Source organism: Hoplias malabaricus, chromosome 15 (assembly GCF_029633855.1).
Source record: "Hoplias malabaricus isolate fHopMal1 chromosome 15, fHopMal1.hap1, whole genome shotgun sequence".
Classification (NCBI taxonomy): Eukaryota; Metazoa; Chordata; class Actinopteri; order Characiformes; family Erythrinidae; genus Hoplias; species Hoplias malabaricus.
Genome location: NC_089814.1, coordinates 1,858,529 through 2,002,707, shown reverse-complemented (window position 1 = coordinate 2,002,707; position 144,179 = coordinate 1,858,529). Strand labels below are relative to the sequence as shown.

The window sequence follows — 144,179 nt, the reverse complement described above, 5'->3', positions numbered from 1 at the left end:
ATTTTAACTTCTCTGCAGTGCCACCTTAACTTCTCTGCAGTTACATTTTAACTTCTCTGCAGTACCACCTTAACTTCTCTGCAGTTACATTTTAACTTCTCTGCAGTTACATTTTAACTTCTCTGCAGTACCACCTTAACTTCTCTGTAGTTCCACCTTAACTTCTCTGCAGTTACATTTTAACTTCTCTGTAGTACCACCTTAACTTCTCTGCAGTTACATTTTAACTTCTCTGCAGTTACATTTTAACTTCTCTGTAGTTCCACATTAACTTCTCTGCAGTACCACCTTAACTTCTCTGCAGTTACATTTTAACTTCTCTGTAGTTCCACCTTAACTTCTCTGCAGTTACATTTTAACTTCTCTGCAGTACCACCTTAACTTCTCTGCAGTTACATTTTAACTTCTCTGTAGTTCCACCTTAACATCTCTGCAGTACCACCTTAACATCTCTGTACTTCCACTATAACTTCTCTGTAGTTCCACCTTAACCTATCTGCAGTACCACCTTAACTTCTCTGTACTTCCACTATAACTTCTCTCCAGTTACATTTTAACTTGTCTGCAGTTACACTTTAACTTCTCTGCAGTTACACTTTAACTTCTCTGCAGTACCACCTTAACTTCTCTGCAGTACCACCTTAACTTCTCTGCATTACCACCTTAACTTCTCTGCAGTACCACCTTAACTTCTCTGCAGTGCCACCTTAACTTCTCTGCAGTTACATTTTAACTTCTCTGCAGTACCACCTTAACTTCTCTGCAGTACCACCTTAACTTCTCTGTAGTTCCACGTTAACTTCTCTGTAGTTACACTTTAACTTCTCCACAGTTCGACCTTAACATCTATACAGTTGCACCTGTTCTCGCTGTTCTCTCTCTGTTCTCACTGTTTGTTCTCACTGTTGTCTCTGTTTGTTCTCACTGTTCTCACTATTCTCACTATTCTCTCTCTGTTCTTACTGTTCTCACTATTCTCTCTCTGTTCTCACTGTTCTCTCTGTTCTTACTGTTCTCACTATTCTCACTGTTCTCTCTCTGTTCTTACTGTTCTCTCCTCATTATTCTCACTATTCTCTCTTTGTTCTTACTGTTCTCTGTTCTCACTACTGTCTCTCTGTTCTTACTGTTCTAACTGTTCTCACTGTTCTCTCTCTGTTCTTACTGTTCTCACTGTTCTCACTTCTCTCTCAGTTCTCACTGTTCTCACTATTTTCTCTCTGTTCTTACTGTTCTCTCCTCATTATTCTCACTATTCTCTCTTTGTTCTTACTGTTCTCTGTTCTCACTACTGTCTCTCTGTTCTTACTGTTCTAACTGTTCTCACTGTTCTCTCTCTGTTCTTACTGTTCTCACTGTTCTCACTTCTCTCTCTGTTCTTACTGTTCTCTCCTCATTATTCACATTATTCTCTCTGTTCTTACTGTTCTCTCAGTTCTCACTATTCTCTCTTTGTTCTTAATATTCTCTCCTCATTGTTCTCACTATTGTCTCTCTGTTCTCACTGTTCACACTGTTCTTTTTGTTCTCTTACTGTTCTCATTGTTCTTTGTTCTTACTGTTCTCACTATTTTATGTTCTTACTCTTTTCTCTTAGTTCTCATTGTTCTCTCTGTTCTTACTGTTGTCACTGTTCCCTCTGTTCTCACTATTCTCTCTGTTCTTACAGTTCTCTCTGTTCTCACTATTCTCTCTGTTCTTACTGTTCTCACTTTTCTCTCTCTGTTCTCACTATTCTCTCTATTCTTACAGTTCGCTCTGTTCTCACTATTCTCTCTGCTCTTACAGTTCTCACTATTCTCTCTCTATTCTCACTATTCTCTCTGTTCTTACAGTTCTCTCTGTTCTCACTATTCTCTCTGTTTTTACTGTTCACACTATTCTCTCTCTGTTCTCACTATTCTCTCTGTTTCTACAGTTCTCTCTGTTCTCACTATTCCCTCTGTTTTTACTGTTTTCACTATTCTCTCTGTTCTTACAGTTCTCACTATTCTCTCTTACTGTTCTCACTATTCTGTCTCTGTTCCTACTGTTTTCTCTCTGTTCTCACTACTCTCTCTGTTTTTACTGTTCTCACTATTCTCTCTGTTCTCACTATTCTCTCTGTTCTTACAGTTCTCTCTGTTCTCACTATTCTCACTATTATCTCTGTTCTTACTGTTCTCACTATTCTGTCTCTGTTCCTACTGTTTTCTCTCTGTTCTCACTACTCTCTCTGTTCTTACTGTTCTCACTACTCTCTCTGTTCTCACTATTCTGTCTCTGTTCCTACTGTTTTCTCTCTGTTCTCACTACTCTCTCTGTTCTTACTGTTCTCACTACTCTCTCTGTTCTCTCTGTTCTCACTATTCTCTCTCTGTTTTTACTGTTCTCACTATTATCTCTGTTCTTACTGTTCTCACTATTCTGTCTCTGTTCTTATTGTTTTCTCTCTGTTCTCACTATTGTCTCTGTTCTTACTGTTCTCACTACTCTCTCTGTTCTTGCTGTTTTCTCTCTGTTCTTACTGTTCTCACTATTCTCTTTGTTCTTACTGTTCTCACTACTCTCTCTGTTCCCACTGTTCTCCCTCTATTTGTCACACCCTGGCCCAATCTTGTTTGTTTTCCCCCGCCATGTGCTCAGCACATGGCTCTGTTTGTCTGTCTGTCTGTTATTGTCCATGTCCCCGCCTTTGTTCCGCCTCCTTTACCCTCGTTATCTGTGTCAGGTGTGTCTGGTCTGTTCGTGTATTTAAGTCCTCTTCCCTCACTTCCTGTTGGCGTTCATTTGTTCTTTGTACTGTTTCGTGCATCTGTTGCCGTACTCATTCTCCTACTTGTTGGATTCCCCAAGTCTAGTAGTGTTGTTGTGTGTTTCTGTGTTATTAGCGTGTGCGTCCGCCTCAGTCAGTCCGCCCCTCGTGCCGGACACTATTCTCTCTCTGTTCTTACTGTTCTCACTGTTCTTTCTCTGTTCTCACTATTGTCACTATTCTTACTATTCTCTCTTTGTTCTTACTGTTCTCACTATTCTCTCTATTCTCACTGTTCTCTCTTTGTTCTTACTGTTCCCACTCTTCTCATTGTTCTCTCTGTTCTTACTGTTCTCACTATTCTCTCTTTGTTCTTACTGTTCTCTGTTCCCACTGTTCTCACTGTTCTCTCTGTTCTCTCTATTCTCTCTCTGTTCTTACTGTTCTAACTGTTCTCTCTGTTCTCACTATTCTCTCTCTGTTCCCACTTTTCTCACTGTTCTCACTATTCTCTATCTGTTCTTACTGTTCTCTGCTCTCAGTATTCTGTCTCTGTTCTCTCTATTCTTTGCTCTCTCTCTGTTCTTACTGTTCTAACTGTTCTCTCTTTTCTCACTGTTCTCTCTCTGTTCCCACTATTCCCACTGTTCTCTCTGTTCTCTCTCTGTTCTTACTGTTCTCTCTTTGTTCCCACTATTCCCACTGTTCTCATTGTTCTCTCTGTTCTTACTGTTCTCACTATTCTCTCTTTGTTCTTACTGTTCTCTGTTCTCACTATTCTCACTGTTCTCTCTGTTCTCTCTATTCTCTCTCTGTTCTTACTGTTCTAACTGTTCTCTCTGTTCTCACTATTCTCTCTCTGTTCCCACTTTTCTCACTGTTCTCACTATTCTCTATCTGTTCTTACTGTTCTCTGCTCTCAGTATTCTGTCTCTGTTCTCTCTATTCTTTGCTCTCTCTCTGTTCTTACTGTTCTCTCAGTTCTCTCTCTGTTCTTACTGTTCTCTCCTCATTATTCTCACTATTCTCTCTTTGTTCTTACTGTTCTCTGTTCTCTGTTCTTTCTCTATTCTCTCTGTTCACGCTGTTCTAACTATTCTCTCTCTTCTTGCTGTTCTCACTATTCTCTCTGTTCTCACTGTTCTCTTTGTACTTACTGTTTTCTCTCTGTTCTTACTGTTCTCTGTTCTCACTGTTCTCACTGTTCTCTCTGTTCTCCCTGCTCTCTCTGTTCTTACTGTTCTTACTATTCTCTCTGTTCTCACTATTATCTTTCTTTTCTCACTATTCTCTCGGTTCTCTCTGTTCTTACTATTCTCTCTGTTCCTACTGTTCTTACTGTTCTCACTGTTCTCACTACTCTCTGTTCTTACTGTTCTCACTGTTCTCACTACTCTCTGTTCTCACTGTTCTCTCTCTCTCTGTTCTTACTCTTCTCACTACTCTCTCTGTTCTCACTGTTCTCACTATTCTCCCTGTTCCTACTGTTCTCACTATTCTCTCTCTCTGTTCTTACTGTTCTCTTTGTTCTTTTTATTCTCACTATTGTCTCTGTTCTCACTGTTTTTTCTCTGTTCTTACTATTCTCTCTGTTCTCACTGTTCTCCCTATTCTCTCTCTGTTCTTACTATTCTCTCTGTTCTCACTGTTCTCCCTATTCTCTCTCTGTTCTTACTATTCTCTCTGTTCTCACTGTTTTCACAGTTCTCTCTCTGTTCTCACCATTTTGTTCTCTCTCTGTTCTCACAGTTCTGTCCTTTCACTGTTCTCTCTCTCTTCTCTTCTCTCTCTGTTCTCACAATTCTCACACTGTTTTCTCTGTTATCTGTTCTCTCCTTTCTCACAGTTCTCTCTCTGATCTCACTGTTGTCTGTTCTCGCTCCTTTCTCTCAGTTCTGTTCTCTGTTCTCACTGTTCTCTCAGTTCTCTCTTTGTTGTCACCATTCTCTCATTTCTCTATCTGTTCTCACTGTTCTCTCTTAGTTCTCACTGTTTTCAATGTTCTCTCGGTTCTCTATCTGTTCTCACTGTTCTCTGTTCTATTAGAGATTATGGATTTATCAGGTCAGAGATTTCGTTTCATGTCTCTCTCTCTCTCTCTCTCTCTCTCTCTCTCTCTCTCTCTCTCTCTCTCTCTCTCTCTCTCTCTCTCTCTCTCTCTCTCTCTCACACACACACACACACACACACACACACACACAATACAAAATAAGCACAGCCTTAAAAATGGACCAATTAACATTCCTGCCTCAGTCAGAGCCCCTCCCTCTTCATCTCACACCTCATAAACCCGCCCCCATCAATCCCCGCAGCCCATAAACGTCCCCATAATCCCATTAAAACCAGCACAGAGTACTATACACCATTACACACCTCCTCTGTACACCACTACACCTCTATATTAATATGTTAGAACCTCTTAATATTTATGTAGTGTTTATAAATAATGTGGACTTTAATCCGGTGGCGCACTCTTCAGCGGGTCACTGTTGAATGTATAATGTGTATAATGTGTTAAAACCGCTTGTATTGGGTTTTAATCTGTAAAGATGCTTGTTTATTGTTTATAAAAGTGATAATAAACAATCAGAAAAATCTAAGCATTATAATTAACTTATTTATTAACTTAATTCTTAATTTTAAAGGTGTTTATTAATTGAGCTGTAACTCGATGGTCTTGGCCAGTAATGAATGATTTCAGGTGTTTGAATGCGGGATCGCTATGTGGCAATGACAGGCCTCTGCTCTATATATGAATGTGTCAATATTGACTCCTCTGCACAACATGTTTAACGTGAGTGTGCATGTGTGTGTGTGTGTGTGTACACACTCCCTCCCCCTGCCTCACTGACTCTCTTTCTAAACCCTATGCCTGTGGTAAAAACGTTGTGACCTTAGTTACTGTGTGATAACACAAATGATCTTGTTCTCCTCTAAGAGGCAGGCCATGAGAGTCGAGAGTGAAGGGGCTCTACAGCTTTCCACAAGCACAGGGTTCCTCCAGGACCACAATACACCACACCACACCACAATACACCACACCACACCACACCACAATACACCACACCACACTACAATACACCACACCACACCACAATACACCACACCACACCACAATACACCACACCACACTACAATACACCACACCACACTACAATACACCACACCACACCACAATACACCACACCACACCACACCACAATACACCACACCACACTACAATACACCACACCACACCACAATACACCACACCACACCACAATACACCACACCACACTACAATACACCACACTACAATACACCACACCACACCACACCACAATACACCACACCACACCACAATACACCACACCACACCACAATACACCACACCACACCACAATACACCACACCACACCACACTACAATACACCACACCACAATACACCACACCACACCACAATACACCACACCACAATACACCACACCACACTACAATACACCACACCACACCACAATACACCACACCACACTACAATACACCACACCACACCACAATACACCACACCACACCACAATACACCACACCACACCACAATACACCACACCACACTACAATACACCACACCACACCACAATACACCACACCACACTACAATACACCACACCACACCACAATACACCACACCACACCACAATACACCACACCACACCACAATACACCACACCACACCACAATACACTACAATACACCACACCACACTACAATACACCACACCACAATACACTACAATACACCACACCACACTACAATACACCACACCACAATACACCACACCACACTACAATACACCACACCACACCACAATACACCACACCACACCACAATACACCACACCACACCACAATACACCACACCACACCACAATACACTACAATACACCACACCACACCACAATACACCACACCACACTACAATACACCACACCACACCACAATACACCACACCACACCACAATACACTACAATACACCACACCACACCACAATACACCACACCACACTACAATACACCACACCACACCACAATACACCACACCACACTACAATACACCACACCACACCACAATACACCACAATACACCACACCACACTACAATACACCACACCACACCACAATACACCACACCACACCACAATACACCACACCACACCACAATACACTACAATACACCACACCACACTACAATACACCACACCACACCACAATACACCTCACCACACCACACCACAATACACCACACCACACTACAATACACCACACCACACCACAATACACCACACCACACTACAATACACCACACCACACCACAATACACCACACCACATCACAATACACCACACCACATCACAATACATTACACTACAATACACCACAACACACCACACCACATCACAATACATTACACTACAATACACCACAACACACCACACCACACCACACCACAGTACATTACACCACAACACACCACAACACACCACACTACAATACACCACACCACACCACAATACACCACAATACACCACACCACACCACAATACACCACACCACACTACAATACACCACACCACAATACACCACACCACACTACAATACACCACACCACACCACAGTACATTACACCACACCACAATACACCACACCACACTACAATACACCACACCACACCACCCCACAATACACCACAATACACCACACCACACTACAATACACCACACCACACCACAATACACCACACCACACTACAATACACCACACCACGATACACCACACCACACTACAATACACCACAACACACCACACCACACCACATCACAATACATTACACTACAATACACCACAACACACCACACCACACCACACCACAGTACATTACACCACAACACACTACAATACACCACACCACACCACAATACACCACAATACACCACACCACACTACAATACACCACACCACAATACACCACACCACACTACAATACACCACACCACACCACAGTACATTACACCACACCACATTACACCACACCACACTACAATACACCACACAACACCACAATACACCACACCACACCACCCCACAATACACCACAATACACCACACCACACTACAATACACCACACCACACCACAATACACCACACCACACTACAATACACCACACCACGATACACCACACCACACCACACCACAATACACCACGCCACGATACACCACACCACACCACACTACAATACACCACGCCACGATACACCACACCACACTACAATACACCACACCACAATACACCATGCCACACCACAAGGCACCACACCACACCACAATACACCATAGCACACCACAATACACCACAACACACTACAATACACCACACCACAATACAATACACCACACCACACCACAATACACCACAACACACTACAATACACCACACCACAATACACCATGCCACACCACAAGGCACCACACCACAATACACCACACCACACCACAATACACCATGATACACCACAACACACCACGATACACCACACCACACTACGATACACCACACCACACCACACCACAATACACCACACCACACCACACCACAATACACCACAATACACCACACCACACCACAATACACCATGATACACCACAACACACCACGATACACCACACCACACTACGATACACCACACCACACCACAATACACCACAATACACCACACCACAATACACCACACCACATCACAATACATTACACTACAATACACCACAACACATCACAATACATTACACTACAATACACCACAACACACCACACCACACCACACCACAGTACATTACACCACAACACACCACACTACAATACACCACACCACACCACAATACACCACAACACACCACAATACACCACACCACAATACACCACACCACACTACAATACACCACACCACACCACAGTACTTTACACCACACCACAATACACCACACCACACCACAATACACCACAACACACCACAATACACCACACCACACCACAATACACCACAACACACCACAATACACCACACCACACTACAATACACCACACCACACTACAATACACCACACCACACCACAATACACCAAACCACACCACAACACACCACACCACAATACACCACACCACACCACAGTACATTACACCACAATACACCACACCACACCACAGTACATTACACCACAATACACCACAACACACCACAATACACCACACTACAATACACCACACCACACCCCACTACAATACACCACACTACAATACACCACACCACACCACAATACACCACACCACAATACACCACAATACACCACACCACACCACACCACAATACACCACTCCACACCACAATACACCACACCACACCACAATACACCACACCACACCCCACTACAATACACCACACCACATCACACCACACCAAGCCACACCACAATACACCACACCACACTACACCACAATACACCATACCACACCACAATACACCACACCACACCACACCCCACTACACCTCACCCCACTACAATACACCACACCACACCACAATACACCACACCACACTACAATACACCACACCACACTACAATACACCACACCACACCACAATACACCACACCACACCACAATACAATACACCACACCACACTACAATACACCACACCACACCCCACTACAATACACCACACCACACTACAATACACCACACCACACCCCACTACAATACACCACACCACACTACAATACACCACACCACCCCACACCACAATACACCACACCACACCACAATACACCATACCACCCCACACCACAATACACCACACCACACCACAATACACCACACCACACCACACCACAATACACCACACCACACCCCACTACAATACACCACACCCCACTACAATACACCTCACCACACTACAATGCACCACACCACACTACAATACACCACACCACATCACACCACACCAAGCCACACCACAATACACCACACCACACCACAATACACCACACCACACCACACCCCACTACACCTCACCCCACTACAATACACCACACCACACTACAATACACCACACCACACTACAATACACCACACCACACTACAATACACCACAACACACCACCACACCACACCACAATACACCATACCACACCACACTACACCACACCACACCACAATCCACAGTACACCACACCACACCACAATACACAACACCACACCACAATACACCACACCACACCACAATACACCACACCACACCACAATCCACAGTACACCACACCACACCACAATACACAACACCACACCACAATACACCACACCACATCACACCTCAATACACCACACCACACCAAACCACAATACACAACACCACACCACAATACACCACACCACACCACAATCCACAGTACACCACACCACACCACAATACACAACACCACACCACAATACACCATACCACACTACACCACAATACACCATACCACATCACAATACACCATACCACACCACACCACAATACACCATACCACTCCACACCACAATACACCACACCACACCACAATACACCACACCACACCCCACTACAATACACCACACTACAATACACCACACCACACCACAATACACCACTATACACCACACCACACCACAATACACCATACCACCCCACACCACACCACACCACAATACACCACAATACACCACACCACACCACAATACACCACACCACACCCCACTACAATACACCACACCACACTACAATACACCACAATACACCTCACCACACTACAATGCACCACACCACACTACAATACACCACACCACATCACACCACACCAAGCCACACCACAATACACCACACCACACTACACCACAATACACCATACCACACCACAATACACCACACCACACCACACCCCACTACACCTCACCCCACTACAATACACCACACCACACCCCACTACACCTCACCCCACTACAATACACCACACCACACCACAATACACCACACCACACTACAATACACCACACCACACCACAATACACCACACCACACCACAATACACCATACCACACCACACTACACCACACCACACCACAATACACCACACCACACCACAATACAATACACCACACCACACTACAATACACCACACCACACCCCACTACAATACACCACACCACACCACAATACACCACACCACACCACAATACACCATACCACCCCACACCACAATACACCACAATACACCACAATACACCATTCCACACCACAATACACCACACCACACCACACCCCACTACAATACACCACACCCCACTACAATACACCACACCACACTACAATACACCACACCACACCACAATACACCACACCACACCCCACTACAATACACCACACCACACCACAATACACCACACCACACCCCACTACAATACACCACACCACACTACAATACACCACACCACACCCCACTACAATACACCACACCACACTACAATACACCACACCACAAAACACCTCACCACACCCCACTACAATACACCACACCACACCACACTACAATACACCACACCACACCACAATACACCATACCACACCACACTACACCACACCACACTACAATACACCATACAACACCACAATACACCATACCACACCACACTACACCACACCACACCACAATACACCATACCACACCACAATACACCACACCACACCACAATACACCATACCACACCACACTACACCACACCACACTACAATACACCATACCACACCACAATACACCATACCACACCACACTACACCACACCACACCACAATATACCATACCACACCACAATACACCATACCACACCACACTACACCACACCACACTACAATACACCATACCACACCACAATACACCATACCACACCACACTACACCACACCACACCACACCACAATACACGTACCACACCACACTACACCACACAACACAACAATACACCATACCACACCACAATACACCACACCACACCACAATACACCACACCACACCCCACTACAATACACCACACCACACCACACCACAATACACCATACCACACCACACCATACGAAAATACACCATTCCACACCACAATACACCACATCACAACACACTACAATACACCACACCACACCACAATACACCACACCCCATTACAATACACAACACCACACCACACTACAATACACCAAACTACAATACACCTCACCACACTACAATGCACCACACCACACTAAAATACACCACACCAAGCCACACCACAATACACCACACCACACAACACCACAATACACCATACCACACCACAATACACCACACCACACCACAATACACCACACCACACCACAATACACCACACCACACCCCACTACAATACACCACACCACACCACACCACACCACAATACACCACACCACACCACACCACAATACACCACAACACACCACAATACACCACACCACACCACAATACACCAAACTACAATACACCTCACCACAATAAAATACACCACACCACATCACACCACACCAAGCCACACCACAATACACCACACCACACTACACCACACTACACCATAATACACCATACCACACCACAATACACCACACCACACCCCACTACAATACACCACACCACACCACAATACACCATACCACACCACACCACAATACACCACACCACACCATAATACACCATACCACACCACACCACAATACACCATACCACACCACAATACACCATACCACACCACAATACAACACACCACACCACACCCCACTACAATACACCACACTACAATACACCAAACCACACCCCACTACAATACACCACACCACACCATAATACACCATACCACACTACAATACACCACACTACAATACACCACACCACACTACAATACACCACACCACACCACAATACACCATACCCCACTACAATACACCACACCACACCACAATACACCATACCCTATTACAATACCCCACTACAATACACCACACCACAATACACCATACCCCACTACAATACCCCACTACAATACACCACACTACAATACACCACACCACTCTACAATACACCACACCACACCACAATACACCACACCACACCCCACTACAATACACCACACTACAATACACCACAATACACCACACCACACTACAATACACCACACTACATTACACCACACCACACTACAATACACCACACCACACTACAATACACCACACCACAACACAATACACCATACCCCACTACAATACCCCACTACAATACACCACACCACTCTACAATACACCACACTACACCCCACTACAATACACCACACCACTCTACAATACACCACACCACACCCCACTACAATACACCACACCACACCACAATACACCATACCACACCACACCACAATACACCACACCACACCATAATACACCATACCACACCACAATACACCACACCACACCATAATACACCATACCACACCACAATACACCATACCACACCACAATACACCATACCACACCACAAAACAACACACCACACCACACCCCACTACAATACACCACACTACAATACACCACACCACACTACAATACACCACACCACACCACAATACACCATACCCCACTACAATACACCACACCACACCACAATACACCATACCCTATTACAATACCCCACTACAATACACCACACCACAATACACCATACCCCACTACAATACCCCACTACAATACACCACACCACTCTACAATACACCACACCACACCACAATACACCACACCACACCCCACTACAATACACCACACTACAATACACCACACCACACCACAATACACCACACCACACTACAATACACCACACTACATTACACCACACCACACTACAATACACCACACCACACTACAATACACCACACCACAACACAATACACCACACCACAATACACCATACCCCACTACAATACCCCACTACAATACACCACACCACACCACAATACACCACACCATACCACAATACACCACACCACACTACAATACACCACGCCACACCACAATACACCACACCACACCACACCACAATACACCATTCCACACCACAATACACCACACCACTCTACATTACACCACACCACACCACAATACACCATACCACACCACACCACAATACACCATTTCACACCACAATACACCACATCACACTACAATACACAACGCCACACCACAATACACCACGCCACACCACAATACACCACACCACACCACAATACACCACACCATACCACAATACACCACACCACAATACACCACACCAAGCCACACCACAATACACCACACCACACTACACCACAATACACCATACCACAGCACACCACAATACACCACACCACAATACACCACACCACACCACAATACACCATACCACACCACACCACACCACAATACACCATACCACACCACCCCACAATACACCACACCACACCACAATACACCACACCACACCACAATACACCACACCACAATACACCAAAATACACCATACCACACCATACCACACCACAATACACCACACCACACCACACCACAATACACCAAACCACACCACAATACACCGAACCAAACCACACCACAAAACACCACACCACACCAAAATACACCACACCACACCACAATACACCAAAATACACCACACCACACCACACCACAATACACCACACCACAAAACACTACAATACACCACACCACACCCCAATACACCACACCACAATACACCACACCACACCACAATCCACAATACACCACACCACACCACAATACACCACACCACACCACACTACAATACAGCACACCATATCACACCACACCAAGCCACACCACATCACACCACACCAAGCCACACCACAATACACCACACCACACTACACCACAATACACACAACACACCACAATACACCACACCCCACTACAATACACCTCACCACACTACAATACACCACACCACACTACAATACAGCACACCATATCACACCACACCAAGCCACACCACACCAAGCCACACCACAATACACCACACCACAATACACCAAAATACACCACACCACACCACACCACACCACAATACACCACACCACAAAACACTACAATACACCACACCACACCCCAATACACCACACCACAATACACCACACCACACCACAATCCACAATACACCACACCACACCACAATACACCACACCACACCCCACTACAATACACCACACTACAATACACCACACCACACAACAACACATTACACCACACCACACCCCACTACAATACACCACACCAAACCACACTACAATACACACAACACACCACAATACACCACACCCCACTACAATACACCTTACCACACTACAATAAACCACACCACACTACAATACAGCACACCATATCACACCACACCAAGCCACACCACATCACACCACACCAAGCCACACCACAATACACCACACCACACTACACCACAATACATCATACCACACCACAATACACCACACCACACCACACTAAAATACACCACACCACACCACACCACAATACACCATACCCCACTACAATACCCCACTACAATACACCACACTACAATACACCACACCACTCTACAATACACCACACCACACCACAATACACCACACTACAATACACCACACCACTCTACATTACACCACACCACACCACAATGCACCATACCACACCACACCACAATACACCACACCACACCCCACTACAATACACCGCACCCCACTACAATACACCACACCACACTACAATACACCATACCACACCACAACACACCATACCACACTACAATACACCACACCACACTGAAATACACCACACCACACCACAATACACCACACTACAATAAACCACACCACTCTACAATACACCACACCACACCACACCACAATACACCACACCACACCACACCACAATACAACACACAACACTACAATACACCACACCACTCTACATTACACCACACCACACCACAATGCACCATGCCACACCACACCATAATACACCACACCACAATACACCACGCCACACCACAATACACCACGCCACACCACAATACACCACGCCACACCACAATACACCACACTAAGCCACACCACAATACACCATACCACACCACAATACACCACACCACACCACAATACACCATACCACACCACATCACAATACACCATGCCACACCACAATACACCATGCCACACCACAATACACCACACCACACCACACCACACCACAATACACCACACCACACCCCACTACAATACACCGCACTACAATACACCACACCACAATACACCACACCACAACACAATAAACCACACCACACCACATTACACCACACCACACCCCACTACAATACACCACACCACACCACACCACACTAAAATACACACAACACACCACAATATACCACACCCCACTACAATACACCACACTACAATACAATACAGCACACCACATCACACCACACCAAGCCACACCACATCACACCACACCAAGCCACATCACAATACACCACACCACACTACACCACAATACACCACACCACACCACAATACACCACACCACACCCCACTACAATACACCCCACTTCAATACACCACACCCCACTACAATACAATACACCACACCACACTACAATACACCACACCACACTAAAATACACCACACCACACCACAATACACCATACCCCACTACAATACACCACACCACACCACACCACAATACACCACACCACACCACACCACAATACACCACACCACTCTACATTACACCACACCACACCATAATACACCATTCCACACCACAATACACCACACCACACCACAATACACCACGCCACACCACACCACACCACACCACAATACACCACACCCCACTACAATACACCGCACCCCACTACAATACACCACACCACAATACAATACACCACGCCACACCACAACACACCATACCACACTACAATACACCACACCACACTAAAATACACCACACCACACCACAATACACCATACCCCACTACAATACCCCACTACAATACACCACACTACAATAAAAAAAAATCAAAATAAAATTTATTTATATAGCGCTTTTCACAACTTCCACAATACACCACACCACTCTACAATACACCACACCACACCACACCACAATACACCACACCACACTACAATACACCACACCACTCTACATTACACCACACCACACCACAATGCACCATGCCACACCACACCATAATACACCATTCCACACCACAATACACCACACCACACCACACCACAATACACCACGCCACACCACAATACACCACACCACACCACAATACACCACACCACACCACAATACACCACACCACACCACAATAAACCACACTAAGCCACACCACAATACACCACACCACACCACAATACACCATACCACACCACACCACAATACACCATGCCACACCACAATACACCACACCACACCACAATACACCACACCACACCACACCCCACTACAATACACCACACCACAATACACCACACCACAACACAATAAACCACACCACACCACATTACACCACACCACACCACAATACACCACACCACACCACACCACACTACAATACACACAACACACCACAATACACCACACCCCACTACAATACACCACACTACAATACAATACAGCACACCACATCACACCACACCAAGCCACACCACATCACACCACACCAAGCCACATCACAATACACCACACCACACTACACCACAATACACCACACCACACCACAATACACCACACCACACCCCACTACAATACACCCCACTACAATACACCACACCACACTACAATACACCATACCACACTACAATACACCACACCACACTAAAATACACCACACCACACCACAATACACCATACCCCACTACAATACCCCACTACAATACACCACACTACAATACACCACACCACTCTACAATGCACCACACCACACCACAATACACCACACAACACCACAATACACCACACTACAATACACCACACCACACCACAATACACCACACCACACCACACCACAATACACCACACCACACCACAATACACCACACCACACCACAATACACCACACCACACCCCACTACAATACACCGCACTACAATACACCACACCACAATACACCACACCACAACACAATAAACCACACCACACCACATTACACCACACCACACCCCACTACAATACACCACAATACACCACACCACACCACACCACAATACACCACACCACTCTACATTACACCACACCACACCATAATACACCATTCCACACCACAATACACCACACCACACCACAATACACCACGCCACACCACACCACACCACACCACAATACACCACACCCCACTACAATACACCGCACCCCACTACAATACACCACACCACAATACAATACACCACGCCACACCACAACACACCATACCACACTACAATACACCACACCACACTAAAATACACCACACCACACCACAATACACCATACCCCACTACAATACCCCACTACAATACACCACACTACAATAAAAAAAAATCAAAATAAAATTTATTTATATAGCGCTTTTCACAACTTCCACAATACACCACACCACTCTACAATACACCACACCACACCACACCACAATACACCACACCACACTACAATACACCACACCACTCTACATTACACCACACCACACCACAATGCACCATGCCACACCACACCATAATACACCATTCCACACCACAATACACCACACCACACCACACCACAATACACCACGCCACACCACAATACACCACACCACACCACAATACACCACACCACACCACAATACACCACACCACACCACAATAAACCACACTAAGCCACACCACAATACACCACACCACACCACAATACACCATACCACACCACACCACAATACACCATGCCACACCACAATACACCACACCACACCACAATACACCACACCACACCACACCCCACTACAATACACCACACCACAATACACCACACCACAACACAATAAACCACACCACACCACATTACACCACACCACACCACAATACACCACACCACACCACACCACACTACAATACACACAACACACCACAATACACCACACCCCACTACAATACACCACACTACAATACAATACAGCACACCACATCACACCACACCAAGCCACACCACATCACACCACACCAAGCCACATCACAATACACCACACCACACTACACCACAATACACCACACCACACCACAATACACCACACCACACCCCACTACAATACACCCCACTACAATACACCACACCACACTACAATACACCATACCACACTACAATACACCACACCACACTAAAATACACCACACCACACCACAATACACCATACCCCACTACAATACCCCACTACAATACACCACACTACAATACACCACACCACTCTACAATGCACCACACCACACCACAATACACCACACAACACCACAATACACCACACTACAATACACCACACCACACCACAATACACCACACCACACCACACCACAATACACCACACCACACCACAATACACCACACCACACCACAATACACCACACCACACCCCACTACAATACACCGCACTACAATACACCACACCACAATACACCACACCACAACACAATAAACCACACCACACCACATTACACCACACCACACCCCACTACAATACACCACATCACACCACACCACACTACAATACACACAACACACCACAATACACCACACCCCACTACAATACACCACACTACAATACAATACAGCACACCACATCACACCACACCAAGCCACACCACATCACACCACACCAAGCCACATCACAATACACCACACCACACTACACCACAATACACCACACCACACCACAATACACCACACCACACCCCACTTCAATACACCACACCCCACTTCAATACACCACACCCCACTACAATACACCACACCACACTACAATACACCACACCACACTAAAATACACCACACCACACCACAATACACCATACCCCACTACAATACACCACAACACAATACACCACACCACACCACACCACAATACACCACACCACTCTACATTACACCACACCACACCATAATACACCATTCCACACCACAATACACCACACCACACCACAATACACCACGCCACACCACAATACACCACAATACACCACACCACACCACAATACACCACACCACACCCCACTACAATACACCACACCACTACAATACACCACACCACAATACAATACACCACGCCACACCACAATACAATACACCACGCCACACCACAACACACCATACCACACTACAATACACCACACCACACTAAAATACACCACACCACACCACAATACACCACAATACACCATACCCCACTACAATACACCACACTACAATAAAAAAAAATCAAAATCAAATTTATTTATATAGCGCTTTTCACAACTTCCACAATACACCACACCACTCTACAATACACCACACCACACCACACCACAATACACCACACCACACTACAATACACCACACCACTCTACATTACACCACACCACACCACAATGCACCATGCCACACCACACCATAATACACCATTCCACACCACAATACACCACGCCACACCACAATACACCACACCACACCACAATACACCACACCACACCACAATACACCACACTAAGCCACACCACAATACACCATACCACACCACACCACAATACACCATGCCACACCACAATACACCACACCACACCACACCACAATACACCACACCACACCCCACTACAATACACCACACTACAATACACCACACCACAATACACCACACCACAACACAATAAACCACACCACACCACATTACACCACACCACACCCCACTACAATACACCACACCACACCACACCACACTACAATACACCACACCCCACTACAATACACCACACTACAATACAATACAGCACACCACATCACGCCACACCACATCACACCACACCAAGCCACATCACAATACACCACATCACACTACACCACAATACACCACACCACACCACAATACACCACACCACACCCCACTACAATACACCCCACTTCAATACACCACACCCCACTACAATACACCACACCACACTACAATACACCATACCACACTACAATACACCACACCACACTAAAATACACCACACCACACCACAATACACCATACCCCACTACAATACACCACACTACAATACACCACACCACTCTACAATACACCACACCACACCACAATACACCACACAACACCACAATACACCACACTACAATACACCACGCCACACCACAATACACCACACCACACCACACCACAATACACCACACCACTCTACATTACACCACACCACACCAAACCACAATACACCACACCACACCACAATACACCATACCACACCATACCACACCACAATACACCATACCACACCACACCACAATACACCACACCACAATATACCACATCACATCACACCACACCACACCACAATACACCACAACACACCACAACATACCACACCACACTACACCACAATACACCACACCACAACACACCACAATACACCACACCACTCTACATTACACCACACCACACCAAACCACAATACACCACACCACACCACAATACACCATACCACACCATACCACACCACAATACACCATACCACACCACACCACAATACACCACACCACAATATACCACATCACATCACACCACACCACACCACAATACACCACAACACACCACAACATACCACACCACACTACACCACAATACACCACACCACAACACACCACACCACACCAAACCACACTACACCACACCACACCACAATACAACACACCACACCACACCACACTACACCACAACACACCACAGCACAATAAACTACACATCACCACAACACAACACAACACAGCACAATAAACTACACATCACCACAACACACCACAATACACCACACCACAACACACCACACCACACCAAACCACACTACACCGCACCACACCACAATACACCACACCACACCACACCACAATACACCACACCACACCACAATCCACCACACCGCACCACACAACAATACACCACACCACACCACACCACAATACACCACATCACACCACAATACACCATACCACACCACACCACAATACACCACATCACACTACACCACACCACAATACACCACACTACACCACACAACACTACATCACAATACACCACACCACAATACATTACACTACACCACAGTACAACGCAATACACGAAACCATCATACACTACACCACACCACACCACAACACATTACACCACACCACAATACATTACACCACACCACAGTACAATGCAATACACGAAACCATAATACACTACACCACACCACACCACACCACAGTACACCACAACACAATACACTACACTACACCACACCACACCACAGTACACCACACCACAATACACTACACCACACCACACCACAACACAATACACTACACCACACCACACCACAATACAACACAGCTACAGCATTGTCTTCAGTATTTCATCCCTTCATTTGATCTGTGTCTTACAATGATTTCTGCTCTTTGGAAGTGTGCCTCAGACATTTCATTTTTTAACACCGATACGTGTGTGTGTGTGTGTGTGTGTGTGTGTGTGTGTGTGTGTGTGTGTGGATTAAAGTGCCGTTGAGTTTCTTCTGAAGCTCTTTACTAAAATTCCTGAGCAAGGGATTTCAGATTTGCAGCAGTTCCTGAGCGAGAGAACAAGGAGAACACAGAACATGGAGAGAGTCTGGACCTTCAGAGCATGTGGTCCACTGTGAGGGTCAGTGTGTGTGTTTTTGTGTTTGTGGATGCTGTAGACATGTGTGTGTTGTCGCCATGTGTGTGTGTGTGTGTGTGTGTGTGTGTGTGTGTGTGTTTGTATGTGGATGCTGTAGCCATGTGTGTGTGTGTGTGGATGCTGTAGCCGTGTGTGTTTTTGTGTGTAAAGTTCAGAGTCTAGATTCGGATTGTTGCTGTGTTTCACGTCATCTGTGTTAATGTTTGTTTTATAAATTTCTGTAAAGAGTCTGATTCCTGCCGTCTGTCGTCTTTCTGTTATTTCAGTTTTCAGTTTCTGTGTCTCCGGTCATCCCTCATTCTCTGTGTTGTGTGTGCTGTGTGTTTCTGTGGAGTGTGGAATGGAGAGCGGAGTGTGTTCTGCTGGGTTCTCCGCTGTGGTTCTCCAGCCGTGTGTGTGTTTGTGTTCAGTGGGTGTTGTGTTGTTTTTGTGTTGTTCTGTTGCAGAACCACGAGGCAGATGTTTCTCTGGCGGTGAGTGGAATGTGACCCCGGAGAACTGATAACCCTCCAAAAAAATTAATGATTACAGGGGTCCACCGGCTTGGAGGAGGAGCGAGGAGGTCATCTTCCAAAAGTCCTGAATCATTGTGACACTCAGAGACACTGCAAGACATTCTGAGACACTCTGAGACATTAAGGGGAATTCAGAGAAACAGAGACACTCACAGGGTTCTGAGACGTCCTGAAGCTCAGAGCCAAACAGATCCTGACAAGGTAAGGATTACTGTATTACACACTATACTTCTCCAGAACCTCCAGAGAACCACTCCCTCCGAGCTCTGGACCTGTAGAAGACTGAGATGGGTTTTGCGGATCTTCTGGACGAGGTTGGAGGGTTTGGGCGCTTCCAACTGATCCATGTGACGTTGCTGTCCATCCCCGGACTCCTGATGGCGAGTCAGAACCTCCTCAACAACTTCACTGCTGGCGTTCCAGGTCATTTCTGCAGAATTCCCAACATCAGCTCTGAGGCCGAGGCCCGGAACATCTCGGGACTGAGCGCGGACCTGTTACTGAGCGTCTTCATCCCTCTGGACCAGTCCACCCTCAAACTGTCCAAGTGCAGCCGCTTCACACAGCCCCAGTGGCAGCTCCTGTCCCGGAACTCCAGCCTGGAGGAGAGCGACTGGGGGAACCAGACAGAACCGTGTGGGGACGGATGGAGTTACAACAAACAGGAATTCCTCTCCACAATTGTCTCTGAGGTCTGTCTTTTTTACGAACTCTTCAAATCAATTAAAACAGAACAAACATGGCCTCTGCATGAACCTGGTGTCCCAGGTGGTTGCTAACTTGTTGTTGGGTGTTTGCTATGGTATCCCTCTAGTTTCTAGGGTATTGGATATTGCAAAGTGATTGATTTGTGGTTGTTAGAGTGTTGCTAAACAGGTGCTTTGATGCTTTAGGTAGTTGTTTTAGGGTGTTATGATAATGTTTCAGTTGGTTTTAGTGTGGCCAGGTGATTACTATGGTATTTCAGCTGGTTGCTAGGATGTTTCTGTTATCCAATGTGATTATGTGATTATTCTGGTGTCACATGTTGTTACTATGGTGTTGCTATGGGGTTGCAATGGTATGACAGGTCATTGCAGGAATGTTGCTAGGGAGTTACTGTGGTATCTCATGTGGTTTCTAGGGTGTTGCCAGGTGGTTATTGTTGTATTTCAGCTGATTGCTAGGGCATTTCCAGGTTTTTTTTTTTTTTGATGTTTCTGGTATCTGATGTAATTACTATGGTGTTGCTAGGGTGTTGCCAGGTAGTTATTTATGCATTACAAGTAGTTTCTAAGATGTTGCCAGGTGATTACTATGATATATCCGCTGGTTGCTAGGTCATTGCCAGGTTGTTAATATGAATATTCTGGTGTCCCACGTGGTTATTATGGTGTTGCTATGTGGTTGCAATGGTATCCCAGGTGCCTCTGAGCCTTTTCAGGGAGGAAATTAATGTGGGTGATTCAGTTCTGTCAGAAAATATTAAATTAAATTACAGCAAAAGCCTATAATATGGATCTTATTGATGTGTTTGAAATAACAGTATTTCTCCTGGTGTGTGTGTGTGTGTGTGTGTGTGTGTGAGAGAGAGAGATTGTCTGGATGCCGAGGTGTGTGTGTGTGTGTGTCTGTGTGTGTGTGTGTCACTGCACATTGTTATGACATGTAATAAATGACTGGAAGAAGACGGGAACAGATGGAGGGACGGTGTTCCCAGGCGCTGTAACCTGAGCCCAGTGTTTAATTCTCACTCTGACACTCAACCCCTGAGTTCAGAGCTGGACCCCACTGAGGCAGCTGCACTTTACACACACACACACACACACACACACACACACACACACACACAAACAAACAAACACACACGCCTCGGCATCCAGCCACAGCACGGATTACTCTAGACCACCACAGCTGGACACAACTTCACTGAGACACCAACTCTTCCTCAGGGATATCATCCTCCTTCCACTCGGTCCCCACTGTTCCCTGTCCCCACACTCCTCTGTTTCCAGAATAAGAGTCTGTGGACTGGGTGTTTGACTTTCTGACTCTGGTGTAGAGTTGGGGTGGAGTCTCTGACTCTGGGGTGGAGTTGGGTGCCGAGTTTCTGACTCTGGGGCGGAGTTGAGGCGGAGTTTCTGACTCTGGTGTGGAGTTTCTGACTCTGGGGTAGAGTTGGGGGCCGGGTTTCTGACTCTAGGGCTTGATTGAGTCGGAGTTTCTGACTCTATTGTGGAGTTGGGGTGGAGTTTCTGACTCTGGGGTGGAGCTGGGGGCCGAGTTTCTGACTCTGTGTTGTGGACTGTCCTCAGTGGGACCTGGTGTGTAAGCTGAGGCCGCTGAAGCAGATGAGCCAGACCATATTCATGGGCGGAGTCCTGACCGGCGCCATGATCTTCGGAGGACTTTCAGACAGGTGAGTATACGTATTAAATGCAGGTAGCTACCTCATCACATGCACGTAACAACCTCATCACACGCAAGTAACTACCTCATCACACGCAGGTAACTACCTCATCAAACCCAGGTAACTACCTCATCACACGCAGGTAACTAACTCATCACACGCAGGTAACTACCTCATCACAGACAGGTAACTGCCTCATCACACGTAGGTAACTACCTCATCACAGACAGGTAACTACCTCATCACACACAGGTAACTACCTCATCAAACCCAGGTAACTACCTCATCACAGACAGGTAAATACCTCATCACAGACAGGTAAATACCTCATCACACGCAGGTAACTACCTCATCACAGACAGGTAACTACCTCATCACACGCAGGTAACTAACTCATCACACGCAGGTAACTACCTCATCACAGACAGGTAACTGCCTCATCACACGTAGGTAACTGCCTCATCACATGTAGGTAACTACCTCATCACACACAGGTAACTAACTCATCACACACAGGTAAATACCTCATCACACAGAGGTAACTACCTCGTCACACACAGGTAACTACCTCATCACACACAGGTAAATACCTCATCACACAGAGGTAACTACCTTGTCACACGCAGGTAACTACCTCATCACACACAGGTAACTACCTCATCACACGCAAGTAAATACCTCATCACATGCATGTAAGTATTTCACATTTACCTCTCTGAATACACTACAACCACACAGCACTGTGCAGATGTGTAAGTGATTGTGACTGATTGACTGTGAGTGTGTGAGTGACAATGTGAATGAATGAGTGACTGTGTGAATGAATAAGTGATTTTGTGAGTGACTGTATAACTGTCTGAGTGAATATGTGAATGAATGAGTGACTGAGTGGCTGACTGTGAGTTTGTTGGTGACTGTGAGAGAATGAGTGAGTGTGTGAGTGAATGTGTAAGTGAGAGTGTGAGTGACAGGGTGAGTGTGTGTCTCCGCAGGTTTGGACGGAAGGCTCTGTTGATCTGGTCGTATTTCCAGCTGGCTGTGTTGGGATCATTTACAGCTCTCGCTCCATCGTATTTGGCTTACTGCATTTTCCGCTTCCTTACCGGAATGTCTGTATCCGGAGTAATCCTGAACGCCGTCTCACTCAGTGTGTAATGCCTACATTAAATCTGATAATCTCAGTCAGGAACTGGAATTAATCTGATAATCTTACTCAGGAATGCAGGAGTTAATCTGATAATCCCACTCAGGAACACTGGAGTTAATCTGATAATCCCACTCAGGAATGCAGGAGTTAATCTAATAATCTTACTCAGGAATGCAGGAGTTAATCTGATTATCTTACTCAGGAACACTGGAGTTAATCTGATAATCCCACTCAGGAACACTGGAGTTAATCTGATAATCCCACTCAGGAATGCAGGAGTTAATCTGATAATCCCACTCAGGTACACTGGAGTTAATCTGATAATCCCACTCAGGAATGCAGGAGTTAATCTGATAATCTTACTCAGGAATGCAGGAGTTAATCTGATTATCTTACTCAGGAACACTGGAGTTAATCTGATAATCCCACTCAGGAATGCAGGAGTTAATCTAATAATTTTACTCAGGAACGCAGGAGTTAATCTGATAATTTAACTCAGGAACACTGGAGTTAATCTGATAATCTTACTCAGGAATTCAGGTGTTAATCTGATAATTTTACTCAGGAATGCAGGAGTTAATCTGATAATTTTACTCAGGAACACTGGAGTTAATCTGATAATCTTACTCAGGAATGCAGGAGTTAATCTGATCATTTTACCCAGGAATGCAGGAGTTAATCTGATAATCCCACTCAGGAACACTGGAGTTAATCTGATAATCTTACTCAGGAATGCAGGAGTTAATATGATAATCCCACTCAGGAACACTGGAGTTAATCTGATAATTTTACTCAGGAATGCACGAGTTAATCTGATAATCCCACTCAGGAACACTGGAGTTAATCTGATAATCTTACTCAGGAATGCAGGAGTTAATCTGATAATCTTACTCAGGAATGCAGGAGTTAATCTGATAATCCCACTCAGGAATGCAGGAGTTAATCTAATAATCTTACTCAGGAATGCAGGAGTTAATATGATAATTTTACTCAGGAATGCAGGAGTTAATATGATAATTTTACTCAGGAATGCAGGAGTTAATCTGATGATCTTGCTCAGGAACACTGGAGTTAATCTGATCATTTTACTCAGGAATGCAGGAGTTAATCTGATAATCTTACTCAGGAATGCAGGAGTTAATCTGATAATCTTACCCAGGAACGCAGGAGTTAATCTGATAATTTGACTCAGGAATGCAGGAGTTAATCTGATAATTTTACTCAGGAATGCAGGAGTTAATCTGATAATTTTACTCAGGAATGCGGGAGTTAATCTGATAATTTTACTCAGGAATGCAGGAGTTAATCTGATAATCCCACTCAGGAACACTGGAGTTAATCTGATAATCCCACTCAGGAATGCAGGAGTTAATCTGATAATCCCACTCAGGAACACTGGAGTTAATCTGATAATTTTACTCAGGAATGCAGGAGTTAATCTGATAATCTTACTCAGGAACACTGGAGTTAATCTGATTATCCCACTCAGGAATGCAGGAGTTAATCTGATAATCTTACTCAGGAATGCAGGAGTTAATCTTATAATTTTACTCAGGAACACTGGAGTTAATCTGATAATCTTACTTATGAATGCAGGAGTTAACCTGATAATTTTACTCAGGAATGCAGGAGTTAATCTGATAATTTTACTCAGGAATGCAGGTGTTAATCTGATAATTTTACTCAGGAATGCAGGAGTTAATCTGATAATCCCACTCAGGAACACTGGAGTTAATCTGATAATCCCACTCAGGAACACTGGAGTTAATCTGACAATCTTACTCGGGAACACTGGAGTTAATCTGATAATTTTACTCAGGAATGTAGGAGTAAATCTGATAATTTTACTCAAGAATGCCGGAGTTAATCTGATAATCTTACTCAGGAATGCAGGAGTTAATCTGATAATCCCACTCAGGAACACTGGAGTTAATCTGATAATCCCACTCAGGAATGCAGGAGTTAATCTAATAATTTTACTCAGGAATGCAGGAGTTTATCTGATAATTTTACTCAGGAACACTGGAGTTAATCTGATAATCCCACTCAGGAACACTGGAGTTAATCTGATAATTTTACTCAGGAATGCAGGAGTTAATATTATAATCCCACTCAGGAACACTGGAGTTAATCTGATAATCTTACTCAGGAATGCAGGAGTTAATCTGATAATCTTACTCAGGAATGCAGGAGTTAATCTGATAATCCCACTCAGGAATGCAGGAGTTAATCTAATAATCTTACTCAGGAATGCAGGAGTTAATATGATAATTTTACTCAGGAATGCAGGAGTTAATCTGATGATCTTGCTCAGGAACACTGGAGTTAATCTGATCATTTTACTCAGGAATGCAGGAGTTAATCTGATAATCTTACTCAGGAATGCAGGAGTTAATCTGATAATCTTACCCAGGAACGCAGGAGTTAATCTGATAATTTTACTCAGGAATGCAGGAGTTAATCTGATAATTTTACTCAGGAATGCAGGAGTTAATCTGATAATTTTACTCAGGAATGCGGGAGTTAATCTGATAATTTTACTCAGGAATGCAGGAGTTAATCTGATAATCCCACTCAGGAACACTGGAGTTAATCTGATAATCCCACTCAGGAATGCAGGAGTTAATCTGATAATCCCACTCAGGAATGCAGGAGTTAATCTTACAATCTTACTCAGGAATGCAGGAGTTAATCTGATAATCCCACTCAGGAACACTGGAGTTAATCTGATAATTTTACTCAGGAATGCAGGAGTTAATCTGATAATCTTACTCAGGAACACTGGAGTTAATCTGATTATCCCACTCAGGAATGCAGGAGTTAATCTGATAATCTTACTCAGGAATGCAGGAGTTAATCTTATAATTTTACTCAGGAAAACTGGAGTTAATCTGATAATCTTACTTATGAATGCAGGAGTTAACCTGATAATTTTACTCAGGAATGCAGGAGTTAATCTGATAATTTTACTCAGGAATGCAGGTGTTAATCTGATAATTTTACTCAGGAATGCAGGAGTTAATCTGATAATCCCACTCAGGAACACTGGAGTTAATCTGATAATCCCACTCAGGAACACTGGAGTTAATCTGATAATCCCACTCAGGAACACTGGAGTTAATCTGATAATCTTACTCGGGAACACTGGAGTTAATCTGATAATTTTACTCAGGAATGTAGGAGTAAATCTGATAATTTTACTCAAGAATGCCGGAGTTAATCTGATAATCTTACTCAGGAATGCAGGAGTTAATCTGATAATCCCACTCAGGAACACTGGAGTTAATCTGATAATTTTACTCAGGAATGCAGGAGTTAATCTGATAATTTTACTCAGGAATGCAGGAGTTAATCTGATAATCCCACTCAGAAACACTGGAGTTAATCTGATAATCCCACTCAGGAATGCAGGAGTTAATCTAATAATCTTACTCAGGAATGCAGGAGTTAATCTGATAATCCCACTCAGGAACACTGGAGTTAATCTGATAATTTTACTCAGGAATGCAGGAGTTAATCTGATAATCCCACTCAGGAACACTGGAGTTAATCTGATAATCTTACTCAGGAACACTGGAGTTAATCTGATAATTTTACTCAGGAATGCAGGAGTTAATCTGATAATCCCACTCAGGAACACTGGAGTTAATCTGATAATCTTACTCAGGAACACTGGAGTTAATCTGATAATTTTACTCAGGAATGCAGGAGTTAATCTGATAATCTTACTCAGGAATGCAGGAGTTAATCTGATAATCCCACTCAGGAACACTGGAGTTAATCTGATAATTTTACTCAGGAATGCAGGAGTTAATCTGATAATTTTACTCAGGAATGCAGGAGTTAATCTGATAATTGGGGCTGTGTTTTTCCAGAGGTGGAGTGGATTCCCACTAAAACCAGGACCCTAGTAGGCACCATCTCCTCCTTCTTCTTCACTTTTGGTCAGATGATCCTGGCAGGCGTGGCCTACAGCCTCAAGGACTGGAGGAAGCTTCACCTGGCCGTGTGTACTCCGTACTTCCTGTTCTTCCTCTACAGCTGGTACACACACACACACACACACACACACACACACACACACCTTCACTCTATACACTCTCCATTCAATATGTACTCAGAATGTTGTGGTGAATTTTAAGTTGTTTAAAGTGCTGTTTGGAGTTTGTGAATGATCTTTTTTCTAAAAGATGTTAAGATGTGTTTTAAAGTGGTATCATAAAATGATAAAAAGTGGATGATAAAAAGTGGATGATAAAATGTGTCATCTGAATGATGTAGTGGATTTTGAAACATGTTTTAATGTGATATTTAGGGTCTGAATTAAGTGACTGAATTAATTAACACATTCTGAAATTCACTTAATTCAACTCCAAATACCACCTTAAAAACCACATTAAAGTTCACTACCATCTTCATTCAGAATCTAAATATCACAGAAACTTAAACACACTGTACAATCCTTTACATTGTAGTGTGTGTTTTAATGTGGTTTCCAGACTCTGAATGAAGATATTGTGAATTGTAAGATGTGTTTTACCATGGTATTTGGTTGTGAATTAATATATAGGGATTGCAGTATGTGTTGTAAGGTGGTATTCTGAGTTTGAATTAGGATTTAGTGATTGAAAAGTGTGTTTTAAGATGATATTTGGAGTCGAAAAGAAAATGTAGTGATTGTAATGTGTGTTTTAAGGTGGTATTCGGAGTCTGCACGCTGGCTGGTGTTGAATGGTCGTTCTGATGAAGCCCTGAAGCAGCTTCACCGTGTCGCCAGAATAAATGGACGCCCAGAAATGACAGAGAAAATCACTTTGGAGGTGGGTTGGTTTAGTTCTGCTACAAACTGAAACTCTGTCCACAGGCACTGACCACAGCCACTGACCTCGGACACTGACCACAGGCACTGGCTTCGGACGTTGACCGAAGTCACTGACCACAGGCACTGACAACAGACACTGACCACAGGCACGGGCTAAAGGCACAGACCACAGGCACTGACCACAGATGCTGACTTTGGATGCTGACCACAGTCACTGACCACAGACACTGACTAAAGGCACTGACCACAGACACTGACCACAGGCGCTGACCACAAGCGGTGACCACAGACGCTGACCACAGATGCTGTCCACAGCCACTGACTACAGGAACTGACAACAGACACGGACCACAGACACTGACCACAGAGACCAACCACAGGCACTGACAACAGACACTGACCACAGAGACCGACCACAGATGCTGACCATAGCCGCTGACCACAGACACTAATCACAGCCACTGACCACAGAGACTGATGACAGATGCTGACTACAGGTGCTGACCACAGCCACTGACCCCAGCCCCTGGCCACAGAGACTGAGTACAGAGACTGACCACAGCCACTGACGACAGGCGCTGACCACAGACACTGACCACAGGCGCTGACCACAAGCGGTGACCACAGACGCTGACCACAGATGCTGTCCACAGCCACTGACTACAGGAACTGACAACAGACACGGACCACAGAGACCAACCACAGGCACTGACAACAGACACGGACCACATACGCTGACCACATACACTGACCACATACGCTGACCACAGACACTGACCACAGAGACCGACCACAGATGCTGACCATAGCCGCTGATCACAGACACTAATCACAGCCACTGACCACAGAGACTGACGACAGATGCTGACTACAGGTGCTGACCACAGCCACTGACCCCAGCCCCTGGCCACAGAGACTGAGTACAGAGACTGACCACAGCCACTGATGACAGGCGCTGGCCACAGAGACTGAGTACAGAGACTGACCACAGACGCTGACCACAGATGCTGACCACTGCCACTGACCACTGCCGCTGACCACAGCCACTGACCACAGGAACTGACCATAGATGCTGACCACAGCATCTGACCACAGACACTGACCACTGACCACTGACACTGACGACAGGCGATGATGACAGGTGCTGACCACAGCCACTGACCACAGCCCCTGGCCACAGAGACTGAGTACAGAAACTGACCAGAGCCACTGACCACAGATGGTGACCACAGCCACTGACTACAGACACTGAGTACAGAGACTGACCAGAGCCACTGACCACAGGAACTGACCACAGCCACTGACAACAGGCGCTGACCACAGCCCCTGGCTTCAGAGACTGAGTACAAAGACTGACCAGAGCCACTGATCACAGACACTACCCACAGGCACTGACCACAGACACTGACCATAGCCATAGACCACAGACACTAATCACAGCCACTGACCACAGGCACTGACCATAGCCATAGACCACAGACAATAATCACAGCCACTGACCACAGAGACTGACCACAGCCACTAATCACAGCCACTGACCACAGGCACTGACCACAGACGCTGACCATAGCCATAGACCACAGACACTAATCACAGCCACTGACCACAGACACTGACCATAGCCATAGACCACAGACAATAATCACAGCCACTGACCACAGCCACTGGCCACAGCCACTGACCACAGATGCTGACCACAGCTGCTGACTACAGCCACTGACCACAGACGCTGAGCATAGACACTAACCACAGCCGCTGACCACAGACACTGACCACAGCCGCTGACCACAGACACTGACCTCGGGCATTGACCACAGGCACTGACGACAGGCACTGACCACAGCCCCTGGCCACAGGCACTGACCACAGACACTGACCACAGGCACTGACCACAGCCCCTGGCCACAAACACTGACCACAGGCACTGACCGGACGTCTGTCCCACACGATTAACACAAGCAGGACTATCTCCTCCAGTCAGTTCTCCTGGGCCTGGTTCACCCCCTTCTTAACGTGGTGCAGAAAATTGAGCAGGGATTATCTCAGCAAACAGCCAGGAATTCCAGGAAAACTTCTTTCCTAATTTCCTGGATTAGAGGCAGTATAGTTCTGCAGCAGGAACAGTTATAGACAATGTTCTAGATAGTTCTAGATGGTATTACAGATGGTTCTAGGTGATGTTACAAATGGTGTGATTGATAGTGTTACACATTATAGATGTGTTGTTGATATGTTATTATATGGTGTTATAGCTGTGTTATTGAGTGTTATAGATACAGATGTGGTGTTATAGATGGATCATGTATTCTAAGAGATAAAATGTTCTTTAAGGTGGTATTCTGGTCTGAAGAAGTGTATTCTCTAAGTGCTGTAGTGAAATTCAGATATTTTTAAGGTGTTATTCAGTGTGTATGAATTTATTCAGTAAATATTCTGAATGGTGTAGTGGTTTAAGGTTTGTTTTAATGTGGTAGTCTGCCATTAGTGTGTTTTTAAGGTGTTCCAGATAAAGCAGGTGGGATGAGAGTCCAGAAGAGTTTGTGTGTTTTAAATAGGGACTTGTTTGACTTGTCTACAGTGTAAACATTCTCCCGAGGCTGGGATTTTAACTGAATGAATTACACCTTAAATAAATTCTTCATACAGTATTATTAATGATAAAAAGACTACTCCAGCGATATTAATAACAAACAGAGTATTTAGTGGATTGTGATGAAATGTTAATGTCTCAGACTCAGTGTTTAATTAATCTCCTGTAAGTTATCATTACTATAAGCTAGGGTTAGGGTGTGTGTGGGGGGTGTAGGTGTGTACAGGTTCTGGAGCTGTGTGTTTTTAAAGTGTGTGTGTGTGGTCTTCAGGTTCTCCAGTCCCACATGCAGAAGGAGATCCAGTCGAGCAGAACACTGTACACAGCGTACGACCTGCTGCGGACCCCTGTGATGAGGAAGATCTCCGTCTGTCTCATCGCTGTGTGGTATGACAGAAACAGCCTCCCTCAGATTCAAACTCCATCTTACACACTGTAATAAACACAGACCGGGATTAGGAAAGGATCAGGAATAACACACACTGCTGCTGGGTTTATCAAAGCTTAAACCTCACCACCCCCACCCCTCCTCAGCACAGACAAACATCTTTATTTATTTAACCCTTTTTTTACATTCTGACACATGAAACAGGAATTATACAAACATCCAGATTGTTACTTTACAGATCCTTTAATAAAGCAATAATGTTTATGCTGAATGTTTATTTTATGCTGTACTTTCTGAACATGTCACATTTCCTACAAATATATATAATATAATATAATATAATAATATAGTGTGTATGAAGTATACACTGTGTATAGAGTGTACAGTGTGTATAGAGTGCATATTGTGTGTAGTGTGTATATTGTATAGAGTCTATAGTGTATAGAGTATTTATAATGTGTTTAGAGTGTATAGTGTGTACTGTGTCTATAGAGGGTATAGTGTGTAGTTTATAAAGAGTCTTCAGTGTGTGTAGTTTATAGTGTGTATAGAGTGTATTGTTTATAGAGAGTATAAAGTGTATAGTGTGTATAGTTTATAGTGGTTAGTGTGTTCAGAGCGTATATTGTATAGTGTATAGGGTGTTCAGTGTGTATAGTGTAGAGTGTATAGAGTGTTTAGTATGTACAGAGTGTATATCATATAGTGTGTTTAGTGTGTACAGAGTTTATATTGTATAGTATAAAGAGTGTTTTGTGTGTACAGAGCGTATATTGTATAGTATATAGGGTGTTCAGTGTGTATAGTATAGAGTGTTTAGTATGTACAGAATGTATATCATATAGTGTATAGAGTGTTTAGTGTGTACAGAGTGTATATTGTATAGTGTATAGAGTGTTTCGTGTGTATAGTGTATATCGTGTATAGAGTGTTTAGTGCGTACAGAGTGCATGTTGTATAGTGTATAGAGTGTACAGAGTGTATATTGTATAGTGTATAGGGTATTTAGTGTGTATAGAGTGTATAGTGTGTATTGTGTTTAGTGTGTACAGAGCGTATATTGTATAGTGTAAAGGGTGTTCAGTGTGTACAGAGTGTATAGAGTGTTTAGTATGTACAGAGTGTATATCGTATAGTGTATAGAGTGTTTAGTGAGTAGAGTGTATTTTGTATAGTGTATACAGTGTTTACTGTGTACAGAGTGTATAGTGTGTATCGTGTATAGAGTGTTTAGTGTGTACAGAGTGTATTTTGTATAGAGTGTTGAGTGTGTGCAGACTGTATAGTGTGTATCGGGTATAGAGTGCTTAGTGTGTACAGAGTGGATCTTGTGTAGTGTATAAGGTGTTTAGTGTGTACAGAGTGTATATTGTAAAGTGTATAGGGTGTTCAGTGTGTACAGAGTATATATTGTATAGTGTATAGAGTGTTTAGTATGTACAGAGTATATTTTGTATAGAGTGTATAGTGTTTAGTGTGTGCAGAGTGGATATTGTATAGTGTATAAGGTGTTTAGTGTGTACAGAGTTTATATTGTAAAGTGTATAGAGTGTTTAGTGTGTACATAGTGTTAATTGCTTAGTGTTTAGTGTGTACAGAGTGTATATTGTTTAGTGTTTAATGTGTACAAAGTATATATTGTATAGGGTGTTTAGTGTGTACAGAGAGTATATTGTATAGTGTTTAGTGTGTACAAAATGTTTATTGTAAAGTGTATAGAGTGCTTAGTGTGTATAGAATATATATTGTGTAGTGTATAGAGTGTTTAGTGTGTATATTGTATAGGGTGTTTAGTGTGTACATAGCGTATATTTTATAGTGTTTAATGTGTAGAGAGTGTATAGTGTATAGAGTGTTTAGTGTGTAGAGAGTGTATATTGTTTAGTGTTTAGTGTGTACAGATTGTATATTGTGTAGTGTTTAGTGTGTACAGAGTGTATATTGTATAGTGTATAGGGTGTTTAGTGTGTACAGAGTGTATAGTGTTTAGTGTGTACAGAGTGTATATTGTATAGTGTATAGGGTGTTTAGTGTGTACAGAGTGTATAGTGTTTAGTGTGTACAGAGTGTACATTGTTTCGTTTATAGGGTGTTTAGTGTGTACAGAGTGTATAGAGTGTTTAGTGTGTACAGAGTGTATATTGTATAGTGTATAGAGTGTTTCGTGTGTATAGTGTATATCGTGTATAGAGTGTTTAGTGCGTACAGAGTGCATGTTGTATAGTGTATAGAGTGTTTAGTGTGTGCAGACTGTATAGTGTGTATTGGGTATAGAGTGCTTAGTGTGTACAGAGTATATTTTGTATAGAGTGTATAGTGTTTAGTGTGTGCAGAGTGGATATTGTATAGTGTATAAGGTGTTTAGTGTGTACAGAGTTTATATTGTAAAGTGTATAGAGTGTTTAGTGTGTATAGAGTGTATATTGCTTAGTGTTTATTGTGTACAGAGTGTATATTGTATAGTGTATAGGGTGTTTAGTGTGTACAGAGTGTATATTGTTTAGTGTTTTACTGTGTACAGAGTGTATATTTTATAGGATGTTTAGTGTGTACAGAGTGTATATTGTTTAGTGTTTAGTGTGTACAGATTGTATATTGTGTAGTGTATAGGGTGTTTAGTGTGTACAGAGTGTATATTGTATAGTGTATAGGGTGTTTAGTGTGTAGAGTGTATATTGTTTAGTGTTTAGTGTGTACAGAGTGTATATTGTTTACTGTTTAGTGTGTACAGAGTGTATATTGTAGAGTGTATACATTGTTTCGTGTGTATATTGTTTAGTGTGTACAGAGTGTATACTGTATAGTGTTTAGTGTGTACAGAGTGTATATTGTATAGTGTATAGGGTGTTTAGTGTGTACAGAGTGTATAGTGTTTAGTGTGTACAGAGTGTACATTGTTTCGTTTATAGGGTGTTTAGTGTGTACAGAGTGTATAGAGTGTTTAGTGTGTACAGAGTGTATATTGTATAGTGTATAGAGTGTTTCGTGTGTATAGTGTATATCGTGTATAGAGTGTTTAGTGCGTACAGAGTGCATGTTGTATAGTGTATAGAGTGTTTAGTGTGTGCAGACTGTATAGTGTGTATTGGGTATAGAGTGCTTAGTGTGTACAGAGTATATTTTGTATAGAGTGTATAGTGTTTAGTGTGTGCAGAGTGGATATTGTATAGTGTATAAGGTGTTTAGTGTGTACAGAGTTTATATTGTAAAGTGTATAGAGTGTTTAGTGTGTATAGAGTGTATATTGCTTAGTGTTTATTGTGTACAGAGTGTATATTGTATAGTGTATAGGGTGTTTAGTGTGTACAGAGTGTATATTGTTTAGTGTTTTAATGTGTACAGAGTGTATATTTTATAGGATGTTTAGTGTGTACAGAGTGTATATTGTTTAGTGTTTAGTGTGTACAGAGTGTTTAGTGTGTACAGATTGTATATTGTGTAGTGTATAGGGTGTTTAGTGTGTACAGAGTGTATATTGTATAGTGTATAGGGTGTTTAGTGTGTAGAGTGTATATTGTTTAGTGTTTAGTGTGTACAGAGTGTATATTGTTTAGTGTTTACTGTGTATATGGTGTTTAGTGTGTACAGAGTGTATATTGTTTACTGTTTAGTGTGTACAGAGTGTATATTGTAGAGTGTATACATTGTTTCGTGTGTATATTGTTTAGTGTGTACAGAGTGTATACTGTATAGTGTTTAGTGTGTACAGAGTGTATATTGTATAGTGTATAGGGTGTTTAGTGTGTACAGAGTGTATATTGTATAGTGTATAGAGTGTTTAGTGTGTGCAGAGTGTATATTGTATAGTGTATAGAGTGTTTAGTGTGTACAGAGTATATATTGTATAGTGTATAGAGTGTTTAGTATGTATATTGTATAGTGTATAGAGTGTTTAGTGTGTACAGAGTATATTATTATTATTATTATCGTTACACTTATATAGCGCCTTTCTAGACACCCAAGGACGCTTTACAATCTACACTGCTCAGAACTATATATTGTAGAGTGTTTAGAGTCTTTAGTGTGTAGAGTGTATATTGTAGAGTGTATAGAGTGTTTAGTGTGTACAGAGTGTATATTGTATAGTGTATAGAGTGTTTAGTGTGTGCAGAGTGTATATTGTATAGTGTATAGAGTGTGTAGTGTGTACAGAGTATATATTGTATAGTGTATAGAGTGTTTAGTATGTATATTGTATAGTGTATAGAGTGTTTAGTGTGTACAGAGTATATTATTATTATTATTATTATCGTTACACTTATATAGCGCCTTTCTAGACACCCAAGGACGCTTTACAATCTACACTGCTCAGAACTATATATTGTAGAGTGTTTAGAGTCTTTAGTGTGTAGAGTGTATATTGTAGAGTGTATAGAGTGTTTAGTGTGTACAGAGTGTATATAGTTTAGTGTGTACAGAGTGTATATTCTATAGTGTATAGGGTGTTTAGTGTGTACAGAGTGTATATTGTTTAGTGTATAGGGTGTTTAGTGTTTAAAGAGTGTATATTGTTTCGTGTTTAGTGTGTACAGAGTGTACATTGTATAGGGTGTTTAGTGTGTACAGAGTGTATATTGTATAGTGTATAGGGTGTTTAGTGTGTAAAGAGTGTACATTGTTTAGTGTGTATAGAGTGTATAGGGTGTTTAGTGTTTACAGAGTGTATATTGTATAGTGTATAGGGTGTTTAGTGTGTAAAGAGTGTACATTGTTTAGTGTGTATAGTGTATAGGGTGTTTGGTGTGTACAGAGTGTATATTGTATAGTGTATAGGGTGTTTAGTGTGTACAGAGTGTATATTGTATAATGTATAGGGTGTTTAGTGTGTACAGAGTGTATAGGGTGTTTAGTGTGTAGAGTGTATATTGTTTAGTGTTTAGTGTGTACAGAGTGTATAGGATGTTTAGTATGTACAGAGTGTATATTTTTTAGTGTTTACTGTGTGTATGGTGTTTAGTGTGTACAGAGTGTATATTGTTTACTGTTTAGTGTGTACAGAGTGTATAGTGTGTATTGTGTATAGAGTGTTTGGTGTGTGCAGAGTGTATAGTGTGTATCGTGTATAGAGTGCTTAGTGTGTACAGAGTGTATATTGTAGAGTGTATACATTGTTTCGTGTGTATATTGTTTAGTGTGTACAGAGTGTATACTGTATAGTGTATAGAGTGTTTAGTGTGTACAGAGTGTATATTGTAGAGTGTATACATTGTTTCGTGTGTATATTGTTTAGTGTGTACAGAGTGTATACTGTATAGTGTTTAGTGTGTACAGAGTGTATATTGTATAGTGTATAGGGTGTTTAGTGTGTACAGAGTGTATACTGTATAGTGTATAGAGTGTTTAGTGTGTACAGAGTGTATATTGTTTAGTGTGTACAGAGTATATATTGTAGAGTGTTTAGAGTCTTTAGTGTGTAGAGTGTTTAGTGTGTACAGAGTGTATATTGTATAGTGTATAGAGTGTTTAGTGTGTGCAGAGTGTATATTGTATAGTGTATAGAGTGTTTAGTGTGTACAGAGTATATATTGTATAGTGTATAGAGTGTTTAGTATGTATATTGTATAGTGTATAGAGTGTTTAGTGTGTACAGAGTATATATTGTATAGTGTATAGAGTGTTTAGTATGTATATTGTATAGTATATAGAGTGTTTAGTGTGTGCAGAGTGTATATTGTATAGTGTATAGAGTGTTTAGTGTGTACAGAGTATATATTGTATAGTGTATAGAGTGTTTAGTATGTATATTGTATAGTGTATAGAGTGTTTAGTGTGTACAGAGTATATTATTATTATTATTATTATTATTATCGTTACACTTATATAGCGCCTTTCTAGACACCCAAGGACGCTTTACAATCTACACTGCTCAGAACTATATATTGTAGAGTGTTTAGAGTCTTTAGTGTGTAGAGTGTATATTGTAGAGTGTATAGAGTGTTTAGTGTGTACAGAGTGTATATTGTATAGTGTATAGAGTGTTTAATGTGTACAGAGTGTATATTGTATAGTGTATAGAGTGTTTAGTGTGTGCAGAGTGTATATTGTATAGTGTATAGAGTGTTTAGTGTGTACAGAGTGTATATAGTTTAGTGTGTACAGAGTGTATATCGTGTATTGTATAGAGTGTTTAGTGTGTACAGAGTATATTATTATTATTATTATTATTATCGTTACACTTATATAGCGCCTTTCTAGACACCCAAGGACGCTTTACAATCTACACTGCTCAGAACTATATATTGTAGAGTGTTTAGAGTCTTTAGTGTGTAGAGTGTATATTGTAGAGTGTAAAGAGTGTTTAGTGTGTACAGAGTGTATATTGTATAGTGTATAGAGTGTTTAATGTGTACAGAGTGTATATTGTATAGTGTATAGAGTGTTTAGTGTGTGCAGAGTGTATATTGTATAGTGTATAGAGTGTTTAGTGTGTACAGAGTGTATATAGTTTAGTGTGTACAGAGTGTATATCGTGTATTGTATAGAGTGTTTAGTGTGTACAGAGTATATTATTATTATTATTATTATTATCGTTACACTTATATAGCGCCTTTCTAGACACCCAAGGACGCTTTACAATCTACACTGCTCAGAACTATATATTGTAGAGTGTTTAGAGTCTTTAGTGTGTAGAGTGTATATTGTAGAGTGTATAGAGTGTTTAGTGTGTACAGAGTGTATATTGTATAGTGTATAGAGTGTTTAGTGTGTACAGAGTGTATATAGTTTAGTGTGTACAGAGTGTATATCGTGTATTGTATAGAGTGTTTAGTGTGTACAGAGTGTATATTTTTGAGTGTGTACAGAGTGTATTTTGTATAGTGTATTGGGTGTTTAGTGTGTACAGAGTGTATAGAGTGTTTAGTGTGTAGAGTGTATATTTTTGAGTGTGTACAGAGTGTATTTTGTATAGTGTATTGGGTGTTTAGTGTGTACAGAGTGTATAGAGTGTTTAGTGTGTAGAGTGTATATTTTTGAGTGTGTACAGAGTGTATTTTGTATAGTGTATTGGGTGTTTAGTGTGTACAGAGTGTATAGAGTGTTTAGTGTGTAGAGTGTATATTGTAGAGTGTTTAGTGTGTAGAGTGTATATTGTATGTTGTAGAGTGTATAGAGTGTTTAGTGTGTACAGTGTATATCGTAGTGTATAGAATGTTTAGTGAGTACAGAGTGTTTAGTGTGTACAGAGTGTATAGTGTATAGAGTGTTTACAGAGTGTATATTGTTTAGTGTGTACAGAGTGTATATTGTAGAGTGTATAGAGTTTAGTGTGTACAGAGTGTATATTGTATAGTGTATAGAGTGTTTAGTGTGTACAGAGTATATACTGTGAAGTGTATAGCGTGTTTAGTGTGTACAGAGTATATATTGTATAGTATATATTGTGTTCAGAGTGTTTAGTGTGTACAGTGTGTATAGAGTGTATACTGTGCAGTGTCTATAGATTGTAGTGTATATAGTATAGTATAGATCGTAGTGTGTATAGGGTATAGCTTTTCCAGAGATTGTAGTGTATATAGGTTGTAGTGTGTATAGAGTGTATAGATTGTAGTTTGTATAGGGTGTAGTGTTTATAGAGTGTATAGTGTTCAGTGTGTATAGTGTGTATAGGGTTTAGTGTTTATATAGTGTATAGTGCTTAACTTTAGCGGGTATAGTTAGAGGTGGTAATAGTGATGTTCCTCTGAGGTGAAGTGGTGATGAAATGGTGTTCCTTTGCTGTCTGCAGGTTCTCCACCAGTTTTGCGTATTATGGTCTGGCGATGGACCTGCAGAAGTTTGGGGTGAATATTTACCTGATGCAGGTGATTTTCGGGGCGGTGGACTTCCCAGCAAAGCTGGTGGCTCTGGGGATGCTAACCTTTTTGGGGCGGAGACTGACCCAGGCCTGCTGCCTCCTGGCCTCTGCAGCTGTCATCTTTGCCAACATCTTCGTCCCCAAAGGTAACAGCAACGAGCCCCAACCACGTTCACCCTCCATTGGGCCACCTGGGTTACCATAGCAACCATCTAGCAACCACCTGGAATACCGCAGCAAACATCTACTAACACTCTGGCAACCACCCATCAGCCACCTAGCAACCACCTGGAAAGCCATAGTAACCACTTACCGTCATTGTAGCAAACACACAGAATACCATAGCAACCATCTAGCGACCCCCAGAAAATAAATAGCCGCCATGTAACAACAGTCTAGCAACTACCTTCCAACACCCTAGCAACAAACTGGAATACCATAGCAACCACCTAGGAACCACCTGAAAACCCATAGCGACCACCCAGAAACCCATGGCAAACATTTTGCAACCGCCTTGAATAAAATATCAACCACCTGGAATACCATATCAGTCATCTAATAACAGTTTAGCAACTATCAATCAACAAGCTACTAACCACCCAGAATGCCATAGCAACTACTGGTAAACAAATAGCAAACATCTATTACACTTTAGCAACCACCTATAATACCATAGCAGCCTCCTAGCCAACACCTGGAAATCCATAGCAAACATCTAAGAACACTCTAGCAACAGTCTGGAATGCCATACCTGCCGCATAGCAACCACCAGAATTGTCCATATCAACCATCTAACAACAAGCTAAAAACAACCTAACAACATACTAGCAACCACCTGGGATAATCTATTAACCAGCTAACAGCCTCTTGGCAATCCCTAGCAACACTGTGGCAACCCCTAAAAACCATTTTGTATACCATAGCAACCACCTAGCAATGACCTAGAAATAACCATGGATAACTATATGACCATCTAGCAACCACTTGGAAATCCATAACGACAATCTTGCAGCACAAGTGCAACTATCTAATATTACCCTATAAACTATCTAGGATATCTTAGCAACTGCCTAGCAACCATCCTTCAGGAAATCAGCACCAACAATAAATAAATCACAATTTTGAAACTTTCTTGTGGGTCTCAGCACCAACAATAAAAAACCCTCTATCAACCAATTTGAAATACCCTAGCAACCATCAGTGATACCACAACAACATGAGCGTAAGAAATAAACTGCTTTGTTATAGCTGAATGAACCAGTTTATTGTCCACAGAATGGGTCCCCCACATGTTTATGGCCAGTTTTAAACCTGAATCTCTGCCTCACCCAAGCCTGTAGGTGTCAGTGTACAATAACTGTTTAATAACATGAAGAAGAGTCAGTGGTTAAAGTGACCTATGGCACCTTTAACACTGTTAAACAACTCACTAATAAAGAGGATGAAACTTGTTTTTTTTTGGGTGATATGGGCATTTTGAGAATGAACAGTGACAGGTGAAGACCAGGTGGGTTTTGTAATGTCATTGTTTGTAGACCAAGACAGCTACATGGAATTCATGGAAATCTATATCAGTATAAAATCCAGATTATCTGCCCTTTAATGTGTCTCTCTCCTGTGCTCAGAGCTGCAGATGGTGCGGACAACTCTGGCCGTGTTGGGGAAAGGCTTCACCTCCGCTTCCTTCACCTGTGTTTACCTGTTCACAGGTGAACTGTATCCCACTGTCATCAGGTCAGTATCTCACTCTCAGAAACTTTTCTGACTGAATTTCTACCCTAACAACCACCTGAAACACCCTTCAGACGCTCAGCAACACCACAATCACATGCATACACACTTTCAAATCAGATTAGAATCTGGATTATTCTATTATACTGTTCCTGATCTGAAACAGTTTGGAACTAATCACGTTTTCACAAACAGAAATTGGTTCAAAAAGTTCCCAGCTGGAACCAGAGAACAGTGGGTTTCAGCAGGAACCTTGACAGCGGCGAGTGTCATGGGCGAGTGAAGAGATAAAGAAGCTCCAGAAAGAGCTCAGAGGCTGAAATAAAGCGTGGTGGAGCAGTGGAGCTGGACGGTCCTTTACAGAGTGGTATAGAAGTAAATAAAAGCAAATAAAACAGGAGCCTGCTCCGTCTGTGTGAGTTTCTGGGGCTGAGTTCAACGCCACTCCAGGAGCATCGCCTACTTTTCTGGAGCAGTCTGTGAAGGTGTTGATAATTACCCGTCCCTCACTCTGAGATGAGGTCTTTCCTGGACTCTGCTTCTGCTTCTCAGCTGTTGAGGACGAGTCTGGGGCATGGGGCTCCCCCATGGTGATCAGCACTTTGGGCCGACCTTCTTGAGACTTGAGAATATCAAACAATAGAAAAAGAACATTTCTCAGTGTGATATCTCACAGAGTTTATGTCTCTCACCGTCTCCTGTCCACAACACTGTGGGAGACTAAGGAACTCCGGAGAAATCAGGAATGCTATGGTCAGAGTGGGTTTTTGAATGTCTTTTGGTATCATTGTGTGCATGTGTGTGTGTGTGCAGGCAGACTGGGATGGGTTTCGCATCTACGATGGCTCGTGTGGGCTCCATGGCGGCTCCAGCGGTTCTGATCCTGGACGAGGTGTTCCCTGCGTTACCAAGCATTGTTTACGGAGGATCCGCTTTAGTCGCCGGAGTCACAGCTTTCCTCCTCCCAGAGACCCTCAGCACCCCCCTCCCTGACACCGTGGAGGATGTGGAGGAGAAATGGTGAGCACAACGGCCACTTTATCAGAAACACCTCTCTTCTACTGACACTCACTGGCCACTTTATCGGAAACACCTCCCCCCCTCTACTGACACTCACTGGCCACTTTATCAGAAACACCCCCCTTCTACTGACACTCACTGGCCACTTTATCAGAAACACCCCCCTCTACTGACACTCACTGGCCACTTTATCAGAAACACCCCCCTCTACTGACACTCACTGGCCACTTTATCAGAAACACCCTCCTTCTACTGACACTCACTGGCCACTTTATCAGAAACACCCCCCTCTACTGACACTCACTGGCCACTTTATCAGAAACGCCCCCCCTCTACTGACACTCACTGGCCACTTTATCGGAAACACCTCCCCCCCTCTACTGACACTCACTCGCCACTTTATCAGAAACACCCCCCTCTACTGACACTCACTGGCCACTTTATCAGAAACGCCCCCCCTCTACTGACACTCACTGGCCACTTTATCGGAAACACCTCCCCCCCTCTACTGACACTCACTGGCCACTTTATCAGAAACACCCCCCTCTACTGACACTCACTGGCCACTTTATCAGAAACACCCTCCTTCTACTGACACTCACTGGCCACTTTATCAGAAACACCCCCCTCTACTGACACTCACTGGCCACTTTATCAGAGACACCCCCCTCTACTGACACTCACTGGCCACTTTATCAGAAACACCCCCCTCTACTGACACTCACTGGCCACTTTATCAGAAACACCAGATGTGTTATGTGTATTGTTTGGGATTGTACTGTGTAGGCCTGTGACGTGATTTGCTATTTTGTCTCCAGGGGGAAAAAGGGGCAGAGCTCCCAGAAGCCACCTCCCAGTGAGACGATGGCACTGGAGGTGGTTGAACAGGATGATGAAAAACCAGGCGCTCTCTGAGATTTTCCATTAGTCTCCATCTTCTCCAACAGTGCCACACACCACCCCATCACAGACTTGACCACAGAACTGACCACAGGACTGATCAGGAACTGACCACAGGACTGACTAAGGACTGACTAAGGACTGACCAAGTACTGACCACAGAACTGACCAGGAACTGACCAGGTGTTGCCCAGACCCGGGGCAGGACGAGGTCCTTCTGTGGAGATAGTGAAGTTTCTGCTGGAGCTGTCCTCAGAGTAATATCAGCTCAGTCACAAACAGAGTGCCACCTATTGCTAAGAGTAAATATCACCATCAGCTCATACACACTTCCCTGGACCAAGCTTTTCCACTGCAGTGTCCCAACCCTACTCTACTGGACTCTACTGGTCTGTTCCACTCCTCCACCAGGTCCTGATTCTGGAAGCGGTTCTTGTTTAGTGGCTGTTCTCTCGGGGTCGGAGCGAGTCGAGTAGGGACTAAACCGTGGCGTGTAAACCTTGCAGAGCGCTGATCGTCCAGAGAGAGTCGTCACTCTACGCCACGCAACGCAGACGACCAGCACCAACTCTCCATCTGTAAAATCTCCAGCTGCAGCAGAGATCACGTTTGTTTTTATCCGACTCACGACGGCAGCTCGTAAAATGACGCCGTGGTCTTTTGAAGAGGTTCAAACGCTCCTTGGATCGGTGGCCGACGAAAGAATCCAGCGAGAGCTGGACGCTGCAACAAGGAAGGAACAAACTCTACTGATCTGTCTGAACTGATGACGGAGCTGTGTTCAGTCCCAAACAACAACAAAACGCCAATAGACCATGAGTAAACACCGCTTAACGTTACCACCGCCGTTGTTGTGGATCCCAGGTGGTTTTCGAGTAGGTAACATGCAGTGGAAAGAATCCTTTCGGAATCCATTAAGGACCAGTAGAGACCAGTAAAGTAGGGACCAGGGGAAAAGCAGTCCAGAAATATTCAGTCCCTCTGTATATCCACCACAGTCACAAGTTTGGAGTCACCTTCAAAGGGCTGCGTCCGTTTTGATCTGCAGTCAAACACAATGTTTGAAGCAAAACAATGCGCTGTAAAGATCTGAGTTATAGTTTGATTAGTATATTTATATAAACACTGCTGCACTAAAGCCTCCTTCGAGTCTGTGTCTGTTCTGACCTTGGTGTTTTAGACAGTGTGTAATTTTCCTGATGAGTTAAACCAGCCCACCCTCCTTTCAGAGAGAACCCACACTCTGTCTGCTCCCTCCCTCTTTCATGAAGATACCAGGTGTTTTCAGACACTGACAATATATAAAGAATGGAAATATATGAAAATAAATACATTCACAATTCAGAACTCTCTTCTGGAATATTGTCTGGCTCTGGACTCGTCCTCCATGTCTCCGCTGTTATTTACAGGTCACTAATGAAGTGTTTGATGTTGTTTACCTGATGATTTTTCTTCGTTTATGCTGTTATTAAATAACACTGAGAGAAAGGTGTGTAACCTGTGGAAGTGAAAAGAATTAAAACCTGGGGAAAATAGAACTGTTCAATTAATGTGGAAAATAAATGAATCCATAGCTGAGATCCACCAGCAGAGGGCAGTAACACAATGCGTTTACTGCTTATACCACTACTGTCCACAATAAACAGAGAGAGAGAGAGACATACACAATACACACACAATACACTCACACCACAACACACACACATATATATATATATTCATCTTCTTTTCCGCTTGTCCATTTCACATTTCAGGGTCGCGGTGACACACACACACACACACAATACACAATTCACCTCATTGTGTCCTGTTAGGAGTGTGGTGTGTTCTCTCTGTGTCTGTGTGGGTTTCCTCCGGGTGACTGTCTGTGGGGTTTGTGGTGTGTTCTCTCTTTGTCTGTGTGGGTTTCCTCCGTGTGACTGTCTGTGAGGAGTGTAGTGTGTTCTCCCTGTGTCTGCGTGGGTTTCCTCCGGGTGACTGTCTGTGAGGAGTGTGGTGTGTTCTCTCTGTGTCTGTGTGGGTTTCCTCCGGGTGACTGTCTGTGGGGTTTGTGGTGTGTTCTCTCTGTGTCTGCGTGGGTGTCCTCCGGGTGACTGTCAGTGAGGAGTGTGGTGTGTTCTCCCTGTGTCTGTGTTGGTTTCCTCCGGGTGACTGTCTGTGAGGAGTGTGGTGTGTTCTCTCTGTGTCTGTGTGGGTTTCCTCCGGGTGACTGTCTGTGAGGAGTGTGGTGTGTTCTCTCTGTGTCTGTGTGGGTTTCCTCCGGGTGACTGTCTGTGAGGAGTGTGGTGTGTTCTCTCTGTGTCTGCGTGGGTTTCCTCCGGGTGACTGTCTGTGAGGAGTGTGGTGTGTTCTCTCTGTGTCTGCGTGGGTTTCCTCCGGGTGACTGTCTGTGAGGAGTGTGGTGTGTTCTTTCTGTGTCTGCATGGGTTTCCTCCGGGTGCTTCAGTTTCCTCCCACGCACCAAAAACACATGTTGGTAGCTGGATTAGAGACTTAAAAGTGTCCGTAGGTGTGAGAGTGTGTGTGAGTGAATGTGTGAGAGTGTGTGTGAATGAATGTGTGAGTGTGAGAGTGAATGTGTGAGAGTGTGAGTGAATTTGTGAGAGTGTGAATGAATGTGTAAGTGTGATCTTTTCCACTTGTCCATTTCAGGGTCACAGTGGCAACAGGGTGAGCAAAGAAGCCCAGACGTCTCTGTCCCCCGCAACCTCCACCAGCTCCCCAGACCAACCGGGAGATATAATCCCTCCAGGGTGTCCTGGGTCTACCCTGGGTCCTCCTTTCAGTTGGATGTGCCTGGTATACCTCCAGTGAGGCGTCCAGGAGGCATCCTCATCCGATGCCCGAACCACCTCAACTGACTCCTCTCAACGCGAAGGAGCAGCGACTCTGCTCCGAGCTCCTCACCCGATCACGGAGAGTAGACCCAGCAACTCATCGGAGAAAGCTCATTTCGGCCGCTTGTAACTGTGATCTCGTTCTTTTGGTCATTACCCAGAGCTCATGACCATAGGTGAGAGTGGGGACGTAGATTGACCAAGAACCAGTTTCCGATGCCAAGTTCCACTGCTTCACCAGGGGTAGGTCCCGGTAACCCTATTCTGGGCAGGGTACTCTTTAATCCTCATAAGATCTTCATAAAGGTGCTTCCTGGAACAACACTATACCACACAAAACTATACTATACTACACTATACCACACAATACAATACTACAGTATACTGTACCACACAACACAATACTACAATATACTGTACCACACAACACAATATTACAGTATACTGTACCACACAACACAATACTACAATATACTGTACCACACAACACAATAGTACAGTACACTGTACCACACAACACAGTACTACAATATACTGTACTACACAATACTACAATACACTGTACCACACAACACAATACTACAATATACTGTACCACACAACACAATAGTACAATATACTGTACCACACAACACAGTACTACAGTATACTGTACCACACAACACAATACTACAGTATACTGTACCACACATCACAATGCTACAATATACTGTACCACACAATACTACAGTATACTGTACCACACAACACAATAGTACAATATACTGTACCACACAACACAGTACTACCAGGGGTAGGTCCCGGTAACCCTATTCTGGGCAGGGTACTCTTTAATCCTCATAAGATCTTCATAAAGGTGCTTCCTGGAACAACACTATACCACACAAAACTATACTATACTACACTATACCACACAATACAATACTACAGTATACTGTACCACACAACACAATACTACAATATACTGTACCACACAACACAATATTACAGTATACTGTACCACACAACACAGTACTACAATATACTGTACTACACAATACTACAATATACTGTACCACACAACACAATATACTGTACCACACAACACAATAGTACAGTACACTGTACCACACAACACAGTACTACAATATACTGTACTACACAATACTACAATACACTGTACCACACAACACAATACTACAATATACTGTACCACACAACACAATAGTACAATATACTGTACCACACAACACAGTACTACAATATACTGTACCACACAACACAATACTACAGTATACTGTACCACACATCACAATGCTACAATATACTGTACCACACATCACAATGCTACAATATACTGTACCACACAATACTACAGTATACTGTACCACACAACACAATAGTACAATATACTGTACCACACAACACAGTACTACAATATACTGTACCACACAACACAATACTACAGTATACTGTACCACACATCACAATGCTACAATATACTGTACCACACAATACTACAGTATACTGTACCACACAACACAATGCTACAATATACTGTACCACACAATACTACAGTATACTGTACCACACAACGCCACAGTATACTGTACCACACAACACAATACTACAGTATACTGTACCACACAACACAATAATAGAGTATACTGAACCACACAACACAATACTACAGTATACTGTACCACACAACACAATAGTACAGTATACTGTACCACACATCACAATGCTACAATATACTGTACCACACAATACTACAGTATACTGTACCACACAACACAATGCTACAATATACTGTACCACACAACACAATGCTACAGTATACTGTACCACACAATACTACAGTATACTGTACCACACAACACAATAATAGAGTATACTGAACCACACAACACAATACTACAATATACTGTACCACACAACACAATAGTACAGTATACTGTACCACACATCACAATGCTACAATATACTGTACCACACAATACTACAGTATACTGTGCCACACAACACAATGCTACAATATACTGTACCACACAACACAATGCTACAGTATACTGTGCCACACAACACAATGCTACAATATACTGTACCACACAACACAATGCTACAATATACTGTACCACACAACACAATACTACAGTATACTGTACCACACAACACAATGCTACAATATACTGTACCACACAACACAATACTACAGTATACTGTACCACACAACACAATACTACAATATACTGAACCACACAACCCAATAATACAGTATACTGTACCACAAAACACAATACTACAATATACTGTACTATACCACTATACATAACTACACCACACTACACTATATTATACTACACTATATACCACTTATTTAACCCAATACTACATTATAATATACAATACCACACTACACTGTATCTACACTGCATGTGTAGTCTCCAACTGCAACTAATAAATCTTTATCACACGCAGCCTGGAAAAAGAGACTATGTTTAACTCATATCATCACTAACCAGCTGAGTAAAGTACACAATCCCATAACATACAAATCCACACTACACAACACAATGCTACACTAAACTATACTTTACTATAGTACTATAGTATTTTGTAGTGTGGTATAGTGTAGTGTAGTGTAGACAGACAGGGAGCAAGACAGAGAAACAGTAAGAGATACAGAGAATGAGAGAGAGAGAGAGTGGGAGAGACCGTAAGAGACACAAAAGGAGACAATAAGAGAGGGGGAGACAGCGAGAGAGAGTCAGTAAGAGGTGCATAACGAGACAATGAGTGAGAGAGAGACATTGAGGGATACAGAGACAGTGAGAGTGTGTATGAATACTTGTTTAGACTCCACCTCAAATCACGACCTGAGAGTGCCAGAATGATCATTAGCGGCTCAGTGGCGCCGTCTGGAGGCTAATAAGAGTCCTGCAGCGGAGCGGCTTCTGGACTGTCTTGAGTTCCGTGTCTTCCTGTGTCTCTCACTGTTTGTGTGTGTGTGTGCAGTGTGTGAATCCTGGCGGTGATTCCAGGACTCTCGCCTGAAAATCCAGTTTAACTGGGGACACGAGCTCACGAGCTTCTGATTTCGCGTGCTTTACCTGCTCAGGTAGGACTCACCTGTCTCTCTCCGATCAGCTTTACCTCGTTACAGTTTCCTGTTTAACTGCGGGGGGCTCGGGGGGCTGGGGGCGTTCAGAGCTGGACTTATAACATATCCCGGTGAAGGTGGTTTGTTTGTTTTTGTTTATATTAAAATGACTGTTATAAACCGCACCTGACCAGGGACCTGTGCACTCCGCAGGAGACAGACCCAAAGCCCCGGGGTCAAGACTGTCCGACTGTCCCTCAGCTTCTTTCCTTATTGGACACAGTCTACGTTTGGCTGCAGTTCTCTGGCTAAGTTAGAAATCCTGCTCTGGACAGAGCCCAGGTGAGAGGTAAAGACTCTGTTTGTGTTAATGTGTTTAGTGACGTCCTCACACGACCTTGGTCTGATTTTCTGTGAAATATTTATTCCTAATTCCTGATTGGGTTTGTATTATTCTTTCTATCTGCCTGCTACTAAGTTTACCTTCCACCTTAAACTTTTTAGCTGTTCCACTCTAGCTCTCAAATAAATTTCCATTCCACCTTAAATACATGGTCCCTAGTAAAACACAGACAGTGAGCATATATCAGTCCAGTGTCATAAAAAGTCTGTCACTCTACTGACTGTAGCCCACTGCTGGTCCACCATCGGACCCCTCAGATTACTGTCCTGTACCGGATAGAACTCATTTATAATCTCCTCACACAGATTTTACATTCACAGAGACTTTTATTCTGGAAAACACACTAATACAAATATCACCAACAACTCTGAGAGATATAATACTGAGTGTAAGACTGATATAAAATGATTAAAGGATAAAAATGATGACGCTGTGCTGATTTAAATTATTTACTGATCTTATTTATAAAGAATAACAAAAAGAACCTAATGAAGGAGAAAACTCTAAATTGGACTGTGAATGGAAAAGTGCTAAAATGTGGCATTTTGTCTAAAATTCTTTTTAATCAGCAGTGGTCCGCCCAGAAAACACTGTGTAAAACACTAGTGCACCTCCACCTCTGCCCTCAGTGGATCAACAGTGGTCCTCCGTCTATTCCACATTAAATAGGTGCAGCTGTGGTGCCTATGAGGTTAAATTTGGCTTTTTAACTAATAAATAGGCTTCATAATGCACTTTTCAGTTCCACCTTAAATAGAGAAGTTATTACCTCCCTTCACGTGGTTAAACATGTAAGTTGTATGTACATTTTACCCAGTTCTATTTAAGGTGGAACAGAAAATTGCAAGAAGCCAATCAAGGTGTCAGCATTTAACCTGTTTACCATTTAAGGTGGAATGGAGAGTTTGAAAAGAAGCCAGTAGTTTGAAGCTGGGTTTTTGTGTTTCTGTAAACCTCCCGTGTGTGTGTGTGTGTGTGTGTGTGTGTGTGTGTAATTTACTCAGCTCACCTTTGTCCAGGAGAGGAGTGTCCTGCGCTGTGTTTAGAGTCTCTCTCTGTCATCACCTGACTCTGTTTACACTGTCAGTGCGCACCTGGGGGGTTTCACAGAGCAGGATTTCTCAGTTAACCAGATAACTTAAACCCAAAGTCAAGACTGTCCAATAGGAAGAGAGCTGAGGGAGATTCATGGACAGTCCTCAGCTTTGGGTTTAAGTTATCTGGCTAACTGTGGAACACTCCCCTCTCCCTAGTCCAACCCTTTACACAGCAAACACACACTCGGGAACTCACAGGGGTCAGTGTATGATTTGATTGATGGATTGATTGATTGATTGATTGATTCATTCATTCATTCATCAGGGAGTTACTAAACATCTCACAGGAGAGGATTTATTAAGGAGTTCAGTGTTTCATTTAAAAATCCTGATAATGAGGAGTAATCCTGATCATTACTGTGGCTCTGCAAACTGAGACATTCAACAATGATAACATCTTCCTCCAGCTCTGCTCCCAGAGGCAGAACCAACAGAGGAACCGACGAGGAACCTCCTGGTGTGATGTTTCCCTGAGTGGTTCAGTGCTGGTCTCAGGGTGTGGACTAAGCCTAGGCTTCATCATCTAAGAGAGGGTTTAGTCTTTGATCTCTGGGCCATAAAAAAAGTTAATCGACTCATTAGTCACAAGTGTCTCATTTGAGTTAATTGCACCTTAAACTGTGCTCCAAAATGTAACTGCTGTATCATTTAAGGTGGAATGGACATTTCAGGAAGCTCAGGAAGAGAAGCAGCTCAGTGTTGGAAAGGACTCTGGGTTTCTCTGAGTGTTGAAGGGGGATTGTTAACTTTATAGTGGACAGTCAGCCTTTATCAGCGTCTCTGTCCCACTCCTGTGACTACAGCTCTTTGTCTTCTGTGTCCCCAGTCATGGCGGTCCCCGTTCCCAGACCCAGGGCCCGGTACACTCTGGACAAGATCTTACGGATGTCCTCCACGGACAGGTGAGTAAACACACAGACCGTAACACACACTCACTCTCTGAAGACGGTTCTGAGACCTGTGTCCTGTCTTCAGCAGCGTCTCAGTGGACGGAGCCGAGTCCAGCACCAAGCCTGAGGTCATCAGTGAAGGTACGTCACTGTGTTATCATCAGAATCAGAACACTTTATTGATCCCAGAGAGAAATTCCAGTTTGTTTATAATGTCTGACACGTGTCCCGTAAACCCGACTGGACCGGACTGAACCCGACTGAACCGAACCTTACTGAACCTGACTGAACCGAACCTTACTGAACCTGACTGAACCGAACCTGAGAGAGAACACACCAGAGGAACTCCATCACTGCAGAGAATACAGTTCCACTGTTCCACACACCAGAGGAACCCCATCGCTGCAGAGAACAAGAGAACACAGTTCCACTGTTCCACACACCAGAGGAACCCCATCGCTGCAGAGAACAAGAGAACACAGTTCCACTGTTCCACACACCAGAGGAACCCCATCGCTGCAGAGAACAAGAGAACACAGTTCCACTGTTCCACACACCGGAGGAACCCCATCGCTCCAGAGAACACAGTTCCACTGTTCCACACACCGGAGGAACCCCATCGCTCCAGAGAACACAGTTCCACTGTTCCACACACCGGAGGAACCCCATCGCTCCAGAGAACACAGTTCCACTGTTCCACACACCGGAGGAACCCCATCGCTCCAGAGAACACAGGTCCACTGTTCCACACACCGGAGGAACCCCATCGCTCCAGAGAACACAGTTCCACTGTTCCACACACCGGAGGAACCCCATCGCTGCAGAGAACAAGAGAACACAGTTCCACTGTTCCACACACCAGAGGAACCCCATCGCTGCAGAGAACAAGAGAACACAGTTCCACTGTTCCACACACCAGAGGAACCCCATCGCTGCAGAGAACAAGAGAACACAGTTCCACTGTTCCACACACCGGAGGAACCCCATCGCTCCAGAGAACACAGTTCCACTGTTCCACACACCGGAGGAACCCCATCGCTCCAGAGAACACAGTTCCACTGTTCCACACACCGGAGGAACCCCATCGCTCCAGAGAACACAGTTCCACTGTTCCACACACCGGAGGAACCCCATCGCTCCAGAGAACACAGGTCCACTGTTCCACACACCGGAGGAACCCCATCGCTCCAGAGAACACAGGTCCACTGTTCCACACACCGGAGGAACCCCATCGCTCCAGAGAACACAGTTCCACTGTTCCACACACCGGAGGAACCCCATCGCTCCAGAGAACACAGGTCCACTGTTCCACACACCGGAGGAACCCCATCGCTCCAGAGAACACAGGTCCACTGTTCCACACACCGGAGGAACCCCATCGCTCCAGAGAACACAGGTCCACTTCTCCACACACCGGAGGAACTGAGGTGGGGGGTGGTGGTAATACCCTTCAAGCCCAAACTTAGTGAGGCTCATGTGCTGCTGCTCCAGAAAATCTCACTTCATTTGGTGTTGCTCTGTAGTGGTTACACACAGTGTTTATGCTGACACCTAGTGGCCTCCTGGTTGTAGCAGGGATTCTGTACTAAACTGAATTCATACAAAACTTTATAGAAAACAGTTAAAAATATTTCCTTCCAGTCTCATGGTTTAATAAAACGACTGATTGCAGCTTTAATGCTGGCGTTGTGTAACGTGGCCTTGGGCTGATGAGGTTCTAATGGCGCTAAAAAACCCAGAGTAATGCAGAGGAGCCTGAAAAACCAGACACGTCCGGACACAGATGAATATCTGGAGTTGTGGGAAAAACAGAAGCCTTCTCTGACGTCTGAAACAGTTCCAGTCACGAGATAAAACACACGTCATTCTTCTGACAGCGGAGTTATGAGTTTTCACCGCCATGTGACGGTGTTAAAGACACGGGAAAAAAAAAAAAGCACGGCAACTACTCTGTACCTCACCTTTTAAGGCACCGTAAACAATTCTGGAAAGCTAATGTTTTCACAGCAAAACAAACACCCCTCCTGTTTGTTTACATTCAGAAGCTCCTCGTCTTTTAAGGTGAAGCGCTGCGTGTGAGTAAGAAGTGACTGTATCTTTTAATGGTTTTAATAGATAAACCACAAGGCAGTAAACATGAAAAAATCTAAAAATAATAGACAAAACCTTTACTGTACCCCCCCCCCCCCCCCCACACACACACACACACACACAGACTTGTGAACAGCAGTCCTCTAATGGATTTTACAACTTCCAAATGGCTACTATTTACTAACTCTCTAGTACTAGGGGATTCCTGAGTAATCACATGTTAAATGATGACATACAGTTGAAACAGAAATAATATCCAAGTAAAATTCAATAAAGAAAAACAATCAGCAGCAGTGTCAGCCGTGCATTTGGTAAAAATTCTCCTTGAGTGAGTGAGGGAGGGAGGTTCAGAGGGCTGCTCGTAGTCTGTGGCTTGGTGTAATTTCCCCAGTGCGTGTTTAGTGTTGGTGTGTCTTTCCGTGTTGAGAAGAGGTTGTCGGAGATGTGTTGCTGTTGCCGTGACGATGGACATTCTGACAAAGCGAGGATCGCAGGAGGAATGTGGTTCACCTCGTTTGTCTTTTTCCCCGCAGACCCTGATAGAGCGGAGAACGGTGTCGGTGACGTCTCCGGGCCGCGGGACATAGGTGGAGAGGGTGCAGATGTGAGGTTTTTCCGGCCTCCTCTTCTCTTTACCTCGGCGCTGGCGGACGAAGGGACGAGGTTTTCATCCGAGTGGACGAAGGATAGCACCTCGGATTCCTCCGCTGATGAAAGTCCTTCGACTCCAGTCTCGAAGAAACAGGAGGAGCTCCCGGACGTCCAGCCGAGCGGTCAGCAGCAGACCCCAGCCCTGTGGGTACCACAGCACAGTCTGTCCGCCCTGCCTTAGACCTTAGCCCCGCCCCAGGCTCATATCTCTGTGAATCATCAGCTTGTTTAAAGGAATACTATGTACTTTTTTTACCTTTAAATTAAAGCTTCAGAATTACTGTGGTGCTCCACTGAGCCACTGCAGAAACTGCACTATGTAACTTCTGTTACTTCCCCTTTCCTCCTGTTTTCAGGACAGTGCTGTAAAAGTCAGTTACACTCTGCACATGTAGCTGGAGCCCAGGAGCAAAAATATCAAATCTCACCTAGTTTTTCTATAAGGAGCTTCTTATCAATAATGCTACGTGCTACAAGCTAACACACTGGGGTTCAGTTCCCTGCTCTGGCATGAGTGCCATGCTATAATAAAAGTCCCTCAGGCAGGACTCTTAACATTACATTTGCCGGTGAAAATAACAGAGCACTGATACTCCATTCACACGGTCGTCACACCGTGGATCAGACACAGCAGTGCTACTGGAGTTTTTAGTGTCACTACTGTCCTTCAAAGTCAATAATTGATGAGAGGCTAAACTTTCCTCACTCTTATTCTTCACATTTTAACTCCTTTAATAAACTGTTGGACAGTTCAGAGTCTGAAACATGTTTACAACTGGTCTGTAGGTGTTTTATGTTGGAGTGGTGTTAATGTGTCGAGGTGTTGTGCGTTGTTGTGTTGTATGGAGGTGTTGGAGTGGTGTTAATGTGTCGAGGTGTTGTGCGTTGTTGTGTTGTATGGAGGTGTTGGAGTGGTGTTAATGTGTCGAGGTGTTGTGCGTTGTTGTGTTGTATGGAGGTGCTGGTGTGGTGTTACTGTGTCGAGGTGTTGTGCGTTGTTGTGTTGTATGGAGGTGTTGGAGTGGTGTTAATGTGCCGAGGTGTTGTGCATTGTTGTGTTGTATGGAGGTGTTGGAGTGGTGTTACTGTGTCGAGGTGTTGGTGTGGTGTTGTGTTGGAGTGGTGTTAATGTGTCGAGGTGTTGGTGTGGTGTTGTGTTGTATGGAGGTGTTGGAGTGGTGTTAATGTGTCGAGGTGTTGTGCGTTGTTGTGTTGTATGGAGGTGCTGGTGTGGTGTTACTGTGTCGAGGTGTTGTGCGTTGTTGTGTTGTATGGAGGTGTTGGAGTGGTGTTAATGTGCCGAGGTGTTGTGCGTTGTTGTGTTGTATGGAGGTGTTGGAGTGGTGTTAATGTGCCTAGGTGTTGTGCGTTGTTGTGTTGTATGGAGGTGTTGGAGTGGTGTTAATGTGCCGAGGTGTTGTGCGTTGTTGTGTTGTATGGAGGTGTTGGAGTGGTGGTGTTGTGTGTTGTTGTGTTGTATGGAGGTGTTGTTGTGTTGGAGTGGTGTTACTGTGTCGAGGTGTTGTGTGTTGGAGTGGTGTTACTTTGTCGAGGTGTTGTGTTGTATGAAGGTATTGTGTGTTAGAGTGGTGTTACTTTGTCGAGGTGTAGTGGTTTTGTGTGTTGTTTTGTTGTATGAAGGTGTTGTGTTGTGTGTTAGAGTGGTGTTACTTTTGTCGAGGTGGTGTGTGTTGAAATGCTGTTAATGTGTCTAGGTGTTGTGGGACGTTTCTGGTGTTAACACTTGTTGTGATTAAAGTTTGTGTGAATGTCTCTGTTCTCTCAGTGTTTCTCAGGTGGCCACCGTTCCCTGTCAGAACCCTCCAGTCCACAGCTCAGTGCAGAAAAACCCGGCAAGAACCAAGAAACCACGGTAAGAGCCACATGGCACCAGTTACTGCTGGTGGCTATGGAATCCAGGGTGCTTGCTAAGGTGTTGCTAGGTGGTTGCTAGATACCATAGCAACATCCTAGCAACCTTTGGGATACATAGCAAAACCCTAGTAAACCCTAGTTTCTGAGTGAGTTACTGTCGCCTCGTCATGTATGATCTGTGTAAAGCTCTGGTTCCATTTTCCTCAGAGCTGCTACGATCCGAGTCAGTCGCAGGAAACCGGCTGGATCCAAAACGCAGAACAATCAGGAACCCGGTTCCAGTCGCTCAGAGACAGCAGTGTCACGCTCCAGCTGGCTGGACGTCTGGAAGGGACGCAAGTAATGACCACAGCAACAACAACTACATAATAATAATGGTTCTGTTGTAATGATACAATGCTGTAAATTTGTGAAGAAGCTTTAGTGCTGATGAAGTAAGATGACCCTTACATTAATGTAGTGTTTGTTGTTGGTTAAAGACACAATGTGCTGTGGGTGACGTTTGACGGACAGCTGATGTCACTGTGGAAGAAGCGCACGGTGAGCCATGGATTTATTAGAAAACATTATTAATTAAAGCGAATAAAGGGGAAGACGAACGGGGCGGGGCTGAAGACACTGTTCTGGGGACGATGACTGAACCTGGCTCTGTTTCAGGAAAAGTTTACGGAATACGTCTTCCACGTGTCCAGCGTCAGCAGCGTCCAGCAGCAGGACAGAGGACGCTTCTCCATCTGCTTCAAGAAGAAACGCCTCGAGTTCATGGCTCACAACGAAGGTCAGAAACACACACACACACACACAGCACAGACAACAGTCTGGAGGCAGAGCAGCCCGTTTCTGACTGAGGAACGGTGATCTGCAGACGTTCCCCGATGTTCCCCCCTTTTTGTTGATTTATTTAAGTCTTCCTCCATCTGCAGCTGTGCAGGAGGGATGGGTGTTGTCTCTCCACGCCTCACGTGGTCGAGAACCTCCGGCTCCACCTCAGCATCACGGTTCTCTCACAATGAAGGACCCCAGGGCCAAAGTGTATGGCGCCATCTCTGGACACAACCTGTGGATTTACAACAGCAAGGAGGTCAGTCACAACTGGCCCTCACTCAGTCACAACCGGCCCTCACTCATTCAATGAGGTTCACTGCTCTAAAGTGTTCTCTGGGAGATGGAGCTCCCTCCAGTGGTGTGGAGTGGTGTTTGTGATTTAGAGCAACTCCAGTGTCCAGTTTTTTCCTTAATCCTCCTTAAAGTTCAGTGTGTCACGGAACAAATGCCTTAAGTGAAACCTAAGGGTTTTCATAAGGAAACTTCATAAATATTTAAAGGTCCCCTTAAGTTCCTTAAAGATGTAGTTCATGTAGTTGTGAACTGTGTGTAAAGCTCTGAGTGTCCTCTCCATGTGCTGCTCTGCAGTCGGTTTGCTCTGGAAACCGCTCTAATGTGTTTACGAAGCCCCAGTGTCTGTAAATGAGTAAAAAAACAAAGTGTCTGGGTCCGGTGCTAGGCTTTCTCTCTCTCTGCTCACGGCAGAGAAACACCATCTGGAGGTTTTTAGACAACGGAGAGACTCCAAACGCTGAAAAGCACCAACCGAGATGAGGATGTTGCCCTATTCCTGCTCCATAGGGGGGTAACACTGACTTATTTCTGCTGTTACAGTTACATTACTTAAGGTGGAACTGACTCTAAATTCAGGAGAGTGCTAACTGCATGAAAGTAAACACAGAGCGAAAGTGCTACAAAACAAAACAGCTTCTGTGGGAGTTTCTGTGGGAATTCAAACAGTGAATAAACACTTACAGACGAGTTACACTTCAGACACCAACAAGATACAGTCGCTTCTTACTCACACACCGCTCCACCTTAAGAGATACAGTCGCTTCTTACTCAGACACACCGCTCCACCTTAAACGATACAGTCGCTTCTTACTCTCACACACCGCTCCACCTTAAAAGATTGTCACTTCTTACTCTCACACACCGCTCCACCTTAAAAGATACAGTCGCTTCTTACTCACACACACTGCTCCACCTTAAAAGATACAGTCGCTTCTTACTCTCACACACCGCTCCACCTTAAAGGATACAGTCGCTTCTTACTCACACACACCGCTCCACCTTAAAAGATACAATCGCTTCTTACTCACACACACCGCTCCACCTTAAAAGATACAGTCGCTTCTTACTCACACACACCTCTCCACCTTAAAGGATACAGTCGCTTCTTACTCTCACACACCGCTCCACCTTAAAAGATACAGTCGCTTCTTACTCACACACACTGCTCCACCTTAAAAGATACAGAGCTTAGAGCTGCGTTTCCAAACATTTCTAAATGTTCCCTCTACGGTTTTTACTTAAGGGAAAAAATGAGGGAGATTTATGCAGCCGCCCACAGCCTCTGATCTCATTGAAGGTTTTGAGAAGGCTGAATGCCATCAGATCCTCACAGCAGTGTTCCTGTGGTGTAACTCCTTCTATGCTGTGTTTCAGGACTTTAATCTGGGTTTGGGGTGGATGCTGGTGTCGATGTCCGTGGCGTCGGTGAAACAGACTGGACGCCACAACTTCAGCCTCATCACGCCCTACAGAACCTTTAAGTGAGTCTCTTATATCTGTTTTTACTGTATCCTCGAAGCAGGCCATGCTTTCGTCCGGTAAGACCGCCGGTTCACTGACCCCTACAGGCCTGAGGGTGTCTGAGGTTCTGAGGGATTCACTCTAAGGACAGAAACAGCTGACGGCACTTTAAATGTGTTTTTAATTTTAAAGATACCTTTCCTAGTTTGCACAGTGAGGGTGTGTTAATCGTGTGAAGTGTTGGATGTGGTGCCTCAGGACGCGCCGCTGTCTGATCTGTCTTGATTCTGGAATTTCTGAACCACTTTAACGAAAGAGGAAGTGATGTCATTATTACCACACACTCCAGAATGCGCTTCCTCATACTTCATTAAATGGGAATTTTAACATTGAAACACCATCCCTTTGAAGCCACGGGGCTTTTCTGAGGAGTTTCAGTCTGTTTGCTTTTTCTCTGTTTCTCTGAGTGATGAAAGAAACCCCCCCATGCCCCCACCCCCCAACACACACACCTGACCCCTCCTCTGTGTTGCAGTTTTTCGACAGACTCCTCCCGTGACCTCCCCGTGTGGCTGAATGTGCTGAATGAAGTGATCCGCAGTGCCCTCTCCTGCAGCGAGGTGGCACTGCGACTCTGGGCCAGTCCCTGGAACAAAGTGTGTGCGGACTGTGGCAGCTCAAACCCCGAGTGGGCGTCCATCAACCTGCTGGTGGTCATCTGTGAGTCCTGCGCAGGTACGGTCCGTCAGATCGCTCCGTGCAAACTAAACTATTCCCTTGGGGACGACAGAGCACTTCGAGTCCTCCTCTGATCTGAGCTCAGCTTAAAGAAGCTCTAAGAACAATAAAGCGCTGTCTGGCTGTTGCTAGGGTGGTGTTGGTGCGGGTGTCACAGATGGTCGCTAGCGTGTTAAAGTTGCTGTGTGTAAATCACTCGTCCAATCAGAAGCATGTACATAGCGCTGCTAACGAAGCATTTTAAATGTTAATGTAATGTTAATGAAGGACTTGAATGTAATGTTTTTCAGGAGTTCATCGATCAATGGGCAGTAACCGCTCCAAAGTACGGAGTCTGAAAATGGACAGTAAAGTGTGGACAGAACCTTTAATAGAAGTGAGTTACATTTGTTTGTAGAAATCTGTAGGGGTGTGTGTGTGTAAAGTGTAGGGGTGTGTGTGTATAAAGTGTGGGAGATGTTAAGCCTGTTAGTAAGTGCAGTATTGTCTCTGCAGTTGTTTGTTGTTTACGGGAATAAAGCAGCGAATAACGTGTGGGGACACAATGTTCCGGCGAGGGACCAGCTCCTACCCGACTGTTCTCTGGACGCAAGGACACAGTTTATTCACGATAAATACTGCAGGGGTCTGTACCGCAAAACACACCCTCTCATCTCCAACCAGACCCTGCTCAATAAGGTCAGATATCAGCACAGTTAACACTCACACACTCCCCATACCCTGGGATATATATATATATCTGTGTGTGTGTGCGCGTGTGTAGAGGCTGTGTGAGGTGGTGCGTGGGGCTGATATCGAGGAGACCCTCTCTCTGCTGTGTTCTGGAGCAAAGGATCTCTCCGCTCTGAGTTTGGCGGAGGGGTCTGGGCAGGCATTACAGACGGAACTGCTGAGACACAATGAATACACAGGTCAGGACCATACACACTGTTTGTATTGTTATCTAGAACAGGGTCATCCAGAGCAAGGTTTCTTTCCTTCACTGGCTCTTTTTTGTGTTGTGGAACTGCAGTTAAACTGGCCCCTAGTGGCCTGGATGTGTCAGAGACTGGGTTTTAAATCTGTGTTAAACATGGACGCCCCCATGTCGGGGACCCATGCCATTTACACTCATGGACAGTGGTGTGTGTGTGTGTATGAGCTGAGAAAGAGGAACGACAGAATACAAATTACCCCTGGTTCTGTAATGACTCTCTGGTTCTGTTTTGCAGAGGCTCCACCTGTCCATCAGCAGAAGCCACCACAGGAACAAGTTGGTAAGACCCACTCACCTCTGTCTAGAACCTTAACTAAAGTCCCTCTGACACGTAGAGAACAGAACTAACACACGAGGGCTGTGTAGCGCTGGTGTGGTTTTAGTCTTCATTCTTTCAGTAAACTGCTTATTTACATGAACCTGCCTAAGCTCCGCCACATGTAGAGTGTACTCCAGCCAATCAGAAGCAAGCTGGTATTCACAGCTCTGAGGTAAAGATTGGGGGTGAAGGGCGACCGTAACCCGAGCTAAACCTCAGCTACGTTATAAATGGACCCCTGGAGAAATGTTGTGTATGGGCCCTTTAACTGTGTTTACAGCAGCGAGTGTGAGTTATTTATAAAGTGCTGATGTTGAGGGAAGCGAGAGCTGATCCAGTGAAAAGGAGAAGGATCAGAGGGAAGTAAAAGTAAACACTGAAGGTCAGGGGTCGTTTGCTTCTGACCTCAGTCACATGCTTAGGGGTGCTACATGCTACAGGCTACATCCTAAAACTGTTCTGTGATGTCATACACATTAATATATATATATATATACCTTAATATAATGTTGTGTGTGTGTGCGCGCAGGTCTGGAGGAGCTGCATGGGAAGCTGTACGATGAGAGGTTTCTGTTTTCTCAGGAGAATGACTCTGCTGCGTGTGACGTGCTGGACCTGCGAGAGGTTGTGTCCGTGTTTAATGTGTCAACGGGGTGAGTCTCCGTCAGTGGAACTTTATTGATATTACCTCAGCACATAACCACACAGTAAGGCTGTGTGAGACCAGAGAGGACTCACCGAACCTTTACAACCAACACACATTCACCGTGCTGTGTGCGAGTGTGTTTACCTGAACTAAACTGGCAGCTGACAGCATCCAAACTTCCCTGTGTTCTGAACGTATGGTTTACTCTGTGTGTGGATTAAAGATCTGTTCCCTCTGCGTGAATGGAACTCTGGGCTTGTAAATAGACTTATAGCAACAGTAATAATCTTAATTGTTTTTTTTTTGTTTTTTTTATAAAAAGAGGACACTTTTAAAAGTTCATAAATGGTTTATAATCTCAAATCAAATCAAATTTATTTGTATACCACTTTTTACAATTGATGTTGTCACAAAGCAGCTTCACAGAATTCCAGTAAAGACAAAGATTTGACATGAAGTGTAAAAAAAAAAAAAAAGAGCCCCAGGGGAGACAGTGACACAGAGAAACAACCTCAGAGCTGGGGAAGTGAACCAGGGCTCACACAGGGGACCTATCCTCCTCAGGTCAATCTACTGGTAACAGTTAGGAGTCCGTGAGAACTTCAGTGTAGGGGCAGCTCCAAGGCCAGTGGTGGTGGCTGGAGCGTGGAGCAGGAGCTCGACAGTCATCCATCAGTGTCCAGACAGACAGGTGGCGGTCATTTACTCAGAAAAAGGTAGAGGGGTGGAGTTAGTTGAGATCTGTTTTGATGAATGTAAAGCAGAGGATGTGAACTTTTCCAGAGTGTGGCTAATGACTCCGGCAGATCTGACTATGACAGCTTTAACTAAAAGGAGAGAACCAGAAGGACACACAGACACGGGAGCCTCCTGAAACACTGGCATCCCTCCGCTCCATTTAAGGTCTTATTTATAAGGTGAATTTAGTCGGACTATCTGTACTTCATCTGAAAATGGAAGACATATGTGATAAATACCATGGCTCTCGTTGTCACCTTAGACACTTTTTTTTTTTGTCCTGATCTAAAAGATATTTGGGCGGGTTATTTCACTATTATGTCCATTGTTCTTGAGGTAAATCGGCATCCTTATCCTCTGATCACCATATATGGAGTTCCTGACCCCTTACTTTCACTTAACTCTCCTCAAAAGGACATTATAGCTTTCACATCCTTAATAGCAAGACATTCCTTATTGTTTCATTGGAAGTTAAATATATCTTGAGAGGACGTACAGTTAAATTTTTTCACAAATGGCAAGCCTTTATTTCCTATTTCACTAGGCACTACCCAATTGAATGTGTGCTTGTTTTTGTTTTACCTGTTATATTACATAAATTACAAGTAATGAGCTGTGTAGGGACATCGGTGGGGTGGTGTTTATTGTTTATTATATGGTACTCTGTAAATGTAACTTAATTATATTCTTCAACATTCATACCAGAAAAGGGGCTAGGTAAATTGAATATTTGGCCTGCAATTAGACGGTGTGCTCTCATTAAAATTTAGTTTCTTGAGGTTTAATAACTGCTAGTTTAAAAGCTTTGGGTACATAGCCCAGGATGAGGGATGAGTTTACTATAGTTAAAAGAGGATTGATAATAGCTGATAGTACTTCTTTGAGCAATTTTGTGGGAATTGCGTTGTGTGAAAGTTGTACAGTTTGCGGAGGTGATAATCTTCTCGAGTTCTAACTGTGGGAGTGGGTAAAAGGTTTCAAGTCTTTCTTTTACAATTACATTATGTTTTATATCAGATAAGATAACAGTCAGGTCGGGTTTAATACTGTGGGTTGAGTTAGTTGTCTAATGTTCTCAATTTTATTATTAAAAAAACTCCATTTACTCATGAGAGTTGCTGGAATTAGTTGTTCAGAACCTGCTTGATATTTTTGTAATTCTGGAAAACACACTAAACAGTACTCTCGGATTATTTTTATTATTGGAGATCAGTGAGGCCAGATATGCTGAGCGAGCTTTAGTGAGGGCATTTCTATACTCTATAAGGCTGTCCTTCCAGGCAGAGTGGAACACTTCCAGCTTGGTTGATTGCCATTTCGGCTCTAGTTTCCGTGATGTTTGTTTTAAGGTATGGGTTTTATCATTATACCATGGGGCGAGCTTTTTCTGTCTTATACTTTTCTTTTAAGTGGTGCCACCTTTTCTAAAGTAGATCGACAGGTATTTTCTAGGTAATCAGTACATCTAGCTCCATTGGGTCTGATGGAGTTGGAACTGGGGTTGATAGTTCTGGGAGGTTTTCTATAAATTGTAGGGCGGTGATGGTTTTATTATACGCTTTGTAAAATAGAGAGGGGCGTACATATATTATGGCTAAGACGTAGCTCATATGAAATTAGGTAATGGTTTGCTGAGGATTGCGGTAAGATATTAATTTTGTCAATGTTAAGACTTGGTGTCAAAACTAAGTCTAAAGTGTGACTTCAGTAGTGTGTAGGCCCTGTTACATTCTGAGTACTACCAACAGAGTCTAGGATTGAAGTAATCAGTCATCTGCCTTCTCAAAATGGATATTGAAATCTCCTACAATTATAACTTTATGATTGCACACCGCTAGGTTTGCAGCAAAATCGCTGAATTCTTTCAGAAATTCTAAGTAAGGCCCTGGTGGTCTGTAAATGTTACATAATAAAAATGCGTCCTTTTGTTGACCGGATTTGTAATAATGGTGGAGAGAACCTCAAAAGAAGTGAAGGTGTCACATTGTTTAAGACTAATTTCTAGGGTATTTTGGTAAATTACACATGCTCCACCTCCTTTGCCTGATTATCTTGGGCTATGTACATAATTATAGTCTACAGGGGTGGCTTCATTTAGTGCTGAATATTCATTTGGTCTAACCCATGTTTCCGTGAGACAGAAAACATCAAATGTATGATCACTTATGACATAATTTACAATGACTGCTTTTGAGCTTAGTGATCTTATATTAAGTAAACCAAACTTTAGATCTGAGGTATTTCTGCTATCATCTGAATATATGGTGTATTTTCAGACACTGATGATAATGTGGTGTTGACTTTAACTTGTGAAACCACTACATTCACCTCCTCAGCTCCGAGTTTATACCTCAGCATTTCCACTGACTCTTTTGGACACAAAAGAAGACACTGTCACTCCTCTCTGTTACAAATGATTATTAAGGACTTTTAATGTGTTTACAACCTAATTAATAATAAATGTAATAAAGAGGTGTTTAACCTACACACTAATGCCTGTATGTATATAGGTGTGTGTGTGTATTAATATATGTGTGTATGTGTTTTCCAGGCAGCATTTCGAGTTTCAGATTTTGACTTTGACGGACAGTCTGACCTGTTCGGCTGATTCTCTGGAGTCTCTGCTGCAGCACATGAAGCACATCATCAAGGTAGTGTCACAGTGCTGAGTTCTCAGAGCTACAGTCCTCACAGCCCAACCATCCTGTGCAGTGTTTCCCAAGCATCTCAAATTGTTCCCTATCCACTTGTTAAGTGTGACGCCACGCGTGATGTTTCGCTGTTTCCAGGTCCAGACACACCTCAGGTCCTTTATTATACATTCATAAGACCTGCGTTTACTGTTTGCATAAAGCTGAATGTTTCAATCGGTTCTGTGATCAGTGCAGCAGTTCAGAAAAAGGAGGGTTTTTGGCCCCACAGTTTGTGTATTCTCAGCTCATTCTAATGTGTGTGTGCTGTGGTGGGGACTGACTGGGCACCCTCTGGGAGCGCGGGCCATGGACAGAGCCGTCTCCCACTCACAGTCAGAACAGGAGATTTGTATCAAGTTCTGCTCCCGGTGATAATCTACTATAAGAAGTAGCTAAGATTCGTACAAAAAGTCATTAGGTTTGGTGCTAGTCTGGTTTTATATATAACTCAGCAGAAGGTCTGAAAAGGCACTAAATCTAGGGCAGAATCACCAACGGTTTGGACCCTGATGTGACGTTTCACAAGGTCGAAACACCACAACTTTACAAGTGAATTCACTGTGTAGTGCTCTGCTCTGCTCTGGGCCTCTGTAAATGTTCCACTGTTTTCGGAATATCAGTGTCACTCAAACAGTCCCGCACTGCAAAAGATGGCGTACAACCCATGTACTCTAGTGGATAGAGGATTACCCATAATGCACTGCGCTGTTTGGTAAAGACCCATATGAGATTGTCTCTGAAATCTGTCACCACCCTCCTGCACCCTGTTCACTAGAGTAGTGCACTGTGTAGTGAGTAATGTAGGGAACACTTTGTAAATTCAGATTTGAGCCATTTTCGTGTGTGTGTGTGTGTAGGTGGTCATGCCCGGTCCCCTAGTGAACGAGGAGCTGCTGGAGGTCATGGCTGTTTCGCAGCTGTCTCTGAGAGAAGGAAATGGACTTCAACACGCGGAAGTGTGGGCTTCACTCAGACCCGGAGAAATGTTCATCTACCCCACACTACCCCACACACCCCGCAGCACGATCGCTCTGAACCCCCACACACACTACAGTCAGTACCACACACACCCCGCAGCACCATCGGCCTGAACCCCCACACACACTACAGTCAATACCACACACACCCCACACACACTACAGTCAGTACCACACACACACACACAAACTCCAATTTTACAAACCCTTACTTTCCATAAACTCTTTTTGTTTATTTTGAAAGGTCTGATCACCGCTGATAAAACCATACAACTCACCACAGCTGAGAAGTGAGTCTTTTTAACTTTGTGACATCACAAATTTTAATTTCAGGAATTAAAGGGTTTTCTGGTGAAAATTGAGAGTTACAGGGCGCCAGACGTAGACGACACTTCAGTTTTACACCGGAGTCTGAGGCTAAAGGGAAGAATGTTGGAGCCCTGCTGTTAGCACAGCGCTAAACACGAGAACATTATTCCGAATACAGACTTTACACATCCATCTTATATTCAGAATCATACACTCCAAAAGCCTTCGCTCCGGTGCTAAAGCTGAGGAAGTAAACACTGGTTGACTTTAATTGTTGCTAAGTTTAAGAAACAGTTCAGTGAAAGCAGTTGTATTTACAAACAGACTGTGTTTATAAACGTGTTTATTTATCATTTTACACCGTTTCTGTAAAGTGCGACTCTCAGGAGCTGAAGAGTCTGATGATTAATGATGTTGTAAAACGTCTGCTGTCGGAGCTGATTTGTGCGTGCTGTTGCGCCCCCTGCAGGACACTGTATCTGCAGTTTGAGCTTGAGCAGAGCTGCAGGAGCTGGTTTGACCTTCTGAACAAAGCTGTGTACTTTGAGCGGAGCATCCAGCGCCCCGTTTACCAGCTCCCCAACGAGATGAGGGGCACCATCCCAGCCGAACTGGAGCGCTGCATCTCCCACATCACACTGTACGGTCAGTCCAATACATACTGGACCACACGGCCTGTATGGTCCAGTACATACTCCCTGTACGATCCAATACATACTGGACCACACTGCCTGTACGGTCCAGTACATACAGGACAGTACACTCCAGCCGTAGTTCAGACTGTATTATAATACTGAATACTCTCTCTGTGTGTCTCAGGATTAAAGGTGGAGGGTGTGTATCGGCGCTGTGGAACCGCCACTAAGATCTCTCAGCTGGTGGAGCAGCTGCGTTCTGCGCCAGACGCTGCGGTTCTAGGGACCACTGAACTGGACGTTCTAGACGTAGCTGGAGCTCTGAAACTGATCCTGAGAAAGAGACAGGAATTAATCCCCACCTCAGAGAAACACGAGTGGGTTAAAGCAGCAGGTAACACACACACTCTCTCTCTCTCTGAGCTGAAGTGAAAATGATGTTTTTTGAATTCTGCGAGTTCTCTGTGGAACCAGCAGAACATCAGCAAAGTACTCTACATGACCTCGCTGTGTGTGTGTGTGCGTAGCTTATACACTGGAGACTGAGAGACTGTTTCAGTATCGACGTCTGATCAAAGACCTTCCTCCGGACGACAGAGCTACTCTCTCCGCACTCTGTGGACACCTCTATGTGTAAGACATCCATCAAATCCTCACAGCAATGTTCCAGTGTTTAGTGTAAACTTCCCCAGGCCTCAGCACAACCCTGTCTCTCTCTGTCTGTGTGTGTAGGGTTCAGCTCCACAGTCAGGTGAACAGGATGACGGCCCACAACCTGGCGCTGATCTTTGTCCCGACACTTTTCCAGGAGCTCGCCATGAACACGGACATGGTCCGACTGACCAAAGAGCTCATCATCCACCACACACTCGTCTTCCTGGTACATACACACACGCTGCATGTGCACATCTTTATTGTAGACACACAACTTGGATTCTGAGTAAATGATGAAAGGGGATTAATGTGTGTGTGTGTGTGTTTAGAGTAAAGAAGAATCTCGAATGGAGGAAGACATAATCACTGTGTTCTGAAGAAGAGACTGATCTCCTCAGTGTCCCTCGCCTTCTGCAGCTGTGTGTGTGTGGAGAGACAGATGAAATTACAGACTAATTAATGAACAATAGAAATAAAGGGTTGATGTAAAGCATTTATTACTTATTGATGATGAGGGTCTGTTTACAAACATTAGGGTAAAATCTATTGATAAAGTATTTACACTCAGAACAATGTAATGTTTCATTTATTAATGAAATATGAAAAGCACTGCCTTAATAAAGGATTTATAACCTGTTTCAGGAGTTTTAGTCATTAATAATCCGCACTCTTTCACGGAGCGGGAGAGGAGTTCTTAATGAACATTAAACATTGAGGAGCAGAGTTTAATTAGGGAATGAAGTCTAAATCTCACACAACAATAAATCACTGCTCCAACAGGCTTCAGTGCGGAGCGTGGCCTCAGCAGTGAGGAAAGGGTTAATACTTGGGCCTCTTCACCTCCACCCTGGGGGGGAAAGGATGTTAATAACATGTTAATTACACATGGGGTGTTTATAAGACTAGCCCCTCCTCCATCTCTGTGTTTAGACAGAACTCTAAAGCCTTGCACACACTAGTCTTCGACACACACAGAGGACCAGAACTCGCTGTGCTGCCATTTTAGTTCCAGAAAAATAAATGTAGATATATATTTGGGCAGTGGTCGTGAAGACGCACAGGGAGCTAGAGATCAGTAAATGATTTACAAAAAGTACGAGACGTGCAACAGGAGCCACCAGTCGCTCTGGGGCAGAACCTCTGCTCAACACTGTGACTGAGAGAGAGAGAGAGAGATACTGACCCATCAGCCTCCATCTTCTTCCTCTTCTCGATGATCTGCAGAGAGAGAGAAACGTCAGCATCTTCCCAGAGCAGCCACTTTGTTACAGCGCCCCCTGTGGAGGGTCTGGGGGGTGTATCTGAGTGAAGGGTCAGTCTCCAGCACTCTGTGGTGAGTTCCTGGTGTGCAGCCGTCAAAATTGACCATTCACTCACCCCCACCCTGAGCATGGGGCGCTGTAACCAGACCACCCGTGTTTTCACTGCACCAGGCAGCGGTTGTAATCTTATGGCTGGCGCATGTAAACACTCACTGCGCTGATCTTCTTCCACTGACGGTCCAGCTCCGCCTTCTCATTCGTCTCCTTAAAGCGGCGAGTCTTCCTCCCCTCCGACATCTTTATTCCGTACTGGAACGCAGCTCTACAGAAAGACAGCAAACATATGAAAGGTTCTGCTGAGTTCTAGATAAAGCAGAACTCAACATTTCTGAAGCTAGAACATGAATGTTTTCTTACTTGGGTAAAGCCTCTTTGTTGTTCATGTAATCGCTGTATTCCTCCTGAGTGTCGAAGTCCCAGCGTCCCAGAGGACCCTTCTTATTACCCTACACACACACACACACTTCAGCTCGGTTATCTCTGGAGGTTCAGTCAGAACTGAACAGAATCCTGACTCAGATCACTTCTGAAAATAAAGGACAAGCAGAACCTGACCTGGTCCATTTTACTGTAGTCCACCTCTTCATCACTGTCCACCGCCAGGTCGTCCATTCTGCACCGCAACAAACAAACAAACGTTTACCTGCGACTGAACCCACCCACACAAACCCCCGTCTAAAACCATCATCAGATCAGAGGGCGGCGGGGTAGGGAGCGTCCAATTAAAACGCAGCACTGCGTCGCTGTGCGGTTCACAGCCTCGGGTTTCACTGGTTCCTTTCTTTACGTGGGTTTTGTTGGTATTTGATGTGTTTTATTGTGTGTTAGCTTTTAAATTGTTATTTGTAATAGTTTTAAGTCTTTGTTTTACTGTTTATTATTATTTTTGTTGCTGGTTGAAACTCACGTTGCAGGATAGCACTCTGCGTAACTGTTGGACATCCCGAAGAAATCTCCCAGGTGTTTCTTCTCCTCGCGCCTCGTTCCAGCCGTGTCCTACAGTTAAAGACCAACACAGACCAGAGAGACCAGAACCCCACAGAGACCAGAGACCCCCAAAGAGAGCCCAGAGACACCCACAGAGAGAACAGGGCCTCACACAGAACAGAGACGTTGGAAGGTGAAACTCATCCAGTTCAATATTCAGTGCTGATTATTCTAAGCTTTGAGAGCCAGGACTCCCCTGAGGCAGGACCGGGGACTGGACCCGTACTCTCCTGAGGAGGAGCCCAGCTCTGAGACCAAACGTGTTGGATCAATAAGCACACACCTCTCATTTCTGACTGAAGGCGGGGTTACCATCTCACAGACCAATAAGATCACAGCTTTAGATCAAAGGATATGTTTCCTGCCAATGAGTCGCCGCGGCTCCAGCAAACTTCTCATTAATGAGTTTAATCTGGTCCTTCACTGATCCTGGACCTGAGAGAGAGAGAAAACGAGACAGACAGAGAAAGAGAAATTAAATTAATAATAAAAATGTGTACAACATTAAAGTAATTAAAGTAGTGAGGGGGTGTAGAGGAGGGACTTCAGGACGTTTACCTTTATCCGTATCAATGACCTGCAGAAGAGAAAACAAACGGTCAGAAGAACAGCGCGTGTCTCCAGAGTAAAGCCCAGTACAACTCCACACATTTGACAATAGAAAAGCTGTAAATTGTAGTGATAAAATATATATGCAATCCGTCATTTCTACCAACAAACACCGTTTATAAACACATGCCCCCTGCAGGACGCTGACTGATGTACAGTGTAGATCTCATCCTGACCTCATCGTCTGCTCGCGGTTTCTCAAAGTAGCTGTGAACGGGATGTCTCTTCTCCTCGTCTCTCTCCCTCTCTCTGTCCCTCTCTCTCTCCCGATCCCGCTCTCTCTCCTTCTCCCGGTAGCGTTCCTTCTCTTTGTCCCGAGAGCTCTTAGACGTGGACGGGATGTAGTCTCCGATATCATCAAAGATACTGGGAATAAAACACAGTAAACCATTAAACAAAAAAATGACCAAAAACCCCCCTGTTCCTCAGTGCTCAGGACCCCCACAGAGCAGGTGTGATGTGGTGGTGGGTCATTCTCAGCGCTGCAGTGACACTGACGTGGTGGTGGTGTGTTAGTGTGTGTTGTGATGGTGTAGAGTGGATCAGACACAGCAGCGCTGCTGGAGATTTTATTATTAAGTACTAATTGCGTGTAAAGTATAGAAACAAACTACTCACTTCAGATCGGCTTCTGCAGCTTTCCGCTCGTCCAGCTTTCCTGAAAACAACCAGAGGCTAATTTACAACTCATCCATCACATCTTTCCCTTTCTGCCTCAACCTCATCTTTAACCTTTAACCACATCCCGATCCTCAACATCATCCTGACCCTGATTCTTCACCTCATCCCAATCCTCAACCTCATGATGAACCTTAACCTCATCCCGATCCTCAACCTCATGATGAACCTTAACCTCATCCCGATCCTCAACCTCAAACTCGTCTTTAACTTCATCCTCAACTTTGTCCTGCCACAAGCTCCAGCTGCTGTTCTCTCCAACAGAACCCACCTGGAGAACTAGGAGGAACAATCTACTCCCAGTCAGTAACCTCCTCTACACGGATCACTCAGCACAGTCTCAAACAGCAGTTACACTGACACCTAGAGGCCTGAATGGGTCAATGTTCACCAAAGCATAAATATAGCATTTCTATGAAATGTTTACATAGCGCACATTGTATAAAAGAACAGAGGAAGTGCATGTGCAGTCAAACACACACACACACTAAATAAATAATCTCTATATAAAAGGTGTGTGTAGAAACATTCACATTACATTTTAAGCACATTGTTTATACGCATTTATAAGATTTAATAAGAATACAGCTGAAATATAAGGAATAAAACCTGAATTAAAAGCTGGAAGTAAAGTGTATAAAAGAGCAGAGAGACTCCAAATATAAAGGAACTACAGTGTTTACCCTTGTCCTTCTTCTTCAGTTTCTTGTTGCGAGTTCCCTGCCTCAGGTACGAGAGGATCTGGGTGAGTTTACTGATCACAATGTCGTTGGTGGTCAGAGTCGTCTGGGCCTGAAACACACACACACACACAATCACTTACTAATCAACGTTCACAGATGACACACTCCACTTACACAGAGTGAACTTTAAGGTGTTGAGTCTGAACAGAAAAGCATGAGGAATGAGGTGTGGAAACTGCCCCCTGCTGTGGAACCATGTTCCCTGCACTGACAGTTCCATCCAGTTCCTCTAGAGCGAGCTGGAGTGGTGTCTGTGATCCAGAACTTATCATCAACACTGCTGTGAGGATCTGATGGCATTCAGCCTTCACATAAACCCCAATGATGTCAGATTAGATTAGATATGGATCACTGTAGTCTACAGATGACTGTAGACTGTCACTGCGTATTAATTACTCCTCTGACCGGTGACTGACCCCTCTTCCCAGACCCTGCCACAGGTCCTGAGGTGTGTGTGCCTGCGTGTGTACCTCCATGGTGGGGCAGTCTGCTTTGCTGCGGATGAGGGTGGTGGGGATATCGGTGTCTGCGTATTCATCGTCCAGATCCACCACATACGCCATGCGGCCGGGCAAGAACAGCTCGTTACGCTCCGTCTGACGGCCCTTAAACAGAATACGGTAGATATTCCTGCCTAAAAAACAAAAGAAAATGCACACAACCTTTAGCATAGCCCCGCCCCCTTAGTCTGAGTCTGTCCAATCACAGCGCTGAACCAGTGTTTGTGAGAGCACAAAGACGAGGTTAAACGCAGCAAAAAAAAAAATCACGGAGAAATAAGAGCACTGAGTAAAAACGGAGAAGAAAGAGAACAAGAGTGAAAACGGCTAAAAACCAGAGCTTCTGCTCCTCGCTCCTCACTGCTGTGCGCTCGGGGTCGGGGTGAACAGCGAGCGGCTCATTATCATTTAAAGGAACAGGTGCTGAAAGCCACCTAGACTTCTGTTACAATTAAAATTATTTTTAAAGCCACATAAACACAGCTCCATCCACAAAATTGGAACCACAGCGGAGTTCGGAACTCACCCAGACGAGTTTTAAACTCAATCTTCTGCTCGGGGTCTTCATCTTTCCTGTGAAACAAAACAAGAACTTAACATAGGGTCACATCATTCAGGTCTGAACAGGTTTAACTCAGACCTGAAGTGGTTTCATTGAAATGTGAACTGGGTTAATTCAGATTCTGAGGCAGAGAATCAGTTCAGACTTACTTCACTTCCTTCTGCACTTTCTCCATCATATCCTCCTCCTCTCTCTCTTTGCTGGTGATTTCTGCTCTCACCTGAAGCACACACAGACATGGCCCTCTCAGTTCAGTCATTTACACTTAAACACAGGGTGGAGACAGCGCTGCTGCCAACACCCACGGCTGACGCCCCCCCACCCAAGCTCCAGTGTGTGCTGGAGTAAGACTCCTCAGTAGTGCACAAGCCTCACGCTGCTCTGAACCTGCTGCACAATTACAAAGTGTTCATCTTCTATTTGAGTGACAGTGTTTGAGTGTGTTTTTCTGAACCTTACAGAGTTAGTTTACAGTATTTTAACTGGATACGTTAAGTGTATAACTTACCTTCTGCAGCAGAGCGAAGTCCAGACCCTTCACCAAGTGAGTGTGCTCCATGTCACCTCCCAAGAACTTAGACTCCTGGATCAACTGACGCCTCTTCTCCGCTGCAGATTTATCTCTGTTCAACAGGTGAGAAATATTTAATACACACACACACACACACTTCTGTACTGTGCTCTAACACAATCAGAAACAGTTTCTGCAGGGTACTGTAGTCAGGGAGGAGTCTTACGCCTCTGCGGTGGGGCCCACGGCGCGGTAGTTGGCCGTGGTGCTGATGAGCTCCGTCTCCTCGTAATCTTTATTAACACCGTCTCTTCTCTCTCGCGCTCGGTCACGGTATTTCTCCGCCAGCTCTCGCTCTCTCTCCAGCTCCTGCTGTCGCAGCTTTGCATAATAACTACAGACCACACAATCAGACATCAGAACAACAACAACAACAACGATGAGCTTCACACACATCTTCAGAGTCAGAGACATCATAAAGAGATGAGAAGGCTATAAAAATAGAAACAAAACGATAATCAACGTACAACACAGAAACAAACAAACAACGTTCACCAAGAACACTCCAGATGTTATAAACAAAAGAGCACCATTAAGAGAAAGATTAAAATAATGCAATTATTAACATCGTTAAGAAGTGAAAATAGAAAGGTGCGAGCTGTAAAGGAGTCTTCAGCTGCTTCTTAAATCCATTAACTGTTTATGTTCTCCGTTTAATCCGAATAACTCCATCTAAACCCACCTCTTTTTCTTCCTCCGCCGCGCGGCCGGATCCTCGTCCTCGTTATACTCCCGGGGCATTCTGGGAAACAGAGGAATAAATACATTGGTTAAACCAATCAGAACGCAGAGGTTAATCAATAACGTCATTAAAAAAAGGCCGAGATGGTGTTTAATCACGAGCAACAGTGTCGTATAGTGTTCAGTAACGTCCACAGCATCCACACGGGTTCTGACAGAGTGTCACACTCTAGATTCATTTATGTAAATATTAAAATTACTACTGTAAAGGTTGTTGTTACGTGCACAGACTACACGTGCTTTGTGTTGTTGTTTGATTTGTCCCCATTCTCTCAGGTCTCCCGCGTGTTCGTCCGTGAGGCGGGTCATTGGCTGATTTCTGCTTTGCACGACAACCAATGGGGTCCTTCCTGCTACTCAACCGGCCTATTACAACCCTCCAACGAGTCCGGAAGGGGCGGGCTTTTTCCACTTAAAGGAACTCGAGAGCGGCGCAGCGGAGAAAGCGAGAGCTGGCAACTTCGCAGCTGTGTGTATGAATGTGAGACGGAGCTGTATTTTTGATCGTTTGAATGAGCGTTTCTTCCGGTGTGTGTGTGAATGGTTTTTGCAGCATTGTTTGGTCTCAGGAAAGCTTGATAATGAATGGGTGCAACTGTTCACTTGTGCAACATTACACTTGATTGCAACTTTCTGCATCTCTATGGTGTGGACAGGGTAGTTTGGGGCGTCTTACATACACACTCACGTTAGGAACCTCTTTGTATATACGCACTAGGCTAGGGGCGGGTGCCACTACTGTATGTTTGGTGAGCTTAGCTTAGATTGGTTAATCAGAGGGTAGTTTGTAGTACTTTTATTATTTACTTTTCTTTGGCACCGTCCTCCGTCCACCCTTAGGCAATTTGGGAGTTGTATGTGTTTGTCTTTAAATGTAGGTTCTACGTCCCCAATCTCACGTTATATCTGTTGCGCCTCTTCATATTGTATGTCAAACCCGTGTTGTAAATACTGAGTTGCCTTTTTGTTTTGTTCTGTGTTCTACATTAAGTAAATTGGTGATTATTGACTCCATTAACTTTGTGTGCCCTTCCCTTATTTACATCTGTTTATATGCTCTGTTACTCCTCCTTTACCCCTAGTAATACGGGGAGGAACGTAACAGTTGTACAATTCCCGAATGTTTTAACTTTACATTTAAACATTCATGACTTCATTAAAATAAAGGAAAATTGACATTTGTTTCTGCTCTGTAGTTTAGGGTTCCGTTCCTATTTAAACCTGCCGTGAATATTCAGGACACAGTTAGATGTAAACTCCAGCTCTGTTCCGACCCGCCACACACCGCGGCCAGAACCTCAGCATCTGACCCTTACCCCTCTAACTCTCTCTGAGGGGACGGCGCGGTCAGAGTGGGACGTGGTGGGGTCAGTGGAGCCCAGTGTCCTCCTCTAAAATCTCTTCTCACACATTTCACTTAACACCAGATTAAACTGATCTCAGCTCTGCTGCACAAGTACGTACTCATGATGGCGGGACTTTGAGGGCGGGGCTGAAGAGGGCGTGGCCCGCGGGGTCATCAACAACTTCCTGAAGTCCTCATTGGTCAACTTCGATCTAACAGAGAAGCAAACAATCAGAGTCTGGATCAGACACAGCATCTGTATCAAACAGAGCAACAGCTACTCTGCCAAGGTGTTCCAGGTGGTTGTGAGGTGATGCAAATACTCACTGCAGCGCTGAGCGATGGTCCTCCACCTCATGGCCGTCTGGAGCCAGAGGATTGGAGTAGAGATCCGCTGTGAATCAGTAAGAGACAGAGTTAGACAAAAAGGGAGGGTCAGTGGGTTCTCTTTAATGAAATGAAAAGGAGCGAGGAGAACCAGGAGAACCAGGATTGCAGTCTGAACACTGCTGGGTCATTGTCTGGGGAAAACAGCTGTGACTTTTACAATAATATATTCACCTCATGTGACCTCTACCTGCTGGAGATGGCCGGGGAACATAGGGAGAGTCCTTAAGTTTTAAAATCACAGTACAATATACAGAATAAAAGCTTAAAGCCTTTTTTACTTTAACTCAAACAAAGTGGTCATTTAACAGCATTTAATCACTGTCCTGTGTTGTACAACCTCATTATTATCTAATTTCATCGAAATAAACACAGCTGAAGTGGATTCTCGATCCAATCACCCGTTCCACCTTAAACAGCGCTGCTGCTGGTCGGGGCCCAGTGTAAACCCCCGATGGACTGCACCGTTTAAGGTGGAACCCTCAATTGCAACAAGAAGACAAAGACAACTCAAAAAAATAAAAATAAACTGATAGTATTATTAGAGACTATCCATCAGTTATGTTTTACAGAGCCCCAGGCGGTGCTTTAAATGATTTAGTTTTAAATAAATCCATATTTCAGCTTCATTCTATTAACGTATTTAACTCGGAGTCTCGACCCGAACCTAAACACGCAGTAAAACTGAATAAAATGCAGTAACCTCGCGGGTTTAAAGCAGAAGCTGAAGATAAACCACTTACTGTCCCGTTCCGGCATCGCGCTGTCTCTGAAATACGTCTTTAAACGTTTACCTACAGCTTAATAATAATTTTCCGCGGAGTTACACACACAGCGTCAAAGCTAAAGCTACAGAAACACCACAGCCTGGCGCTGTTATTAAAGACGAGCGCCCCCAGCAGGCCAGAGGGACGAATCACAGTCAACGAGGCTTCTTTACGCTTGTTTATTCATTTTTTAATACGTATAGATGTACTCCTGTTTGACAAAGTTAGATTACTTTATGTTGCGGGCACAATTTGAAACACTTTTAACGTTTTCACGCGTTTTAAGCGAGTTTCTACAATTTCTGTTCTTCTCTGTTTTCTGTTTACTGGGTGCACTCAGTTAAGCAGCCCATTAAAGCCCAGAGTCATGCCTGTCCAATAGGAACAGAGCTGGGATTGAGAGTTACTGGACAGTCCTCAGCTCTGGGATTAAGTTAGCTGGCTAAATGAAAACCTGCTTCGTGGAATACCCCCTGCTCCCGTGCACGAGGAGGGCACGACATTTCTACGTCAAATACCTTCACTCATTTAGGCTCAATATTTAAAGCATATATTATCACTAAAACGGCTTTTACAGACATTAAACACTAAATGTACTGTGGGTTAGAGACACGATTAAAAAAATAAATAATATTACATACAATTGTTTTAACCGTTCAAGAAGATTTAACTTTGCTTTATTATGTAATTATTAGCCGTTTATTATTAACATATTATTTCAATTTTTGTCTGTAAATATTGTTGTAATATTTGTAGTGTAAAAATGATGTCCGTTTATTCTGATTTTATAATCTAATTCTAGATTTCTTTTTTAACGTTGAAGATCCGCAGCTCTGCCCTAGTTAGGGTGTAGGGCGTAGGGAGTGTGTAATGATTTGAGGCGCGCCCCGCGGTCTGCTCTCCGTGTTGAAGGTGATAGAGATGGCGGCCGTGAGGGCGATAGGCTCAAGTTTGGCCAAAAACCTTCGCGAAATCCGGCTTCATTTCTGTCAGACTTCTCCCGCGAGTAAAGGAGCGAGGTAAAACTCACACAGAGACGGGATTTAAATCATTTCACGGCTTCAAAACATCGCCAACAACGAGTTTTTCCCTGTATCTCCGAGTCTGTAACCTCACAATATAGTCCCTTCAGAGACAGCGTTAAAAATTAACATTGGTAAACGTCTATGGTTAAAAATATGAGGTTCGTTTTACAGCAGAAGCCTTTAAATGTTATATTTGGCAGCGTAAGATATTCAAATATTTTTACTGAAACAAATATATGTTGAAACAGTTGTTTTGTCATTTTCATTTTCCGTTCCACCTTAAACGGCTCAGCATTCTACTCTGACGCCTGAATGTTATGCTGAGACATTTAAGGTGGAAAGGAAAGTTCCTATAGTTAAGTAATTAATTTAGAAAGATAAATATATTAAAGATAAAATATTATGCATGTTAAGTGATGATATTCAACATGAAAGCAACGAATTTTAAATCTTTTAAAAAAGCAAGGAATTTTAAATCTAGTCATCGATTCAAATTGGACTTAATTTATAATGAATTATTTATATAGTGTTTTCTGAACTAAAAATGAACCAATATAAAGCTAAGCAGGCAGTTTATTTCATATTTAATAATGAGATCACTAGATAATTAAATAACCTTAGCATTGAAAGAAATGAGATCTGAAATATTGAACTGTGTGTGTGTGTGTGTGTGTGTGTGAGAGCAGGGATTTTGTAGAGCAGTATTACGTTCCACTGAAGAGAGCCAATCCAGAATTCCCCATCCTCATCCGAGAGTGTTCTGGAGTCCAGCCCAAACTCTGGGCCCGATACGGTGAGATGGAAATGAAAACTTAAGCATGTCCGCTAGAGCTGGGCGATATATCGATATATTAAAGTATATAGAGATAAAACAGATGTATAAAATATTGTTTATATCGATATTTTAAGTTTTTAAAAGTAAATCTTGTACAGGGCCACTCTGTGCTCTGCTCACAGCCCCGCCCCACCCCTCTCTCTCTCTATCACACACACACACACACACACACACACACACACACACACACACTGGAGCTGAGTAACACAGGGCGTGAAAAAGAACAGCGGTTCAGTTATATGCAACTGGTTCAGATTTGATGGTCAGATGAGGAGCAGAGACGGTGTATCTGCAGGGAATGCAGAAAGAAGGTAGTACCAAAACGCGGGGGGTGCTCCCAGCCTCTCTCACCACTTACAACAGCAGCACACACTTCTGTACGGAGCTGTTAAACTCCGAGGTGCTGCTCCCTACACAGTTACAGTACAGTTCCCTAAACCAGTTCAGACGGCACTGCAAGCTCCATTAGCTAACGCTGCAGAGCAGAGAATGGCCCGGTACAAGATTTAGACTTTTAAAAACTTAAAATATCGATATAAATGATGTAACCTCACTCCATATCCCCCTCTGTTCTATCTCGGTATACTTTAATATATCGATATATTGCCCAGCCTTAGTATTGGAATTGTTTTTTATTTTATTTCATTGTCTGTTTACATGTTTTGTTATTAGCACAAAGTACTAGCCGCACAGGAGCACACACAGGAGGAAGCACTTTGGTGAAGTCTGCTTCACAAGAAACTGAATTTTTAAAAAAACAAATCAACTGTTTGCTTTGTCTGTTTACAGTTTAACAGCACAGCTATGAGTCTTTAATTACGCAGGAAAATTTTATTTATTAGTTTATTTTTGAGCAATGTCTCGTGGACATCTACAGCTAAATGTTAATAAAAGTTCCTGTGTGACATTTGGGACATGTAGCTTTGACTCAGAAGTACCTTTTAGTTATTATCTCATGAGAAATAAAATAATGAGATGTATATCGCCACTCTTGGTCCATATTTTTGGTCCATATCTCCCAGCTCTAATGTCTACCATCCCCACGCCCAATGAGTCCAACAGAGGGGTGGACTACCCCCCAGCACTGGTGTGGAACAGTGGAACTGTGTTCTCTGGAGTGACGGAGTTGGTTGTGTGTGGTCTGTGTTGCAGGCCTTGGACGGGAACGCAGCGTGGCGCTGGACGGGATGACGGCGGAGCAGGTGGTGAAGGAACTGGAGAAGGTGGCGAGTGTGAGGCTCTGAGGGGATCTGAGAGGCGGCTGCTGTGGTGGTGCTCTGTGTACAGCTGTAATTACTGTGTGTCTCAATAAAGGAGGATGTTTAACACTGATGTGGGGTCAGGAGGTTTATTTGTAAAAAATAATCTCAGTTCAATGACACACGGGGTCCTGGGGGATCCTGTCCTCACTGTGTGGAGTGTGGGTATCTTCAAGTTGCTCTACATTTCTCCTATGGTCCAAATACACACAAGTTAGTGAGTGACTGTGTGACACTGTGCAGGTGTGTGAAAGTGACTGAGTGAGTGTGGTGCTGTGTGTGTGTGAGAGAGTGACTGGGTGAGTGTGGTGCTGTGTGTGTGAGAGAGAGAGAGTGACTGGGTGAGTGTGGTGCTGTGTGTGTGAGAGAGAGAGTGTGACTAGGTGAGTGTGGTGCTGTGTGTGTGTGAGAGAGAGAGAGAGTGACTGGGTGAGTGTGTGGTGCTGTGTGTGTATGTGAGAGAAAGAGAGTGACTGGGTGAGTGTGTGTGTGTGTGTGTGTTCCTGATCAGGATGGAATGGTTACAAATGAATTAATGAAAAAATCACAATTTTAAATGTGAACAGTAGCATAGCAGTCATCAGAGGGCGCTGTAGTCTCAGACAAATTAAATCTTTAATGAGGGTAGTTTGTGCCTGTATTTTAATATTTTTGTAAGATGTTGAAAAGGACAGAGTGTACTGCAGAGCTTCAGATTTATCCAGCTTTATTCAGAATTCTGTTCAACATCAGGTTTAAGAAAAACAAACAAAAAAAGGCAGTTTAGTAGAACAATGTGAAAAATCTGAGAGAAACGTTAACAACGTTAGTCACAAATTAAAATCTTTGGTGGAGTGTCCCTTTAGATACTTATGTCAAAGTAAAGTTAAAAAAAAATTGTAATCCCTTAAATTTCGGCATAAACAGAGGAAAATCCCCAACAGACAATAAGTTCAAGTTATACAGTGCCTTTACAGAGAACAAAAACACAGACACGAAAACAAAAGTACAGTCACTGTCAAAACCAGCAGGATTAGCGTCACTGGCTAGAAGTGCCGGCCTTCTGTCAGCTGTCCTGGGGTCTGAAGGAGTTGGGGGCATAAGGTGCTGGGGCGGAAGGCATCTGGGATTCCTGAAGGCATGGCTGTGGTCAGCAGAGCTGGTAGTTGTTGGACCGTATCAGAGGTTGCTGTTCCTCTGCTGGACGAGGCTGGGACAGATCCTGACATGTTTGGGGGGAGTCGCTCTTAAGAGAGGGACACTCCTGCACAACGTTCTTATATTCCTTAATCATAAAATATTATCATCACCATTACTATTATTACTGTTACTAACATCACCTTTATCAGTACTATTACTATCATCACTGTTACTATCACCACCTTTATTATTACAATTACTATCATCACTGTTACTATCACCACCTTTATTATTACAATTACTCTCATCACTGTTACTATCACCACCTTTATTATTACAATTACTATCATCACTGTTACTATCACCACCTTTATTATTACAATTACTCTCATCACTGTTACTATCACCACCTTTATTATTACAATTACTCTCATCACTGTTACTATCACCACCTTTATTATTACAATTACTATCATCACTGTTACTATCACCACCTTTATTATTACAATTACTATCATCACTGTTACTATCACCACCTTTATTATTACAATTACTCTCATCACTGTTACTATCACCACCTTTATTATTACAATTACTCTCATCACTGTTACTATCACCACCTTTATTATTACAATTACTATCATCACTGTTACTATCACCACCTTTATTATTACAATTACTCTCATCACTGTTACTATCACCACCTTTATTATTACAATTGCTCTCATTACTAGCAACACCTTTATCATTACCATTACTATCATCACTGTTACTATTATCACCTTTATTATTACAATTACTATCATCACTGTTACTATCACCACCTTTATTATTACAATTACTCTCATCACTGTTACTATCACCACCTTTATTATTACAATTACTATCATCACTGTTACTATCACCACCTTTATTATTACAATTACTATCATCACTGTTACTATCACCACCTTTATTATTACAATTACTCTCATCACTGTTACTATCACCACCTTTATTATTACAATTACTATCATCACTGTTACTATCACCACCTTTATTATTACAATTACTCTCATCACTGTTACTATCACCACCTTTATTATTACAATTGCTCTCATTACTAGCAACACCTTTATCATTACCATTACTATCATCACTGTTACTATTATCACCTTTATTATTACAATTACTATCATCACTGTTACTATCACCACCTTTATTATTACAATTACTATCATCACTGTTACTATCACCACCTTTATTATTACAATTACTCTCATCACTGTTACTATCACCACCTTTATTATTACAATTACTATCATCACTGTTACTATCACCACCTTTATTATTACAATTACTCTCATCACTGTTACTATCACCACCTTTATTATTACAATTGCTCTCATTACTAGCAACACCTTTATCATTACCATTACTATCATCACTGTTACTATTATCACCTTTATTATTACAATTACTATCATCACTGTTACTATCACCACCTTTATTATTACAATTACTGTCTTCACCTTTATCATTACCATTACTATCATCACTGTTACTATCATCACCTTTATTATTACAATTACTATCATCACTGTTACTATCACCACCTTTATTATTACAATTACTGTCTTCACCTTTATCATTACCCTTACTATCATCACTGTTACTATCATCACCTTTATTATTACAATTACTCTCATCACTGTTACTATCACCACCTTTATTATTACAATTGCTCTCATCACTGTTACTATCACCACCTTTATTATTACAATTACTGTCTTCACCTTTATCATTACCCTTACTATCATCACTGTTACTATCATCACCTTTATTATTACAATTACTCTCATCACTGTTACTATCACCACCTTTATTATTACAATTGCTCTCATCACTGTTACTATCACCACCTTTATTATTACAATTGCTCTCATCACTGTTACTATCACCACCTTTATTATTACAATTACTCTCATCACTGTTACTATCACCACCTTTATTATTACAATTGCTCTCATTACTAGCAACACCTTTATCATTACCATTACTATCATCACCTTTATTATTACAATTACTCTCATCACTGTTACTAGCAACACCTTTATTATTACCATTACTATAATCAGTGTTACTATCTTCACCTGTATTATTACAATTACTCTCATCACTGTTACTATCATCACCTTTATTATTACAATTATTATCATCACCTTTATCATTACCATTACTATCATCACTGTTACTATCACCACCTTTATTATTACAATTATTATCATCACTGTTACTATCACCACCTTTATCATTACCCTTACTATCATCACTGTTACTATCATCACCTTTATCATTACTATTATTATCATCACTGTTACTATCACCACCTTTATCATTACCATTACTATCATCACTGTTACTATCACCACCTTTATTATTACAATTATTATCATCACTGTTACTATCACCACCTTTATCATTACCCTTACTATCATCACTGTTACTATCATCACCTTTATCATTACTATTATTATCATCACTGTTACTATCACCACCTTTATCATTACCCTTACTATCATCACTGTTACTATCATCACCTTTATTATTACAATTACTCTCATCACTGTTACTATCATCACCTATATCATTACTATTATTATCATCACTGTTACTATCACCACCTTTATCATTACCCTTACTATCATCACTGTTACTATCATCACCTTTATTATTACAATTACTCTCATCACTGTTACTATCACCACCTTTATTATTACAATTATTATCATCACTGTTACTATCACCACCTTTATCATTACCCTTACTATCATCACTGTTACTATCACCACCTTTATTATTACAATTACTATCATCACTGTTACTATCATCACCTTTATCATTATTATTACTATCATCATTGTTACTATCACCACCTTTATTATTACAATTACTATCATCACTGTTACTATCATCACCTTTATCATTATTATTACTATCATCATTACTATCACCACCTTTATTATTACAATTACTATCATCACTGTTACTATCATCACCTTTATTATTACAATTATTCTCATCACTGTGACTATCATCACCTTTATCATTACTATTACTTTCATCACTGATACTATCATCACATTTATTATTACTATTACTATCATCACCTTTATCATTACCATTACTATCATTACCTTTATTATTACAATTACTGTCATCACCTTTATCATTACCATTACTATAACTACCATTACTATCATCACTGTTATATCATCTCCTTTATCATTACCATTGCTATCATCACTGTTACTATCATCACCTTTATGATTACAATTACTATCATTACTGTTACTATCATCACCTTTATCATTACCATTAATATCATCACTGTTACTATTATCACCATTACTATTATGACAGCTACTGTCATCACGGTTACTATAAGCACTGTTAATATCACCACAGTTATTTTCATCACATATCATATTACATATCATCATGCTCTGACAGCAGTGTGAAGGAATGTTATCACAGGTCCTTCCATCCTGCAGCTGTTAGAATTTACAGCCAGCACTCCTAATAAACCACTCACATCTACACTGACACTTTACTTACACTAGGGATACATAATGTACATTTATTTGGATGATATATACATTGTGCAATACTTAATACAATACTGTGATATTCTATAATATAATATTTCAATCTGTCTACCAATATGCAACACCTCGTGCAATATATCCAGGTACATTAGTCATGTTTATTAGTTGTAAATATTCTTCAGAGCTTCTGATATTTGACTAATAAAGGATTTTCTTATCTTATTATCATCACTGTTACTAGGGTTAGGGTTAGTCTTATTATCATCACTGCTACAAGTATCACAGTTATCATCAATGTTACTATCATCACTGTTATTATCATCACAGTTATCATGATTGTTACTATCATCAACATTAATATCATCACTCTTACTGTCCTTTACGATTATCATCACCACTGTTATTATCATCACTGTTAATATCATCAAAGTTATTATCACTGTTACTATCATCATTTTTACCATCATTACTGGTACGATAAACACTGTTATTATCATCATTATTACTGTCATCAACTTTACCATCATTACTGGTACAATAAACACTGTTAATATCATCACTGTTACTATCATCATTATTACTATCATCATGGTTACTACCATCACTGTTACTACCAACACTGCTACTATCATCACTGTTACTATCATCACTGTTACTATTATAACTTTTAACATCTCCACTGGTACTATAATCACAGTTATCCTCACTGTTACTACACTGGTTCACACTCATTTACAAAACATTCTTTGTTCAGTCACCACACTATCTACAAAATTTGATACATCCGCTGTCTTCTACATATAACACCAGGTCCTCCAGGTACATCCAACTGATAGTCCCTAAGACAAATTCCACCTTTGGCTTCTCATCATTCCAGTTGTCTGCCCCAAAAGACTGGAACATACTTCAGCAAACACTAAAATTAAAGACCTATATGTCAATCTCAGCTTTCAAAAAAATACTTCAGAAATGTTACTTCTGATACATGCACATGCTTTTCTGTTGTTTGCTAATTAAAATGTTTTTCTTATTACCCCTCTGCATCTAATCATATTTTATAATTTGTTTTCCTTTCTCTTTTAAACCTTCTTTACTCAAACAGCTCTTGCTGTTTGCCAAGCTGCCTTTGTAAATAAGAATAAGTTTAAAAAGAAATACTATCATCAACGTTACTATCATCACATTATTACTGCACATACGGTTATCATAACCACTGTTACTACCACAATCACCATTACTATCATCACTGTTACTATGAAAGGTTAAGTATTTAACATTGAATCTAGAACCATGGTACAGATGTTCATGAATAGTTCTCACCTGTTCAGAGAACTCTGGCAGGAGCTTGAGGATGTCTCCAAATGTTGGTCGTGAGGTGGGGTCCAGACTCCAGCACATCTTCATGATGGAGTACCTGAGAGAAACCATGTCCTCAGCTTTCTTCACACAACACCTGAACACTCACAGTAAGCACTCAACCCTAACTCAAAAACTCATCCCTAACTCTGACACTCAAATCGAATTCAGACAGTCATCCATAATGCACACCGTTAGGGTTGAATATATGAGCGTAATGGTGGTGTATAATAAGATGGTTTTTGTGTTTCACTCACATCTCTGGAGGAGCGAAGTCTGGCTGCGGCATCTGGAACCCAGCTTTGATCATTTTATAAAACCGAGCATCAACTACAACATCAGGATATGGACTTCTACCTACATACAAACACACACACACACACACACACACACACACACACATATAAGTAACAGAGTAAGAAAATACATCCTTGTTGTGTATGTGAATTTTATGTGAATTTCATGAAATTAAGCACTTAAACACTCTGTGAGTGAGTTTGGGTGGCCCCTAATGGTGAGTGGTGAACTGCAGATTCGAAGTTTGGTCCTTCTGAGCTACCGTCCTTAAACAGCAGTCTGTGTTTTCCATGGTGCCTGTAGGTGCTCAGCTCTGTGTTTATTCAGAAATAATGATTAAAAACATGAGCTTATTTTATTGAGAGTTGAGTAAGGCAAATATGAGGTTCTATTTTCCCGCTATTTTCCCCTGGTCATTTGTTTTAATAGGAAATATTTGTGCTTATTGCTCAGCATGCTATGATCTGCAGTCACCACACCACATTGAAGATTTTAATAAAATTACTGTTTTGCAGGTATGTTCTTGTAAATATGATCATATTAATTTTTTTGTTAAATTTAGTGAAGATTGTTAAGCGTGCAAATATTTAGCCATTTTAGTACATAAAAGAGGTTTATGAGAGAGATTCCCTGTACGTCAACCCCTAGTTGTAATTCAGATGCTCTCCATCACCTTACAGACATGGTAGGACAGTTAGGTTTACAGCTTGGTGAATCAATAGTAGCTAAACTGATGTCAGTTGGGGTGGTTAACACATATAATGTGCCTCAGAACAGCACACACAGTTGTTCTCAGACAGAACAGCCTAGACAAGATATGCCAGAAGTGACAGTGCACCTGAAGTCAGAATCTGACACTTTCCGAGATGATAGTTCAGATAAGTGTTCCATCCAGGAATGGATCGACAAAACTAAAGCTTACTTGAGGAAGCAAAAGTGCCCAATTTCTGAACAAGCTGATGATATAATTAGCAGGTTGGCAGGGAAGGCAAAAGATGTTGTTAAAATTTGCCTAAGGAGTGATCACACTCTCGACATCAAGCAGCACCATGAGCTGATTTACACAGTTTTGCTTCAGTACTTCAGTGAAACGTCATCCTGCCTCCCACTTGCTGATTTTTATTCCACTGTACCAAAGCCCAGAGAGAGTCCAGTTGACTATTGGATTCGATTAAACAAGGCAGCCGACCGCGCAGATGAAGGCCTCTGGTGTCAAGGCGGACAAAGGAGAACATTGGTGAAGAAGTGGCTCGGATGTATGTGAAGGAGAACGTTGGTGAAGAAATGGTTCGGATGTATGTGAAGTATTGCCCTGATCCTGACCTAGCTAGCATATTCAAATGTGAACCCATTCATGAATGGAGCGCTAAAGATATACAGGGGAGGATCAACGATTATCAAAGAGAGCATAAGGTCTGTGGCAGTGCCAACCAGCATATAAACAGTCATGCTACTGCTGTACTTGGTACAGAGCTCAACACAAGTCTACACGGTCAGCCCAATCCAGAGCTACCAGCAGTTGTATTCCCATCATCCCGCTCTCCAAGTCAAGTGTTCAAACAGTCAGAGCCCAAGTTTACTTATTTCTCCAGTCAGGGTCAACAAAGCTGTAATCCCTGTTCTGCTACCAGTCAAAAGTTTTGTCCGTCTGAGCTTCGTTCCTTGCCTACTCCTGGTCTGGGTCAGCCATGTCATGATACGCCGACTATAGCACAGAAAACACAGCAGTTTGATGGTCATGTTTTGTCACGCATGATGGAGATGCTTGAAAAACTGATGGAAAGAGTTTCAACACATGAAGCACCTATGCTCAAAATCACAACAAAGATACACTAGAACCATTTGTCGGGTCTGCAGTGACAATAAGCACACTACTGTCACACACTTTATGTCAGTCCGGCTGTGTTTTATTTGTTTCTCTCCTGGACACACTAAGCTGAATTGTCCCTGAACAGCCAAAGCCTGAGGGAAACTAAGAGACCTGTATTTGGAGGGAGACAGTACAGGTCCCACCCACAACCCCCAAAATGTTGTTAGTCGGTCAGATTCTGAAACAATGTATACTTCAGTCAAAAGTCCTTATGGTGATTGCAGAACATGCATGTTGTTGGAGGATGTGACGGCCTATTTTACACAACTGCGAAAGTTGCCAGTTGTCAGGGATCACGGGGTGGACTGACGGAGGCGGAAACACAGATGAGGAGGCGGAACAAAGGCGGGACTAGGAAAACAACAAACAGAGCCATGTGCTGAGAGCGAGCACATTGCCGGGAAAACAGACATGACAAGACGAGGGCGTGACACCAGTACAGTACACCAGTACAGTAATGTTAAATGCCATGTTGTTGATGACTGCTGCAAGTTCACAATGAATGTTGTACTTTTGGGTTGGGGAGGACGACAAGTGAAACCAACATCAACTTTCAACTTGGTCATGGAAGTGTTCGGCATTAAAATGTCTGTGCCTACTTTGGTGGTCCCAGGACAGCACGATGAGCTAATACTGGGCACCAGTGTCATTAAGCACATCCTTCACAAGTCTAAACAATGCGAGAGTTGTTGCAAACCCCACACCAGTAAACTCAGATGAGTAAACTCAGAACTGATGAGTTTCTGTCCATGTTAGCAAGCCTAAACAGGTGGAGAGGAGACACAGTACCTGACAGAATTGGGACAGTTAGGTGTAATTCAGCCATATGTCTGGAACCTGGCCATGAGTACTTAGTGTGGGGCAAACTTCCTAAGACTGTTAAAGTGTCGCCTGGCAGTACTGTCATGTCTGAGCCAACTTCATCCTGTTCTGCTCCTAGAGGAATCATGGTGGCTAGACTTGATATTTCCTTATGGGGAGATAGGTGGGTACCACTGAAACTGATAAACACTACAGGCAGTCCTGTAATGTTGAGACGAAATGCCAAAATAGCTGACTTGTTCTCATGTATTGCAGCTGAAGATTTGGATGACAGCAGCACAAGTGTTCCTGAATTGGTTAGCTGTCCTGAAACTGTGTCTTCCAGGTCAGAGGGCGTACCTTCTCTTGAAGAGAAATTGAAATTTTGCGAGCAGGTCCCTTTCACAGTCTCAGCGTAATTATCCTGCACATCGGCTGGAATTTCTGGCCTTGAAGTGGTCATTATGTGAAAAATTTAGTCACTGGCTTAAGGGTCATGTGTTTTTTGTTTGGATGGATAACAAGCCGCTTGCTCACATAATGACCAAACACAAGCTTGACTGTTGTGAGCAACACTGGGTAGCTAAATTGGCAAGTTACAACTTTGACATCAAGTATGTGCCAGGGACACAAAACATAGTTGCTGATGCCTTAAGCCGTGTGTCTTTTGTCAGGGCTGGATTAAGTCAAAGGCTGTTTAAGGAACCATAAAATACTCTTCTTTCTGAGGTCAAGATGGTGCCTGGTGCTTCCATTCAGAATGACTTTCGGCAGGCAAGTGATGCTGACAGGACTACAAGCTGCAGTTGTCTTGCTCAACAGATGTGTGCTGGGTCTCATGTAAACAAAGCTTCTTTAGAAAGTGAGGATGTCCATGCTTTCCTTGATTCACATATGGAGTGGCATTTTGGTGCTAGAACCAGGGGTGTGATGTTTATAGATCACCTACCTCAGCTGGTGCCTTCAGGCCAGGATTCCTTGCCAGCATATTCAGAGCCAGAGCAGAGTGAGAGACAATTTTCTGATGGAGTGCTGTCTATACTTTACTTATACTTTGCTGTCTATATTTTATAGTACTATACTTTGTGCAGAGATATCGGAGACCATCTAGGAGAGAAAGGGTGAAAGAGTCTGCTGCCGTCATCCGATATTTGAAGCACTGGGAAAAATTCACGGTGAGAAATGGGATCCTCTACAGAATGTCATGAGATCCAGTGACCAAATCTAAAGGATTCCAGTTTGTAGTCCCCGAGTCTCTCCTCCCTGAGGTGTTAAAAGAAGTCCATGATCATGCTGGTCATCAGGTCTGTTTAAAAGCTCTGGTCTTGGTCTAGGCTGCGCCTAGATAGGGATGTGTATGTTCGAATGTGCCAGAAATGTGTAGTTAGCAAAACTGCTGAACCTGAAGGCAGAGCACCCTTAGAAAGTATTGTTTCAAGCAGACCACTGGAGCTGGTCTGCATCGACTTCTGGTCAGCTGAGGATGTGAACAACAGACCCATTGCTGTCTTAATGGTGACTGACCACTTCACCAGACTGTCGCAGGCATTTGCATGTCGGGATCAATCTGCCAAACAAGTCGCAAGAGTTCTCTGGGATAAATATTTTTGCATTTTTGGATTCCCTGAAAGAGTTCACAGTGACCAAGGTGCTAGAGAGCCAGCTAGTTAGTGAAAGTCTCTGTGTCTTGGGTGTGAAGAAGTCACACACTACATCTTATCATCCCATGGGGAACAGGAGCATTGAACGCTTCAGTAGGACTTTGGGCAATATGATCCACACGTTGACACCTGCTACAAAGAGAGACTGGCCTAGACACCTACAGACTCTGACCTTTGCACTGTGCACAAGACAACAGGGTATGCACCTTTTTATTTAATCTTCCTGTGGATGTTCTCTTTCTCTAAGTTCTCTGTGACCCCAGTGTTTCCAGCTATGACAAGTATGTGGAATCTTTGACTAAAACCTGAAGGATGCAGTACTCATAGCACAAGAGCATGCCAAAAAGACGCAGAGTAGACACAAGAAGATTTATGACCAAAAAGTGAAGGAGCTTAACATTGTCATAGGCAACAGAGTGCTGCTGGCAAACAAGTCTGGCATTGGAAAACAAAAAGTGGCTGACAAGTTGAGTCAACTGTATACATAGTGGTGGATCAGAATACTGACACGCACAGGATTCAGAATACTGCCACTGATCAGGAAAAGGTCGTCCATCGCAATCTGCTGAGGCTGGTGAACTTCCTTCTAGTTGATGTACAAAGCACACTGTCTGATCCAGTCTCACCATTATCTAGTTGTGACAGTGATGTTCACTCACATTCCGTGATGGGACTAGATAGATAGATAGATAGATAGATAGATAGATAGATACATAGATAGATACATACATACATACATACATACTCACTCACTCACTCACTCACTCACTCACTCACTCACTCACTCACTCAGGGCGTCATCCAAACTCAGCTGAACAGGAGGCCTTAGATGATAATCTTGAGAATGACACGGCTTCACTACTAGCATCTGAACCAGACTCTGAAGGAAGAACCCTCGATTGGGTCACACAGCTACCTGACATTTGCTCTCAGCCCATCAATGATTCAGCCCAAGCTAACAGTTTGAAGACCCCATCTTTGGAAGTTTCAGTTGATGATTTGTCTGATATGTCTTGAAGCTCAAAAACAACACGTTAAGCTGATAGCCCTGTGAATAGTGCAGATTTAGATGAAAAGACTGCCAATACAGTTCCAGCTTGCACTGATCAGTCACAACCACAGTCTCATGACACACATTCAGGTGACGCGAACACTGATCTACTTAGTCCTGCATCACACTCACAGGTTAGGTCTCAGTTTGGTTGTGTGGTTAGACCTGTGAACAGGTTAATCTTCACTATGTCTGGACAAGCTCTTCTTTGTGAAACTAAACACAATGCCCGTGCTATTTGTAGGTCAATGATTCAAACTTTTGTAGACCAGTAGAATTGACTTTGTTCTTCAGGTAATTTTATTAATGTTCAATGTGAGGTTCTGTTTTCCCGCTATTTTCCCCTGGTCATTTGTTTTAATAGGAAATATTTGTGTTTATTTGCTCAGCATGCTATGATCTGCAGCCACCATGCCACATTGAAGATTTTAATAAAATTCATACTGTTTTCCAGATTGGGTGAGAATGTGTGTATGTGCCTTTAAAAAGTGTTTGTGTTGAGGGTGTGTTAATAGGGGGTGAGTGTTTGTGTTGAGGGTGAATTAATAGGGGATGAGTGTTTGTGTTGAGGGTGTGTTAATAAGGGATGAGTGTTCGTGTTGAGGGTGAGTTAATAGGGGGTGAGTGTTTGTGTTTAGGGTGAATTAATAGGGGATGAGTGTTTGTGTTGAGGGTGTGTTAATAAGGGATGAGTGTTTGTGTTGAGGGTGTGTTAATAAGGGATGAGTGTTTGTGTTGAGGGCGTGTTAATAAGGGATGAGTGTTTGTGTTGAGGGTGAGTTAATAAGGGGTGTTGTTCCCTCCCCGAAGCACGGACAGACGCAAGTCGTTTTCTTTAACGGGTTTACTGAAGTCTTCTTCTTCATATTAAACCGTGAAAACTAATAATACACAGTATTAAACATAAAAAACCACCATGTTAGCATACGTGATGACAAATGATATAAAACAAAAATACAAACTGTACAAATACCTCGTTGGCTGCATGCTGGGAGAAGAAATCTTCTTAAACATTATTTTTCTTAATTCCAAAATATCCTATGACTTATATATTATAACCTTCATGAGAACATCTCTCCCCTGCGCCTAATGGAGCCAGCTGCACCCTTTTTCCTTCTTCCCTTCTTTTTTTTTTTTTTTTTCACGCCCAACCAAATCCCAGTGGAAGTGACAAAACAAGTCATTAAAGTGGCAACAGTAACACTCCCACCAAATCTCACAATCTTATTGTGGGATTTCTAACACTTGCTGACTGTTGCAGGTAAACTTGAAACTTTTAAACTTCAAACATTACTTCACCTGACCTTTCTCACCCTGTCATCTGACCCCGGGTATACTTCTGTTATTTGGGCCAGCTTCCAGTCATTGCGTGGGGCTTGGTCATCTTGTAACAGCACAATATCATTCACCTTCAAATTTCTTCTGGTTTTCTGCCATTTTTGTCTTGATTGCAAACTCAATAGATATTCCTTTTTCCATCGAATCCAAAACTCGTTGGCTAAATACTGTACCTGCCGCCACCTCTTCTTAAGATAAAGATCCTCTCTGATAAACTGTCCAGGTGGAGGTAAGATTATAGTGGACTTCATTGTAAGGATATGATTTGGAGTCAATGGTTCAGGTGAGGATGGGTCATTCAGAAGTTCAGCGGTAAGTGGTCTGCTATTGATGACCATCATACTTCATAAAAGAAAGTTCTTAGGGATGAGCTATCAAGTCTTTGCGCTGACTGGTTGAGAATGGCAGTGAGAACACTCCTAATGGTTCTAATTTGTCTCTCCCAGACACCACCCATATGACTTGCCGCTGGAGGATTCATTAGAAATTCGCATCCTAAAGCCTTCACCTTTTCTTCATCCATTCCTTGCATGAGTTCTGCAAATTCAAGTCTTGCACCAATGAAATTGGTTCCTTGGTCACTTCTAAGCTGACGAACATTACCTCTTATGGCAATGAATGCTCTTAGGACATTGATGAATGCATCTGTTGTCATATCATCAAGCATCTCAATGTGTATAGCTCGTGAACACAGACAGGTAAGTAAAAGTCCGTATCTTTTAACATCTTTTCTTCCTGCTTTTACATGTATAGGACCAAAGCAGTCTATACCGATGTATGTGAACGGAGGAGTTGTTTCCATTCTGTCTTTAGGTAAGTTGCCCATTTTCTGGTCTTCAGTACGTCTTCTGTACTTTCTGCACTTGACACATTTGAATATGTGCGATGATACTACACTGCTGCATCCTAGTATCCACCATCCATTAGCTCGCAGTTCACTGACACTGTCATTCCACGTCCTTGATGATATACTTGCTCGTGGAAGTGCTTGACAAGTAAGCTGGATATGTGATTACCCTTTGGAATTATTGCTGGATGCTTCACATGTGGATGTAAAGAAGCTTGACTTAGACGCCCCCCTACTCTCAGGATCCCTTCTTTGTCTAAAAATGGACTTAACTTGTACAGCTTACTGTTCTTGGATTTGGAAATAACCTTGTTTGCCTTCAAGCTCTTTATCTCATTTGGAAATTCTTCTTCCTGAACTAACTTGACAGTAGCAATTACTGCTTCTTTCCTTTCTTCTAAGCTCGTACTTTCATTGGTTTTTTGTTTTTCACCTTTGTGTTCTTTAACTAGTCGTTTTAATCTGGCCACTGCTTGAAATACTCTAGACCAGTCAGAAAACTTCTTAAGGCGGTCCTATTATGATCTGTTCTCCTTTGATTTGGTGCTGAAGACATGATTTTTGCGAAGTTCAGGTTCATCATCTTTAACTTCTCCCACCTTCCGTTCTCTGTCAGGCAATTCCCCTTGCCAGAGAAACTTTGGTCCAGTAAACCAAGTGGAGGTCGTAAGTTGTTCTGCTGTTAATCCACGAGAGGTGTAATCTGCCGGATTTTCCTCAGATGCAACATAAGCCCATTGTTCAGGCTTCGTGCTTGCCTTGATTCTTTGGATTCGATTTGCCACGAACACTTGAAACCTTCTAACATGATTATTTATGTAGCTGAGAACAACCGTGGAATCCGTCCAAAAGTATTCTTGCAAATCTTGAATTTCTAATTCGTTGCGTCACTGCATGTCACTGGTTCGAACTGCCACTACTGCTGCAGTGAGCTCCAGTCTTGGTATTGTTGTCACTTTGGTTGGTGTAACTCTTGATTTCCCCATCACAAGAGAGCAATGGACTTTGTTGGACTCACTAATAACTTGCATGTAACTACATTCACCGTATCCTTAGAAGCTTGCATCAGAAAAATGATGAAGCTCATATCGCTTGACGTCGTGGAAAGTTGAGGGTAAGTAGCATCTTTTAATCTCCATTTCAGACAGTTTTGGAAGGTCTCTAATCCAGGACTCCCACTGAGGTCTTAGTCTTTCTGGAAGTTCATTGTCCCAGCCAATTTTTTCTTTACACATTTGTTGGAGAACTTGCTTTCCAAGAAGTACGAAAGGTGCCATGAATCCTAATGGATCATACACAGAGGCAATTGTAGAGAGTACGCCTTTTCTTGTGAGTGGATTGATCTTCACTTGCACTCTGAACTTGAACAAATCAGAGGTGATGCATCACTCTACGCCAAGCGCTCTCTCCATATGAGGTAGGCTCAAGGTCATATCTTGATCCTTGACAGTGCCACGTTCTTCTTCTGTGATGGATGCCATCACATTCCTGCTATTGGAGACGAACTTGTGGAGCCTTAACTTGTGGAGCTGCCAAATGTTTCAGGCCAAAGTTGGCGCAGCCAGGTGACGAAGCTGCTCCAAACATGTGGACTTTCATTCTGTAGGTTGAGGGTGAGGTTTCCAGATTGCCGTATTCCCACCATAGGAATCGTAAGTAATCCTGGTCTTCCCTTTTAACGTGAAACTGGTGAAACCTTCTTTTCAATGTCACAAGTCACAGCGATAATTCCTTTTCGGATTCTGCACAGGACTCCCACCAATGTGTTTGTCAGATCGGGCCCGGTAAGCAGATGGTCATTGAGAGAAGTTTCTTGAAACTTGGCAGAACAGTCGAATACTACCCAAATTTTCCCTGGTTTCTGCGGATGGTAAACTCCATGGTGTGGAATATACCATACAGGACTGTTATTTATTTCTTGCTTGGGGACTTTCTCTGCATCACCACGTGAGATTATGTCATCCATAAAATTCACATAATCTTTGAAGTATGTTTCGTTCTTCCTTAGTCTCCTTTCAAGACAATTTAGATGATGTATTGCACACAATTGTTTGGTAGTTTTGGTCTTTCCTCTTTGAACGGTAATGGCATTTCATAATGACCATCGCCCTTCTGCTTGATGTTTTCTCTTATCTTTGACAGAAACTTGAGATCATCTTGGGACACAGAATCTTCTTCTCCAACTCTTTCTGTGAAGTCTGATTCGAAAACTTTTAAGGTGTCTGAGGGAGTAATTTCTATGATTTTGTATCTGTTCACATAATGCACTTCTGTTTTTAGATTGATACAGGGTGCAGTATGTGGAGCCACTTGCCTTACTACTATACGATGACTATACGATGATCCCAATGGCATCTCCATAGTTTACAAAGGGATTTCTATAGCCAACTATACTCCACCCCAAATCTGTGCACTGTGCGTAGGGCTCATTTTCTTTGCCAAAGACAACTTCTCGTGGGAACAAGGCTTGAGAGCAATTGTACCCTATGAGCAGACCCACTTCACAGTCTTGTAAAGGCGCCACATCTTCTTGGAGATGTTCTAGATGGGGCCAGGCTTTGGCAGTTTCACTAGTTGGGATGTGAGTTCGGTTGACTGGAATAAAGTCACGTGTGTAGGCTGGTGGTAAAGAGATCTTCTTATTGGAGTAAAAGCCGCGGACTTGTAGGTCTTTCATTGGTTGAGAGCTTATTACTGTAGTTCTTGAGGTCATAGTAGAGAGCTTCAACTTGACTTGTTCTTTATCAGTTTCTAGAGCATCAGCTACTTCTCTCAAAACAAAGGTTGTATCACTTTAAGTGTCCAACAGAGCACATACCAGTACCTCTTGTGCTAGCTGCTTGACTGATGACAGCCAGACAGGAAGTATTGCAAATGTCTGTGTATTGGCTTCTTCGAGGATTACTCTGTTTGAAGTAGCAACTATGGTCGTGTCCTTGAGTTGCATTTCTTGAAGCCTTTCTTTATTCTTTTCTTGACTTGAACTTGACTATTCTTGACTTGGATTTCGTTTAACTTGTGGTTGTCTTTGTTTTTCCTTGTCTTTGTCTTCATGCAAACAAGTAGGGTGCCGCCCATTCATCTTGCAGAAAGTGCATGTTTTCCAAGTCTCTTCATTAGAACTTGTTGTCAGTGTCTTTGCTTTGATGTTTTGATGTCTATATGTCTTTAGCTTATCAGGTTCACTTTGCTTTAATGACTGCAACGATGTCACTGGGTTACAGGCAATTTTTGCTTCTCTTGTGAGGAATTCAACAAACTGACTAAAGGAGGGGAATTCATTGTTTTTTTCTTCAATTTCAAGGACTTTCCTACTCCATCTTGCAATAAGCCAATCTGGTAATTTTTCAGTTTTCATTACAGTCATTTAAAATCTCCATTGCCTTAATGTGGACCATGGCAGCCTCACAACTGTGGAGAAAGTCGACAAACTCTCTGAGATCAAAGCTGTCTTTTGGACCAATCTTTGGCCATGTTTGGAGTTTGTCTCTGTATGCCTTTGCAACTGTGAATGGATTTTCATATCTCCTCCAAGATCTCCCATGCTGAAGCATAAGCAGATTCAGTTCCAAGCAGAAAGTGTCCTTCAAGTGCAATCTTAGCTTGACCACATACATATCTACGAAGGTAGTATATCTTCTCTTTGTCTTGAATATTTTTTGATCAATAACTGTTTTAAAGGAGAGCTTCCAATCACTGTACTTCAGCGGATCCCCATTAAATACGGATGGTTCAGGAACTGGGATTCTGTTAGCACTTAAGGTATCTGTCAAGACCTTGACCAGCTCAGGTGTGCTTTAATTTGTGGAGGTTATTACAGCTTGAGGGGCAGGAAACATAGGCAGGGGTAAATGCTTTGTGGGGCCCAACTCATGAGTTAGGATGTCCCTTGGGTTAGGATGTCCTTCATTTCCATCCAATTCTTGATCATACGCTTGCATTCTTGCCCGTGCAGCATTTAGTTCCTTCACTATCTCCAAATGCTGTATCCTTCTCCGTTTTTTCTCCAAAGTCCTTTGTAGAGCGTTGTGCTCTTCTTCAAATTTAGCTTTCAGCCCAGCTTCCTCTTCTTCTCTCTTTATTCTCCTCTTCATCTCTTCGGCTTCTTGTTCTAGCCGACACTTCATGGCAGCTGCCTCCTGGGCAACAAGCCTCCTTTTTGCTTCTGCCTCTAGATGCTGTATTTCCAGTTGTTCTCTTTCTTGTTCTTGTAAGACTTTTAGAACAGCTTGGCTTGCAGCAGCATCAGCGGCAGCTTCTTGCCGTTTTACAGAAGACTTGCTTGAATGCTCTGAGGCTTTTGGGATAGAAGTGACGGAAGTGAATTCACTCTTGCTTGAGTTCCAAAGAGCGCTTGAATCTGGCCAGTCTTCTTGTCCTCCTTCTGAAACGTTTCCACTCAGGTGGAAAAATGCTCTGGATACAATGAAGCTTGAAAACTCTACACACTGGTCTACCTTGCGGCGTGTGTCTTGGTCTGGAGCTATGATGCCATGTAGTGTGCACTGGAGGTCAGCACATAGGCATTTGACATCACCCATGATGTCGTTCAGAAGATTTTCAGATAAGGGCTCTAAGGACTGTGACAATTGATTCTTGGCGAATTTGGCTTGTATTCGCCATTTTTGATAGATGTAATTGAATCGCTGCTGAAGTGCCTTGATTTTGTTATCTTGCATTTCTTTGCCGTTCTCTGTTAGTTTGCGAATTCATTCACCACGTTTTGGATGTGGCACTTCATCTTGCTGCTCCTTCTCTTGTGGCACATCAGCATCTTCTTCCATTTGATCTTCTGAAAGGTCTTTATTTTCACTATACCTAACATTGTCCTTTACCTTGGGTGTGGACATGCTTGACTCTGCCATTATCAAAAAATTACCTTTAATGGAATGCCTGAACGTGAAATGAAAATAAATCTGAAGTGTGAATAAATCCCTGTGTGAATTACTAGCTCTCAATGTGCAAGTATCTCTTATAACTGTGAATGTCTTATAAGTGAATATGTTTGCTCAGAAAATAATGTCATAAGCTCTAATAACTAATTCAAGCAAAAATGAATATTTCTTCATGTATTTGTGTTTCTTGAATGTGTATATCAGTTTAACAGAAATTATCATTAGCAAAAATGATCAATATCTTAAAACTCAGATTTCACCTCAGAAATGTAAATAAGCATCTGTCCCCTTCATACACATATTCTTAACCAAAATAGCAGATAGCCTTCACTTGTTATCAAAACACACTTTACATTGGAACCTTAAACACAGTGGGAAATTTCACCCTTTGACTTAAATCTTTAAACTAAGCTTATAGCAACCTTCATGGCAAGATTTAGTTCACCTTAACTTAGCCAATAAGTTGCATTCATCATCCACAGTTTTCAAGCATTCACATGAATCCTTCAAGTAACTCTTATAGAGCCCTCTTCTTAGCCTACTCTCATCAGTGTACAAGTAATTAATGGCCCTTTTTCATGTTGCTTATACAGTTCGTGTGTTTACGCCTTCAACCACGTATATGTGCACGACTTTCACTCATCTGCCTGTACGGATAAACGCTCGCTGCTCCGTCGCGACCGCGTTGAGATTAGCTTGCTAGCTATCGTCTTACTGTATCGGCCACTCGAGTCGATGGACAGTCCGAGTTTTCACTGTTGTTCCCTCCCCGAAGCACGGTCAGACACAAGTGGTTTTCTTTAACGGGTTTACTGAAGTCTTCTTCTTAATATCAAACCGTGAAAACTAATAATACACAGTATTAAACATAAAAAACCACCATGTTAGCATACGTGATGACAAATAATATAAAATAATATAAAACAAAAATACAAACTGTACAAATACCTCATTGGCTGCATGCTGGGAAAAGAAATCTTCTTAAACATTACTTTTCTTAATTATATATATTATAACCTTCACGAGAACATCTCTCCCCTGTGCCTAATGGAGCCAGCTGCACCCTTTTTCCTTCTTCCCTTCTTTTTTTTTTTTTTTTTTCCATGCCCAACCAAATCCCAGCGGAAGTGACAAAACAAGTCATTTTTGTTAACATTAAAGTGGCAACAGTAACAAGGGGTAAATGTTTGTGTTGAGAGTGAGTTAATAGGGAATGAGTGTTTGTGTTGGGGATGAGTAAATAGGGGATAAGTGTTTGTGTTGGGGGTGAGTTAATAGGGGATGAGTGTTTGTGTTGAGGGTGAATTAATAGGGGATGAGTGTTTGTGTTGAGGGTGAATTAATAGGGGATGAGTGTTTGTGTTGGGGATGAGTTAATAGGGGATTAGCCTCACCCAGTGAAAAGATCTCCCAGAGTAGGATTCCGTATGACCACACGTCGCTCTGCACGGTGTAGACGCACTCAAAGATGCTCTCAGGAGACATCCATTTCACGGGCAGGCGAGCCTGGATTAAGCAATCCCAGATTAATTAATTATCAGTCTCTGTTTTGAATCAATGCTGGTGTTACAACTGTGCCTATATGTTTCTTGCCCTGCCTGTGTTTCCTGTGTCTGCCTGTCTGTCTATACCTCCATGTCCCTAGGTGGTGCTGTCCCTGAACCTGAAAGCTGCCATCTAGGAAGTTACTAAAAGGGAGGCAAAAAAGAAGAGAGAGAGAGCAGAGCATAGACAGGAGGAGAGAGATCCTATGTTTGGGCTAAATGGTTTTGTTAGTTGTGTGCTGACTATTGTATAGTAGTGTATAGAGTTCTGTGTGTTTGCCTCAGGTTTGATATACTGTGGATGTACAGTGTGTAAATAGTGTCTTGGTTTAGAAGGAGGGTAAGTGCCATTTTCTTTGGGGTCCTTTTTTTTTTAATTTAGGGGCTTAGGTCAGTTGCCTGTCCTTTGTTTGATGTTTGGTTTGTTTAGGTTAGCTAGATACTGGGTGGAGTAAGAGCCTTCAGTTTGTTATTCTGGCCTAGCTTACCCCTGGAGGGATGGCTTGTTGTATATAAAAACTTGTAAATAATTTTAAATACATTTTAAACTAAGCAAAGCATTGTGTTTTTCTTGTACACTGACATTGTATCATCCAGTTTTTTTGGCCGTTTGACAGGAACGTAACCGCTGAATTTAATGCAGTAACATGTCGTCCCCGATTCTAACTTTCCCTGAGTGAGAGTGATGCTCCTTCATTACTACATTATTATTCCCGGTGATAAGTATTGATAATGGATGTTACTGTATGTGTTGTGTGTTAATGAAGCTGTAAATGAACCCTCAGTGGAAATAAACAGGAGCTGGTTCAAAACGTACATTTCCCCTGACCACATAGCTGGAGTCGTTCACAATGTCCCGCGCCAGGCCGAAGTCACAGATCTTAGCCACGAACTGTTCATTCACCAGAACATTACGCGCTGCCACGTCTCTGTGGATACACTGCACACAAACAAAGAAACACACACACACAGTAAATACTCTCAGCTCTTTATCACTGCACCCTGCAGCTCAGAACAGGCAGAACAGAGCGCAGCACTGAGGTGTGTTTGGGCTGCAGCAACTGGAGAGGGAGGGATTATTGATCACTTATTAATCAGATTAATCAATAGATCAGCTGTGGTGTTTACGTTTTTGGAGGAGAGAAAGTGCATTCCCTGAGCCACGTGAGTGGAAAATCGGATTAAATCATCCAAGTCTAGCGTGGTGAGGGTCTCTGGAACTCCGCCGCACCACCCTATAATACACACGTATGTAAATTAGTGCTCCATTACATATGAATATGCATATGCAAATTAGCTGTACATTAAAGAGCCCATACCATAGCAAAAGTCATTTACAATCCAGACTCAAACACAAGACAAGAGATTTTAGCCCCACCCATTCAGGTCACAACAGCATAGCCTCGCCCACTCAGACTGAGTGTAGCCCCACCCAACTCAGTCTACAGCAATGTAGCCCCACCCACTCAGACTACAGCAATGTAGTCCGGCCCATTCAGCATTTAGCAGTTATTCCTGCTGGTCATTAAGAGCATTTCACCACGGTCTGTTTTTAAATTAAGTGCAGCCAATCAGAAGTGAGTATGTAACCATTTTTAAATATTTGTTTTATTCTTTAGGATAAAGAGAAGGCCTCTGGGGGAAACCTGATCCAGAAATGAATGGTGTGGACTCTTTAACGTGCTGATGATGATAAACAGAGAAGAGCTGTGGCCTCACCCTGTGGACAGTGTTTATCTCTGTGTCTTGACATGTCCTGATAACTGAGAGAGGACACACAAACTTTAAAACAACAACAACAACATAGAAAACAGCAACAACAAAGACAACAAAAACACTGGAAGAGTTATGTTCTGTTAGAGTCTCTAGCACAAACACAGCATATCCTGTTCTAACAGTGCTTTATAAATGTATGTTTAATGTGTTATTAAGGTGTTATATGATGTACACCACTCTTCTCACTGTGTAATTACACCGCAGTACCAGTGTGTAAACTGTGGGTTTCCATGGTGCTACTGTAATGTTCTTAATCAGATTTAAGGTTCTACCTCTCATTGTTGTATCGTTTGATGTGGTTCTGTGGTTCTGGAAGGTTCTTATAGAGGTTATAGCCCCCTTGTTCCTGTAGAAACGAGTTGAGAAATGGTTCTGCTCTTCTTCGCAGGAAGTTCAGCAGATCTCCTTGACTGCAGTACTCTGTTATTAGGAGAACCGGACCTAGAACCAGAGCTGAGAACATTACCCTCAAAGAAACAGCAGGGTTCTCTAATGTTCACTCTTTTATATTTAAAGGTGCAGTCAATTGTTTTTATGCTGCACACATTCTCTCGCCCCTTTCACACTTCTTTGTTTTTAGTTTCATTTTTGTTGAATAAAATGAGATTTTTAAAATTGTGATTTCACAACAACATAGTCAATGTAACATGATGAAAGGGTGGAAAAGGTTTGAATTCTGTATTAATTTTGTGTGTTACACAATAATCCTTTAATACTTATTTATACACTTCATTTGCTTATTTGTAAATATTATTTCTGCACTGTTTTCTATAAAAGTGTAACCAACTTATTCTCCACAGAGCGGGTCACCCACAAGGGGCGGTCAGGCTTAAAATAGCTTTAATTCAGAATCTCTAAAACAGCTAGGTGTTTCAGAGTATATGGCTGTTTCAGAACATGAAGAAGAGTCAGTGGAGGGAATTGGTCAATGGCTAATGCTAATGACTGTAAACACAAATGAAAATCTCACCATGTTGATATTCATTTTATGTGTATTGTATAAAGACTGTTAAATAGACTAGTTAATACGATGAAATAAGTTATACATATTTTAATAAAAAAAAACATTTATACAGAAACTATAAATATAAATATTGTATGTAAGTTATTGAACTGGACAGTGGCTAATGCTAATGCTAGTGCTCTGACCTCCCTGTGTGCAGGCCCCCAGCAGGTTGACGACATTGGTGTGAGATCCGAGGTGACTCAAGATTTTCAGCTCTGACATCAGAGCCTCCTTCTCCTCGGAGTGGGCACTTGCTGGAGTCCAAGGTCACAGGTCAAATTCAACATAAATAAAAATCCAAGAAACATCTAAAAGAGGAAAATAAACTGTTCCCTACAACAGAACATCTGCAGTGTATTAATCAACAAAACCCCATTTCCCTAAACATTAATTCACTTGAAGATTTATTTAACAAGAAAAGCTCAAAGTAAATATTTCCAAAGTTGTCTCTGAACACCTGAATACAGTCCTGCACACGCGCCGTTCTGCTGAAACAACCATGGACTTCCCGAAAAAGATGTCACCTCGAAGGCAGCCTACGATTTTCAATATTATTATATAATTCTCAATATAAACCTCCACCTCAGGAGAAATTCACACAGACATAGGTCACGTCCCCTCCCCCCTCGCCCAATAATGAGAGTTGCGGCTTTTGCACCTGTCTCTGAGAACAGTCTGGATCACCCTTTTCACTTTTACCAACAATCCTCTGACCACAGAACATGGTTCTACTGTCTTCTGTCCTCATTAGGCAGATTACTGAGCCACTGTATTTAAAGAGCAATGATGTCATGGCTTCTTCCCGCCCACTGCATGTGAATGGTGTTTACTTCCCTCAGCGACTAGTAGAAGATTCTGCACTTCGTGATTTTATCATGATTTTAATTATATTTGCTTGGGAAGAAGAGGAAAATAGATGAGGTTTGTACTTGCAGTGCATTATGGGATTGCCTTCACATTGAGGAACAGTTTGATGCTGCCTTAAAATTCAGATTAAGGTATTTCAGTGTATTTAAGGTGTCTGAGAATTGGGAGAGCCCAGGTGTCTGGAGTGCACTCACTATGGCGTAAAATGCTGTGTGTCAACAGCTCACTAGGCTTTGGCACCTATATTTACAAAAAACTATAAAATCATGGAAATGGGGTTTGTGCTCCTGTTGGTTTACACTAGACGTTAGAACATTCCTGTGAAGATCTGGTGGAATTTCCTGAGAGCAGCTACATTCACTGAACCTCGAACCTCATCTTAAAGTCTTTCACTCACATTTCAGCATCTTCACTGCCACATGAGAGACCGGCCGGTGCTTCTCCAGCCCCAGCGCTGTCGCCTCCACCACCTTCCCAAAGGCTCCAGCTCCCAGAACCTCACCTACAGTGGAGAACCACATTAACACCTCAACAGAACTCCAGGCAGAGCCTTCAGCTCTCAGATTGACCAATCAGAAATGCTGCCTCTGTGTTGTATCCCCTGACACATTTGAGACAGAGGAACCGACCAATCACAGCTCAGTTTACTCTAGTGGAGCCATGTGAAGAACATCCTAGAGGTTCTAGATGAGTGTGAATACAGTAGGTTTTAGATAAAGGTAAATATATGTGATAAGTGGGAATTTGGGTAGTGTAGGTCCTAGATATGTGGGTGTATGAATACTATGGGTTCTATATAAATTAGTTCTACACAGAGTGAGCTTTACCAAAGGTGAGTTTATCTCGAGGAAACTCCCACTTGCTGTTGTATGGAAGCTGGTTGGCGTCAATATAAGTGTAGTTGTTCCCGTCATTGGCCTCGATGATCTTCCACCTGATCTCGTACCTGGGCTTCTGCCAAGAAATAAACAACTCCTTAGATACATGGCCAGAAACCACCTAGATACCATAGCAACCACCTACCATCACCCTAGCAATCACTTGGATACCATAGCAATCAGCAAGGATCACCCTGGCAACCACCTGGTTACCACATCAATCAACTACCACCACCCTAGCAACCATCTTGATACCAAAGCACCCACCTACCATCACCCTAGCAACCACTTGGATACCATAGCAACCACCTACCATCATCATTATCAACCACCTAGATTCCATAGCACCCACCTACCTTCACCCTTGCTGGAGACCATAGTAACCACTAAGGATCACCCTGTCTACCACGTTGGATACCATACCAAACTCTTTATTTCATGCTAGCAACCATCTAGCAACACCCTAGTAACTACTTGGAATTCCATAGCAACCACCTCTAGCATCACCCTAAGAACCACCTGGGATACCATAGCATCCAACTAGCAACACACTAGCAACCACATGAATTTTCATACCAACCACCTCTGTTCCAGACAACCACCTGGGATAATATAACAACCACCTATCGTCACCCTAGCAAACACATGGGATACTATAGGAACAACCTAGCAACACTCTTGAAGCCCCCTGGGAATCCATTGCATCCACTTGGCCTTAACCTAGCAACCACCTGGGATACCATAGCACCCACTTAGAAACCACTTAGCAACACCCTAGTATCCACCTGACATACTACAACAAGCACCTAGCCTCAACCTAGCAAACACTTGGAATACCATAGCAGCTTTATAACTGCCTTGTTCCAGCACTGTCCAGGTGGATACTGACCAATGCTGGAGGTAGAGGCCCAAAAATTGTAAAGCACTCCCAGGGTCTAAAAAGACTGTTGGTGCTGTCACCAACTTGGGAACCATCTAAAAAACCATAGCAACCAATGGACAGACTTTTGGACACTGAAGCGATTACACAGAAACATACCTGTTTCCATTTAAAGACACAGACTCCGAGGAGCAGCAGCAGCAGAGCGATGATCACCGTCAACCCGCCAAACACCAACCGGAAATACTCTGGACTCTCAACTCCAGACATGCTGTTCTGAACATCTGAACGCACACAAACACACACACAGAGGAAAATCATGGAATTCCACATGTTTGTACAGTGTGTGAGAGATTGAGTGAGTGTGTGAGTGACAGGGTGACTGTGTGAAAGAGTGTTTGAGTGACTTTCTGAGTGTGTGAGTGACTGAGTGAGTATGTGTGTGACTGGGTGATTGTGTGAGTGACTGGGTGAGTGAGTGTGTGAATGTGTGAGTGACTTGACGAGTGTGTGAGTGACTGCATGAATGTGTGCGTGACTGGGTAAGTGAATAGGTGAGTGTGTGAGTGAATAGGTGCTTGTATGAGTTCCTGGGTGAGTGTGTGAATTACTGAGTGAGTTACTGGGTGAGTGTGTGAATGACTGGGTGAATGTATGAGTTACTGGGTGAGTGTGTGTGTGACTGGGTGAGTGTGAGTTACTGGGTGAGTGTATGAGTTACTGGGTGAGTGTCAGAGTGACTTGGTGAGTGGGTGAGCAACTGAGTGAGTGGGTGAGTTACTGGGTGAGTGTGTGAGTGACTTGGTGAATGTGTGAGTTACTGGGTGAGTGTGTGAGTGACTGGGTCAGTGGTTGAGTTATGGGGTTAGTGAGGGAGTGACTGAGTTTACGTGTGAGTTACTGAGTGAGTGTGTGATTTACTGGGTGAGTGTGTGAAGGACTGGGTGAATGTGTGAGTGAATGTATGAGTGTGTGAGTTACTGGGTGAGTGTGTTTGTGTGACTGGGTGAGTGTGTGAGTGACTAAGTGAGTTTCTGAGTGACTGTGTGAGTTACTGGGTGAGTGTGTGAGGGAGTGTATGAGTGACTGGGTGAGATTTTGAGTGTGTGTTACTGGGTGACTGTGTGACTGACTGTATGAGTCTGTGAGTGACTGGGTGAGTGTGTGAGTGAGTGTGTGAATGACTGTGTGAGTGACTGTATGAGTGTGTGAGTTACTGGGTGAGTGTGTGAGTTACTGGGTGAGTGTGTGAGTGACTGGGTGAAAGTGTGAGTGACTGTGTGAGTGTGTAATTTACTGGGTGAGTGTGTGAGTGACTGGGTGAGTGAGTAAATGAGTGAGTGAGTGACTGGGTGTGTGTGTGAGTAACTGGGTGAGAGTGTGACTTACTGGGTGAGTGTAGTACTGACTGGGTGAGTATATGAGTTACTGAGTGAGTGCGTGAATGACTGGGTGACTGATTGAGTGTTTGAGTGACTGTATGAATGTGTGAGTTACTCGGTGAGTGTGAGTTACTGAGTGAGTGGGTGAGTGTGTGAGTAACTGGGTGAGTGTGTGACTTTCTGGGTGATACTGAGTGAGTGTGTGATTGACTGAGTGAGTGCGTGAATGATTGGGTGACTGATTGAGTGTTTGAGTGACTGTATGAATGTGTGAGTTACTCAATGAGTGTGAGTTACTGGGTGAGTGTGTGAGTAACTGGGTGAGAGTGTGACTTACTGGGTGAGTGTAGTACTGACTGGGTGAGTATATGAGTTACTGAGTGAGTGCGTGAATGACTGGGTGACTGATTGAGTGTTTGAGTGACTGTATGAATGTGTGAGTTACTCGGTGAGTGTGAGTTACTGGGTGAGTGTGTGAGTAACTGGGTGAGTGTGTGACTTTCTGGGTGAATGTAGTACTGACTGGGTGAGTATTTGAGTTACTGAGTGAATGTGTGAGTGACTGTTTGAATTTGAGTTACTGGGTCAGTGTGTGAGTTACTGGGTGAGTGGGTGAGTGACTGTATGAATGTGTGAATTTATGGTTGACTGTGTGAGTTACTGGATGAGTGGGTGAGTGAGTGAGTGAGTGAGTGAATGAGTGATTGGGTGTGTGTTTGAGTGATTGGGTAAGTGTGTGAGTTACTGGGTGAGTGGGTGTGTGTGTGAGTTACAGGGGGAGTTTGTGAGTGAATGGGTGAGTGTGAGTTATGGGGTGAATGGGTGACAGAAGTGTACTTACAGATGTCCTCTGTGTAGAAGATGTCCCGCTCCTGTCCGACCTTGTTCTCCGACACACACTCGTAGCTCGTTCTCAGGGTGAGGTTCTCCCATGGGAGGAAACTCTCTGCAGCTGGTGAGAACTCATCCACCGGCTCCAAAGGGAACTGCGGCGCGAACAGCGCCACCGTGGACGAGTCATTAGTACTGCACCTGAACACAGCACCGGGAAAAAAATGACCACCAGCCACTTTATCAGAAATACCTCCTCTCTGTCCACTTAATCAGAAACATTCCCCTCTCTGGCCACTTTATCAGAAACACCCTCTCCTCTGGCCACTTTATCAGAAACACCCCTCCTCTGTCCATTTTATCAGAAACACCCCCCCCCCCCTCTGTCCACTTTATCAGAAACAGCCCCCTTTCTGGCTACTTCAGAATCAAATAAAATTTGTATACTGCTTTTTACAATTGATGTTGTCAATAAGCAACTTCACAGAATTCCAGTAAAAACAAAGTTTTGACATGAAATGTAAAAATATAAAGAATGTAAAGACTGTAAAAGCCCCAGTAGAGTGAGGCCAGGGGCGACAGTGGCACAGAGAAACAACCTCAGAGCTGAGGAAGAACGCTTCGGAGGAACCAAGGCTCACACAGGGGACCTATCCTCCTCTGGTCAATCTACTGGTAACAGTTAGGGGTCAGTGAGAACTTCAGAGTAGGAGCAGCTCCGAGGCCAGTGGTGGTGGCTGGAGCGTGGAGCAGGATCTCGACAGTCATCCATCAGTGTCCAGACGGACAGGTGGGGGTCGTTTACTCAGAAAAAGGTAGAGGAATGGAGTTAGTTGTGATCTGTTTGGCTGAATGTAGAGCAGAGAATGTGAACATTTCCAGAGTGACTAATGACTTCGGCTGATCTGACTATGACAGCTTTAACTAAAAGGAGAGAACCAGAAGGACACCAAACCTGAGTGATCGCGTGAAGCGGCGGGACGACACCAGCGTCTCAGTTTACTATAATTCTCTGTGTCCATGGACCCCCCTGGATCTGCCGCCTTTATCTATGGGGGAGCATTAACTACCAAAAGATAAACTAAACTAATGAGTTTTTAGCCTTGATTTGAAGAGTAGAGTCCTGAACATTTCTGGAAGATCATTCCAGAGTTTGGGGAGCTTTATAAGAAAAAGCTCTTCCCCCAGCTGAGGCCTTCTGAATTCTGGGAACTATTAAAAGTCCAGTACTCTGTGATCTGAGTAAACGTAGAGGCTCATAATAGGAAATAATTTGTAAAATGTAAGATGTAAAAAAGCTGTTCTAGTGTTAACTGCCTATGTGTTGAACAAATGATAAATCCGGGCCAATTATGACGCCAAGATTTTTTGCTGCTGAACCAGGTTTAACTGGAAAGTCAGCAAGATTTAAAATTAAACCTGATTGTTCATTTCTGGCCACCTTTGGACCCAGAAGCAGGGCCTCTGTTTTGTTGCTGTTTAAAAGGAGGAAGTTACACAACATCCAGCCTTTGACATCTTTTACACAGTCCTCTATTTTCTTTAATCTGTGTCTGTCATCGGGCTCGGCTGAAATATACAATTGCATGTCATTTGCGTAACAGTGAAAGTTAATGTCATGGTTTCTTATAATTGTGCCTAGTGGTAACATGTATAATGTAAAAAATAACGGTCCTAAAATATGGCCTTGTGGAATTCCAAATCTTCCTTTAGAAAAATTGGATGATTTACTTTTACGAACTGATAATGTTCTGTTGAGTAAGATTGAAACCATAATAGGGCTGTCCCTGTGAATCCAACCATGTTTTCTAACCTTTCTAGGAGAATATTGTGGTCTATCGTATTGAAGGCTGCACTGATAACAGCTGGTAGTACTTCTTTGAGTAGTTTTGTGGGAATTGCGTTGTGTGCAAGTTGTACAGTTTGTGGAGGTGATAATCTTCTCTAGTTCCAAATGTGGAAGTGAGTAAAAAGCTTCAAGTCTTTCGTTTACAATCAGGTTATGTTTTATATCAGTCACATCAGATAACAGTCAGGTCAGGTTTAATACTGTGGGTTGAGTTTGTTATCTAATATTCTCAATTTTATTATTAAAAAACTCCATAAAAACCTCATAATTAGTTGTTCAGAACCTGCCTGATTTATTTGTAGTTCTGGAAAACACACTAAACAGTGTTGTAGGATTACAGGCCAGGCCTGAGTGAGCTTTAGTGAGGGCATTTCTATACTCCATAAGGCTGTCCTTCCAGGCAGAGTGAAACACTTCCAGCTCGGTTGATCGCCATTTCCACTCTAGTTTCTGTGATGTTTGTTTTAAGGTATGGGTTTTATCATTATACCATGGGGCAAGCTTTTTCTGTCTTATACTTTTTGTTTTAAGTGGTGCCACATTTTCTAAAGTAGGTCGACAGGTATTTTCTAAGTAGTCAGTTAGTACATCTAGCTCCATTGGGTCTGATGGAGTGGGAACTGGGATTGATAGTTCTGGGAGGTTTTCCATGAATTGCAGGGTGGTAGATGGTATTATTGAATGCTTTGTAGAATAGTGAGGGGACGTAAATATATTATGGAGACGTAGCTCATATGAAATTAGGTAATGGTCGGAGATTGCTTAAGGTTGTGGTAGGATATTAATTTTGCCAATGTTAAGACCTAGTGTCAAAACTAAGTCTAAAGTGTGACTACAGTAGTGTGTAGGCCCTGTTACATTTTGAGTAATACCAATAGAGTCTAGGATTGAGGTAAATGCCTTTTTAGTGGGTCATCTGCCTTCTCAAAATGGATATTGAAATCTCCTACAATAATAACTTTATGATTGAACACAGCTAGGTTTGCAGTGAAATCACTGAATTCTTTTAGAAATTCGGAGTAAGGCCATGTTGGTCTGTAAATGTTACATAATAAAATGTGTCCTTTTTTGTGACTGGATTTGTAATAATGGTGGAGAAAACAGGGCTATGCACATAATTATAGTCTACATAGGTGGCTTCATTTAGTGCTGAATATTCATTTGGTCTAACCCACGTTTCCGTGAGACAGAAAACATTATCACTTATAATATCATTTACGATGACTGCTTTGAGTTTAGTGATTTTATATTGAGTAACCCAAACTTTAGATATGAGGTATTGCTGCTATCATTTGAATATGATTTAATATTGATTAGGTTGTTGAAATGAGCTGATTGAGTTGTTTTGCGTTTACATTTAATTTGGGGCAGGAACACAGTCGCAATACAGTTGAATCTAGGTGCTGCCTCAGGGCAATTCACAGATGATCGGTTTAACCTGTCTGTCTGCAGCCTGGTCCCAGCTCTGGATTGTCAGCAGCTGTTTACACTACTCCTCCCCTCTGGCCACTTTATCAGAAATACCCCCCCTCTGGGTTTCTCCCAGTGAGCATCAGTAGAAGGGGGGTGTTTCTAAAAAAAAGTGGCCAGTGAGTGTCAGTAGAAGGGGGGTGTTTCCGATAAAGTGGCCAGTGAGCATCAGTAGAAGGGGGGTGTTTCTAAAAAAAAAAGAAGTGGCCAGTGAGTGTCAGTAGAAGGGGGGTGTTTCTGATAAAGTGGCCAGTGAGTGTCAGTAGAGGGGGGTGTTTCTGATAAAGTGGCCAGTGAGTGTCAGTAGAGGGGGGGTGTTTCTGATAAAGTGGCCAGTGAGTGTCAGTAGAAGGAGGGTGTTTCTGATAAAGTGGCCAGTGAGTGTCAGTAGAGGGGGGTGTTTCTGATAAAGTGGCCAGTGAGTGTCAGTAGAGGGGGGTGTTTCTGATAAAGTGGCCAGTGAGTGTCAGTAGAGGGGGGGTGTTTCTGATAAAGTGGCCAGTGAGTGTCAGTAGAAGGAGGGTGTTTCTGATAAAGTGGCCAGTGAGTGTCAGTAGAGGGGGGTGTTTCTGATAAAGTGGCCAGTGAGTGTCAGTAGAGGGGGGGTGTTTCTGATAAAGTGGCCAGTGAGTGTCAGTAGAGGGGGGGTGTTTCTGATAAAGTGGCCAGTGAGTGTCAGTAGAAGGGAGGTGTTTCTAAAAAAAGTGGCTGAGGGAGCAGTGAGGCTGGGTCGGAGGGAGATGGCAGTAAAGGGTTAAAGGTGAGAGTGAATGCTGTGGGTGGTGGTGCTGGAGGAAGTGAGTGGAATATTAATATCAGACATTCTCAGTTCTCTCTGAGCCAGGTCACAGCCGGAGAACCCCGGGTGGTTTGGGTCAGTTCTCCTCATTAGAACCCAACTCATGGAGAAGTAAATAAAAGTGATATATTCCCACTGAGAACGTCTGATGCTGGGCACAGCGCTTCACTGAGAGAGTGATTTTTTGAGTAAACATTAAATATTAAATATTTTGTCATATCATTAATAAGGAAATAAAATGGCTGAATGAAAGGGTGAATCGAGTGTAATGTAGGTGTGCTGTAGAGACTGACATACAATCAATAAAATAATTATATTATGGGAGACAGACAGAATGAATGAATGAGTAGATAGCAACATACGTGTTCTGAAGAGACGGACACTGTTTCCAGTGGATGGTCGGTTGAGGAAACCCTGAAGAAACACAGCTCAAAGAACCGTTCCTCATCCTCAGCAGAACCCTGGGTTTTTCTGCAGAACACACAAGGTTCGCTGACTCAACACGCTCGGAGGAGAACACTAAGCTCTGACTGGTATAATGTGCTTAGATGTTTGTGTGTATAAGTGCATTGTTGTTTTTGTTGAACCCTGTAAAGTTACAGTTCAATCTACTTTCGGTTCTATGGGGTGGTTTCCTTTAGGTCCTCTTCTGTGAGGGTGTGTTAAGGGAAGTTTCGGAACAGGACAGAAATAAATCAGTGGGTGACACCCACACCAGTCAGACACAAGTGAAAGAGAAGCTCATTTACAGAAGGACATTTCAGCCATGCATGAGTCCCACCACCGTCTAAACACTGTCCCCTGTGCCCTGTGCCTGTCCCCTGTCCCTATCCCTGTGCCGTCCCCCTGTCCCCTCTGCCTGTCCCTGTCCCTGTCCCCTGTGGCCTGTGCTTGTCCCCTGTGTACAGTACAGGGCAATACAGGACAGCACAGGAGAGTACAGGACAGCAGAGGAGAGTACAGTACAGTAAAGGACAGGACAGCACAGGAGAGTACAGGACATCACAGGAGAGTACAGGACATCACAGGAGAGTACAGGACAGTGCAGGAGAGTACAGGACATCACAGGAGAGTACAGGACAGTGCAGGAGAGTACAGGACAGTGCAGTACAGTACAGTACAGTACAGGACAGAACAGTACAGGACAGTGCAGTACAAGACAGCACAGGAGAGTACAGGACAGGATAGGACAATGCAGTACAGGACAGGACAGTGCAGTACAGTATAGTGCAGTACAGGAGAGCACAGGAGAGTACAGTATAGGACAGTACAGGACAGCACATGAGAGTACAGGACAGGACAGGACAGTGCAGTGCACTACAGTACAGGACAGGACAGTGCAGTACAGGACAACACAGGAGAATACAGTACAGTATATGAAAGTACAGGCAGTACAAGACAGGACAATACAGTACACTGCAGTACAGGACACCACAGGAGAGTACAGTACAGTATATGAAAGTACAGGCAGTACAAGACAGGACAGTACAGTACACTGCAGTACAGGACAAGGCAGGACTGGACAGGACAGGACAGGACAGTGCAGTACATGACAGCACAGGAGAGTATAGTACAGGACAGGACAGTGCAGTACAGGAGAGTACAGGACAGGACAGTACAGGACATTACAAGGCAGGACAGGACCGGACAGGACAGGACAGTACAGGACAGCACAGGAAAGGACAGTACAAGACAGGATAGGACCAGACAGGACAGGACAGTACATGAAAGTACAGTACAGTACAGGAGAGGACAGTACAGTGCAGTACAGGAGAATACAGTACAGGACAGGACAGGACAGTACAAGACAGTACAGGAGAGTACAGTACAGTACAGGACAGCACAGGACAGGATAGCACAGCACAGCACAGGACAGGACAGGATGCTCATTTGTAGCGAAGTATGTTCTTACGGTAGACGTGGATTTTAAATTGCGTGGTGTTTTTAACACTGGAACTCCTGGCGCTGAAGACATACATCCCCCGGTCGTCTGCTCGGACTCCTCTGAGAAACAAACTGGCCACAGCTCGGTAACTGAAAAACATCAAAAACCCTGTCACTGACCTCAGCAACCCCTGCCTCCATCACTCCATAGAACACAGTTCCACTGTTCCACACACCAGAGGAACCCCATCGCTCCAGAGAACACAGTTCCACTGTTCCACACACCAGAGGAACCCCATCGCTCCAGAGAACACAGTTCCACTGTTCCACACACCAGAGGAACCCCATCACTCCAGAGAACACAGTTCCACTGTTCCACACACCAGAGGAACCCCATCGCTCCAGAGAACACAGTTCCACTGTTCCACACACCAGAGGAACTCCATTGCTCCAGAGAACACACTTCCACTGTTCCATAGACTAGCCCTGCCCAGACTCATGTACAGCTGCTCCAGAGAGTGTTAATTCATTCCATGCTTTTCTACAAAAACCTTTAAAGCAGCTGAGTTCACTCTTAATTAAAGGTGTTTAGAAACATTTGAGCCTCTAGCACAGTTCCCAATGGAGGTGCTACAATCTCAGAAAGAAGGTACTGTACAGGAACATTACTGTCACTAAAGCTACAAACAGTGTAGTGTATCTTTAAAGGTACAGCAGTGGTGTTAGAGTCCAGTTGTGTTCCTAAAGGTTCATTACATTCTCTTCTCCAGAAGGAGAGGGGGATCTCTGTAATCATTCATTATACAACTGTGGAGAATAAAGAGCACAATAAAAGTCCTGGGGATGAAACGGAGCAAATGACATCAACACAACTTTAACATCCACAGTTAATATAGAGCAAGGTACAGTTCTGTTCCTAATTAAAGGTGCAGTATATGTTCCACTGAGGGTATAATCACAGAGAGAGGTAAAGGTAGAGTAGAGCACTGAGTTATTTCAGCTCCTGAGCAGTTCCACTCTCCACAGATCAGTCTCTCAGGACTGACTCTGCTATGGTCAGTGCTTCACTGCAGTAACAGGCCTCTGCTGGAGCATGTCCAGGACGGGAGGTGACCATTGAGTGGGGGATGTTTGATGAAAATGATCAAATGAAGAAACAGATACAAAAGTGTAAAAAAACCCTCAGACGAAAGCCCTCTAACCTGCGGTTGACGCTGTGGAAGGTCTCTAGGTAGAACGATGAGTTGTGGTTTCTAGGTGTGCTCCAACTTTTCTCCAGAATGGGAGGATGAGCATCAATCTTTACTCTGAGCTCCAGAATCTCTCCCTCCATCACCATGGCAACAGCATCAGCATCAGCACCAACTTCAACATCACCCTCATCATCCACATCACTAGTTCTTCTCAGCTTCAGCAGTGGAGTCAGAACAGCGAATGGGTTTTCTGTCTCACACACACACAGAGTGGGAACCATTAACCCTCACACAAAAACATCCCTGACCACACCCTGCATTCATTCATCCCTTCACCATTTACTTGGTCCAATCACAGAGCTGTGTCCTGAGTGGTTGTTAGCACGTTGCTAGGTGCTTGTTAAAGTATCCTGATTAATTGTTAGGTTGTTGCTATGTGGTTGCTATGGTTTCCTGACTGGTTGCTATAGAGTGTTACTAGATGGTTGCTATGGAATCCTGAGTGATTGTTAGGGTGTTGCTAGGTGGCTGTTATGTACCAGGATAAAAGAAATTAATCTATGGGGAAAAGAGAGAAAATCAGATAAAGAAAAAGAGATGAAACGTGAACTTGTTTGAAGTGTGAGATAAAAGCAGGGCTCTCCTCTGTGTTCCTCTGGATATCAATCTGACCTTTAACAGTGAGAGAGACAGTGGAACTGTTAACTCCAATCTTGGTCCTCCCAGAACACGTCAGGTTCCCACTGTCAGAGACACGCAGCTCATGAAACGTCACAACACTGAGGATCCGGAGCCCATTAGGACCTTGGTGGATATCTTTCCTATTCAGAGTCTAGAACACACAGAAATTAATAGAGTCTGGAGCACACATACACACATTCTTATTGTAGTGATTATCTAGAACACATGCACACACAAACACATGCATTAAACACAGAGTCTAGAACAGCGTTTAATACAGAACTCAGAACACAATCAGTTTCTTACAGAGTCTAGAACAAGTACATCTGCTGACACAGCATTTAGTACATAAAACATTTAATTACACTTTAGAACAGGCACAGATTCAGAATCTAGAACAATGAGACTTTATTAAAGTCTAGAGCACGCAGACCATTTATAGTGTGGATCATAGTGAGGATGAACACAGTTCTGTGATTCTCAGTGAGCAGTCAGTGTTGTAAGGTAAAGGGGTGTTTATAGCAGGGGTATAACTGTTTGCACACACCCACAGCCGTTATAAACATGTTATTACCACTGTTATAAAGCACACACTCTGATTTATAAAGTTTCCTTTAGGTTATAATTTTATTTTTAATCTTAAAATCACTTACAGCATTCAAGGAATTTTCCCAAGTGACATGAAAGCTGTGATCCTCATTTATGACAAGACATTTAATCTCCAGCGTTTCTCCCACAATTCCAATGTATTCATCTCTCTCTGTAAAAACAGAGGGAGGCTTTGGCCCTGTAATAAACAAGTTATAATCATGCTATAAACATGGAGGTTTTATGGAGGTTTCAGCACTGTAGTAGGCATGTAGTATACTCTCTATAAATACATAGGGCAGCTCTGGATCTGTTATAAACCAGTCAGAAATGTAACAAACATAGAGGGATGCTTCAGACTGTGTACAGTTCCCATTAGACACAGTGTCGCTCACTGAACGGAGACCGAGAGCTGAGTTGGAACTGAGAGAGAGCTGGAGAAGGCTGTAAGACTCTGGAGGCTGGGGGAATGGCCAGGATTCAGATCAGAGTGTGTGTTCAGGTGTCGAGCTGAAGAAGGTCAGAGAGAGAGGAAGGAGCCACTGCTGCACCTTTAAAGATACACTGACACTGACTACCTTTAATGACAGTAATGTACTTTTAAAGATACAGCAGTGGTGTAAGTGGACCGTTCAAAATCTTCTGCTCATTTACAAAGCTTTTCATTATCAGGCCCCTTCCCCTCTCTCTGAGACCAGCTGTGCTCTCTAAAGGTACAATAATAATAATAATAATAATAATAATAATAATAATAATAATTTAGCATAATAATCCTCCAAAATCTCACAGCACTTAACAAACACTAAGTAAAAAAGCAGAAAAGGTCAAATGCATTAAAATGAACATAAACAGAAAAAATTATTTTAATAGACTTAATGGATGTGAATAAAACAGAATAAAAAAGACAATAAAATGGCATCCTCTTTCCAGAAGGAGAGGTTTTTCATTATAGAACTGTGTCAAATAAAAGGACAGAATAAAAGTCCTGGAGATGAAATCAACACAATTTTAGAATCTACAGTTAATATGCACTGTAAAATATGTATGTACATTTTATGATGAAATACTGTAAATACTTTCATCAGCCAAAACACAAAACAATTTTTATATCTCTTTACTGTAAATACATTATTTCACTGTTAAATGCACAAACAAAGGCTCCACTGCCAGGGAGGAGCCAAGACTCATTAGGGAGCTCCCAGCATGCCTTGCTGCTCCATATTTTCTGTGATTATCTTTGTCTTTGTTTATCTTCTGTGAAGTTTCTTTGTTGTTCTCTGTCTGTGAGACTTGCATTTGAGGTTGCACTGGGGTGATTATTGTGTGTGTGTGTGTGTGTGTGTGTGTGTGTTAAGTGACGAAATGTGTGTTGGTCAGGAAAGTTCACCATCAGCCTATTCTCTGAGGGTTGAGGTGTGGTGCCCAGATGCTGCATATCTCTTAGCTGTTTTCGGCAATACTTCCTTTTAAGGGCTGAATATATGCTGTTTGGCTGTATCTCAGTTTGTTTATATCTCAGTCTCCATTTTGTCATTTGTCACACTATTTACATGTTAATTTTATGGCAAAATAATGGCTCTTTGTAATTTTTGTTATGGAGGTTATGGAGGAATGAAGAACTAATGCCAGCTGGAAGGGAACTGAAGTAATCCAGACATCTGGAGATGAACACATGAATAAATGTTTTTTCATAACAGTAAATTTAACACCAGTGAGAATGGGTTCAGTTTTTTCTGTGTTCAGCTTTAGTGAACCAGGCATCACCCAGATTCTGATTTCTAAGAGAAAGAGTTTGCTAAGAAGTGGATTACTGATAAATCTGTGTGTCATCCATATAATAACTACAATCCAGATTATAAGGGTGCATGGTCTGAGCATGGGGAGTATGTAATTAATGAATTATAGTAGTCCAAGCACTGAGCCTTGAGGAACCCCCAGTGTGATGGTGGAGTGTTTATTTTTAACAGGAATCCTGCACAATCCTAGTTCCCTTCAGTGACAAGTGTGTTACAAACAGCACTAAAGTCAAACAGAATAAGACTCTCTAAAAACCAGTCAGAAAGTTATCAAATAGATGATGCATTTCCATAGGTTTGAGCTGAATAAACAACAAATCACTCAAGGTCTTTTACAGTATTCATTTGAAATTGAAGTTTCATGGTTTGAGGTCTGGTAATTTACGGTTATTTGTAACTGCAGCTAATTTATAAACTGAGGGGACATGGCCATGAGACCACAGTGTCAGAAATATGTACTATTCATGTACATTATTGTTCATTGTACACTGTCTGAAAAGCTCACACTGGAGACACCTGTATTTTAAGTCATTACTGTACCATATTCTATTACACTTCCTTTTGAAATAAATTGTGCTCTTTATTCTCCACAATTGTGTAATGAAAGATTACAGAGATCCCACTCTCATTCTGGAGAAGAGAATGTAATGAACCTTTAGGGAACACAACTGGACTCTAACACCACTGCTGTACCTTTAAAGATACACTACACTGTTTGTAGCTTTAGTGACAGTAATGTTCCTGTAAAATACTGTGTTTTTCTGAGAGTGAAAGAGACAGCATTGGTTTTAGAGTCAATTTTTGTTTCCTAAATGTACATTACATTCTCTTCTTCAGATAAAGAATACAACTGTTTTCAGCAGAAAAACAAAATGAAAATCCTGGAGTTGAAATCAATTCAAATAATTTAAAAAAAAAATCAAAAATACTGAATATCTACCGTTGATGGTACCACCACAGTGACAGTAATTCTGAGAGGGTATGATTGGTTAAAGATTGGTTGGAGCAGACTTTAGATCACGTTGTGGCCAGGGGGTCGACTGCAGGTGGTGTTTTTTTGAAATGTTAATTAATTCTCTGAGTAACAGGATTGAAAGTTGAGAAGAAAAGGGAAGTCGAGGTGACCATGACTGCATTATTCACTTTGGAAAAGTTATTTCTGAAGAAATGTAAGAAAGCGCATAAACGTTTAGAAAAGACTGAAAATAGGCTCTGGCAGTTAGTGTTAGATTTGTCAAAAAGAGAGATAATGCAATATAGCAGTGTGTAAGGAGTCTCTGTGAACACACACTTGTTTATACATGTGTGATTTTTCTAACCGGCCTGTTCATGGTGCACAGTGTGCAGAAATGGTGAGGGGCACCATTAGATTTCACAGTAGTGACTGCTTTGTTCCTTAGGAGCAGAGGGAGCAGACTGGAGAGGAAATGTCATACTGAGAGAACAGCTAAGAGATCAGGGATCTACAGATTTAATATCAGGAAGATGAGGATTTTAGATAAAGATCACGCTGTTTCTAGATTTTTTCTTGTTTCAAGGTAAAGATACTCAGCTATTAGTCTACAGCTATTAATCTACAGCTTCCCAGTAATGAGCAGTAGTTTGATTAAAACTTAGAAATAGTTTCTGACACCAGCAGTCGCAGAGGACACACATTTTAAATATAGAATCAAGATAAATATGTTATGAATATTAAATATGGATATGAATGTTAAATTGGAGTGGGGGGGGGTGCTTGGTTAAGTGCATAGTAATCACAAGCTTGATGCAATGTTACAATTAAGAAAACAGCACAATCCATTAGTTCCTGCAACAGATATACATTTTTAGTAAGAGCACAGACATTTAGGAGAACAAAAGCGGAACTAGGAGGAGCAGGGGAAATGTAAATTTCACAGGTTACAACAGTAACCAATATGACGTATGCAATGAGAAATAAGCCCAGAATGAGAAAGCCTTCATAACTTTAGAGTAATTAAGAATTCCGTTGCAATTTAATCTGTAGTATTGAGTAGACAGCGTAGTGTATAGTGTTTATTAGAGTACGGTGTTACTCTGGAGGACGGTAGTGGGGTACACTGTAGAAGGCATAGTGTAGAGTGTTTATTAGAGTACGCTGTTACTCTGGAGGACGGTAGTGTTGTACACTGTAGAGGGTGTAGTGTAGAGTGTTTATTAGAGCACGGTGTTCCTCTGGAGGACGGTAGTGTGGTACACTCTAGAGGGCATAGTGTAGAGTGTTTATTAGAGTACGGTGTTACTCTGGAGGACGGTAGTGTGGTACAATGTAGAGGCGTAGTGTAGAGTGTTTATTAGAGTACAGTGTTACTCTGGAGGACGGTAGTGTGGTACACTCTAGAGGGCATAGTGTAGAGTGTTTATTGAGTACAGTGTTACTCTGGAGGACGGTAGTGTGGTACACTGTAGAGGGTGTAGTGTAGAGTGTTTATTAGAGTACAGTGTTACTCTGGAGGACGGTAGTGTGGTACACTGTAGAGGGCGTAGTGTAGAGTGTTTATTAGAGTACGGTGTTACTCTGGAGGACGGTAGTGTGGTACACTGTAGAGGGCGTAGTGTAGAGTCTTTATTAGAATATGGTGTTACTCTGGAGGGCGGTAGTGTGGTACACTGTAGAGGGCGTAGTGTGGAGTGTTTATTAGAGTACGGTGTTACTCTGGAGGACGGTAGTGTGGTACACTGTAGAGGGTGTAGTGTAGAGTGTTTATTAGAGTACGGTGTTACTCTGGAGGACGGTAGTGTGGTACACTCTAGAGGGCATAGTGTAGAGTGTTTATAGAGTACGGTGTTACTCTGAAGGACGGTAGTGTGGTACACTGTAGAGGGCGCAGTGTAGAGTGTTTATTAGAGTACGGTGTTACTCTGGAGGACGGTAGTGTGGTACACTGTAGAGGGCGTAGTGTAGAGTGTTTATTAGAATACGGTGTTACTCTGGAGGACGGTAGTGTGGTACACTGTAGAGGGCGTAGTGTAGAGTGTTTATTAGAGTACAGTGTTACTCTGGAGGACGGTAGTGTGGTACACTGTAGAGGGCGTAGTGTAGAGTGTTTATTAGAGTACGGCGTTACTCTGGAGGATGGTAGTGGGGTACACTGTAGAAGGCATAGTGTAGAGTGTTTATTAGAGTACGGTGTTACTCTGGAGGACGGTAGTGTGGTACACTGTAGAGGGTGTAGTGTAAAGTGTTTATTAGAGTATGGTGTTACTCTGGAGGACGGTAGTGTTGTACACTGTAGAGGGCTTAGTGTAGAGTGTTTATTAGAGTACAGTGTTACTCTGGAGGACGGTAGTGTGGTACACTGTAGAGGGCGTAGTGTAGAGTGTTTATTAGAGTACGGTGTTACTCTGGAGGACGGTAGTGGGGTACACTGTAGAAGGCATAGTGTAGAGTGTTTATTAGAGTACAGTGTTACTCTGGAGGACGGTAGTGTTGTACACTGTAGAGGGCGTAGTGTAGAGTGTTTATTAGAGTACAGTGTTACTCTGGAGGACGGTAGTGTGGTACACTGTAGAGGGCGTAGTGTAGAGTGTTTATTAGAGTACGGCGTTATTCTGGAGGACGGTAGTGGGGTACACTGTAGAAGGCATAGTGTAGAGTGTTTATTAGAGTACGGTGTTACTCTGGAGGACGGTAGTGTGGTACACTGTAGAGGGTGTAGAGTGTTTATTAGAGTACGGTGTTCCTCTGGAGGACGGTAGTGTTGTACACTGTAGAGGGTGTAGTGTAGAGTGTTTATTAGAGTACGGTGTTACTCTGAAGTACGGTAGTGTTGTACACTGTAGAAGGCGTAGTGTAGAGTGTTTATTAGAGTACGGTGTTACTCTGGAGGATGGTAGTGTGGTACACTGTAGAGGGTGTAGAGTGTTTATTAGAGTACGGTGTTCCTCTGGAGGACGATAGTGTTGTACACTGTAGAGGGTGTAGTGTAGAGTGTTTATTAGAGTACGGTGTTACTCTGAAGTACGGTAGTGTGGTACACTGTAGAGGGCGTAGTGTAGAGTGTTTATTAGAATATGGTGTTACTCACTCTGGTAGACTGTAATGCGATAAACTGTAGAGATTGTTGTACGGTTGTTAAAGGTTATACTGCAGCAGTAGTCTCCGTTATCACTGGGTTGAATGTTCCAGATATTTATTCCCACCTTTGGATCCACAGTATAGTTGAGATGCGGCGAAACTGATGAACCATTGCAGAACCACAGTGAGAACCCTGTTCCTGTGGGATCTGTCAGGAGACAGTCAAGATTACAGGAGGAACCCTCTTCCACAACTATCTCAGGGCGTCGGGGTGTAGTGAAGAGATGGTCTGGGTCTGTGGGACACAAAGAGGTAACGTTGAAGTGGAGCTGAAGTGAGAATAGAGCATGGGTCTGGTTTATGTTGAATATATTGAGTACTGAAATATTGAACCCTATTTGTGAGGAAATCTCTGGTAGTGAATAAGTTGCTGTTTGTCACGAAAGCTACAAAGAGTGTATCTTTAAAGGTACAGCAGTGGTGTTAGAGTCCAGTTGTGTTGCCTAAAGGTTCATTACATTCTCTTCTCCAGAAGGAGAGGGGGATCTCTGTAATCTTTCATTATACAACTGTGGAGAATAAAAGAACACAATAAAAGTCCTGGAGATGAAACGGGGCGAATGACATAAACACAACTTTAACATCTACAGTTAATATAGAGTAAGGTACAGGTATGTACCTAATTAAAGATACTGTATATGTTCCACTGAGGACACCACCTCAGTGACAGTTTTCCTGAGAGTGTAGAATGTAGGGTACGGTGGGTGGAGGTGCTCCCGAGGGGGGGGGGGGGGTGGAGGTCAAAGTCCCTTGTTCACGGAGTGTTTCAGTCGAGTCTAAAGCAGACTGAGGTCCTGAGTTTCAGTTCCAGAGGAAATCTCTGCATCTGTTTCCTGTTCTTCTTCCAGTGTCAGCACAGACATGGGATTAGCCAACAATGCAGGACACGCCCCTGACCCCACCCACAAAATACAGCCCCACCCCAGCCCTGACAACACACATACCCCCCCCCCCACCCCCCAGCCCCCTCTGGTGGGATTCTTTCAATTTAAAATATGAAGGTTCTTTAATGGTTGTTTAGTATGAAATGGTTCTATACAGAACCCAGAACACCATAGAACCATCTTCAGCACATTCTTCATCCATGTAAAGAACCCCTTCACTATGCAGAGAGCCCTTTAATCATGCAAAGGGTTTTTCCAGTGTAAAGGGTAATTTCATATAAAACCACTGTCTTTACTAAAGAACCCTTGAAGAACCATCATTGTTAAATGAGCAGCCATGGGCCTGGTGGCCTTTGGCTCATGTTCAGCTGCTTTAAGGGTTCTCTATAGAGACGATGCACAGTCCACACTGAGAGCTGAGGGCCCTGACTTTGTGACATCACAGATACCAGCTCTAGACTGTTCAGTGTTATAACAGGGCTCACCAAACACTGAACTCGGGACTCTGACTGGGTTCTAGGGCAGTTCTAGACATCCTCACCTTTGACAAAGATGTGTATCTCTGAGAACAGATCCTTTTGGTTCTTGTAGCTGCACCTGTAGGTTCTGGTGTGTTCTGCGGTGCAGTCTGTGACTGTGAGAATGTCCCTTTGAACCTGAACACTGTTCAGGCTGGGTCTCATCTTCCACTCAATCTCACTCTGTCCTTCACATTTCAGAGAGAAACTTGTTCTAGACTGCAGAACCACCTCAGAATCCCTCAACACACTGGAGTTCAGCTTCAGAACAGGAGGGGACAACCCTGCTGGAACACAGAAACATCAATACACAGGGACACCAGAACAATGGAACAGAGGAACACAGGAACACCAGGTTTATAATGGGTCTTGTTGCTTTGTGAAGGGCTTATACAGGTGTTATAAAGGCCTTATGTAGGTTGATTAAAAATGTCAGGTTTTATGAAGGGTTTATGCAATTTTTATCAAATAATTTAGGTTTTATAAAGGATTTATATTTGTTTTGATAAAGGATCTATATCAGGTGTATTTTAGAGTTCATGCAGGTGTTATTAAGTATATATTTAAGTTGTTATTAATATTTTAATCTTCTGTAATAAAGAATATTTATTGGGGTTATATGGTTTATACAGGTATTATAAAGGATTTATTTCAGGTGTAATAAAGGGTTGCTGCAGGTGTAATAAATTATTTAATTCAGATGTAATAAAGGATTGATGCAGGCATTATGAAGGGCTTATAAACGCCGGCCCGTGGTGACGTATGACGGTGTGTTGTGAGGATGCTGTTGGTGTGAAATGAAGAGAAGACACAGTGGTTTGTTGCAGAATGTTTTTATTTTTGTTTTTATCTTTTATCAGAGACAGAGGAAGCCACAGCGCCTGCTGGTTCCAGTAGAGAGCAGCACTGACCAATCAGCAGCACATTCACAGACATCTTTATTTTCCATCAAACAGGGACTTATATTTTGTAGAGAGACTGCAGCAGTAACTGAGGTTAGTTTCAGGCTAAGTTAGCATTAGCTTATGTTTCACATCAACACACAACTCCCAGAAATAACAGGGTTCTTCAACCCTTGGTTCTAGATAGAACCAGAATCCAATCCAGATAGGACTGAGGGCATTTCTCTGTAAACAGTGAACTTGTGATTAAATGTTCTTTAAAGAACAACCAAGTGGTTCTATGGGGAACCAGAATGGGTTCCAGCATTACTGCAAGTTTATGATCACAGGGTGGTAATGTTCAAATTTTTTTTGTTCTAGAGAGGAACCTTTTTACTGAGAGTAAATCCTCTGAAGTGAAACTGATATCTTTAATGTGTTAGGGACTTTAATTTTGTTAATTTTATGATTCTTTAATGGTTGCATATAGAACCAAATGGGGTTCCACCAATGTCCACTTCTGTATTTGCTGAGAGTTTAGAAGCTACAGAGGGAGCAGGAGTTAAAACTTGTTATAAGACATTGATGATCTATTGTGGTTCTATTGTTTCTTGGTGATCTCCTGGAGCTGAGAACCGATGCGAGAGACCTGGAACAGTAGAGCTTGATGGTTCTCCACCAGGAGACTCTGGTGCCGAGCCATGTTCATCATGTGAGTGAGCTGCTGTTCCTGCTGTTCCCTCATCACTCTGAGAACCTTCAGGATCTCTGCCTGGGTGCTAGATGACTCCTTGTTTTCCTGGGCCAGCTGGTTTAGAACCGCCACCATCTCAGAGAACAGTCCGCGGTTCTCCTGCTGCTGCTGCACCAGTGTCTGCTTCAGGTCTTCCATTCCACAGCACTGAGGAACCGCAGGTGGCTGAGGGAGAACCTCAGATGGAGAACCCACTGTCATATCAAGAGCCTCGAGAACATCTTCATTTGCTGAAGAAACACACACACAGCAGAACTTCAACCATCAGCACACTTCTCAACTTTCAAAGCTCTGTTCCTCAGAGGTGGGGTTGTGATGGTGTGGGGGAGTGATGGTGTGGGGGTGTTATGGTGTGGGGGTGTTATGGTGTGGGGGGTGATGGTGTGGGGGGCGCGATGGTGTGGAGGGGCGATGGTGTGGGGGGGCAATGGTGTGGGAGTGTGATGGTGTGGTGGGTGATGGTGTGGAGGGCGATGTTATGGGGGGTGATGGTGTGGGTTTGTGATAGTGTGGGAGTGTGATGGTGTGGGGGGCGATGGTGTGGGGGGCAATGGTGTGGGGGGTGATGTGTGAGGGCAATGGTGCGGGGGCAATGCTGTGAAGGGCGATGGTGTAGGGGGTGATGATGTGGGGGGAGTGATGGTGTGGGGGGTGATGGTAAGGGGGAGCGATGGTGTGGGCATTGTGTGGGGGCTGATGGTGTGGGAGTGTGATGATGTGGGAGGGCGATTGTGTGGGGGTGTGATGGTGGGGGGTGGTGTGGGGGTGTGTGGGGTGTGATGGTGTGGGGGGTGGTGTTGTGGGGGCAATGGGTGGGGGGGGTGATGGTGTGGGGGTGATGGTGTGGGAGTGTGATGGTGTGGGAGGGCGATTGTGTGGGGGTGTGATGGTGGGGTGTGGTGTGGGGGTGTGGGGGGGTGATGGTGTGAGGGCAATGGTGTGGGGGGTGATGGTGTGGGGGGTGATGTTGTGGGGGCAATAGTGTGGGGGTTTGGTGGTGTGGGGGTTAATGCTGTGGGGGTGATGGTGTGGGGGGGCTGATGGTGTGGGGGACGATGGTGTGGGGGGCGATGGTGTAGGAGGGCAATGGTGTGGGAGTGTGATGGTGATGGGGTCATGGTGTGGGGGGTGTTGGTGTTGGTGGGTGATGGTGTGAGGGGTAATGGTGTGGGTGGGTGATGGTGTGGGGGCAATGGTGTGGAGGGCGATGATGTGGAGGGTGATGTGGGGAGCAATGGTGTCGGGGCAATGGTGTGGTGTTTGGGGTGATTGTGTGGAGAGCGATGGTGTGGGGGTGACGGTGTTGGGGTGGTGCGGGGGATGATGGTGTTGAGGGTGGTGTGGGAGGTGGTGTGAGGGATGATGGTGTGGGAGGTGGTGTGAGGGGTGATGGTGTGGGGGGTGGTGTGAGGGAGTGATGGTGTGTGGGGTGATAGTGTTGGGGGTGATGTGGGTGATTGTGTGGGAGGGGATGGTGTGTGGGTGATGGTGTGGGGGGTGGTGTGGGGGAGCGATGGTGTGTGGGGTTGATGGTGTGTTGGGTGATTGTGTGAGTGATGGTGTGTGGGGTGATGGTGTGGGGGTTAATGCTGTGGAGGGTGATGGTGTGGGGGGTGGTGTGAGGGAGCGATGGTGTGTGGGGTGATGTTGTGGGGGGTGATGGTGTTGAGGGTGGTGTGGGGGTGATGGTGTTGGGGGTGGTGTGTGGGTGATGGTGTGGGGGCTGGTGTAGGGGTGATGGTGTGGGGATGATGGTGTTGGGGGTGGTGTGGGGAATGTGTGGGGGTGGTGTGGGGGGTGATGTTGTTGAGGGTGGTGTGTGGGTGACGGTGTGGGGGGGTGATGGTGCTGGGTGTGGTGTGGGGGTGATGGTGCTGGGGGTGGTGTGGGGGGTGATGGTGTGGGGGATGGTGTGGGAGGTGATGGTGTGGGGGGTGGTGGTGTTGGGGGTGGTGTGGGGCGGGATGGTGTTGGGGGTGGTGTGGGGGTGATGGTGTGGGGGGTGATGGTGTGGGGGATGGTGTGGGGGTGGTGTGGGGGTGGTGTGGGGGTGACGGTGTGGGGGGTGATGGTGTGTGGGGTGATGGTGTTGGGGTGGTGTGGGGGGTGATGGTGTGTGGGGGAGCGATGGTGTGTGGGGTTGATGGTGTGTTGGGTGATTGTGTGAGTGATGGTGTGTGGGGTGATGGTGTGGGGGGGCTGAAGGTGTGGGGGTGGTGTGGGGGAGCGATGCTGTGGGGGGTGGTGTGAGAGAGCGATGGTGTGTGGTGTGATGTTGTGGGGGGTGATGGTGTTGAGGGTGGTGTGGGGGTGATGGTGTTGGGGGTGGTGTGTGGGTGATGGTGTGGGGGCTGGTGTAGGGGTGATGGTGTGGGGATGATGGTGTTGGGGGTGGTGTGGGGAATGTGTGGGTGTGGTGTGGGGGGTGGTGTTGTTGAGGGTGGTGTGTGGGTGACGGTGTGGGGGGTGATGGTGCTGGGGGTGGTGTGGGGGTGATGGTGTGGGGGATGGTGTGGGGGTGATGGTGTGGGAGGTGATGGTGTGGGGGGTGGTGTGGGGCGGGATGGTGTTGGGGGTGGTGTGGGGCGGGATGGTGTTGGGGATGGTGTGGGGGATGGTGTGGGGGTGGTGTGGTGGGGGTGGTGTGGGGGTGACGGTGTGGGGGGTGATGGTGTTGGGGGTGATGGTGTGGGGGGTGATGGTGTGGGGGGTGATGGTATGGGGGGGTGGTGGTGTGTGGGGTGATGGTGTTGGGGGTGGTGTGGGGAATGTGTGGGGGTGGTGTGGGGGTGATGGTGTTGAGGGTGGTGTGGGGGTGACGGTGTGGGGGGTGATGGTGTTGGGGGTGGTGTTGGGGGTGGTGTGGGGATGGTGTGGTGGGTGATGGTGGTGTGTGGGGTGATGGTGTTGGGGGTGATGTGGGGGTGACGGTGTGGGGGGTGATGGTGTTGGGGGTGGTGTTGGGGGTGGTGTGGGGATGGTGTGGGGGGTGATGGTGGTGTGTGGGGTGATGGTGTTGGGGGTGATGTGGGGGGTGATGGTGTTGGGGTGGTGTGGAGGTTGGTGTGGGGAGGGTGATGGAGGGCGGAGTGTGGTAAGTTGGAGCTGCTGCTGTTGAGAAACTGTGTTTTCTCTCTCTCTCGCTCTCTCTGCGTGTGTGTGTGTGGGGGGGGTCGCTGAGGGAATGGGGAGGGGCTGTGGGAGTTGGTGGGGGGTCTTCAGGGGAAATGTCTGAGCGTGTTTTTCTAACAGAAACATCCGGAAACTCTCAGGAAACACATTTCAGCTCCGGAGACAGCTTCCCATTCCCACTCTCACTTCTCACTTTACACACACACACACACACACACACACACACACACACACACACACCACAGCCCACAACCACAGCACAAAAAATTACACACACACAAACACCTGCCTGGACAATAACAAGTTTATAATGGATCTTTTTTCTCACTTTACCCCCCCAACACACACACACACACACAAACTGCACAATGTACAACACACACACAAACACACTCTAGCCACAAACTGACACACACACACACACACACCTGTGTGGACAGTGCAAGGTTTGTACAAGTTCTTTGTCCTGATAAATGCAAAACACACACACACACACACACCGTACCCAGTAGTCTATGTGTTGTTTTTACTGAATGTCTGGTTCTGACCCGAACGAACCGGCTGGATCTCACCCAGGTGTGCTTTAACCCCGGGGTCATACTAGCCCCAGGTTTGAGCCACAGACACAGCAGCACTCCCCCCCCATAGCCCAGTGTGTAGCCACCCTCTGTGGGGGTTCAACTGCTCCAACCTGCCCCCAGTTTCAGGGTCAGTGGCAGACCCAAGGCCAAGGGAGCAGCGGAGGGGCATAGAGACCCCTAGCTCCATGCTGTGGAACAGTGGAACTGTGTTCTCTGTAGTGATGGAGTTCCTCTGGGATGAGTTTGGGGGGGAGGTTGTACACCCCTCTGGCTGACTCCTGGCATCGGGCCTGTACACTGGACGCAGATGGGCTTTGGGTCTAGAGCGATTACAAACACGGAGTCCTCTCTGGGAGCTCAGGCAGTGCACAAGACTGTCCACTAACATTTAGAATGTGTGTGTTCGCTGAGTGGGAAAAACAGTGCCTAAAGTTTCTCGACTCTATTACAGAATAATTATATTTCTACAGTGTTTATTTCATTAAAATAATTATAGAACATTATTAAAAATGAAAACTTTATTAAAAGTTATTAAGAATAAAATGACAGTCCTGTTTTATTTCTAGTTTATTACATATTTTTATATTATTTTAGGTTAGTTTTTGTGAAAGACATTTTTGAGATTAATATTGTTATTATTATTAAAAATGGGCATGTTTTAATTACAATAAATGACATTAATAACATTAATAATGATTAAAGTAAAACAATAAACAATTTAATTTCACATTTGTTCATTAAATAAAAAGTTAAAGAACTTTGGTTTGGTCCGGAGTAACTTACAGCCCAGAGTTTACAGTTTATTACTGTAGTTTATAACGACACACATATGATAGACAGTAAAGTGCAATATTCCTCATGTGCATTGTAAATATTTTTCAGTGAGTGTGTGATATTTCTCATGCGTTTTATATTTGTATTATTTATGTCTGAGTAATTCCTAAGGTTTTATTTAGTTGCCTCTTTGTTACTAAGAACTTTACTGCTGTAACACTTTGAATTTCTCACTGAGGAAATAGTAAAGGATTGTCTGATCTTAAAGGATGTCTCTGCAGCAGAAACAAGGTTCCACTCACCGTGAGCCATCACAGGCAGGAGAACCAACAGCACAATGGAGAACATCATCATCATCTCTTTACTCTTCTCTCGGAGATCTGTTCTTCTTCAGAGCGTCAGGGAACTGAGCGTCTTCCAGAAACAGCAGCTTAATATACCCCCAGACTTCCCCTTTAAACCAGCAGCTCAGAGAACACAGAGAACCAACAGAACACAACAAAGAGAACACACAGAATACAGACACCACACATAGAACACAGAACACAACACAGAGAACCAACAGAACACAACACAGAGAACCCACAGACGCTGTGAATCATGACATCCTCATTTCCAGACTATTCTCTGTTGATATTACTGGCCTAGCCCTTAACTGGTTATGGTCTTATCTCATGAACAGACAATATTACGTTGCGTTAGGATCTCATGAATCATCTGTGGCCGTTGTTGATCAGGGTGTACCCCAGGGATCTGTTCTTGGGCCTCTACTCTTCATTATATACATTATCCCACTTTGTCAGATTATCCGTAACCATTTACGGATGTTTACGTTTTAATTTTCACTGCTGTGCTGATGATATTCAGATCTATATCTGCACTGTTTCTGCCACTGCCTTTGCCCAGGCGTGAGTTCCTGTGTTGATTTAAAACTCTGGCTGCACACTAACCATCTAAGAACAGGAGTTGTACTTATTGGAGCCAAATCATCACTTTCTCATGTTTCTCATTTCTCTGTTGACATTGGTGCAACGACCAGGTCCATGTTGTTAAACACCTTATTGATTCCACACTCACCTTTGAGTCTCATATCAAGTCTGTCACTAAAACTGTATTTTTCCATTTGTGTAGCACTGCATGATTACGCCACCTGCTCAGTGCCACTGGCTCTAAACTGTTGATCAATGCCTTTATTTTCTCTCTAACTCCGTTTTCTATGGACTTGCCGTCAAATTAACTAACAATCTCCAGTACATCCAAAACTCTGCAGTTAGAGTTCTTACATCTATTTCACACATCACACCTGACCTCCAGCTGATCCTCTGTACCTTTCCTCTCACACACGTAGACCGACCAACACTGGACTTCTTACTGTCTTAATGAAGAGACACTCAGCCATGGGCAGATCCTTTAGTGCACAGCTGCTCCCAGCCTCTGGACACTGCCTCAATCTCTCCTTCTCTGTTCTTCACTGTGTTCCTTTAAATCTCTGCTGAAAGCTTTCCTATTCTCTTCTCTTTGTCCTTGTTCATTTTTCCCCCAACACTCTGTAAAGGGTCCTCAGGTTAGTGAAAGGCACTATATAAACAGAACATATTATTATTATTATTATTATGAGAACATAACACAACACACAGAGAACACACCGAACACAGACAACACACAGAAAACAGAAGACACCCAGAGCACTCAGTACACAGAATACAGAGAACATAGAGAACACAGAAAACACAGAGAACACACAGAATACAGAGAACATAGAGAACACACAACACACAGAGAACACAGAATAGAGAGAACACAGAGAACACACCAAACACACAAAACACAAACACACAGAACAAACAGAACACAGAGAACACAGAAAAGAGAGAACACAGAAAGCACACAGAACACACAGAACACAGAGAACACACAGACAACAGTGAACACAGAGCACACAGAACACAGAGACCACACAGAACACAGAGAACACAGAGAGCACACAGAACACAGAGACTATAAAGAACACACAGAACACAGAGAACACATAAAACACAGAGAACACACAGAACACAGAGAACACACAGAACACACTGAACAAACAGAACACAGGGAACACACAAAACACAAAGAGAACACAAAAAACACAGAGAACACACAGAACACAGAGACTACAAAGAACACACAGAGACTACAAAGAACACACAGAGACTACAAAGAACACACAGAACACAGAGAACACACAGAAAACAGTGGACACAGAAAACACACAGAAAAGAGAAAATATAGAGAGCACACAGAACACAGAACACAAAGGAGAGAGAACACAGAGAGCACAAAGAACACAGAGAAAACAAATAACAGGGAGTACACAGAACACAGGGAACACACAGAACACAGAAAAGAGAGAACATACAGAACACAGAGAACACACAGAACTAACAGGACACAGAAAAGAGAGAACATACAGAACACACAGAACACAGATAACACACAGAACACAAAGAGAACACAGTGGACACCAAAAAAACACAGAAAAGAGAGAATATATAGAGCACACAGAACACAAAGAAAACAGTGGACACCAAAAACACACAGAAAAGAGAGAATATATAGAGCACACAACACAGAGAACACAAAAGAGAGAGAACACAGAGAGCACACAGAACACACAGAACAAAGGGAACACAGAAAACACAGAGAACACACAGAACACAAAGAACACAGAGAACACACAGACCACAGATACTACAAAGAACACACAAAACACAGAGAACACACAGACCACAGAGAACACAGAGACTACAAAAAACGCACAGAACACAGAAAACACAGAGAACACAGAGACTACAAAGAACACACCAAACACATAGAACACACAGAACACAGAGACTACAAATAACACACAGAACACAGAGAACACACAGAACACAGAGAGCACGCAGAACAAAGAGAACACAGAGAACAAAGAGAACACAGACAACACAGAGAACACACAGAACACAGAGAACACAGAGAACACACAGAAAACAATGCACACAGACAACACAAAGAACAGAGAACCAACACAGAGAACACACAGAAAACACACAGAAAAGAGAGAACATAGAGAGCACACAGAAGACAAATAACAGAGAGAACACAGAGAGCACACAGAACACACAGAACAAAGAGAACACAAAGAACACACAGAATAATGAGAATATATATAACAAAGAGAACACAGAGAACACACAGAACACAGAGAACACACAGAAAACAGAGAACACAAAGAACACAGACAACACAGAACAAAAACACAGAGAACACACAGAACACACAGTATACAGAGAACACACTGAACAAACAGAACAAAGAGAACACACAGTATACAGAGAACACACTGAACAAAGAACAAAGAGAACACAGAGAACACATAGTATACAGAGAACATGCAGAACACAGAGAAGATAGAACACAGAGAACACAGAGATCACATAGGACACAGAGAACACACAGATTACAGATAACACAGAGAACACACAGAACACAGAGAACACACAGAATAAAAAGAATACAAAGAAAACACAGAGAATACACAGAAAACATAAAGAGCACAAAGATCAAGCATTATACAGAGAACCCAAAGAACACAGAGAGCATGCAGAACACAGAGAAGATAGAACACACAGAACACAGACATCACACAGGACACAGAGAACACACAGATCACAGAAAATATGGAGAACACACAGAGCACAGAAAGCACAAACACAGAACACAGAAAACACAGAGAACACACGTTGCCCAAATGCCCCCTCTATATTTGGTGTGCTGCTACCATTTTTATACATTCTGTGTGTGTGTGTATTTGTGTGTGTGTGCGTGTGTGTATTTCTGTTTGTGTGCGTGTGTATTTGTGTGTGTGTGTGTGTGTGTGTGTGTGTGTGTGTATTTATGTGTGTGTGTGTGTGTATGGGTGGTCATATGAAGCACTGGCACCCCCTCCAATGTGTGTTCCTGCCTTGTGCCCAGTGATTCCGGGTAGGCTCCTGACCCACCGCAGCCCTGAACTGGATAAGGGTCACAGACAATGATAGTTATATTTTTATACAGTTATATTTGATATATTTGAATTTCATAATACTAGCTATTTTATATTATATTTTTATTAGAAAGTTAAAGTAAGATTCCCACAGTGCAAGAGAAATAATACTTTTAAACAAAACAAAACAAAAAAAAAGAATTTGATCAAAAATAGCACCCATCAAAAATTATGAAGCAGACACAAAAAACCCTTCTCTATAAAAACACAAAGATCAAAGCCAAACAATTTATTTGAGTCTAGTTTTGTTTAGTGATTGTAAAGTAAATTATATTATTTTGTGGATGTTTATCTAATTAACATATAATATAACATAATATTATTATTATACAATATATGTAAATATCCTGTTATCAGGTTTTCTTGGGGAGGAGGGAGGGCAGGAGGCCATATCTGAGAGCAATGGTCCCCAAGTCTCTGTGTGTGTGTGTGTGTGTGTGTGTGTGTGTAAAGGTGGGGTCATAAAGTAATAAAGTGGACGTCAGTGCTATCAGCCGAGAGACAGTCTCCAGCTGCCAGTCTTCACTGAGAGACTTTATGAGGAAACACCTCTCAGGCAGGTAAAACCTGGACATTTCCATCTGAACCCCATTTCTCTGACTTCACCCCTACCACCATCACCATCATCATCACCACCCTCACCTACTGCAATGTGAGAGCTCCAATAGGAGGACAGGCGAACACTCGGAGAGACGAGCACCCAGGCAGGTGAATGGTCAGACGGGTGAGTGCTTGTACTCTCATCTAGATCCCCTCTCTCACCTATACCTGGACCTTGGACCTTGGACCTACACCTGGATCATCATCACACAAGCTTGTTGCTGTGTGTGAGCGCTCCGACAGCTAAGTGGTAAATTTGGTCAGCACCCGACCCTCAGACGGAGCTATGTATGTGAGTTACCTTTTGGACAAGGACAGCGGGATGTACCCAAACTCAGGCAGACACACTGGCCTCAACCTGAACCCGCAGACCTTTAGCACTGCCCCTGCACCTGTATCTGCACCTGGGCCCTCACCTGGACCTCCACCTGGGCCTCAGTACCCTGACTTCACCACGTACCACCACCACCATCATCATGCTCATCCTCATCTGGCGGCAGGTGTGAGCGCCGAGGCCCCACCTGGCACCTGGAGCCCAGGTTATGCTCGAGATGACTGGACACCATACAGCACAGGCCATGCCCCTCCTGTCCCCAGCCCTGCACACCTGTCCTTCAGCTCCCCCGAGTTTGCCCCTGTGCAGCCCCCTGGCCTCCTTCCCCCACCAGTGGGCCAGATCTCACCCAGCACCCCCCGCAGAAACCCATATGACTGGATGAGGCGGAATGCAGCGCCTCCTAATCCAGGTAAGACAGGACAGGTAAATTATACCAGGTGTCAATATTAATCATAATCTCACTAATTATCATCATAATAAACGTAAACAGGTAAAACCAAAAAGGTACATTCATCAGGTAAATTTCAGTTATCATCTAACCCAGGAACACAGGTAAATGAACACAGGTAAACTAACCCAGGTAAATTAACACAGGTAACTGAACAGAGGTAAACTAACACAGGAAAAACTAACACAGGTAACTGAGCACAGGTAAACTAACACAGGTAAATGAACACAGGTAAACTAACCCAGGTAAATTAACACAGGTAACTGAACAGAGGTAAACTAACACAGGAAAAACTAACACAGGTAACTGAACACAGGTAAACTAACCCAGGTAAACTAACTCAGGTAAATTCACACCGGTAACTGAACAGAGGTAAACTAACACAGGAAAAACTAACACAGGTAACTGAACACAGGTAAACTAACCCAGGTAAACTAACTCAGGTAAATTCACACAGGTAACTGAACAGAGGTAAACTAACCCAGGTAAACTAACTCAGGTAAATTCACACAGGTAACTGAACAGAGGTAAACTAACCCAGGTAAACTAACTCAGGTAAATGAACAGAGGTAAACTCAAAAAGAGTGTGACGCTCGGACGCAGTGGGAAAGTTAGAACATCTCTAAAGCACTAATTGTACAAAAGGGTGATGGGAGAGTGGTTTTTGAATAAATGATGACGTTTCAGCTGGTTTATACACACAGTGCATGCGGCACAGCACCCCTCAGAGCCCCGGACAGAGCCCTAACGGACTCCCCCTGACTCTCACTCCTCTTCTCTCCACTCCAAACTTCACCACTCTGTTCTCACACCAGCGCCTAAGCTCATTTTAGAGCATGTGGAATATAGTAGACACACGCAGCAGTGAGCAAAAGTCAGAGACCACACAGGGTTTACTTTCCTCTCAAAACATTAAGAACAAGCTCCACACACAGAAACCACACAATTTTAATTAAATATTAAATCAAGATTTTTTATATAAACGACCCACTCCCTCTCCCTCGTTCCAATGCCGTCCCTGATCACAGAGCCTGCGTCATCTGTGGTTGGAAATAATTGAACACTAAGACTAGGAAAAATAATGAAAATAAAATCACACATATCACAGAATTAGTTTCCTAACATTTGAAGGTGAAATATGTCAATTGTGGCTTAAGAAATAATTTTTTGTCGGAAACTCTGCATCTGTCTAAAAACCTGAAACCGAGGCACAGCTTTAAATTATTTCAAACTTTTCACAATTTTTGTTTAAATTTCAAATCCTTTCATAAAGTTGCAGAGTTTTATCTGAATGGGGTTTTTATTCATTCAGATTTTTATTAAGTTTTAATAAATTCAGCTTTTAAAAAAAGGTGTTTCATAATAAACTAATAAACAATATTCATTGAATTAATGTTACATTACATTATTTCAAGCTCTTAGAAAAAGAATTACTGTAACAACAAAACCTCATAACTCCAATAAATAGTGATTATACAAGAGAAACAAAGTTGTTCTGAGCTTTTCCTTTGATTTTTATTCTTCATTGGGAACCTTGGGTTCAGAATTAAATCAGATATATTTTATTAAAATTATTTGATGCCTGTCACATAAACGAAACAAAAATCAAAATTTCAATTTAATAAGATCTTATTTAAAAGGAAAACCGATGCAATAAAGAAATCTAAGTGAGATATAAAGGGTTTTTTATTAATACAATTTTAATTCATGTTCTGAATTGTAAATATCTTTTTAAAATATTGAAAATAAACAGTTTCCTGGTTCTAAACAGAAGTCACAAATTATTTATAGCAAATTTTTACTGATTAATAATAATTTGTCTTATATAACTCTTATATTCGTTTATATTTTTGTAGTTTTGCAAAAAAATATGAGTCTAAATCTGTTTTTCACAACCAACCTATTGTTGAATCTAAATGTTAACACAGAATCTTAACTACAAAATATGTCTCAGCACTAACATCAGTTTTACAGAGTTTCTGTTCACAAAAGCCATTATTTTATTCCTGTTAAAATCTTCTTCTCTTCCTGTATGTAAATGCTTTTGTTTCTCAATTTTCTACAAAGAACTGCTTCATGTTCAGACAGAGAGTACATCCTCTAATAAACTGATTTAAAAACAAACAAACAAAACAAAACTGTGAAAAAAACTGTGAAAGGACGGTGAGCGCTGGTGTCCGTCTCGCGTAGTCAGACACTCACGTGTTTCTCAGTAAACCATGGTTTAAAGGTGAATTTTAACCAGATTTAAGCTCATTATCTTGTTTTCTCAGACATTTAGTTACACATTAACTTCCCTCTGAGAGCTTTCATCATCGCCACAACATCTTGCCATCTTCTCATCAATGTCTCATCACCACCTCATCATCATCTCATCAGCATCTCACATCTCACCAATGTGTCATTAATGTCAGTCTAAATCCTCACATCTCCATCCACCACAGAAATACTCTAATAATGATATAAATAAACTACTGAACTGTAACTGAGATCATTTTCAGATCTTAACCGAAAAAAAACGTAGAGTTGATACAACACACCCATAGTAAGCGTATATTTATATATATTTCATATGTGTGAAAATGTTTAATACATTTCTTTTTTATTCTGGTTTTATTTTTCATATTTTTCCTCAGGTTTATTTTCTGATTCTACAAAATTCAGTTGGTTTATGGTTTATAATGTGGTCTATCTATAATGTGATGTTTTTATTAACATTAGTTATTAAAAGCCTCCTAAATTAAAATGTAATGATTAATATTAATGCTAATAAATGCAAATTAAAAGGGTTTAATTAAAGACTTAGTTACGTTATTGAAATTCTAAAAAGGCATTTCATTACACAAATAGTATTGAATTTCACTGTCATTTTTAATTGACAGGTTTGAGGTTTATTCAAGTTTTTCTGTTTGTTTTAATGTAAAGATAAATTTGTCTTTCTTTAAATGAGAAATAATTTTGAAACTAAATCAAAATAAAATTTTGTCTCCTGGCGGCATGTGGATTAATGCTGTGAACATCTTTTTTAAAGAGTTACAAGCCAGAAATTAATCAACAGAAATTTTAAAATGTTTTAAAAAGTCCACACTTCCATTTTTCTGTAGAAATAAAAAGTAAAAATACATTTCTATTTTAATTTAGTGTCTCATATTGTTTTTAAATATTAATAACTAAGTTTATTGTAGTATTATTCCTAATATTAATGTTAGAATGCTTTACTCTTTATGAAGTAATGTCAACTGAACATCCCCTGTGTCTCTGTCTTCAGTTCATTAAAGACTTCAGGATCTGAAGAGCAGCTCGTTACCGATTACTCTCATGATGAGGGTGCTACTGTGTTTACGGAGTATAGCGCCTATCAACCCTTACCCTTCAGATCTCCTCATCTATTACATTAGTCTACATCAATTTTGCACAGTCTTATACAGTCTTGTAGTGTATTTTATAGCGTGCTGTTGTTGTTGTATAACGTCACTGTCCGATTAAAAACACATATCTCTATTTTAAGGGGTTTTCTCTTTTTCCCTTGTGTTAAATGTGGGCAATAATTTCACAGCAGCTAATATCATATTGACCAATGAAAGGCTGAAAAAGCACACAGTTTCTTTAACTAGTTTGTCCATTGGCTGCTAGACCTCCATCTAAACCATGTATCTCTCCCTCTCCCTGTTCTGAGTGTCCGTGCTAAAGTTAATGACTGATCTCACGTTTACTCACGTGAAATATTAGAGCAGCAGCTATAACTAATCACAGTAAGGATTAAATAAGCTGATTTAGATCTAGTTTAGTTCTGCTTTTTGCTAAAACATGGATTCACAGCGTTAGTGTCGGAGAATATGCTGCAGGTCTATGGTCACACGGAAGTGGACGTGGCTCATTGGAATCCACTAAAAGAAATCCGTGTTTGTTATTTACAATAGACACAAGTCCATTTTACACATGAAACTTTTGCACATGCTCAGAGTAAAGATATTTTTACATTTCTGAGCTGTAATGGGTATAAATGGTGTTATCTGTTGTTTATTTTTACTGTTACCCTCAGAGAAATACAGTGTTTTCCTGCTCCTGAGAAGCTTTGTGGAGATACATGTTTTAATCAGAGAGTGACGATATACTCTTTTAATTGTTTGGATATTGCATTCCCAGAGTGACAGCTCACTCAGTGTAGCACTAGTGTTAGTCCTGACTGCTTAATCATCACTTAGAACAGTATTTACAACAACAAAATATATAATATACACTACAATGATAGAAACACTAATAATAAAAAAGACTACGTACAAAATCGATATAAACTATCGAAACAGGTGAGGAAATCTGAAGGGTAAGGGTTGATAGGCACTTGGTAGAGGTAAACAGACATGTCATTCGGAAAAAGCAGACATACCTCACAGTACACTGTGTAACTGCTCCACTTGAATCTGTTCATAAAGACATAAAATGCAGTAAATGAAAAGCTCATAATTGAACTCAATAAGGATTTAGAATAAGGAAGTAGTAACATGTATGTTATGGTGTAAATTGTATGTTGAAGCCCAAAACCGCAACAAATTCACCAGTATTACATCAGGAATCTTAGAGTTAAATTAATGCTGTGAGTATTACAATGTAACTGAAACATTCTGTGTGAATTTAACATGAATATTGCTGATTTAACACTGGTGAATTTGCTGTTCAATAACTGGCAAGGTTAATCTTAAAATTAAGAAAGTAATATTGCATTTTGCCCCCTCCAGGGTGTATTCCCGCTTTGTGCCCAATGATTCCAGGTAGGCTCTGGACCCACCGCGACCCTGAACTGGATAAGGATTACAGATAATGAATGAATATTGCATTTTGATTTGAAATTGTTATGGTCTTGTTTCACACAAAAATCTTTATTATTATATCTCTTTAAATATTAATAAATTAGAAATAAATAGAAATTTCTTAACACAAACTATAATTGAGAGTTGTTTCACAGAAAGAGAAAAAAGATTTTCTTATGATTTCAACCTCTCAAAGTTGAATTGAAATAGAACCTGTTCACATTGAGGGAAATGAAGTGATTCTACTTTCTGTAATAAATAATTATATCATCTCCATCATCATCATCTTTGCTGCTTGATCCATTTCAGGGTTGCTGTAAATAATATTTTATATATTTTAATTAAAATATAGCCACAGCCACAGATTTAATGTTAATGGTAAAGGATGAATGACAGAATTAAGAGAAGATTCTATGTGAAGTGTGTTATAACAGGACAGTAAAAACAATCTGCTCATTTTTAAAGTGAATTGCTGTAGATTTAAATTTTTAAAACTAGACCATTTACTGTAAGTGAGTTTAAAGAGTTACAAAAAATTAAAGAGTTTAAAAAGTGTGTAAAAAGTGTGTGCGCTGAGCTCATTAGAGATGCTCAGGTTAATGAATGTTAATGAGGAAGATTAGGGCTTTAACCAGTGTTTGTAACAACCCCCACTCACCCGTCCCCCCGGCCCCATGTTTAATCTTTAACCCACTGACCACAGGGATCTGGATTCTGCTGCTGTTATAGTGTTTACTGAGCTCCTTGTCGTGTTTACACTTAATTATGGCTCTGATTAATGGAGCAAACACTCGCCACAATATGTCCAGTGTCTCAGTGTTCACCATCACCTGGACATTACTCACCAATCACTGCCGGACAACCACGATACATCCAGCACAAACTCAGACTTAAATCTACTGAAAACAAACTTAAACTCATTAAAACCAAACAATCCTCACTAAACTTACCCTAAAATCTGAGATTAACCTTAAACCCAAACAATCTATTGCTAAACTTAACCTTAATGCTCAGATTAAACTTAGATCTAATGGGTGGTTTTCCAGAGAGGGATTAAGCCTAGTCCTGGACTAAACAACATTTTGAATTGAGTTTTTATTGAAAGGAGGATATAATACAGGATTTTGTCGACGTTAAATCACAGAATAAACCCATTTATGTTTTAAAATTTTAAATCTGAAGCAAAAATAGATTGAGATCACATGCTGAATCCAGTCGGACTGTGGTAAACATGATGATGAGGAATATAATGATGAAGAAATGATAATAAATATGAGAATGATGATCATCATGATGATGAAGATGTGTATAAACAGTCTGAAAGATTATTGAAGATAGTGGAAGTTCTACTTTGAACAAAGGTGTTCAGACTGTTGTTGTTCATTTTATTTTTATGTT

The 144,179-nt window shown here is 42.9% G+C and overlaps 7 protein-coding genes across 14 annotated transcripts in view; 4 read left to right on the top strand and 3 right to left on the bottom strand.

Moving 5' to 3' along the window:
• Positions 1-23,457: 23,457 nt before the first annotated feature.
• On the top strand, positions 23,458-47,651 carry oatx (organic anion transporter X). The gene is made up of 10 exons (XM_066645350.1): positions 23,458-24,044; positions 25,647-25,750; positions 26,734-26,888; positions 30,764-30,932; positions 31,585-31,708; positions 34,572-34,687; positions 42,415-42,629; positions 44,109-44,217; positions 45,028-45,234; positions 46,053-47,651. The coding sequence occupies exons 1-10, from the start codon at positions 23,640-23,642 to the stop codon at positions 46,147-46,149; spliced, it is 1,701 nt and encodes a 566-aa protein (XP_066501447.1). The 5' UTR covers positions 23,458-23,639; the 3' UTR covers positions 46,150-47,651.
• A 4,258-nt stretch (positions 47,652-51,909) lies between these two features.
• Positions 51,910-70,939, top strand: LOC136668095 (arf-GAP with Rho-GAP domain, ANK repeat and PH domain-containing protein 1). Of its 6 annotated transcripts, none has more exons than XM_066645349.1 (25): positions 51,910-52,071; positions 52,267-52,395; positions 54,380-54,455; positions 54,532-54,584; positions 57,068-57,329; positions 58,972-59,058; positions 59,268-59,399; positions 59,540-59,600; positions 59,718-59,838; positions 59,984-60,141; positions 61,554-61,660; positions 62,176-62,375; positions 62,669-62,754; positions 62,874-63,056; positions 63,142-63,289; positions 63,590-63,634; positions 64,203-64,326; positions 67,609-67,708; positions 68,608-68,803; positions 68,972-69,017; positions 69,506-69,681; positions 69,856-70,065; positions 70,199-70,304; positions 70,404-70,551; positions 70,655-70,939. In XM_066645349.1, the coding sequence occupies exons 3-25, from the start codon at positions 54,382-54,384 to the stop codon at positions 70,700-70,702; spliced, it is 2,871 nt and encodes a 956-aa protein (XP_066501446.1). In that variant the 5' UTR covers positions 51,910-52,071; positions 52,267-52,395; positions 54,380-54,381; the 3' UTR covers positions 70,703-70,939. The 6 variants fall into 6 exon arrangements, with proteins under 6 accessions (XP_066501446.1, XP_066501441.1, XP_066501445.1 ...); XM_066645344.1 differs by having other exon boundaries at positions 54,529-54,584; XM_066645348.1 differs by having other exon boundaries at positions 52,267-52,402.
• On the bottom strand, positions 70,835-79,668 carry ik (IK cytokine). Its single transcript, XM_066645351.1, has 20 exons — positions 79,514-79,668; positions 78,711-78,777; positions 78,503-78,595; positions 76,980-77,039; positions 76,464-76,631; positions 76,235-76,349; positions 75,876-75,946; positions 75,691-75,737; positions 75,135-75,298; positions 74,605-74,713; positions 73,862-73,901; positions 73,420-73,609; positions 73,193-73,211; positions 72,993-73,069; positions 72,555-72,640; positions 72,203-72,260; positions 72,005-72,093; positions 71,801-71,909; positions 71,509-71,543; positions 70,835-71,172 (listed from the first exon to the last, which is right to left on the bottom strand). The coding sequence occupies exons 1-20, from the start codon at positions 79,527-79,529 to the stop codon at positions 71,145-71,147; spliced, it is 1,641 nt and encodes a 546-aa protein (XP_066501448.1). The 5' UTR covers positions 79,530-79,668; the 3' UTR covers positions 70,835-71,144.
• A 732-nt stretch (positions 79,669-80,400) lies between these two features.
• Positions 80,401-82,723, top strand: ndufa2 (NADH:ubiquinone oxidoreductase subunit A2). The gene is made up of 3 exons (XM_066646656.1): positions 80,401-80,556; positions 81,249-81,355; positions 82,550-82,723. The coding sequence occupies exons 1-3, from the start codon at positions 80,459-80,461 to the stop codon at positions 82,639-82,641; spliced, it is 297 nt and encodes a 98-aa protein (XP_066502753.1). The 5' UTR covers positions 80,401-80,458; the 3' UTR covers positions 82,642-82,723.
• A 609-nt stretch (positions 82,724-83,332) lies between these two features.
• Positions 83,333-126,679, bottom strand: csf1rb (colony stimulating factor 1 receptor, b). 3 transcript variants are annotated; one of them, XM_066645980.1, is made up of 20 exons: positions 126,424-126,679; positions 124,949-125,233; positions 119,172-119,305; positions 118,510-118,669; positions 117,847-118,087; positions 116,673-116,794; positions 115,123-115,231; positions 110,653-110,843; positions 108,589-108,713; positions 107,499-107,625; positions 107,069-107,173; positions 105,948-106,058; positions 105,071-105,239; positions 104,742-104,785; positions 104,151-104,257; positions 103,840-103,962; positions 102,873-102,984; positions 88,976-89,075; positions 88,683-88,776; positions 83,333-83,920 (listed from the first exon to the last, which is right to left on the bottom strand). In XM_066645980.1, exons 1-20 carry the CDS (start codon positions 126,563-126,565, stop codon positions 83,786-83,788), a joined length of 2,736 nt encoding a protein of 911 aa, XP_066502077.1. In that variant the 5' UTR covers positions 126,566-126,679; the 3' UTR covers positions 83,333-83,785. The 3 variants fall into 3 exon arrangements, with proteins under 3 accessions (XP_066502077.1, XP_066502078.1, XP_066502079.1); XM_066645981.1 differs by having other exon boundaries at positions 83,333-83,857; XM_066645982.1 differs by lacking the exon at positions 83,333-83,920 and adding an exon at positions 86,895-88,278.
• On the bottom strand, positions 83,779-87,754 carry LOC136668171 (dentin sialophosphoprotein-like). Its single transcript, XM_066645501.1, has 6 exons — positions 87,736-87,754; positions 86,073-86,480; positions 85,647-85,760; positions 85,251-85,328; positions 84,864-84,971; positions 83,779-84,101 (listed from the first exon to the last, which is right to left on the bottom strand). The coding sequence occupies exons 1-6, from the start codon at positions 87,752-87,754 to the stop codon at positions 83,926-83,928; spliced, it is 903 nt and encodes a 300-aa protein (XP_066501598.1). The 3' UTR covers positions 83,779-83,925.
• A 10,795-nt stretch (positions 126,680-137,474) lies between the features above and the next one.
• cdx1b (caudal type homeobox 1 b) overlaps positions 137,475-144,179 on the top strand; it is an 8,785-nt gene continuing 2,080 nt past the window's right edge. The window contains exon 1 of the mRNA XM_066646741.1: positions 137,475-137,934. Within this exon, the coding sequence (XP_066502838.1) occupies positions 137,475-137,934 (460 nt within the window). The remainder of the gene's footprint in view (positions 137,935-144,179) is intronic.

Coding starts and splice junctions, on each gene's coding strand:
- oatx (XM_066645350.1), top strand. CDS start 23,640: ATGGGTTTTGCGGATCTTCTGGACGAGGTTGGAGGGTTTGGGCGCTTC. Junction 30,933..31,584: donor CTGTTCTTCCTCTACAGCTG/GTACACACACAC, acceptor GTGTGTTTTAAG/GTGGTATTCGGAGTCTGCAC. Junction 42,630..44,108: donor CAACATCTTCGTCCCCAAAG/GTAACAGCAACG, acceptor TCCTGTGCTCAG/AGCTGCAGATGGTGCGGACA.
- LOC136668095 (XM_066645344.1), top strand. CDS start 54,382: ATGGCGGTCCCCGTTCCCAGACCCAGGGCCCGGTACACTCTGGACAAG. Junction 69,018..69,505: donor CAACTCACCACAGCTGAGAA/GTGAGTCTTTTT, acceptor CGCCCCCTGCAG/GACACTGTATCTGCAGTTTG. Junction 70,552..70,654: donor ACCACACACTCGTCTTCCTG/GTACATACACAC, acceptor GTGTGTGTTTAG/AGTAAAGAAGAATCTCGAAT.
- ik (XM_066645351.1), bottom strand. Junction 77,040..78,502: donor TCAAAGTCCCGCCATCATGA/GTACGTACTTGT, acceptor TCTGTTTCCCAG/AATGCCCCGGGAGTATAACG. Junction 75,947..76,234: donor ACTTCGCTCTGCTGCAGAAG/GTAAGTTATACA, acceptor TGTGTGCTTCAG/GTGAGAGCAGAAATCACCAG.
- ndufa2 (XM_066646656.1), top strand. CDS start 80,459: ATGGCGGCCGTGAGGGCGATAGGCTCAAGTTTGGCCAAAAACCTTCGC. Junction 80,557..81,248: donor CCCGCGAGTAAAGGAGCGAG/GTAAAACTCACA, acceptor GTGTGAGAGCAG/GGATTTTGTAGAGCAGTATT. Junction 81,356..82,549: donor CAAACTCTGGGCCCGATACG/GTGAGATGGAAA, acceptor TCTGTGTTGCAG/GCCTTGGACGGGAACGCAGC.
- LOC136668171 (XM_066645501.1), bottom strand. Junction 85,761..86,072: donor TAACAGTGATGATAGTAAGG/GTAATGATAAAG, acceptor GTAATAATAAAG/GTGGTGATAGTAACAGTGAT. Junction 84,972..85,250: donor TAATAATAAAGGTGGTGATA/GTAACAGTGATG, acceptor GTAATAATAAAG/GTGGTGATAGTAACAGTGAT.
- csf1rb (XM_066645980.1), bottom strand. CDS start 126,565: ATGAGACCCAGCCTGAACAGTGTTCAGGTTCAAAGGGACATTCTCACA. Junction 106,059..107,068: donor GGCAGTGAAGATGCTGAAAT/GTGAGTGAAAGA, acceptor CTTGGACTCCAG/CAAGTGCCCACTCCGAGGAG. Junction 104,786..105,070: donor AAACGATACAACAATGAGAG/GTAGAACCTTAA, acceptor GTCCTCTCTCAG/TTATCAGGACATGTCAAGAC.